This window comes from Symphalangus syndactylus, chromosome X (genome assembly GCF_028878055.3).
Source record: "Symphalangus syndactylus isolate Jambi chromosome X, NHGRI_mSymSyn1-v2.1_pri, whole genome shotgun sequence".
NCBI classification, from domain to species: domain Eukaryota; kingdom Metazoa; phylum Chordata; class Mammalia; order Primates; family Hylobatidae; genus Symphalangus; species Symphalangus syndactylus.
The window spans coordinates 132884898-133028779 of NC_072447.2; the positions used below are offsets into that span (position 1 = coordinate 132884898).

General features: G+C 46.0%; 2 protein-coding genes, 1 long non-coding RNA gene and 1 pseudogene across 7 annotated transcripts in view; 2 read left to right on the top strand and 2 right to left on the bottom strand.

Annotated features, from left to right (window-relative positions):
* Positions 1 to 10771, bottom strand: part of ZDHHC9 (zinc finger DHHC-type palmitoyltransferase 9) — a 39100-nt gene extending 28329 nt beyond the window's left edge. The window contains exons 1-3 of one of the 3 annotated variants that reach the window (XM_055267408.2): positions 10546 to 10771; positions 10123 to 10190; positions 8635 to 8936 (exon numbers count right to left, since the gene is read on the bottom strand). In XM_055267408.2, the coding sequence (XP_055123383.1) occupies positions 8635 to 8801 (167 nt within the window). In that variant the 5' untranslated portion in view covers positions 8802 to 8936; positions 10123 to 10190; positions 10546 to 10771. The remainder of the gene's footprint in view (positions 1 to 8634; positions 8937 to 10122; positions 10191 to 10545) is intronic. The other 2 variants (XM_055267406.2, XM_063634740.1) reach the window with 2 other exon arrangements.
* Positions 10772 to 32700: 21929 nt separating this feature from the next.
* On the bottom strand, positions 32701 to 97883 carry LOC134736000 (uncharacterized). 2 transcript variants are annotated; one of them, XR_010119617.1, is made up of 4 exons: positions 97424 to 97883; positions 94276 to 94416; positions 73233 to 73311; positions 32701 to 32780 (listed from the first exon to the last, which is right to left on the bottom strand). It is a non-coding gene; the product is annotated as an uncharacterized lncRNA (long non-coding RNA). The 2 variants fall into 2 exon arrangements; XR_010119616.1 differs by lacking the exon at positions 32701 to 32780 and having other exon boundaries at positions 72971 to 73311.
* Positions 34675 to 40985, top strand: LOC129475401 (sal-like protein 4; annotated as a pseudogene).
* On the top strand, positions 70495 to 94270 carry UTP14A (UTP14A small subunit processome component). Of its 2 annotated transcripts, XM_055266850.2 has the most exons (15): positions 70495 to 70769; positions 72221 to 72296; positions 72906 to 72976; positions 73515 to 73579; positions 75865 to 76007; positions 76599 to 76754; positions 83974 to 84093; positions 84194 to 84288; positions 85259 to 85382; positions 85477 to 85554; positions 85997 to 86390; positions 89607 to 90007; positions 90732 to 90925; positions 91055 to 91154; positions 93854 to 94270. In XM_055266850.2, the coding sequence occupies exons 1-15, from the start codon at positions 70744 to 70746 to the stop codon at positions 94124 to 94126; spliced, it is 2316 nt and encodes a 771-aa protein (XP_055122825.1). In that variant the 5' UTR covers positions 70495 to 70743; the 3' UTR covers positions 94127 to 94270. The 2 variants fall into 2 exon arrangements, with proteins under 2 accessions (XP_055122825.1, XP_055122826.1); XM_055266851.2 differs by lacking the exon at positions 76599 to 76754 and having other exon boundaries at positions 70642 to 70769.
* Positions 97884 to 143882: the final 45999 nt, after the last annotated feature.

The window sequence follows — 143882 nt, forward strand, 5'->3', positions numbered from 1 at the left end:
GTCTTCATTTCTGCCACCTGAAGAGACATCATCATTTTAAACTATCCTCTACTGACTTCTTGACTGTCCTCAGGCTACCATAGCTGGACTAGACAACTGGACTCCCACATGTCCCCTGAGGCGGCATGGTGGTACTGACCAGCAGTAACCATCAGTGCCAGGCTGGGCTCGTGTGTCATGTCCCATCCCCCATCCCTAGCATGCTAGTTCACTGGAGGGATGATGATAATGACACAGACTTCAATTCACATGAAAACACTCAGAAGAGATTCATGAGTAGAATGGATAAGAATCTAGACAGAGAGCTATGCCTTACAGATTGGCAGCTTGGATTGGCTTCTGTACAATACACTGCTTCTAAGTCTCCCTAACAGCTTTCTTGCTATGTTTTTTGGTTTGTTTGTTCTTTTATCAATGTAATCAGTCAGCCAACAAGTACTTGTTGGTCTAACAAATGAAGAACAAGGGAAATAGGAGTTAATTTTGTTGGGGAAAACATAACTGACATATGAAACAGCTAAAGAATAAGATGACCGATAATCAAGTGTTAGAATGGTGACTCAGCCTCTAAAGGCTGTAAGTGTTCAGGGAAGAGCTCTGTAGGGGAGCTGCTGGCTGCTTGAAACTGCTCCAGTAGCAGCTGGCAAGTATGGCTTTAAGGAAGAAGGCCCAAGGATCAGAGCCCCATGATACTCTTTGGTCACACATGACAGAAATAAGCCTTTGCTATAAAATACCTCCCTGATATGGATGGCCATCTGTCCTCTTACTACCTACCTGCTACTGACTGAATGTCTGTATCCCTGCAAAATTCATATGTTGAAATCTTAACATCCAATGTGATGGATTTTGGAGGTGGGGCCTTTGGGGGGTGATTAGGTCACCTAAGGCTCCACCCTCATGAATGGGATTAGCATCCTTATAAAAGAAATCCTGGCAAGCTCCCTTGCCCCTTTGGCCATGTGAACACACAGAGAGAAGACAGCCATCTATGAACCAGAAAGCAGGCCTTCATCAGTCACCAAACCTGCAGGCATCTTGATCTTGTACTTGCCAGCCTCCAGAACTGTGAGACACAAATTTCTGTTGTTTATAAGCCATCCAGTCGATGGTAGTTTCTTACAGCAGCCAGAACAGACTAAGACACTACCTCTAGAACACAATAAACATGTAGAACCACCCATAAGATTGTTTCAAGATTCTTCTGATGACCCTCAGAGTCTGCTGAGAGGGGAAGTTTCCCTTAACACTAAAAACATAATTTACAATCAGCCTCCAGATTTACTTCTATGTGAAGGTCAGGGAAAAATGTACAACCCTCTTTTGCTCCAGTAGCAATAAAGAAAATTAACCAAACAGGGACACTTTCAATTCTGAAGTGAGAAGCCATCCTCTCATCAAAATCTCTATCCAGGCAAACCCGCTCAGTAGTTTCCAAATTTCAGTTATAATAACAAAGTTCAAATTTCAATTACAATATACCCCTGCTCGAGAACTTAGAACCATTCACTGCTGCCTATTATATTATGCCCCAAACTCCACAGGTCAGTATTCCAAGGCTCTCCATTAACTGGCCTTATCTAATCATCATCATAAGGCCCCTGTCTTCCCCGCTCCATTCCAGAAACATCCCACTAATTAATTACCCTGAATTAGCTAGCTTCTTGCTACTGCAAATAGCCTAAGATACCTCCTTTGTTCTTAAGCACAATACCAGCTCCAGCATCTCTGAGGAGAAAGATTTAGGAGTCTCTTCTTTCCCTCAATAACATCTCAACTGATGTCAGCATGTTGGGGAACATCCCTGTTCTCTGGGCTTGCTTTTCCCAAAACAGAGGATCACTATATTTAATTAAGACTCATCCTCAAAAGATGGGAGAGGCATTCAGTGGAGACTGACAATGTGAAACTCATTACCACAAAAGGTAATAGAGGCTGAAAATGTAGAGAAATTCTGAATGACAGAACCATAAAGAATTATTAAAGAAGCCAGGCATGGTGGCTCACACCTGTAATCCCAGCACTTTGGGAGGCCAAGGCTGTTGGATCACTTGAGCTCAGGAGTTCAAGACCAGCCTGGGCAAGATGGTGAGATCCTGTCTCTACAAAAAATACAAAAATTAGTCAGGCATAGTGGCTCACTCCTGTAGTCCCAGATACTTGGGAGGCTGAGGTGGGAGGACTGTTTAAGCCCAGGAGGCAGAGGATGCAGTGAGCCAAGATCACACCACTGCACTCCAGCCTGGGCAAGAGAGGGAGACCCTATCTCAAAAAAAAAAAAAAAGAGGAAAAAAAAGAATTACTAAAAGAAAGCAAACTGCCACCAGGTGCGGTGGCTCACGCCTGTAATCCCAGCACTTTGGGAGGCAGAGGCAGGCAGATCACCTGAGGTCAGGAGATCAAGACCAGCCTGGCCAACATGGAGAAACCCTGTCTCTACTAAAAAATACAAAATTAGCAAGGCGTGGTGGCGCATGCCTGTAATCCCAGCTACTCAGGAGGCTGAGGCATGAGAATCGCTTGAACCCGGGAGGCGGAGGTTGCAGTGAGCCGAGATCGCGCCATTGCACTCCAGCCTGGGCAACAAGAATGAAACTCTGTCTCAAAGAAAAAAAAAGAAAAAGAAAAGAAAAGAAAGCAAACTGTTCAGGAGATACAACCCAAGGAACTCTTAGGAAGAACTCTCTCTCAAGGAACGTACTTTATCAGGAAGTTAAGTTTAGCTAAGTATTGTAACAGATTGATATCAAAGAGGCAACTATGCCTTTCTAAAACTCATTTGGTTAGCCAAGTCATAGACAGAATCCGAAGCTAGATAAAGCCAAGACTGATCTCCATAGAGTCATGCCCCAGAGAATGCACTCTTGGTTACAGAGCACAATACAGTCACTTTTTCCTCTTCCCAATCTCACATAAGGATGCTCTTCAGGAACCTGGACCTTGTCACTGTGGGCACTAACATTCTGGCATGTCAAAGTCTGGCTTTGGTCTACATAGTCTTGTGTCTCCTCAAACCTAGTAAGTTCATATATTCAAGTCTGCATTTTCTATTTCACCTGTCTGCCAGACACGCCTCCTCTTTCTTTATTTTATTTTATTTATTTATTTATTTAGACGGAGTTTTGTTCTTGTTTTGTTGCCCAGGCTGGAGTGCAATGGCACAATCTCGGCTCACTGCAACCTCCGCCTCCCAGGTTCAAGTGATTCTCCTGCCTCGGCCTCCCAAGTAGCTGGGAATACAGGTGTGCACCACCAAGCCCAGCTGACTTTTTGTACTTTTAGTAGAGACAGGGTTTTACCATGTTGGCCCGGCTGGTCTTGAACTCCTGACCTCAAGTGATCCACTTGCCTCAGCATCCCAAAGTGCTGGGATTACAGGCATGAGCCACCACGCCCAGCCCACGCTGCCCCTTTCATCAGGATAACTCACTAAGTAACAATGTACAGAGCACACATTGCTCGATTTTTCTCCCAGCCATCCTCATCTTGGCAGCAGGGACCAAGAGTGGCCACAGCAGTAATGATCCCTCGTTAACTCACAAAGCTCCTGATAGGCTTCCCTGTCCCTGCAAGGCTACCAGAAATGCCATGCTGCAATACCATCAGTTCTCTGCAAAGATGCCTTCATTTTCTAGGAGCATAAGCTTGGGAGACCCAAAGAGCCTAGACACCATTGGGTAACACACACACTAGCTCGCAAGAATCCGGAATATGCTGGCCTAGTATTTGGTACTATGTACACTTTACTAAAGCATGTGTGTTTGAATGTCTTCAGGATTCCATAGCCAAAGGGTAACAATGAACAATGAGATGAAAGGTCGAAATTAGAAGAAAAAGCCCTGGGTCAGTATAGAGACGTTGGCTGGCCAACTCATCTTGATGAAGGAACCTCACTTCTGTAGGCCTGGTTTCCTCATCCACACAAGGATGGAGATAGTCTCCAAGGCCCTTCCCAGATCTACCATCCTATGATTCTGTGGGTCAAGATTGTTAAATTTTAAGTACATCCAGAATGTTTTAATTCAGCAACACTTATTGGCCATCTACTCTACGTAAGGCATGGTAGAGAGCACTGTGGGGGCTACACAGCCATTGAACATAGTCTCTGACCTTGAAAGAGACTAGCTGCGGGGGACAGCAACAGTGAGAAGTATAATCACCATATAGCTCCAAACTATAAGAAATGTCATGTGATTATTTGTTAAATGAGCAGTGTGTACAATTAGCCCAATGAATGCAGAAATTACTGGAAAGTTTTCACGAAGAAAGACTCAAGAAAGAATTTGAAAGACGGGTAGAATTTGGATAGGCTAGAAAAGTATTTTTTTGTATTTTTTGTATTGATTACTATTGATTGCTAAGCAGTGTTACAAAGCTGTTTTCAGTTCATCCAATTCAATGACTCTTCTGCCAATACATACATCAAAAGCTCTAATGGGCACCAATCTGACAGAACCTGGTCTGACAGTGCCTTGATAAGATTTCCTTCATATACACAGGACACAGTGAGACCATAAGCACTGATTATAGCAGCAAACTGCTTCTGCTTCAGGGGTCAAGAGTCTCACAGTCATTCTTGCCACAAGAGAAGTCTGAGGACCTTGACCCCACTAGTGGCCAGGTCAGAAAGCTAACAGAGAAAGCTGGAAGCCAATTCCAGGAGACAGTGCACTTGTTCCTTTCTCCAGGATCACACTTTATAAGGAAGTTGAATTTGACTGAATACCACAATAGCCTTTCAGTAGCTGGATGGCTCCTAGGTTGTCAGTGTCATTCTGCTACAGTGTCCTGACACTTCAGGCCAAGCTGGTAGCTATGTGTTCATCGCACAAACTGGATAGAGCTTGAGCAGAAAGAACTGAAAATTGTTCATGTGCTCAAAGCTGAAACTGGCAATACACACTGACATTTCTTAAATACCTCACCCTAAGAATTAATTAGAAAATCCTTTTTCTTTAAGCATTATACCATTTTTCACTCTGCTTTGAAACCTAAATAAGTGTACCATGAATACAATTATATTTAAATATAGCAACCTACTGGTAATCTATAATCTCCTTTTGTGTGTATTTGAGTCTTCCAGACAGACACAGAGTTATACAGAATTTCAGGTTCTTGGAGTTGCAAGAGGCTTAGTGAATATTTGGCCAAATTTCTACTCTGTGACAGTGGCCCTGAGAGAGATCCCCCGGCTTCTTCAGAAACACCTCTAACAGGCCGGGCGCAGTGGCTCATGCCTGTAATCCCAGCACTTGGGGAGGCTGAGGCAGGTGGATCACTTGAGGTCAGGAGTTTGAGACAAGCCTGGCCAACATGGTGAAACCCTGTCTCTACTGAAAATACAAAAATTATCTGTATTTGGCAGATGTCTGTAATCCCAGCTACTCGGGAGGCTGAGGCAGGAGAAGTGCTTGAACCCAGGAGGCAGAGGTTGCAAAAGCAGAGATCATGCCACTGCACGCCAGCCTGGGTGATGGGGCAAGGCCCTGTCTCAAAAAATAAATAAAAAATAAAAAATAATTAAAAAAAAGAAACACTCTAACAATACAGAGCTAACTGGCCCCAGGATGGACAACTTTTTTTTGTTTTATGTATTCAATCTACTATCTGTCCACTGAAAATTACAGGTCACTCATTTGAAAAGTCTTCTAGAAGATATGTAAAGGCATAATCCAAAAATAAAAGGACATCTGCCAGCACTGCTAACGTTATGCGTTTTTCATTAAGGGGCACCCACATGCCTGACCAGCCTTCTCAAGCCATCTGGCTGGCCCAGAGCTGTGCTGCAGGCAGCTATAAATCAACTCACACTGGTTCCTAAGCACCTGCTGCAAGCAGGACCCTGCTACTAAAATGCAGCTCCAGATGTGCCTCAAGATTTGGACTATCTTCCCACAAGGCAAAAATGCAGCAGCCAGAGGATGTGGAGTCTCTACTCCTAGACAATGTAAGAATGAAAATAGATCACCATTTGTCTATTCAGATACCCTCACCTGCCTGAAGGCAGGGGGCTAGATCAACTGATTTCCTGAGGCCTCACTAAGTTCTTTTTATTTTTTTATTTTTTTTTTTAAGACAGAGTCTCACTCTGTCATCCAGGCTAGGATCTCAGCTCACTGCAACCTCCACCTCCCAGGTGCAAGGGATTCTCCTGCCTCAGCCTTCCAAGTAGCTGGCACTACAGGCGCACAACATCCACACGGGGCTAATTTTTGTATTTTTAGTAGAGACGGGGGTTTCACCATGTTGGCCAGGCTGGTCTCGAACTCCTGACCTCAAGTGATCTGCCTGCCTCGGCCTCCCCAAGTGCTGGGATTACAGGCATGAGCCACTGCGCTAAGTCCTAATACTAACAAAGCGGCCCACGTTCTGCTCCCCAAACCCTGCCCCCACTATGTGGTGGACAGGAAATTATAGACGCCAAAGAAAAAGGCCGACCAGAAGGAGATTTCATTCCTCAGATGCATGCTGGTGTACCTTGTACAACCTGTCACTGGCTAGGCACAAGGCAGCCACCACCTAAAGTGTCTATGTGTCTGTATGTGGCAGACACACACACATACACAAGCACGCACGTTCAAAAACACAAATTCCGCCATTCTCAGTACAAAGTATTCATCACCAGGGTCCTCTCCTCTGTGGTCACATTTCCACCTCCCCACTCCACTCCTCTGCTAACACATTTACTTCCTTCTCCCCTCTTCTTCCCACTACTCCCTCCTCCAGCCCTATCTTCAAAAATATTTAGTCTTTCACACAGACAGCTGGTACTCAAGTAAGTTTTACAAATAACCTCACCCTTCAAAATGCAAGAAATAACCTGGGGGAGGGGGGAAGTCATCATGGTAGAAAACTCAACCTGCCTCTGTCAAACGGTAACTTGTCTAATTAGAAGCTTCATCCCACCAGCGGTTTTCTTCAGAGGCCTGCAGGGGCCTCAGTGGAACAGATTCCAATCAGATTGTTCTGCTGGCTCCCAGATACAAAAGGGGACAAATGGCAATAGCTTGAAATTTCAAGTACCCCTGGCCAGTCAAACCAGAGGTTTCCTGGGCCCAGAACTACCAACTAACTCAAAGCCTGGGAACAAGGCTCATCTCTGTTTGGAATAGTTGCAATAATAAAAATTTAACCTGGGGGTGGGGGTGGGGACAAAAAGAGAAAAAGAGAGGAAGAATGATAAAGAACAGAGGTCAGCTTTGCACTTCCAAGAAGCAGCAGGGCAGGAACGAGGCAAGGAAGACTTGGAGAGAAGGGTGAGGAGAAGGAAAAACAATTTTTAATGCTAGGGGCTTATGCCTGCCTGACTACACATGCTCACTGGTACCACACACAAGCACGTGCGTGCACACATGCACACACACACACTCATTCAGGAAACTCAAACTGGAAATCAAATAAGAAGGCTTCAGCAACCTGCCTGACTTCGCTAAACACTTCACAAAGTCAGCAGTAGCGGCGGCAGCAGCAAAAGGACCTTTAACAAAGAGTTCCTCTGACCTTACTTTCCCAGCCCCGTTACAAACTGGGTCCCCCTCCCCCTGCTGTTACTCAAGCCAGCTGCAAGCACCCAAAAGTCTGGCAAAGCAGCCCAAAAATCACTCTGGGTGCACTGGGAAAGTGCATCTGAAGCCCTGACAGAAGGACAAAAATGAGCCCCAAGGGACCAGAGTTCATTTTACTTCCCCACTAGGCTGGCCAAGGTGCCCCCTCCTACCTCCCATGGCCACACCCCAGCATGAGCCCTCCATTTCCAGGTCACCCATGTACATACATCATAGCACGCTCACCTCAGGTGTGGCTTACAGTCCACACACACACCTCTTGGCTCTCAAAGGCCTCCTCACAGTAATCCCAAAACAATTAGCAATGCTCGCATCCCTGGAGTGTAGAGCATTCTCAGCACACCCAGGAGACACGCCACAGTGCCCTAGAATCCAGCCGGCCACCTCCCCTAGAGACGAGACCTACACAGACTTCAAACAGTAGCTCGAGTACGAGGTATTACACCACAGAAAAGAAATCACTCCAAGGCTGGTACCAGGCATACACAGAATATAGAGTTGTTTACCTTGAGTGATTTTGAGGGAAAGAGCAACTCACTTCTAATAAGCACGTATGTGCCACGCATACAACTAGTATGTGGTCCAGCTGAGGCTGGAACTAATCTATAGGTTCCCAACTCAGTTGGCTTTTCACTGTAACAGCTAGCTGAGAGCTGAGCCTTAAGGAAACAGGACCCAGAATAACAAAATAGGTGAGGGTTGCTGAGTGATGTAACAATGAGGGGTGCCCTTAGGTTTGTGTGCAGGGGAGGCCATCTGTCATTTAGCTTCTAAGGAGACCACTAAAAGGGAGAGGTGAGTAATTAAGACAAACTTCCTTATTTCCCAAGTCTATCAAGGATAGCCCCAAATCAGTACTACAAAATTGGTATCAAAGGTATTGGTCTTTTTAGGAAGCACATACTCTGTGATGACCACGAAGCAATGAATTCAGCTGGCATCTCTACAGACATTGCTCAAGAGGACGTTAAAGTCATCCAAGGACCAGCCCCAAACTCCCCAGAGAGCAGGTTCTTCCCCTGGACCCAAAGTAACCATAATCAGGCAACTCTACTCAACCAAAACTCACTCAAAGGCGAAGAAGAGCGTACATGTCCCCAGGATGAGGAAAAGGGTCAGGTAGAAAATGCCCTTCTGCCGGGCCATCATGACGCGGCCATCACAGCAAAAGGTGTTCCTGCCTGGGAGTTTCTCCCATTTCCGTGTCACCTTCTTCCTCACCACCATCACAGACATGATTGGAATTCCTGCTCCAAAATGGGTTTTGCGATTACAGCAGAGAAGAAACAGAGGCTGAGCCCAGCTTTGAAATCACGTTGCCTGCTATTCCTGCCGCTGGGTCAAACATCATCAAAAGTCCAATTGCTAGCCCTAAGAAAAAGCAGAAAAAGAAAAAAAATGAGGCAATAATAAGAAAATACAGTTCAACCCTCCTTTCCCAGAGACAGAAAGTTGAAAACTGACTGAAGGGGTGGGGACGGGGAAGTGGGAAAAGTTTATTTCCAATTCGTGTTTGTTCTCTAAAAGAAGGTATGATTAAAGGTTCTCAAAAAAGGAAAGGGGCTAGTATTTCTTCTCAAATAAGCCTCTATGCTTCCAATCTAATGCTGAAGATCTGATCATCACAGAACCTTGGAACTAGAGAGGATTTTATAGGTGATGGTGCCAATTATTAATACTTTGTTTTGTAAATGAGTAAACTGAGGACCAGAGAGAGGAAATAACTTATCCAGGACCATACAGCAGCAATGCTGATACTGCTAACTTCCAGTCAAGGGCATGTTCACTATGCCACAATGTTCTTTCAACATCATTAAAAGGACTCTAAAAATAATAGTAGAGTTTCTGTCCTCATAAAGCCTCCCTCCCTTCCTCCACTTCACCTTCTTTCTTCAATTAGCCACTCAAACATGAATCACAGCAGGGAACAAGTCACCCTCTGGCAGGGCCAGGAGGTTCTGGACGCTCTGTGCACATACGTGCATTGTATTTACACAAAACAGATTTGCCCTCATCAAACCCTCTGCAACTTCCTGAGTCTGGGAAATGAAACAATCTGGCTGGTCTAGCCTAACATTTGTGGGAATCTTAATGAAACCACATCAGAGACCTGTAGGTGAAAGGCTGACTTAAGCAGGAGAGATTCTGGAATGGTTGGTGACTGCTGATGGCTGGTTGGGGGGTGGGGAATGGCAGCAGCTAAGAAAAGTCACAAGGGCGCTTTCTGGGACATGTGCTAAGTACCATCTCTATTCAGCATCCTGAATTCCCAGGCCCAGACTTTCTCAGCCTCTGCCACCCTTCTCCTCCGCTCAGGTGTGGTGCTGTGGCCTCTATTTACCGACACCACATGCCCCACGCTGGCAGGACTGAGGCGGAAGCCTGCAGCCCGACGGACGGAGGGAGAAACAGCCAACTCGAGATCATTCCTGGGCTGGAGAGGGCAAAGGTCCAAAAACAGCCTAGGAGCGGAGCAGGGAAACGAGAAGGTAGAAGGCTCGGGGAAGAGGAGGGGGGCCCAGAGGTGCAGAGAACCCGTCCTTTGTGTAAAACTAACCTGGAAGACAATCTCCTCCCGATAAACCGCCCCAGCGGGAGAAGGGAGACCAGGAAGGGGGAGCCGGCCTGGAAGAACAAAGATCAAAATCCGTCGGGAAGCAGCGACCGGCTCCCCAGCGGGGGGCCGGTGGCCGGGGCCGGGCCGCGGGCGCGGCCTCTCGAGGCCCGCCCTGACTCCACCACGCCGCGGACCACCGCCCCAGGCAGGTTGGGACGCGCGCCACATCCACACGCACACGCAGCCACACGCTCGTACACACTCACACACGCCCCGCCACGTGTAGTCACCCCGGGCCAGGGGCTCGGCGGCTGCCGAGTTGAGAAGGGCGGTGCCGACGTCCCCGCGTCCACGCGCCGCGGAAGGGGAGGCAGCCCACCCTGCAGCCGAGCCCGGGAGACCCCCGCCCCCACCCCTCGTTACCTGAACCACGGAGACCCAACTCGGCCGGCAGCTGACGGCAGGAAACGGACCGTCCCAGGGAATCGCGTCGGCAGCCAAAGGTGGCAGCGACTTCTCCTCCCCGGGCCGAGAGGCTGTCTCCTCCTGACAAGGGGCCCCAGTGGTCGGGGCCCTAAACCAGCTGTGGCAACCGCCCACCACTGGCCAAATGGAACGCTCCTCACGTCACCAGGTCGCTCCAGTAGTTGCTCGCCCTCTATTGGCCGATCGGCCTCGGCGCCTCCGCCCCGGCCGCCCCTATCCCGAACTGCCATTGGTTTTGCCGAACGCCACTCGACGATGCCTCCGCCCACTCCTCCACCCATCTCCCTGCTGCATGCCCACCTGCCAAGCCACTGCCAGCCCCTCTTTGGGGTCTGAGCGCCAGTATGTGAAGTGTTGCCTTCTATTAATATAGTTACGCAGAGACGGAGGTTAAGGGTAGTGCCGATGGGACAGCGAAGGGTGGAACCAGCCTACACACACGCGCGCGCGCGCGCGCGCACACACACACACACACACACACACACAGAGTGAGATGCTGAAGCAACACTAGCTCACAGATCCGGGTGCTCACCCCAAACTAGGTCTGCCGTGGGCAGCCTACTTGCATTTTAAAATCAACCGCAACTTGAGATTTTACTCTTTATCGGCATAAAAACAAGTCCTCTGCCTCCCAAGTCTCATTCAGTAGCCAGGGACCCCATATCTGTCCCAGTCACCCTAGCCTGAATCTCTAAGGCTTTCAAATCAAAACACACAAACAAGCATAAAAAGCATGTTGTAAAGGATAAATGTCCCCAAGAACATATTATCATTTTGCAGCACCTAAAACAACTAATTGACATTAATGGAGTTAAAGAAACTCCACTGAGGACATAAATTCTTCCAGGCAGGTAATGAAGTAAAGATTGCCAAAAAGGTTGTAAATTTTTATTCGGTTTGGAAAGCTTGTGATAATTAAGGGGAGAATCCAAGGCAGAATTCCCACCCACCAACCAGATTGATTCTTTCCTTCTGCCACCCAGCTCTGCATTACTGCCACCATGAGCCACTGCTACTGATCCGAGTGAGTTGCATGCATTAAAAGTTTGCGATTGGGCTGGGCGCGGTGGCTCACGCCTGTAATCCCAACACTTTGGGAGGCCGAGGTGGCTGGATCACCTGAGGTCAGGAGTTCAAGACCAGCCCGGCCAACATGGCAAAACCTGTCTCTACTGGAAATACAGAAGTTAGCCAGGAGCGGTGGGACTCGCCTGTAGCCCCAGCTACTAGGGAGGCTGAGGCAGGTGGATCGCTTGAACCCAGGAGGTGAAGATTGCAGTGAGCCAAGATCATGCCACTGCACTCCAGCCTGGGTGACAGAGAGAGATCCTGTCTTAAAAAATAAAAAAAAAGTTTGAGATTGAAGCGGGGAAACAATTGAGAACCACAGTATTATATTATAGGATGACTTCAAAAGACACTAGGTCTGTTTTCACCAGTATGGCTCCTGCCTTCCAAATATAAGACGAAATATGAGAAAAGGTTGAAGGTGGCATCTCCATCTCCTTTCCAAGTGTAAGAGGAAATAAGAGAAAAGGTTGAAGATTGGAGGAGAATGCCTACATTACCAGCCTAGGTTTTCCTAAGTGTGATAAAAATTTCAAAGTTTTAGAAATTTGGTATTTGGAATTAGTACAGAAGAGACTGCCAAAGCTCTTCCTAAGGCAGTTGTATGTTAGTTAAAGGACCACATACATGGTCAAGAACTATTTTTCCTTTACAGTATATGTGTCCCACACAATATGAAACAAAAAGCTACATACATAATAATTACATTGGACACTTTCATGGCACCCTTCAAAATTTTTAAAGGATTTAAAAAACACTAGGTAATTCTGAGATGTGTTGTAATTAATTTGCAAAGGAAGATTTGTCTTTATAAAGCTTCCATTGTTCCTTAGCACTCATGCTGATTATAATCATCAGTTTATTCCTCATGAAGTGTACGATCAGTATCATTGCCTCCAATTCTCCCGCTTTGAATTATGGAGGGTGCTGGTATTGCACACACTTGGTATGGGAGGGAGAAGAACTTCCCTAAACCTCATCAGCTCTCTGGATTTCCAAGCCTATGTATATCAGATGCTATTAGGAATAGTATGGTCACCCTAGCTGCCATCCTTCTGACTATGGAGCAGTGAAAAATAAGCCTCTGTAGCACTCAAACATATTTTATCCATAGCTCAGGTGCAGGTGAAGCCTGAGGAGTCCTGGAATCGATGTGTCATGGTGACACATTCCTGAGCTCTGCCCCTCCCTGCTCTGGGTCACATTCCCTCTGGGATTAAGTGGCTATGTCAGTCAGGCTTGTTTTATTACAATCTGTTATTACTTATGCTCAACACTCAAAGAAAAATAAGGAAAATTTATGTGGACAAACATCCCATAGTACTTCCTTCTATGTAGTTACATCATTTTATATAATCCTTAAAGTCAATACACACACACAACTAAATTTTGACTATAAACTGAGACTGTTTTTTCCTATTCTTTTTTCTTCTCTTTTCAACAGACTTCCCACTTTTTACATCCAAGTCAGTGTTGGCTCTTTTGAAAAGAGGTTATAGGCCGGGCGCAGTGGCTCACGTCTGTAATCCCAGCACTATGGGAGGCGAAGGCGGGCAGATCACTTGAGGACAGGAGTTTGAGACCAGCCTGGCCAACATGGTGAAACCCTGTCTCTAGCCAGGCTTCGTGGCAGGCGCCTGTAATCCCAGCTACTCAGGAGGCTGAGCATGAGAATCACTTGAACCTGGGAGGCGGAGGTTGCAATGAGCCCAGATCGCTCCACTGCACTCCAGCCTGGACGACAGAGCGAGATTCCGTCTGAGAGAGAGAGAGAGAGAAAGAGAAGAAAGGGGTTATAGTCGTGTGATGAGCACTAGAAACACCACAAAAATCAAGGTATAGCCTTCCAATTTATAAGACAGCTCCTTGTGTTATCATGTATGTTCTGGAGTATTTGTTTAAAAATACCTGTCTCCACATTTATGCTTCGTGTGTGTGTGTGTGTGTTTGTGTGTGCGTGTGTGTGTGTGTGTGTGTGTATGTAGGCGTGTGTAGGTGTAGGTGTAATGTGCTGTTTGATCCTGAGTGCCACCACTGGGTTGAAGCTTTCCTGTTAGTGTTTCTTCAAAGACTCTCTTCTGTAACCACCCGGAGACCCATTCAGTACTACATCCAGGAGCAGACATAAAGCATCAGCCCCCATCCTGCTTTTGAGCTCATGATAGCTCCTTTATTCTCTATTTTCTGTAGCCTCAAACTTGTCATGTCACTTTGCCCTCCTCCCCACACACACGGCCCTTTCCACCCCACCTCTCTGACTTGCGCACCTCTTTCTGCTTTCTGGATATAAATATATGTGTGTGTAGAACGAACTGATGAACAAAAGAATGAACCACGGAATGCCCTACCCACGCATGATGAGCTAGTATTCTTAAGCAACGTCTGCTTCTCTGAGGCCTGGGCTGCTATCACTGACATAGAAGAGCCAGGATGGTAGGTAGCTCAGAAAGCACATAAGCCTTATGGCCAGGCAGGCCTAGGTTCAAATCCTGGCTCTGCTACGTAATAGCTTGTATAACCTGTGGCAAGTAATTTATCCTTTCTGAGACTATTTCTTCATCTGTAAAATAAAGCTAATACCTATTTCATAGAGTTATGAAGGGAATTTTGTGCTAACTGTCTGGCATGGAAGAGAGACACAGTCAATGCTGTATGTTATAACGACGTCTCCATTACTGCCCCCTCCCACCTCCCTCCCTTAGCCACCCTGCTGACTGGGGTAGAGACGTAGAAAAAACGAGACCCATTCTTCACTGTATAGAGTCCTTGCCATCCATGTACCACCACGTTTTCATAACCTCTAAATTCATCACTGAATTGAATCCTTATCTGACTGGGTTTCCCAGTCCCCTACCCCACCCGGGACTGGGGAAAGCCTGGATAGTAATCTTGTTCTAGTAGAATGGCTGATCCTTAGCCTCATCTTCTCAAGTAAATCATTGACATTCCTGCCATATTATCTGTTTCAACAGGCAAAAGGTAAATGGGATTGCTTTCACTGAGCACCTCCTATGTTCACAGCCCTGTGAAGCTGAAGATTGTTGGCTTCTCTTGGGAACTGAGCTGCACCTTAAAGACGTCCTCGCATGGCCAGGTGTGGTGGCTCACGCTTGTAATCCCAGAACTCTGGGGGGCTGAGGTGGGTGGATCACCTGAGGTCAGCAGTTCAAGACCAGCCTGACCATCATGGCGAAACCCCAACTCTAATAAAAACACAAAAATTGGCTGGGCTTGGTGGCAGGTGCCTATAATCCCAGCTACTTGGGAGGCTGAGGCACAAGAATCGCTTCAACCCGGGAGACAAAGGTTGCAGTGGGCTGAGATTGCGCCACTGCACTCCAGCCTGGGCGACAGAGCAAGACTCCGTCTCAAAAACAAACAAAAAAGATACTTTTGCATGAAAGCCAAACATGCAGAAAGCCCCCCCAAAAAAAAACAGCCTGGGATGGCCAGGAAAGTGTTCATCATAATGCAACTGAACTGCCCAAACCCAGGTCTCTGTTTCTGCCTCAGATGCATGGCTGCTCCCACTGGTTCCCAATTTGACTTCATCTCTAAACTGTGGATTTCTGACTCTGCCTGGGATGGCTTTAGGTCCTATGCTTGAACCCTCAACACTAGCCCTAAGACAATCCTCTCATTAAAAGAGAATCATAACAGCAATGGAAAACATTTATTGAGGACCTCCTCTGAGCCAGGGATTGTAGTAGGTGCTTTATACATTTAGATTCTCAGATTACGGTCTAAACTTGATGTGCAAGTGAGAGCATCTGATACTGACCCGGCACAGCCCTAGTCTCTGACTCTGCCCAGCTCTCTCATTCCAAGAGCTGACCTCAATCACTGTGCAGCCCAAAAGTAGAACCAGTTTATCAGTCAATCATGAAGTATGTATTAAACAGCCATAGTTTTCTCAGCCTGTACTAGGCAATATGGGAAATACCAAGGAAGTATATGACATGATCCCAACCTCCAAGGAACTTAAAATATTCTGGGGGCAAAAAGACTAGCACCTATGAAGTCATTAAAGATAAATACAAAACAGTGCAGAGTCAAATTCTCAACTATGCATAGCAGAGTCTCCAACCTCTTAAGGAGATCTTGCCTCAAAGGGTTGTAGCTTCTCAAATACTATTGGTAGAGGAGTAAACTGGTAAAAAAAAATCTTTCAGCAGGGCTATTTGGCGGTATCTCTTAACATTTTTGCATTACACAACCACTGACTCAACAATCCTACTTCTATCTAGAAATACTCGCACAAATGTTCAAAGATACATGTTCAAAGATGTTCACTACACACATTGCAATTGTTTGTGAATGTGCATAATTGTGTATGTGTAATTGCAAAAATTAGCAAACAAAAAAGGCCATTAACTATTGGAAATCCACATAGTGCAGTACTATGCAACTATTAAAAATAATGGTATACAACATTCATACAGAAAAGAGCAGACCACTGCCTTCCTATATGTGGGAATATTTCAATGAAAATTTTACATTAAAATATTTTCTTGAGGCCAGGCGCACTAGCTCACACCTGTAATCCCAGCACTTTGGGAGGCTGAGGCAGGTGGACTGCTTGGGGCCAGGAGTTTGAGACCAGCCTGGCCAACATGGTGAAACCCCGTCTCTACTAAAAATACAAAAATTAGCCAGGTGTGGTGGTGCGCACCTGTAGTCCCAGCTACTCCGGAGGCTGAGGCAGGGGAATCACTTGAACCCAGGAGACAGAGGTTGCAGTGAGCCGAGATCGTGCCACTGTACTCCAGCCTGGCGAGAGAGTGAGACTCTGTCTCAAAAAAATAAAAAATAACAATTTTTTTTTAAAAAAAGAAGCTCTGGAAGCATATAGGTGAGAGCAGAAAGGCAAGAAGGGGGCCTCAGAGCAAAAGAAGAAGGACAAAGACAAAAAAACAGACTTGGAAGAGCAAGACAAGAGCAGGGATGAGAACAATGATGAAGATGAAGAAAGGCTGGAAGAAGAACAGAACAAAGAGGAAGAAGTAGACAACTGAATAGGGCACGAGACTGTGGCACCTTGGAAGGTACCACTTTAGATGAGATGTGCTACATGTTTCTGTGAAGCTTTTTCATGCTGGGCAGAGTAGTCTCGGCAGAAGTGCCTGAAAAGATCAGAATAAAAACTGACTAGAAATACCATCAAAACCAGCACTTCCTAAACTCAAAGCATCTGAGTAGCAGAATCCTGTTTTACTTAATCAACCTGAAGGTTATGACTTTTTGGCAAGAGAGATTCTGAATGGCTAAATTAGTCAATTTGATCACTTTTGGTTACTTATTTGTATGGTTAGGTGGTTTTAGATCCGCAGTCTTTCCTATTCCCCCAAATAAGTAATAATAACTTCCATGCTGCCTGCTGTGTTCTAGATCACAGAGGCAGCCAAGGCTCAGGAAAATTGGGGCTTTGCTTATGATCAGCCTATGTTTGATTGCACAGTCTTTGACAATAGTAGCTTACTAAGACTGGTCAGAATGAGTAAACTTTAGGAAACTACTAAAATGCTGTGGGAGAATAACAAAATCTGTTTTGTCTCTTCACTTGACAGAAGCATTAAATGAATTTTGTTTTTCATAGACCCACTTGGCTCAAAACCTTTCTAAATTGCCTGTAGATATTCGACCTGCTGGGGTGGGGGTAGTCTTGTCACAAATGTTCTTAAATCAGCAGTTTAAAATGGTATTCGTCAAGCAAGGGTGCCAGTGTCTTACTTTTACAAAAACAGATGGCATAGTGTCACATATACCTTACTCTCTGCTACTGTACAGCTTTAGGATTTGTCATCACCTGCTGGAAGGTGTAAAACCTCAGGCTTCCTCTTCTTGAAGTCCATCTCCCAGACTTGTGACTACGGCTTTTCATTCTTCAATTCATGATGAGTTCCAAACTTTATTTCCTCTAGGCACAGCTTCCTCCCTCTGCGCCTCTTACTTCCTTTCTCTCTTCTACCTCTCCTCTGCTCCCCATCCCACTTTCTGCTCTCCCTCCTTTTCTCACTTCTGTCACTTTAGGAGCTTTGATTACCTGCTTAGTACTCCAAAGTGTGAGTTCCTCTGATCTCTTGATTCCTTAGTTCTAATCTCATCATGTTTTTTGTTGTTGTTGTTGTTGCTGTTTGTTTGTTTGTTTGTTTTTGAGATGGAATCTTGCTCTGTCGCCAGGCTGGAGTGCAGTGGCATGATCTCGGCTCACTGTAACCTCCACCTCCTGGGTTCAAGTGATTCCCCTACCTCAGCCTCTCAAGTAGCTGGGACTACAGGTGCGCACCACCATGTCCAGCTAATTTTTTGCATTTTAGTAGAGACAGGGTTTCACCATGTTGGCCAGGATGGTCTCGATCTCCTGACCTCATGATCCTCCCACCTTGGCCTCCCAAAGTGCTGGGATTACAGGCGTGAGCCACCATGCCCGGCCTTGTTTATTTATTTATTTATTTATTTAATTATACTTTAAGTTCTAGGGTACATGTGCACAACGTGCAGGTTTGTTACAAATGTATACATGTGCCATTGCCATATTGGTGTGCTGCACCCATTAACTTGTCATTTATATTAGGTATATCTCCTAATGCTATCCCTCCCCCCTCCCCCCACCCCATGACAGGCCCCAGTGTGTGATGTTCCCCTTCCTGTGTCCAAGTGTTCTCACTGGTCAATTCCCACCTATAAGGGACAACATGTGGTGTTTTGTTTTCTGCCCTTGCGATAGTTTGCTGAGAATGATGGTTTCCAGCTTCATCCATGTCCCTACAAAGGACATGAACTCATCATTTTTTATGGCTGCATAGTATTCCATGGTGTATATGTGCCACATATTCTTAATCCAGTCTATCACTGATGGACATTTGGGTTGGTTCCAAGTCTTTGCTATTGTGAATAGTGCTGCAATAAACATACGTGTGCATGGGTCTTTATAGCAGCACGATTTATAATCCTTTGGGTATATACCCAGTAATGGGATGGCTGTGTCAAATGGTATTTCTAGTTCTAGATCCTTGAGGAATTGCCACACTGTCTTCCACAATGGTTGAACTAGTTTACAGTCCCACCAACAGTGTAAAAGTGTTCCTATTTCTCCACATTCTCTCCAGCACCTGTTGTTTCCTGACTTTTTAATGATCACCATTCCAACTGGTGTGAGATGGTATCTCATTGTGGTTTTGATTTGCATTTCTCTGATGGCCAGTGATGATGAGCATTTTTTCATGTGTCTTTTGGCTGCATAAATGTCTTCTTTTGAGAATAGTCTGTTCATGTCCTTTGCCCACTTTTCGATGGGGTTGTTTGATTTTTTTCTTGTAAATTTGTTTAAGTTCTTTGTAGATTCTGGATATTAGCCCTTTGTCAGATGGGTAGATTGCAAAAATTTTCTCCCATTCTGTATGTTGCCTGTTCACTCTGATGGTAGTTTCTTTTGCTGTGCAGAAGCTCTTTACTTTAATTAGATCCCATTTGTCAGTTTTGGCTTTTGTTGCCATTGATTTTGGTGTTTTAGACATGAAGTCCTTTCCCATGCCTATGTCCTGAATGGTATTGCCTAGGTTTTCTTCTAGGGTTTTTATGGTTTTAGGTCTAACATTTAAGTCTTTAATACATCTTTAATTAATTTTTGCATAAGGTGTAAGGAAGGGATCCAATTTCAGCTTTCTACATATGGCTAGCCAGTTTTCCCAGCACCATTTATTAAATAGGGAATTCTTTCCCCACTTCTTGTTTTTGTCAGGTTTGTCAAAGATCAGACAGTTGTAGATGTGTGGTGTTATTTCTGAGGCCTCTGTTCTGTTCCATTGGTCTATATCTCTGTTTTGGAACCAGTACCATGCTGTTTTGGTTACTGTAGCTTTGTAGTATAGTTTGAAGTCAGGTAGCATGATGCCTCCAGCTATGTTCTGTTTGCTTAGGATTGTCTTCGCAATGCGGGCTCTTTTTTGGTTCCGTATGAACTTTAAAGTAATTTTTTCCAATTCTGTGAAGAAAGTCATTGGTAGCTTGATGGGGATGGCATTGAATCTATAAATTACCTTGGGCAGTATGGCCATTTTCATGATATTGATTCTTCCTACCCATGAGCATGGAATGTTCTTCCATTTGTTTGTGGCCTCTTTTATTTCGTTGAACAGTGGTTTGTAGTTCTCCTTGAAGAGACCCTTCACATCCCTTGTAAGTTGGATTCCTAGGTGTTTCATTCTCTTTGAAGCAATTGTGAATGGGAGTTCACTCATGATTTGGCTCTCTGTCTGTTGTTGGTGTATAGGAATGCTTGTGATTTTCGCACATTGATTTTGTATCCTGAGAATTTGCTGAAGTTTCTTATCAGCTTAAGGAGATTTTGGGCTGAGACAATGGGGTTTTCTAAATATACAATCATGTCATCTGCAAACAGGGACAATTTGACTTCCTCTTTTCCTAATTGAATACCCTTTGTTTCTTTCTCCTGCCTGATTGCCCTGGCCAGAACTTCCAACACTGTGTTGAATAGGAGTGGTGAGAGGGCATCCCTGTCTTTTGCCAGTTTTCAAAGGGCATGCTTCCAGTTTTTGCCCATTCAGTATGATATTGGCTGTGGGTTTGCCATAAATAGCTCTTATTATTTTGAGATATGTCCCATCAATACCTAATTTATTGAGAGTTTTTAGCATGAAGGGCTGTTGAATTTTGTCAAAGGCCTTTTCTGCATCTATTGAGATAATCATGTGGTTTTTGTCTTTGGTTCTGTTTATATGATGGATTACGTTTATTGATTTGCATATGTTGAATCAGCCTTGCATCCCAGGGATGAAGCCCACTTGATCATGGTGGATAAGCTTTTTGATGTGCTGCTGGATTCGGTTTGCCAGTATTTTACTGAGGATTTTTGCATCGATATTCATCAGGGATATTGGTCTAAAATTCCCTTTTTTTGTTGTGTCTCTGCCGTGCTTTGGTATCAGGATGATGCTGGCCTCATAAAATGAGTTAGGGAGGATTCCCTCTTTTTCTATCGATTAGAATAGTTTCAGAAGGAATGGTACCAGCTCCTCCTTGTACATCTGGCAGAATTTGGCTGTGAATCCGTCTGGTCCTGGACTTTCTTTGGTTGGTAGGCTATTAATTACTGCCTCAATTTCAGACCCTGTTATTGGTCTATTCAGGGATTCAATTTCTTCCTGGTTTAGTCTTGGGAGAGTGTATGTGTCGAGGAGTTTATCCATTTCTTCTAGATTTTCTAGTTTATTTGCGTAGAGGTGTTTATAGGATTCTCTGATGGTAGTTTGTATTTCTGTGGGATTGGTAGTGATAATCCCTTTATCATTTTTTATTGCATCTATTTGATTCTTCTCTCTTTTCTTCATTAGTCTTGCTAGCAGTCTATCAATTTTGTTGATCTTTTCAGAAAACCAGCTCCTGGATTCATTAATTTTTTGAAGTGTTTTTTGTGTCTCTATCTCCTTCAGTTCTGCTCTGATCTTAGTTATTTCTTGCCTTCTGCTAGCTTTTGAATGTGTTTGCTCTTACTTCTCTAGTTCTTTTAATTGTGATGTTAGGGTGTCAATTTTAGATCTTTCCTGCTTTCTCTTGTGGGAATTGAGTGCCATAAATTTCCCTCTACACATGGCTTTAAATGTGTCCCAGAGATTCTGGTATGTTGTGTCTTTGTTCTCATTGGTTTCAAAGGACATCTTTATTTCTGCCTTCATTTCGTTATGTACCCTGTAGTCATTCAGGAGCAGGCTGTTCAGTTTCCATGTAGTTGAGTGATTTTGAGTGAGTTTCTTAATCCTGAGTTCTAGTTTGATTGCACTGTGGTCTGAGAGACAGTTTGTTATAATTTCTGCTCTTTTACATTTGCTGAGGAGTGCTTTACTTCCAACTATGTGGTCAATTTTGGAATAAGTGCGATGTGGTGCTGAGAAGAATGTATATTCTGTTGATTTGGGGTGGAGAGTTCTGTAGATGTCTATTAGGTCTGCTTGGTGCAGAGCTGAGTTCAATTTCTGGATATCCTTGTTAACTTTCTGTCTCGTTGATCTGTCTAATGTTGACAGTGGGGTGTTAAAGTCTCCCATTATTATTGTGTGGGAGTCCAAGTCTCTTTATAGGTCTCTAAGGACTTGCTTTGTGAATCTGGGTGCTCCTGTATTGGATGCATATATATTTAGGATAGTTAGCTCTTCTTGTTGAATTGATCCCCTTACCATTATGTAATGGCCTTCTTTGTCTCTTCTGATCTTTGTTGGTTTAAAGTCTGTTTTATCAGAGATTAGGATTGCAACCCTTGCTTTTTTTTGTTTTCCATTTGCTTAGTAGATCTTCCTCCATCCCTTTGTTTTGAGCCTATGTGTGTCTCTGCACATGAGATGGGTCATCTACCTTTGGTCTTTGATGATGGTGACGTACAGATGGGGTTTTTGTGTGGATGTCCTTTCTGTTTGTTAGTTTTCCTTCTAATAGTCAGGACCCTTAGCTGCAGGTCTGTTGGAGTTTGCTGGAGGTCCACTCCAGACCCTGTTTTTCTGGGTATCACCAGTGGAGGCTGCAGAACAGCAAATATTGCAGAACAGCAAATGTTGCTGCCTGATCATTCCTCTGGAAGCTTTGTCTCAGAGGGGCACCCGGCCGTGTGAGGTGTCAGTTGGCCCCTACTGGGAGGTGCCTCCCAGTTAGGCTACTCGGGGTTCAGGGACCCACTTGAGGAGGCAGTCTGTCTGTTCTCAGATCTCAAACTCCATGCTGGGAGAACCACTACTCTCTTCAAAGCTGTCAGACAGGGACGTTTAAGTCTGCAGAAGTTTCTGCTGCCTTTTGTTCAGCTATGCCCTGCCGCCAGAGGTGGAGTCTACAGAGGCAGGCAGGCCTCCTTGAGCTGCAGTGGGCTCCACCCAGTTCGAGCTTCCTGGCTGCTTTGTTTACCTGCTCAAGCCTCAGCAATGGTTGGCGCCCCTCCCCAATATTTATTTTTTTAAGAGATGGGGTCTCTCTCTCTCACTCTGGCCCAGGGTGGAATGCAGTGGCATGATCATAGCTCACTGCATGCTTGAACTCCTGGGCTCAAGTCATCCTCCTCCTGCCTGAGCCTCCTGAGTATCTGGGACTACAGATGCATGCCACCAAGCCCAGCTAATTTTGTCTCATGTCTTCTAAAAATTATTTTGTGAAGCCCCTCTGAACCTTAAGGGAAATCTGATGTTGCTCAGGAATCTAACTCTCCCCAAACCATCCTCTTTGACTGCTTCTAAAATATCTCTATTGGCCTTTCTTAGCCTTTTTCTGTTTCCATTCAGTGCTCCAAGCACTTTTTGTTTGTCTCTAAGTTGAGCGCTTGGCACTTGACAGGTAGTAACATGTAGTTTGACACTGTTAACTTGTTAAATAAATATAGTGAAAAGTTTGTGAATAAAGAACACTGAGAAGATTGTAATGCTTTGTACAAATATAGAACACTGTTGTTAAAAATATACATATTTTTCTTAATAATTAACTATCTATGTGCTGACAGGCAAGTGTCCCCTAAATATTAAGTCTAAACATTTATATTAATAAAATACAACTTTTAGGCCAGATGCAGTGGCTTTCACCTGTAATCCCCGTACTTTGGGAGGCTGAGGTGAGTAGATCACCTGAGGACAGGAGTTTGGGACCACCCTGGCCAACATGGTGAAACCCCGTCTCTACTAGAAATACAAAAATTAGCCGGGCATGGTGGTGCATGCCTGTAATCCCAGCTACTCAGGAGGCTGAGGCAGGAGAATCACTTAAACCCAGGAGGCAGAGGCTGCAATGGGCCCAGATCATGCCACTGCACTCCAGCCTGGGCAACAGAGCAAGATTCCGTCATCATAAAAAAAAAAAAAAAAAAAAAAGACAACAACAACAAAAGAACTAACACAGGAAGTGGGCTTTAAGAAGAATGGACTTTATTCTAAGCAATAGACAAAATAAGGAAGAAGCTGGAAGACAGCAGAGTTATGGTAAAGAAGGCATATATCTAGCTTAACTACAAAAAAAGGCAATCAAGAATGCCATTTTCTAATAATAAAGGCAGCTAGAATACGGAATGATAAAGAGTAACTGATGGAGGTTGTGACATTGGAACTATAAAGAAGAAAATGCAATCAAGGCACATCCCTTGGCTTCACACTGAAAAATATTTATATTATTATAACAATGTAAACACTATCTTTATTGATTTTCAACTTTTGGAGTCTAACCTAGACACAAATCACAGGAAATTTAACTATGATTACAAAGTATAAAGGAAATGTTAACAAACTTAATGTAAAAGCATAGCTTACAGAAGTTGGAAAGTAGACAGAATGAGGGGAGCTGGAAGAACATGTAGCAGCACTAATACTCTAATTTTAGAAAGTGTACAACTAGGAGATATTATCTATAGATGAACAAGAAATAGAGGTTTATGTACCTTATATAAAGGCACAAAGAGGCCAGGCACAGTGGCTCATGCCTGTAATCACAGGGCTTTTGGAGCCTGAGGTGGTGGATTGCTGGAGCCCAGGAGTTCAAGACTAGCCTGGGCAACATGGCGACACTTGTCTCTACAAAAAAATCAAAAAATTAGCTGGGCATGGTGGTGCAAGTCTGTCACCCCAGCTACTCAGAAGGCTGAGATGGGAGGATCACTTGAGCCCAGGAAGTAGAGGCTGCAGTGAGCTGTGATCACATAACTGCACTCCAGCCTGGGCAACAGAGAGAGACTTTGTCTCAAAAAAAAAAAAAAAAAAAAAGGCACAAAGATAACCAAAAAGGCATACAAACAAAAAGACACCATTAGAATGATTGCCTCTGGGGAAAGGACCTAAACAGAGAAACTAAAACTAGTGATGTATTAGCAGGAAGAAAAAGGCGGTGCTGCAGCAGAAGTGAGCTAAATCCCCACCTATCCGGTCAATAAAAGATGTCTAGAGCTGGTAAACCAAGGAAGGATTCAGAAAAAATGGATTATTGCAACATTCCCCTTACTGGTCTCCCTGCTTCCTCCCTAACCCCCTTTTAGTCTGTTATTCACAGAGCAGCTAGAGAGATTCTTTTGAAACCTACCTCCACCCATGACTTGTCCAATGGCTTGCTATCTCACTCAGAACAAAAGCCAAAGCCATGACAATGGTTTACTAGGCCTTATGCCATCATCTGCCTCACCATCCCCCGAGCCCTGCAGCTCCTGCTACTCCCCCTTGCTCATTCCGCACCAGCCCCAGGAGCCTCCTTGCTGTTCCTTGAGCAAACTGGACATGTTCCCACCTCAGGACCTTGGCACCAGCTGTTCTTTCTGCCTAGAATTATCCTTCCCCAGACATTTGCATGACTTTCTCTATCACCTTCTTCAGGTCCTTACTCAAATGTCCACTTCTCAGAGAGGTTTTCCCTGGCTACTCTATTTGTTTTTGTTTTTGAAACAGAGTCTCACTCTGTCACCCAGGCTGGAGTGCAGTGCTGCAATCTTGGCTCACTGCAACCTCCACCTCCCAGGTTCAAGCGATTCTCCTGCCTCAGCCTCCCAAGTAACTGGGATTACAGGCACCTGCCACCATGCCTGGCTATTTTTTGTACTTTTAGTACAGACAGGGTTTCGCCATGTTGGCCAGGCTGGTCTCAAACTCCTGACCTCAGGTGATCCACCTGCCTCGGCCTCCCAAAGTGCTGGGATTACAGGCTTGAGCCACCGCGCCAGCCAAGAGCAGAGATTTTCATCCATTTTGTTGGCTGTTCCATGCCCAGTGTTTAGAACGGTGACTGGCACACAGTAGGTACTTGTCGTGGGTTGAATAGTGTCCCCCAGAATTCGTGTACTGAAATGCCAGTACCTCAGTATGAAACTATGTTTGGAGATAAGGTCTTCACTAAGGTGATTAAATTAAACTGAGGCCACTGGGGTATGGCCCTGCTCCAATATGACTAGTGTCCTTAGAAGAGGAAGAGACACCAGGGACACACATGCACAGAGGGACAACCAGGTTTGGAGGCAGCAAGACAGCAATCATCTGCAAGCCAAGGTGAGAGGCCTGGAACAGATCCTTCCCTGGTGGCCCTCAGAGGAAACCAGCCCTGCCAGCACCTTGATCTTGAACTTGCAGCCTCCAGAACGGTGAGAAAATTAATTTCTATTGTTTAAGCCACCCAGTGGTATTTTGTGATGGCAGCCCGAGCAAACAAACACAGTGCTCAACTAATATATTGTTTAAGTAAATGGATAAACAGGTGAATGTATATGGCAGAAATCATTAGAAAAACCCAAACCAGCAACAGTTAAGTGGAAGTTCTTAGGGAATGGGACTACAGGTAGGCAGGGGCAAGGCAGGAGATAGTTGCTTTCTATCATGAGTGATTTTTATTTACATAAATGCATTATTATCATGATTATTATTATTATTATTTTCAAGATGGGTCTTGCTGTGTCACCCAGGCTGGAGTGCAGCGGTGCAATCGTGGCTCACTGCAACCTCAACCTCCCAGGCTCAAGCCATCGTCCCACCTCAGCTTCCTGAGTAACTGGGACTACAGGTGCACGCCATCACGCCCAGCTAATTTTTTAAATTTTTTTTTTTTTTCTTGAGACGGAGTCTCGCTCTGTCGCCCAGGCTGGAGTGCAATGGCGCAATCTCGGCTCACTGCAAGCTCCACCTCCCGGGTTCACGCCATTCTCCTGCCTCAGCCTCTCCGAGTAGCTGGGACTAAAGGCGCCCACCACCATGCCCAGCTAATTTTTTGTATTTTTAGTGGAGACGGGGTTTCGCCGTGGTCTCGATCTCCTGACCTCGTGATCCGCCCGCCTCGGCCTCCCAAAGTGCTGGGATTACAAGCGTGAGCCACCGCGCCCGGCCTAAATTTTTTTGTAGAGATAGGGGTCTTGCTATGTTGCCCAAGCTGGTATTGAACTCCTGGGCTCAAGCAATCCACCCTCCTCAGCCTCCCAAAGTGCTAGGATTATAGGCAGGAGCCACCTTACCCAGCCCAATGCATTATTTTGATAAAGATTTTTAAATGTTAATTTTTTGAGGCAGGGTCTTGCTGTGTTCCCAGGCTGGAGTGCAGTGACTATTCACAGGCTCAATCATGGCGCACTACAGCACCTGGGCTCAAGAGATCCTCCCACCCCAGCCTCTGGAGTACCTGGGACTACAGATGAGCACCACCACATCCAGTTTAGATGTTAATTTTTTAAAGGGTTTTTTTGGGAGGCCGAGGCAGGAGGCTCACCTGAGGTCGGGAGTTCGAGACCAGCCTGACCAACATGGAGAAACCCCATCTCTACTAAAAATACAAAAATAGCTGGGCAAGAGCAAAACTCCACCTCAAAAAAAAAAAAAGTGGGGGGAATTTACAGAACAAAACATAGGTTTGTAAGGTTTTATATTAGTGGTTCCCCATGAGGGTGATTTTTGTCTCCTTCCCAAGGGATATTTGCCAATGTCTAGAGACATTTTTGGGAGAGTGTTATTGGCATCAAAGATGCTGCTAAGCATCTTACAATGCACAGGACAGCTTGCCGCAACAAAGAATTATTCAAACCAGAATGCCAATAGGGGCGAGGCTAAGGAACCCTGCTTTACATAGATGTGTGGATCATAGATGCATAACAAGTTATTAGGGAGCGTTATGACTGTTTAGTAAATAGAGTCAACCTGTGAGAAGAACATGACGTAGGAAACCCACCATATTATCCCACAATCCATTCTTTTTTTTTTTTTTGAGACAGAGTCTTACCCTGTCGCCCAGGCTGGAGTGCAATGGCGTGATCTCGGCTCACTGAAACCTCCGCCTCCTGGGTTCAAGTGATTCTCCTGCCTCAGCCTCCCGAGTAGCTGGAATTACAGGCACATGCCACCATGCCCGGCTAATTTTTGTATTTTTAGTAGAGACGGGGGTTTCACCAGGTTGGCCAGGCTGGTCTCGAACTCCTGGCCTCAAGTGATCCACCCACCTCGACCTCCCAAAGTGCTGGGATTGTAGGTGTGAGCCACCGCACCCAGACCCACAATCCATTCTTCAGTGCCTCAGAGAAAAATTCTAGACCAAGTTATAGTTCCGACGGCAGTGCTAGGAATATAGAAAGCATAGTAAATACAGAGTTCTTTACTGACTTCTGTCCACAGGTCCTATACAAGCCTTCATTATCTACAAATGCAAATCCCATATTACCTCACTCTCCCTTCACTGCCTCCTCATGCCAATCTAATGCCTCCCCTTGCTCTTCACGAGTCAACACTCAACACTACTGTCTTTCTTTTATCCCAAACCCCAATTCCAACATTTCTCCCAGACCACAACTCATGCTGTAATGCCTTCTCTGCATCTCCTTTCTGTCATTTACACAGCACTTCTTTGATGAAATCCTCTCCAACTTCTTGGAAAAGAGTGAATAATTTCTCCCTGATTCCATCTTGCATAAAACTGCAACCCCCTCCTTGCTCAACAACCTACCAAAAGCACCTACTTTTCTACACATATGCACTAAATAAATATTAAACATCTGGATGTGTTAGGTGTTTGGGTTCTTGTACGCTCATGATAAAGGTGTCTGTGTTCATGTTATGTCCAGCTAGAAGTGGTTTAGACAAATGTCTGCTGATTTGGTCTGGGAATATGGTTTCTAAGGAGGAGTTTGAGAAGGAACAAGGGTGGTCACCGTTCCATGCTACTACTCGGAACATTAGTTTTTCACCTTGAAAAGCAACATTTTTTGCTGCCAGATACTGAGAGCTTGCTAAGGAGGGGGAAATGTCCTGTTCCAGAATCAATGCACTGTGGAATACTTGTAAAAGGAAACGTAAGAAACTTGTAATAGTGGTTACCTTCAGGGGAAGGAACTGGAGAACTTGGAGATAAGGGAGAAAGAGAGACCTAATTTTCAGTGTATGCCCTTTGATAACTTTGGAACTTTGCTCCATGTGCATATATTAGCTACACAAAAATATTAATTTTTATATCAGTATATTGTACAAAACTATACTTTTTTTTTGAGACAGAGTCTTGCTCTTGTTGCCCAGGCTGGGGTGCAGTGGCACGATCTCAGCTCACTGCAACCTCTGCCTGCTGGATTCAAGCAATTCTCCTGCCTCAGCCTCCCAAGTAGCTGGGATTACAGGCATGTCCCAACACACCCAGCTAATTTTTGTATTTTTAGTAGAGACGGGATTTCACCATGTTGGCCAGGCTGGTCTTGAACTCCTGACCTCAGGTGATCCGCTCATCTCGGCCTCCCAAAGTGCTGGGACTACAGGCGTGAGCCACTGTGCCCGGCCAAGCTACACTATTTGGATCTTAAGCCAAACCTCTGCACAGCTACAATTGAATGTAATATTATCATATTTCTTATATTTAAAACTGAGGTATTAAATATGTATTTCAGCAATCTATTAGACTCTGAATCCCACACTGTGAAAAAACTAAAAAGAAATTAGGTCAGATGCAGTGTTTCACAACTGTAATCCCAGCAGTTTGGAAGGCCAAGGCAGGTGGATCACTTGAGCCAAGGAGTTCGATATCAGTCTGGGCAACGTGGCGAGATCCCCATCTCTACAAAAAAGTCAAAAAATTAGCTGGGCATGGTGGTGCACACCTGTAGTCTCAGCTACTAGGGAGGCTGAACTGGGAGGATTGCTTGAGCCTGGGAGGATCGTTTGAGCCCAGGAGGTCAAGGCTGCAGTCAGCTATAATCACACCACTGTACTCCCACCCAGGAAACAGATGGAGATTCTGTCTCAAAAAATAAATAAGGATAATTGGAGGTCTGAAATAGTTGCAATGACAAAATTTTAATTACATTTCAACGTACGATATATAATTGATTGATCAGAAGTTTTAAGTACTCTAATACAGATTACAAGTGAAGACCATTTTATCAAGGAATACATAGTTCCCTGTCTTGTTTTAATTTGGATGTAATAATGACAGAGACCAAATACCTTAGGGTAAAAGAATGCTTTATTGAGTACTCCTTTTCCTCAAAATTTCTGCCTTTTCCCAGTGACTGTAAGACCAAGTGTCACAAATTTTAAACACACACACACACACACACACCAAAATTTTCCTTGTCCAAACTGAGCCTCTATTATGAAGACACACTCCTTTTTCATCTGAACTCTAAGGCCTGTCTAAACTTGAGGATGTCTACCAAACCTCTGGCCATCCAAGATAAATGGTCCCCATTTTTTTTTCTTTTCTTTTTTCTTTATTTCTTCTTTAAAAAAATGGGATACATGTGCAAAACGTGCCGGTTTGTGGAACCAACCCAAATGCCCATCAATGATAGACTGGATAAAGAAAATGTGGTACATATACACCATGGAATACTATGCAGCCATAAAAAGGAATGAGATCATGTCCTTGGCCGGGATATGAATGAAGCTGGAAGCCATCATCCTCAGCAAACTAACACAGGAACAGAAAACCAAACACCGCATGTTCTCACTCATAAGTGGGAGTTGAACATTGAGAACAAATGGCCCCCATTCTAATATACCTTCCCCAGGCAAGTCTAGGAAATTGGCTTTCATTCTCACTGGTGAGCCTCAGCTCACCCTACTGGCACCTCCCAACACATCTTGCTTCTAACCTCTGAATTCATTCGCACAAAAGCTAAACTGAAGGCTAATTTTCAAAAGGTGATATGAGTATGGAAAAAAAAAAAGAAGACGAAGAAGAAGAATGTGCTTTTTAACCTTTCTCTTCTAAATGGGGAAGGTATCAAGCTAAGCAGAATCCCAGCCATGCTATCTACCTTACCTGGAGCTGTTCAGTATACTTTCTGTCCCTCTACTTTCTGTGTTTCTGTTCTGGGTTAGATAGCTATCCCACCAGTTATTACACTTATCTGTGGAAATTTAATCTCTCCATTTTTTTTTTTTTTTTTTGAGACAGAGTCTCACTCTGTCATCCAGGCTGGAATGCAATAGTGAGATCTCGGCTCACTGCAACCTCCACCTCCCGGGTTCAAGTGATTCTCCTGCCTCAGCCTCCTGAGTAGCTGGGATTACAGGCACGTACCACCACACCCGGCTAATTTTTGTATTTTTAGTAGAGACGGTTTCACCGTGTTGGTCAGGCTGGTCTCGAACTCCTGACCTCAAGTGATCCACCCACCTCAGCCTCTCAAATACTGGGATTACAGGCGTGAGCCACTGCGGCTGGCCTAATCTCTCTAATTCTAAAATAAAAATATTAAGCCGGGCATGGTGGCTCACACCTATAATCCCAACACTTTGGGAGGTCAAGGCAAGAGGGAGTTCAAGACCAGCCTGGGCAACATGGTGAAACCCCATCTCTACAAAGAATACAAAAATTTGCCAGGCATGGTGGCACATGCCTGTGGTCCCAGCTACTCGGGAGACTGAGGTGGGAGGATCACTTGAGCCTGGAAGGTCAAGGCTGATGTGAGCCATGATCACACCACTGCACTCCATCCTGGATGACAGAGAGACTCTGTCTCAAATAAATACATAAAATAGAAAGTCTTCTCTTCACCCTTACTAAATCTATTCCTATCTAACAATAGCTTAATTGGTTGTGCATGTACACTGACTGGTGTATAGGCTGCTCAGGCTGCCATAACAAAATACCACAGACTCACTGGCTTAAACAACACAAATGTATTTTCTCAGAGTTCTGGAGACTGGAAGTCCCAGATCAAGGTGCCAGCCAATTTGATTACTTGAGAGTGCCCTCTTCCTGGCTTACAGAAAGCCTCCTTTTTATAAAATAGGAAAGAAGAAACAGCAGAACCCTATTCTTGCACCCTTTAACCAAGGAAGTGCTGAGATGCTAGCAAAGTCTTGTATCAAAGCAAACAAATGCCACAACATTGATTTGTCATCTTTGAATCCCCATTCCTCCTAATATCCACTAGGTCAAAACTCTGCCTGGGAGACTGGAATACAGACATTGGCCTACCCTGTCCTATTCTGATTGCAGGTTCACAGGAAAATGGCAACTATGTCCATTTAACTCACTCTCTACAGTATTGTTGGGCAGAGAAGCGTTTAAATGCTTTTGATGATGATGATTATAGAGAAAAATGAAATATAAATGGCTACTGACAAGTCTCATTGTAGCAACTTTTATAACCCCATTATTAAGGAGATGAATATTTTCATATTCCTAAACAAGAGGTAATAACATGTCTAAAGCCTCTTTGCCCCTCACTTATTTTGTTAAAATGCTATTCTCATTTATTCTCCATCTTTTCCCCCTTGGTGTGCATTAGTTACTATGGAAACATCAGGATACCATAGTTTGAGCTTATCAACATTCTCAAGTTCCATTAGAGTTTGAAGGCAATTTATATCAAGGTGTTGGAGAAGGGAGTTGTTGCTGAGGCTTACAAATGAATGAAAGAGAAAATAAAATGTATGGCACAGCCAGACAAACACAGGCCTTATTCAGAAAGCACCAGGGAAGGGTTAGGAGTTCATCTCATCTGCCCAATTTATCTACCAGAATCCTGACTGTAATCAGTGAGGTCTATCAAGTAAAGATATTTATGTATAACAACACCACCATGAGTTCTTTCAACTCAGAGCTTTAGCAGAACAGTTTTAAAAATTAGTCGAGTGACTGAACCACACACACTACGGAATTTGTTATATGCACATTACTGAGTAATTAAATTCATTATAAACAAATACACACACACACACACACACACACACACACCAAGTACATCGAATATGAAGTCCACATTTCAACCATCAGATTAACCAACCTACATGTATCTGTATCTATTCTTTCTACCTTTCGTCCTGTTACAATATATGACAGTCCCACAAGAGTTCAACCACTTTTATAATTTCAACTATCACCCATATGCTGAAGATTCCCAAATAGATATTTTGATCCCAGACCTTTGCCCACTTGTGTGTGGGTATCTAGTATATATCTCTACCACAATGCCTCACATACAATTAAAACTGAATTTATCTTGTGTATTAGTCAAGGTTCCTGAGGGTTCTCCAAGATATATATATAACGAGAGAGACAGAGATTTATTATAAGGAATTGGCTCATGCAGTGATGGAGATCCAAGACAGCTGGTGGTATCGTTCCAGTCCAAGTCTCCTGAGAACAGGAGAAGCAAGGTGTAAGTTCCAGTTCAACTGCAAGAGAAGACCAATGTCCCAGCTCAGAAACAGTCAGGCAGAGAAAACGAATTCTCCCTTACCCTGCCTTTTGTTCTATAAAGGCCTCCAACAGATTGGAAGAGACTCACCCACACTGAGGAAGGCAATCAGTTTTACTTAGTCTATCAATGTAAGTGTTAAATCTCATCTAGAACCACCCTCACAGACACCCCCAGAATAATGTTTAGCCAAATATCTGGACACCCTTTGTTCCACTCAAGTTGACACATAAAATTAACCACCACATCATCTCCCCACTTGAACTAGATAGTACCCCATGTTCTTTACTCCAGTCATGATATCACATCCACCCACTCAATCTAGAACCCTTCAAATCACCTTTGCTTCCTCCCTCTCCCTTATTCGCTGTATTAGGTTAATCACTAAGTCCTACAATTTTTTTTTTTTTTGAGATGGAGTCTCGCTCTGTTACCCAGGCTAGAGTGCAATGGTGCAATTTCAGCTCACTGCAACCTCCACCTCCTGGATTCAAGAGATTCTCCTGCCTCAGCCTCCCGAGTAGCTGGAAGTACAGGCACCTGCCATCATGCCTGGCTAATTTTTGTAGTTTTGTAGAGATGGGGTTTCACCATGTTGGCTAGGCTGGTCTTGAACTACTGACCTCAGGTGATCCACCCACCTTGGCCTCCCAAAGTGCTGGGATTACAGGTGTGAGCCATTGCGCCCAGCCAAGTTCTGCAAATTTTACCTTCTAAAAAATTCCTCAAATTTGTCCCTGCCTTGGCTGGGCGTCACGGCTCATGCCTGTAATCCCAGAACTTTGGGAGGCCAGGGCAGGTGGATCACGAGGTCAGGAGTTTGAGACCAGCCCAGCCAACATAGTGAAACCCCACCTCTACTAAAGATATAAAAAAAATTAGCTGGGTGTGGTGCACCTGTAATCCCAGCTACATGCGAGGCTGAGGCAAGAGAATCGCTTGAACCTGGAAGGCAGAGGTTGCAGTGAGCTGAGATCTCGCCATCACACTCCAGCCTGGGCAACAGGGCAAGACTCCATCTCAAAAAATAAATAAATAAATAAAAATATTTATCCCTGCCTGTATATTTCTGTCACCCATGCCAGAGTGCAGTGGCACGATCATAGCTCACTGCAGCCTCAACCTCCCGGACTCAAGCTATCCTCACACCTCAGTTTCCCTAGTAGCTAGGAACACATGTGCACTCCACCGCCACCACATCCGACTAATTTTTTAATTTTCATAGAGATGGGATCTCCCTATGTTGCCCAGGGTGGTCTTGAACTTCTGGGCTCAAGCGATCCTCCCACCTTGGCCCCCCCAAAGTACTGGAATTACAGACACAAGCCACTGCACCTGGCTTATATTTCTTTTTTGACATTATCTATTAATGCTATGAGAGACGAATAATTTTTTTTTGAGACAGTCTCACTCTGTCACCCAGGCTGGAGTGCAGTGGCATCATCATGGCTCACTGCCACCTTGACCTCCCCAGGCTCAGGTGATCTTCCTGCCTCAATCTCCTGAGTAGCTGGGACCACAGTCATGCACCATCACATCTGACTGATTTTTGTATATTTTTTGTTGTTGTTGTAGAGATGGGGTTTCATCAGTTGCCCAGGCTGATCTCAAACTCCTGGGCTCAAGGGATCTGCCCACCTCAGCCTCCCAAAGTGCTGGGATTACAGGTGTCAGCCACCATGCCCAGCAAGAGATGAGGATTAAGTTCAATTCCACCATTCCTACCTTCCATCCACCCCTTCCAATAAAGTTGTAGCATTATTTTTATTTCCTCTAATAGATATCTTTTTCACTTTAAATAACATACATCCACTTATATTTTCTGTTTAATCAACCATAGATAGTATCTCCTTAACGGCTTACTTTGCAAGATGAAGACATATTAGTATTCTATATTTCTCTCCAGCTCTCCTTACCCCTACCTCCCAACTTATATCCATTTCTCCACATCTCTATTTTCACCCTTTTCCAAGCCATCATCTTAACAAGCCAGGTGCTCCAATGAACCACCCAGGGAATGGTGATGAAGTGAATGAGGACAAAGTGATGGTAAAGCAGCTTCATGGGTAGGAAACTCACATCTCTAAAAAATGCTGTGCAGAACTCATTAGCATCTCTGAGTTCTTGGAACATAAGAAAAAATCGCACTAAAAATCCACCTGTCCTCACCATGAATGACAGCGAGGAGTCAGTGCCTTCAGAAGACTTGTGCAGCTGTACCAAGCCACCAGCCGCCCAGTTCAAGCAGCGACAGTCCCAAGGAAAATGGTGGCAGCTAAGGGGACATAAAGGAGAAGCTGGGCACAGAGTCTGTCTTGCACTTAAAGACAGAGACTGCCCTGCCATCCACACTCCAGAACATAAGCTATTTACCCAAAGGCAAAGTGGCCAATATTAATGTGCCTCTTCAGGCATTACAAAGAGACAAGGGAGTGGTAAATCAGTGGAGCTCATATGTGCTGCTGGCCCCTCTGCCCAGCACCAACAGCATTTTTTCAACGACAGCAGATCTAGCTCACTGAGAAGATCTACATTCAAGTGAACTCACGGGCCTCCCACACTCTCCACTCCAGCTAATACCCTGAAGACCTTAGATAGCCACATGTCCAAGCAAGTTTCTGCAGCTGTGGCTTTGCTCAGCCAGAAAGCTGGAAGCCAAAGTCTGTCTCTGGACACCTTAAACAAGCCAAGCTATCTCACCAACATCCCTTCTGCTGCCAGCTCTGTGACCCCATGGCTGACACCCTTCACCCTGAAGCTGGATAGGATATGGGTGCTCCTGAATGTTGTATCTCAGCTCCCAAGTGCTTTGCTACCTCAGGCTTGGGTTCTGTGCTCTTTCAGAGTCCTTTCTCTACTGTGGCATTATATCCATCCAAGAAAGAGAAAGATAAGCCACCAAACATCTGAGATGTGTGTCGAACCCAAAGACGAGGCCATCCTCTACAAGCACAGCTGTAAGAACTGTAGCAAGGTTTGGGAGACTGGTAGCTCCTTGCAGATCTATCACCACATGCATACTGGAGAGAGACCCTTCATGTTCTCTGTGTGTGGTCATGGCTTCACCACCAAGGGTAACCTTAAGGTATACTTTCATCAATATCCCCAGGTGAAGGCAAACCCCCAGCTGTTTGCCAAGTTCCAGAACAAAATGGTGGTAGGCAATGGCACCTCATGCACTCTCTGTACCTGTCCCCATAGATGAATCCAGTCTCTCTTTAGACAGCAAACTTGTCCTTGTAACAAGGACCCCCTCCATAGAACTATCTCAAAATCTTTCTTCGGGGGTTAACCCCAATGACCACATGGGTGGCTCATTGTTGGGCCTTCTCCGGAAAGCAACAGTGGACCCACACTCCTTGGGGTGGTGCCAAACCATAATTCCCCAAGGGTTGGTGGCTTTCAAGGGAGTGGGACCACCAAGCCAGGGTCAGAGACCATGAAATTGCAGCTGCTGGTAGAGAACAGCAACAAGGCCACTTCTGACCCCAGTGAATGTCTCACTTGCCACCGAGTCTTAAGCTGCCTAAGTTCCTTCACAATGCATTACCTCCCTTGGGAAAACTGGCCTCCATGCCTTGTCTACACAGTCCCTGTACAGGGCTCCTGATCGGTAAGTAAAGAATGTTGCTTTCTAACAGGCCCAGGAGCCCCAAGTTATCCTGGGACCTCAAGAAAAGAGGAAATTTAGGTATTTGATGGTACAAACCCATGGCTGGGTTTGGCTTTAAAAAAGTCTTATCTGGCCGGGCACGGTGGCTCACGCCTGTAATCCCAGCACTTTGGGAGGCCGAGGCGGGCAGATAATGAGGTCAGGAGATTGAGACCATCCTGGCTAACACAGTGAAACCCCATCTCTACTAAAAAAAATACAAAAAATTAGCCTGTAGTCCCAGCTACTCGGGAGGCTGAGGCGGGAGAATTGCTTGAACCCAGCGGGCAGAGGTTGCAGTGAGCTGAGATTGCGCCACTGCACTCCAGCCTAGGCAACAGAGCAAGACTCCACCTCAAAAAAAAAAGTATTATCTAAGATTTCTTAAGGGACAGAGTTCCATCAAAGACAATTTTAAAAGCCTATGTTAAAAATGATTATTCTTGAAGTCAAGGCAGGCGGATCACTTGAGGTCAGGAGTTCAAGACCAGCCAGGCCGATATGGTGAGACCCTGTCTCTACTAAAAATAGAAAAATTAGCTGGGCGTGGCAGCATGTGCCTGTAATCCCAGCTACTTGGAAGGTTGAGGCATGAGAATCGCTTGAACTCAGGAGGCGAAGGTTGCAGTGAGCCAAGATCGTGCCACTGCACTCCAGCCTAGGCGACACAGTGAGACTCCATCTCAAAAAAAAAATCTAACAATTATTATTATTATTGCTGCACTTTATACAAATAATCAGGCCAAGTATAATAAAGCAAATCAGTCTTACCATGATTTGTCTTTAGTAAAAATGGGAGACTGGAGAGAGAAAAATTGTTTCGAGAACGATGGTACACCTGTTATTAAATTATAGTCTCATTCGTTGTTTTTAAGGTTTTTTTTTCCTGCAATTTAGGCTAACCGTGCTTATTCCTGTGAACCAAGCAGTGATCTCTGGCTGCTGCTCAGAAGAAACAAGAGGGATGGGTAATGTAAAAATCTGGGTCAATATTCTAATTCTGGGCATATATTAGAATCAGCTAGCGACACCATATCATCTTGGTTTCAACAATTGCCCAGTTCATGGAAAGCTTTCTTATTCAGTTCACTTGGAATAATTTTACTTACTCTGTTTTACTGTGGTGGAAAATATTGCTGTTGTACTCTTTGTGTAGGAATGCAGGATAAGCTTACTCAACATTTTCTTAAATTGAATACTTACTCAAGAGTTATGGATGGCCCTCACCATACTTACACTTTCTGACTGAGCTCCTCTCTACCCTGAATACAAGAGACCCTAACAGGTAGGCAGGAATATCATTGCCCAATTCAGCCTGAAGAAGTTACAGAAGATGGATCTTTGTCCCTCTAACCCTTAAGATTAAGGGTTCCTGGCCAGACGCGAAGGCTCACACCTGTAATCCCAGCACTTTGGGAGGCCGAGGCGGGTGAATCACCTGAGGTCACGAGTTCGACATCAGCCTGGCCAACATGGCAAAACCCCATCTCTACTAAAAATACAAAAATTAGCCGGGCATGGTGGCACACGCCTGTAGCCCCAGCTACCTGGCAGGCTGAGGCAGGAGAATTGCTTGAACTCGGGAGGCGAAGGTTGCAGAGGGCCGAGATCGCGCCACTGCACTCCAGCCTGGGTGACAGAGCAAGACACCATCTCAAAAAAATAATAATAATAATAATAAAAGATTAAGGATTCCTTTGTAAAAGGCAGGGGAGAAATATGTCAGAAATGTTCAAACCAGAGTGCCTCCATCCTGAATAGGGGCTGGGTAAAATGAGACTGAGACCTACTGGGCTGCATTCCCAGGAGGTTAAGCATTCTAAGTCATAGGATGAGATAGGAGGTCGGCACAAGATACAGGTCACAAGGACCTTGCTGATAAAAAAAACACGTGGTAAAGAAGCAGACCAAATCCCACCCAAACCAAGATGGTGAGGAAAGTAACCTGTGGTTGTCCTCACTGCTCATTATATGCTAATTATAATACATTAGCATGCTAAAAGACACTCCCACCAGCACCATGACAGTTTACCAATGCCAAGGCAATGTCAGGAAGTTACCATGTATGGTCTAAAAGGGGGAGGAATTCTCAGTTCCAGGAGTTGCCCACCACTTCCCGGAAAACTCATGAAAAACCCGCCACTTGTTTAGCATGTAGTCAAGAAATAACCACAAAAATAGCCAACCAGCAGCACTCAGGGCTGCTCTGCCTATGGAGTAGCCATTCTTTTATTCCTTTACTTTAATAAATTTGCTCTCACTTGGGAAAAAAAAACATACATTACCACACCCACACTGGGGAGAGACCCATCCAATGTGAAATCTGTGGCCAAGCTTTTTCTACCAAAGGCAACGTAAAGACACTTCTCAGGGTTCACGGAACCAACTCATCCATAAGTACATACCCCATTAGTCAAAAGAAATTTACCAACGTGGTCATGTTGCAACAACATATTTGGATGAACATGGGCACTCAGATTCTCAGCATGTCCCCGCCAGAGAATCCCTGTGATTTTAGGGGTCCTGAGCCAATGACGGTCAGTGAGAATGGTAATACAAGTGCCATCGGCCATGATGATGTTGAAAGAAGACGCCACTGTGGACAAAGTCAGCTCCCAGGATGCCCCCAGTAGCTACTCAAAGGTCCTCACACCTCTTCTTAGCATCCACTTAATATAACCCACCCTAGGGTTTGCCATGAAGGCTTCCCTAGCAGTCACCAGGAAAGTGGGTCCTGTTCCTTCTGGCCTGCAGTGGCAGAGCAGCTGAAAAAACGATTCAGTGGAGAGCAACAGTTTAATGACTCATTCTCACTGATGGGAGACCAGGACTATTAGCCAAACTCCAGATGCTGTGGAAACCACATCCTTCCAGGCATGCTCCCTGGCAAGTAGCCAAGCAGAAAACATTATGTCAAAGTCTCCAGATGCTGGGGGCAAAGCTGAGCACCCCAAGAACAGCCACACTGAGATGGGCTGTCTCCCATCAACGTTTTTCTGAGCCCAGTCAACCTATGTCAAAGTTCAAGTTTTAACAGGCTTGGTGGCTAACGCTTGTAATCCCAGCTACTAATGAGGCTGCGGCAGGAGGATCACTTGAGCCCAGGAGTTCAAGGTTGTGGTAAGCTATGATTGTGCCACTGCACTCCAGCCTGTGCAAAAAGGAGAGACCCTGTCTCTAAAAAATAAAAATGAAAAGCTGAAGTTCCTGGTGACACAGATAGGAGACATGGAAATACTGGATAGAAGAGGGCAGTTCCCCAGCAAAGGCCCCACCCTCAAGCCTGGATATGCACAGCCCTAAGTGAGAACAGGCATTCCTGTTTTTGTGCTGAAAATGTTGCTTTTGGCCCATCACGCCCCCTATCCTGTACCCATATAAACCCCAAACCCGAGGCTCCAGAAGCAGGAGATGAGGAGATGAGCAGACAAATGGCAGAACGGCACGGCACAGGAGAGAAAAGAAGAAACATCAGGAGGAGTTTGGCTGGGGTTGGTCAGAGAATCAGCCATTGGATGGCCAAACTCCAGGGGAAGATCATCTTCCCACTCCATCCCCTGTCCAGCTCCTCATCTATCCCACTGAGAGCCACCTCCACCACCCAATAAAACCCTGCATTCTCCATCCTTCAAGTCCATGTGTGACCTGATTCTTCCAGGATTCTGGACAACAACTCAGGATACAGAAAGCTGTCACACTGGCCCTCTGCCTTTGCAGAAAGGCAGAGGGTCCACTGAGCTGATTAACACTTAAGCCATCTGCAGATGGCAAGGCTAAAAGAGCACACTGTAACACACTCCCACTTGGGCTCCTGCACCTGTCTGTCTGTGTACTCCCCCTCATGTAAGAGGTTTGAGCAGCAGTGGCGACCAAACAGACAAGCCACACCTGTCACACGTCCTGTGAGGGGGGTCAGGGAACTCTCTCTTTCACTGGCACATTAGTTGGATCCCCAGTCATGTCCCTGGTGTTAGCGGCCCAGCCACACTGACAGGCCAAGCAACACAGCTGCACACAGTGTGAGAAGAACTTCTCATCCACTAGTGCTCTTCAGATTCACAAGTGGACTCACACTAGAGAATAGCCTTTTGTGTGCAGCATACATGGGCAAGCTTTTACCACCAAAGGCAACTTGAAGGTCCACTGTATGACTCATGGAGCAAACAATAACTCAGCACACCAGAGAAGGAAGCTAGCCATTGAGAACACTGTGGCTCAATTAGGTATGAATGGAAAGAATCTCAGAAATGTTTACTGGAAATCCTGGCCCCTTCAGTGAAGGTGGTGGAACCAATACACCAACATGCTCAACAGTGGTCTTGCCATGAAGACTAGCAAGATCTCTATGACCCAGAGTGGTGGTGTTCCCACTCTCCTAGTTTCTGTGGGGGCCAACTCTGCTGTGAATAACACTGCTGAGTCCAAGATGGATGGCTCCCAGTCAGGTATCAGTGCCAATGTGGAAAAACCAGGTGCTACTGAGACTGGTTCCCTCACTTCCTGGAAGAAAACAAGATTGTGGTCAGCTAAGCTAAAGGGGAACTTGCCTGGAAGAAGAAATGTAGACAGAGTGAAATGTCTAGAACATGCTTGTTCAACCCTCAGCCCACAGGCCACATGCAGCCCAGGGTGGCTTTGAATGTGGCCCAACACAAATTCGTGAAGTTTCTTAAAACATTCTGAGATTTTTTTGTGATTTATTTTTTTTAACCTCATCGGCTATTGTTAGTGTTCGTGTATTTTATGTGTGGCCCAAGACAATTATTCTTCCAAGGTGGCCCGGGGAAGCCAAAAGATTGGACACCCCTAGTCTAGACCGTGCTTTTTATTCTTTTATTATTTTTTATTTGTATAAATTTATGGGGTACAAGTGTAATTTTGTTACCTGCATAGATTGTGTAGTGGTGAAGTCAGGGCTTTTAGGGTATTGATCACCCAAATAACCTACATTGTACCCCTTAAGTAATCACTCATTATCCACCCCTTGCCTTACCCTTCCAAGTCTCTGTTGTCTATCATTCCACACACTACCTCCGTGTGTACACTTTATTTAGCTCCCACTTATAAGTAAGAACATGTGATATTTGTCTTTCTGTGCCTGGCTTGTTTCACCAAAGTTAATGGCCTCCAGTTCCATCCATGTTGCTGCAAAAGACATGATTGCATTCTTTTTATGGCTGCATAGTATTCCATGATGTATACATACCACAGTTTCTTTATCTAATCCTCCGTTGATGGACACTTAGGTTGATTCCTTATCTTTGCTATTGTGAATAGTGCTGTGATATACTATTGCAGATGTCTTTTTGATATAATGACTTATTTTTCTTTGGGATTGCTGGATGGAAAGTAGTTGCATTTTTAGTTCTTTGAGAAATCTCCATACAGTTTTCCATAGAGGTTACACTAATTTACATTCCCACCAACAGTGTATAAGAGTTCATTCCCTTTTCTCCCCATCCTCGCTAACATCTGTTAGTTTTTCTCTTTTTAATAATAGCCATATGACTAGTGTAAGATGGTTTATCATTGTGGTTTTAATTTGCACATCTCTGATGATTAGCGATGTTGAGCATTTTTTCATGTCGTTTGGCCATTTGTCTTCTTTTCAGAAATGTCTATTCATGTTCTTTGCCCACTTTTTAATGGGATTATTTGTTCTGTTTTTTTTTTTAAAAAAAACCCATCTCCTCCTCCCGTTTTCCTTATTCTTACTGATATGCAAATGATGTTTACAGATGGCAACCTCAGGCAGTTCTACAATCACAATTGTTATGCTGCTTTGCAAAACATAAAAACAAAAAAAATCAAAAAAGAAAATATCTATACCAAAACAAATACAGACTATAATTATTTTTTAATTTTGGAAGGAGGCAAGTCTTGAAAGTAGCTTTGTTACTTTCAACAAACTATATACATAGAAATTCTGTACAGCCTACAGTAGCTATTTCCCAAGACTGTCGCCTATTTCAAGGTGGAACAGTTTGAACTTATTGAACCACAGTGGAAAAGACAACTACTTAGCTTAGTGGGGTGGGGAGGAGTACTGTATACTTCCATGATAACTGTCTGCAAGTAAATGGACAAGGTTATCATCTATTTAGGGACCTGTTTTGTATGTCTCCTAACCCTGTACCCATCTTTTGTTTTGTTTTTTGAAAGTATTTTCTTTTTTTTTTTTTTGAGACAGAGTCTTGCTGTCGCCCAGGCTGGAGTGCAGTGGCCTTATCTCAGCTCACTGCAAGCTCCGCCTCCCGGGTTCACACCATGCTCCTGCCTCAGCCTCCCACGTAGCTGGGACTACAGGCACCCGCCACCTCGCCTGGCTAATTTTTTGTATTTTTAGTAGAGACGGGGTTTCACCGTGTTAGCCAGGATGGTCTCGATCTCCTGATCTGGTGATCTGCCTGCCTCTGCCTCCCAAAGTGCTGGGATTGCAGGCGTGAGCCACGGCGCCCGGCCCTGAAAGTACTTTCAAAAATAAAGCAAAAAAAAAAAAAAAAAGATTATAGAATTACAAATTCCTCCAACTTTTTTTTTTTTTTTTTTTTTTTTAAGATGGAGTCTCACTCTTTCACCCAGGCCGGAGTGCAGTGGCACTGTCTCGGCTCACTGCAAGCTCCGCCTCCCAGGTTCACGCCATTCTCTTGCCTCAGCCTCCCGAATAGCTGGGACTACAGGCGCCCACCACCGAGCCCAGCTAATATTTTTGTATTTTTTTAGTAGAGACGGGGTTTCACCGTGTTGGCCAGGATGGTCTCAATCTCCTGACCTCGTGATCCGCCCACCTCGGCCTCCCAAAGTGCTGGGATTACAGGCGTGAGCCACCGCGCCTGGCCTAATTCCTCCAACTTTTTTTGTTTTCTAAATGGAGTCTCGCTGTCACCCAGGAGGCTGGAGTGCAATGGTGCAATCTCGGCTCACTGCAACTTCCACCTCTGGGGGTCAAGGGATTCTCCTGCCTCAGCCTCCCAAGTGGCTGGGATTACAGGTACCTGCCACCACACCCAGCTAATTTTTGTATTTGTAGTAGAGACGGGGTTTCAGTTTCACCATGTTGGCCAGGCTGGTCTCAAACTCCTGGACTCAAGTGATCTGCCCGCCTCGGCCTCCCAAAGTGCTGGATTACAGGGGTGAGCCACTGTGTCCAGCCTCCTTTAACTTTAGAACTTTAAATAGGATGTCCTCAAATGGACTTATTTTAGTTGTTAGGGAGTCAATGTCTGCTTATTAAAATACAGCTCAGTTGGAGCTACAAGAGTTCGAATGTATTCCACACACTTCCCTTTACCCTCCTGAACACCAGAAGAGGTGGGCCACTGAGCAAGGAATCTCAGGTGACTTAATTTAGTTCACCAGTGCCCACTCTGTTGAAGAACTGGATTTTCATTCCAGAGGAGAAATTCATGGGAAGAAGTGTTTCCTTTCATAGGGTCACATACTAATTTTTAAAAAATATAGTTGGTGCAACTTATGCCAAGTAATTATGCAAATTTTTTGCCCTGAGTATTGCATGAAGGCTACAAAGTTGGAACAGGCAAATCCTGGGTATGAAAGCTTTAGTTTAAATATTTCACTTTTTTATAGCCATAGTCTATTTTCCTATTTTATGACCACTGAAGTATTCCCAGGCCCTGTCTGTTTGTTTGTTTGTTTTTGAGACGGAGTCTCACTCTGTCACCCAGGCTGGAGTACAGTGGCACAATCTCAGCTCACTGCAACCTCTGCTTCCCAGGTTCAAGGGATTCTCCTGCCTCAGCCTCCCAAGTAGCTGGGACTATAGGCTTGTGCCACCATGCCCGGCTAATTTTTTGTATTTTTAGTGGAGATGGGGTTTCACTATGTTGGCCAGGCTGGTTTCAAACTCCTGACCTCAGGTGATCCACTGGCCTTGTCCTCCCAAAGTGCTAGGTTTACAGGTGTAAGCCACCATGCCTGGCCGCTGTCTTAAACCTAAGTGTAACTGGTGGAGGGTGTCCAGGTTCTTGTCGTATTGGACAAAACAGACAAAGCAAGGAAAGAATGAAGCAACAAAAGCAGATTTATTGAAAATGAAAGTATACTCCACAATGTGGGAGCGGACCTGAGCAGCGGCTCGAGGGCCCAGATACAGAATCTTCTTGGGTCCAAATACCCCCTAGAGGTTTCCCATTGGCCACTTGGTGTTCACCTCATGCAAATGAAGTGGTGGCCCGCAATCACTCTGATTTGTTGCTGTCTGCAACCAATTTCGAAGTTACAAAATTACACTCTTATGCAAACCTGTGATTGGTTTTTGCAACCAGTCAGAGGCACTTTCAGTTTCCCATCTGCCGGGCAGAAAAGGTGGAGGTTTGCAGAGAGAATAGTCTCTGGTCCTTTTGTTATTTAGGTGTGGAAAGTTGGGGTTTCCCTTTCAATTTAGTTCTAGGAAGTCAGCATAAACCAGCCTTGGGTTCCCTGCCTCCAGACCCTATTCTTCTGCTTCATAAGAGTTGATGTATTGGTGGGAACAGCTGGACATGTCAGATGTTTTCGTGATTCCTTTTTTCAAATCCCCTTTTGTATATATAATAATACTGAGCAAACAATGAAATGTTGCTCTAACAATTAAACCTAACTTGTGGGTGGAGAAATCATTCCCCTCTAAGTAGAAAGCCCTTACTGAAATGTGCATCAAGACTATTACCCAAAGTTTTGTCTCTTAGTTACTGCACCTGACTTTAGGATACAAAATGTTTTTTGTCCAGTTGTGCCTTTCCTTCTGGAATTGTAAGTGAACACAATAATAGTACCTCTTTATGCTGTTAAGTGTTATGTTACAGAGAACACAGCAGTGGTTTTTCCACTGTTGAACTAATGATGCTTTGTGAGTGTACGATCTATGGAGAATCCCCTGTAGTTGTACCTGCTGATGCTGTCTTGTCTGTTGGGAAAACAATTTTGCATGTTTTTCTATCCAAAATAATAATTATATTATTTATATTACAATCAGTATTATAGTAAATGTAAATGAAATAAGTACTACACTCAAAAGTAAGGGATAGACTGAGTGTGGTGGCATGGTGGCTTATGCCTGTAATCCCAGCACTTTGGGAAACCAAGGCAGATCACTTGAGCTCAGGAGTTCGAGACCAGGCTGGGCAACATAGTAAAACCCTCTCTCTACAAAAAAAAAAAAAAAAAAAAAATACAAAAAAATTAACCATGCGTGGTGGCGCATGCCTTTAGTTCCAGCTACTTGTGTGGCTGAGGCAGGAGGATCGCTTGAGCCTGGGAGGTCGAGGCTACAGTGAGCCACGTTCACCCCACTGCACTCCAGCCTGGGTGACAAAGTGAGATCCTGTCTCAAAAAAAAAGTAAGGGATTATCAGACTGAATTTAAAAACAGGATCTAACTATATGCTGTCTAGAGCAGAAACTTTAGATTCAATATATACTACAAATAGGGTGAAAGGATGGAAAATAATATGCCATGCAATAACCATGAGTGAGCCGGCTATACCAATGTATTAGTTTTCTATTGCTGTGTAACAAATTATCACAAATTTAGTAGCTTAAAACAATACCCATTTATTATCTCACAGTTCTCTAGGTCGTAAGACCAGGCAGGTTCCCTACTTAAGGTTTCAAAAAGCCAAAATCAAGATGTTGGCCATGCTGGGCTCTCATCTGGAAGTTCAAGGGAAAAATCTACCTGCAAACATAAAACAGAATCTGCTTCCAAGTTCATTCAAGTTATTGACAGAAATGCAGTTCCATGAAGCTGTAAAACTGAACTCTCCATTTCCTTGATACAGTGGTCCCCACTACCATCAAATAAACAATAGAGCATCAAATCCTTTTTGTGCTTTGAATCTCTGATGACCTCTTCTGGTACTAGCCAGAGAAAATTCTCTGCATTTAAACGGTTCACCTGACTAGGTCAGTCCTGTAATCTCAATATACTAAGGTTAACTGAGTCATGACTTAAATTATATCTGGAAAATTAATTCCTTCAGAGAAGCACTCAGATTAACATTTTAATTAATTTAAAATTGATTATATTATAATTGAAAAATAAAAATGGTACATATTCATGGTATACAACATGATGCTTTGATAGATGTATACATTGTGAAATGATTAAATCAAGGTAACTAACATATCTATTACTTCACATACTTATCACTTACTTATCACTGGTGGGAACACAGTTATCCTGGCACCATTTGTTGAAAAGACTGTCATTTGCACATTGAATTATCTTGGCACCTTTGTCAGCCATCAGCTGACCATAATATAAGGATTAATTTATGGACTCTCCATTATATTTCTATCCTCATGTCAGTATCTCACTGTCTTGATGACTGTGACTTATATATATAGTAAGTTTGAAAGATGGAAATGAAAATTCTCCCATTGGCTCCTTTTCAAAATTGGTTATTCTGGGTCCTTTGTATGTCCATATCCTTTACATATTTTAGGAGCAGTTTGCCAATTTCTACAAAAAAAAAAGAATGCTTGCTAGAATCTTTATAGGGATTTTGCTTAATTTTTATTTTTTTATTTTCAGTTTTAGAGATGTGGTCTCACTCTGTCACCTAGGCTGGAGTGCAGTGGCATGATCTTGGCTCACTGCAGCCTCAAACTCCTGGGCTCAAGCGATCCTCCCACCTCAGCCTCTGGAGTGGCTGGGACTACAGGCATGCACCACCAATGCCTGGTTGGGATTTCATTTAATTTATAGATCAATTTGATGAAAACTGTCATCTTGGCAATATTGGGTCTTACAATTCATGAAGATGGAATTTCTCTCCATTTACATAGATCTCTTATTTCCCTGAGCAATGTTTTATAGATTTTGTGTATGTCTACATTTTTTGCTAAATTTATTTCTAAGTATTTTATTCCTTCTGATGTTGCTGTGAATAGAACTGTCTCCCTAATCTCATTTTCACATTTTCACTGCTATTATATAGATACATAATTATATTTAACTTTTACCTTATATGCTTGATAAACTCACTTATTAGCCTAGATGCCTTTTCGTAGATTCCATCTGACTTTTTACATTAAAGATCGTCATCTGAAAAGAATGCTGGTTTTACTTCTTTCTTTCCAACTTGAATGGCTTTTATTTCTTTCCTTTCGGATTGCACCAGTTTCGATTGTCCAGGACAGTGTTTAACACAAGTGGCAAGAGTAGACATCCTTGAGTTGTTTCCAATCTTAGGAATAAAGTGTTCACTTTCACCAGCGATGTTATGATGATGTTATGATATGAGCTGTAGACTTTTCTCGTGCCCTTTATCAGTTTGAGAAATTTACCTTCTATTCTGATTTTGTTGAGGATTTTAAAAAAATGTGGTGAAACATATGTAACATAAAATCTACCATTTTAACTATTTATAAGTGTATAGTTCAGGGATATTAAGAATATTTACATTGTTGTGCAAGCATCACCACCATCCATCTCCAGAGTTTTTCATCTTCCCAAACTGAAACTCTGTACCCATCAAACAGTAACTCTCCATTCCCTCTGCTCCAAGCTCCTGGCAACCACCATTCTACTTTCTGTCTCTATAAATTTGGCTACTCTAATTACCGCATGTAAGTGGAATCCTTTTGTGTTTTTTCTGATTCTATTTTATCTCCACTAAAAAAAAAAAACAACAATTTTTTAGAGACAGAGTCTCACTATGTTGCCCAGGCTAGAGTACAGTTCACAGGCACAATCATAGTGTACTATAGCCTCAAACTCCTGGAGTCAAGCTATCCTCCTGCCTCAGCCTCACAGGCATGCATCACTGCGCCAGGCAAAATCTATTTTATCTCCATCAAAAATGGAGATAGGCCAGGCCCGGTGGCTCATGCCTGTAATCCCAGCACCTTCCGAGGCCCAGGTGGGCAGATCATTTGAGGTCAGGAGTTTGAGACCAGCCTGGCCAACATGTCGAAACCCCATCTCTACTAAAAATACAAAAATTACCCAGGCATGGTAGCGCATGCCTGTAGTCCCAGCTACTCAGGAGGCTGAGGCACGAGAATCACTTGAACCCAGAGGGGAACAAGTTGCAGTGAGCCGAGATCGTGCCACTGCACTCTAGCCTGGGTGACAGAGCAAGACTCTGTCTCAAAAAAAAAAAGAAAAAAAAGAAAAAGAAAAGAAAAAAAGGAGATAAAATAGAATAATAAAAAATACGCAAATACGCAATACAAAAAAAAAAAAGGCAGGAAAAGAGAAAATAAAAGGAACACAACAGGTGGGGAAAATATAAAACAATTACAAAAATAATAGATTTAAACTTAATCATAGGCTGGGCAAGGCTCACACCTATAATCCCAGCACTTTGGCAGGCAGAGGCGGAGGATTGCTTGAGCCCAGGAGTTCAAGACCAGCCTGGGCAACAGAGCCAGACTCCACCCCTACAAAAAATTTAAAAATTAGCTGGGCATGGTGGCACTCACCTGTAGTCCCAGCTACTTGGGAAGCTGGGGCGAAAGGTTCGCTGGGGCCTAGGAGTTTTGAGACTGCAGTGAGCTATGATTGCAACACTGCACTCCAGCCTGAGCAACAGAGCAAGACCCTACCTCAAAATAAATAAATAGATAAATAAACTTAATCATATAAATAATCACATTAAATTAAAATGGCCTAAATACTCCAATCAAAAGCAAAGATTATCAGCTTGGATAAAAAAGTAAAAACCAACTATATACTATCTATAAGAAGCACACAGCCAGGTGCAATGGTTCACACCTGTAATCCCAGCAATTTGGGAAGCCAAGCTGGGCAGATCGCTTGAGCTCAGGAGTTTGAGACCAGCCTGGCCAACATGGTGAAACCCTGTATCTACAAAAGAAAAGAAAAGAAAAATTAGCCGGGCATGGTGGGGTGCGCCTATAGTCCCAGCTACTTGGGGGGACAGAGGCAGAAGGATGGCTTGATTGCTGGAGTTCAAGGTTACAGTCAGCTATGATCATGCCACTGCACTTAGCCTTGGTGACAAAGTGAAACCCTGTCAAAAAAAGAAAGAAAGGAAGGAAGGAAGGAAGGAAGGAAGGAAGGAAGGAAGGAAGGAAAAAAAGAAAGAAAGAAAGAAGGAAGGAAGGAAGGAAAGAAAGAAAGAAAGAAAGAAAGAAAGAAAGAAAGAAAGAAAGACATTTTAACATGAAGCCACAAATAGGGAAAAAGTAAAAAGGATGAAAAAAAGACATGTCATGTTAACACCAATCAAAAGAAAGCTCTAGGAGCTATATTAATATCAAAGTGGACTTCAGAGGAAAGAATATTACTAGAAATAAAAATGGTTATTTTATAATGATAACATGATCGATTCATCAAGAGGACTTAACAATCTTAAATGTTTATGCATCTGTATTAGTTTTCTATTGCTGCATAACAAATTCTCACAAGCTTAGCAACTTAAAACAACATATATTTATTATCTCTCAGTTTACATGGATCAGAAGTCTGGGAACAGCTTAGCTAAGTCCTCTGCTCAGAATCTAAGGAGGCTGTAATCAAGGTATTAGCTGATAGCTTTGTTCTCCTGGGGAAACTCAACTAGGAAAGAATAATTTCCAGGCTCATTCCAGGCTCCTGGTTGGCAGATTTTACTTCCTTGTGACTATATGACTGAGGGCCATACCAACTCAACATATTGACCAACTTCTCCTAATTGGCATTTATGGGACACTCCAACCAATCACAACAGAATATACATATTTTTCAAAAGCACATAGACCATTTATCAATATACACCATACTTTGAGCCATAAAACAAGTCTCAATAGATTGTAAAGGATTCCAGTAATAAAAAGCATTTTCTCTAACCACAACTGAATTAAATTAAAAGTCAATAACAGAAAGACCTGTGGTAAATCTTGAAATATTTGTAAATTAAATAACATATTGCTAAACAACCCTTGGGTCAAGGAAGATATCAAATGGAACAATTAAAAAGAATTTTGAGGCTAGGCACAGTGGCTCACACCCATAATCCTAGCACTTTGGGAGGCCGAGGCAGGTGGATCACTTGAGGCCAGGAGTTCAAGACCAGCCTGGTCAACATGGTGAAAACCCATCTCTACTAAAAATACAAAAATTAACTGGGCACGGTGGCATGCACCTATAATCCCAGGTACCCGGGAGGCTGAGGGAGGCAAATTGCTTGAGCCCAGGAGGCGGAGGTTGCAGTGAGCCATGATCATGCCACTGCACTCCAGCCTGGGTAACAGAGTGAGACTCCATCTCAAAAAAAAAAAAAAAAAAGAAAAGAAAAAAGAAAAAGAAAAGAAAAAAGAAATATACCACTTACTATGATTCCATTCATATGAAATATCTATAATAACAGGCAAATCTATAAAGAGGAAAAATAAAATAGTGGTTGTTTATGGCTGGAGGTGGGGAGATGGGGAGGCACAGCTAATTGGTACAGAGGTTCTTTTAGTGGGGACAAAATGTTCTAAAATTGATTTTGGTGATGGTTGCACAACCACATGACTATATTTAAAAACATTGTACACCTTAAATGAATGAAGTGTATGATATGTGAATTATATTTCAACAAAACTGTTAAAAAATTCTAAACAAAAATAAATTCTAAACAAAAGTTGAGCAAATCAAATTCAACAATATATAAAAAGGATGATATAGCATGACCGAGTGGGGTTTATCCCAGGAATGTAAACTTGGTTCAACATTAGAAACCCAATCAATGCAATTCACATATTAACAAACTAAAGAAGAAAAACCATGTGATCTCTCCACAGATACAAAAAGAGCATTTGACAATCCAAATGTATTCCTAATAACTCTCAGCAAACTAGGAATAGAAAGGAAATTTCCTCAACCTGATATAGGACATTTACCAAAATAAAAAATCTATGGCTAAATCATACTTAATAGTGAAAGACTGAATGCTTCTCCTAAGATGGGGAGCAAGACAGGGATGTCCACTCTGACCTCTCTATTTAAAACATTGTATGGTAGGTCCTAGTCAATGCAATCAGATAAGGGGGAAAAAATGAATGCCATGAAGATTGTAAAGGAAAAAGTAAAACTTTTTTTTTTTTTTTTGCAGATGACATGATTGTTTATGTAGAAAATTAGAAACTCCAAAATCTACTAGAACTAATAAGTGACCTCAGAAACACGACAGGATAAGAGATCAATATACAAACATTAATTTCATTTCTATATAATAACAGTGAACAACTGGAAATTGAAATATAAAAAGCAATGCGGTTTTGTGTGTGGTTTTTGTTTTGTTTTGTTTTTTTGAGACACGGTCTCACTCTGTCCTGCAGACTAAAACAAAATAAAACAAAACCACATTGATGAGGGTACTCCAAAGAGACACAGGATTCTGAATGGCATTTCTGTCAGGGATAAAAAAGAGGGAGAGAGAGAGAGACAAGAACCAAAAGAAAGAGCTCTCAATGGTCAAAGTTGTTATAATTTCAGCAACGAAATTAAGTTGGATTACAGCAAAAATTATAAAATAAATGCCCATGAATGCATATTGGTACAAATAAATTACTGAATAAATTAATAGATATGGGAGAAATAAATTTCACATGCAGAAGGATCCCAAATAATTTATGTAGGCATTCAGCCCTCGAGGAGGGAGTCCATAACTCTCCACTCCTTGAGTGTAGGCTGTACATACTCGAAGAGTACAGTAAGGAAAACAAGGGGAAAAAGAGTAACTTTACAGTGAAAAACCTAACAAACGCTCCTCAACCAGGTGATCAAGGACTCTGATATGGTTTGGCTCTGTGTCCCCACCCAAATCACGTCTCAAATTGTAATCCCCACGTGTCAAGGGAGGGACCTGTAATCCCCACGTGTTGAGGGAGGGAGGGAGGTGATCGGATCATGGGGACGGTTTCCCCCATGCTGTTCTCTTGATAGTAGGTGGGTTTTCACAAGATCTGATGGTTTAAGTATCTGACAGTTCCTCCTTCACATGCACTTCTCTCTCCTGCTGCCTTGTGAAGAAGGTTCTTGCTTCACCTTCACCTTCCACCGTGATTCTAAGTTTCCTGAGGCCTCCCTAGCCATGCAGATCTGTGAGTCAATTAAACCTCTTTCCTTTATAAATTACCCAGTCGCAGGGAAGTTCTTTATAGCAATGTGAAAACAGACTAATACAGACCCCATCAACAGTAAGATGTCATGTCAACAATATGAGCCTTTATTTTTTTCAGTATGTGCCTTTGATATGTATGATGTGATGAGATGGCACTTTCTCCCATAACCCACAACCAAGTCTACGCATGAGAAAACAGGCAAATCCCAATGAAGGGGCATCCTACAAAATACCTGACCAGCACTCTTCAAAACCATCAATGTTATTGAAAACAATGAAAGTTTGAGAAAATATCACAACCAAAAGGAGCCTAAGGACACTAAATGTAATGTGATATTCTGGATAGAATTCTGGAATAGAAAAAAGCAGATTAGGTAAAAACTAGGGAAATCTGACTGACTTTGGTTAATAATAATGTGTCAATACATCATTATAATATTAGGAAATTAGATCCAGAAATATATAAAAATAATATCATGACCAACTAAGGTTTATCCCAGGAATGCAAAGTTAGTTTAACATTTAAAAAAATCAATCAATGTAATTGACCACTTTAACAGAATAAAGTTTTAAAAAGCATATATTCATTTTAATAAATGCAGAGAAAGCACTTGAAAAAATCCATACCAGTTTATGATATTTTTAAAATTTTTAACAAACTAGAATTTAAAAAGAACTTCCTCAATCTGATAAAAAAGAATCTTTAGGCCGGGCGCGGTGGCTCATGCCTGTAATCCCAGCACTTTGGGAGGCCGAGGCGGGCGGATCACGAGGTCAGCAGATTAAGACCAGCCTGGCTAACACGGTGAAACCCTGTCTCTACTAAAAATACAAAAAATTAGCCGGGCGTGGTGGTGGGCGCCTGTAGTCCCAGCTACTCGGGAGGCTGAGGCAGGAGAATGGCGTGAACCCAGGAGGTGGAGTTTGCAGTGAGCCAAGATCGCACCACTGCACTCCAGCCAGGGCGACAGAGCGAGACTCTGTCCCAAAAAAAAAAAAAAAAAATCTATGAAAATCTTATAGCTAGCATGAAATTCAGTGGTAAACTATTGAGGCTTCCCCCCCAAAGAATGGGAACAAGGCAAGGATGTCTGCTTTTACCATTTCAATTCAACATTGTCTTGGACATCCTAACCAGTGCAATAAGGCAATAAAAAGAAATGAAAGCCATCCAGATAGGAAAGGAAGAAATAAAACTGTCTTTATTCATAGATGACATGGATTTCCATGCATAGAAAAAGCTGTTATAATTTCAGCAACAAAATTAAGTACTATTGGATTACAGTACTTAATGCATGGAAAATCCTCAGGATCCTACAAAAACCAAATACCAGAATTAACTAGTGAATATAGTGATATCACAGGATATAAAGTCAATATACAAAAATTAATTGTATTTCTATATGCTAGCAAAAAAATTTGGAAATGATATTTTACAAAATACCATGCACAAGAGCATCAAAAATATGAAATGCTTAGGGACAAATTAAAGAAAGATGGGAATAATTTCTACATTGCAATCTACAAAACATATAGAGAGAAATTAAAGAAGATTTAAGTAAGTAGAGAACTATACCACGTTCATGGATCAGAAGACTCAATATTAAGATGTAAATTAAGGCTGGGTGCAGTGGCTTATGCCTATAATCCTAGCACTTTGGGAGGCTGAGGCGGGCAGATCACTTGAGGCCAGGAGTACAAGACTAGCCTGGCCAACATGGTGAAACCCCGTCTCTACTAAAAATACAAAAATTAGCCAGGTGCAGTGGTGCATGCCTGTAATCCCAGCCACTTAGGAGGCTGAGGCACAAGAATTGCTTCAACCCAGGAGGCAGAGGTTGCAGTGAGCCGAGATCGGGCCACTGAACTCCAGCCTGTGACAGAGCAAGACTCTCTCTTATTAATAATAATTTTAAAAAAGGTGTCAGTTCTCCTCAAATGTATCTATAGATTCAATCAATTTCAATCAAAATCCCAGTAGGTTGTTTTAATAAACATTGACAACCTGGTTTCTACAATTTATGTGAAATAGAAAAATATCACGAGGCATGGTGGCACACACCTATAATCCCAACTACTTGAGAGGCAGAGGTGAGAGGATCACTTGAGGCCAGGAGTTCGAGAACAGCCTGGGCAACACAGCAAGGCCTGCCCCATCTCAAAAAAAAAAAAAAAAAAAAAAACTGGCATAGTTATTGTGTAATAATAGACAATAATAGACAAATAGATGAATGAAAGTGAATAGAGACACCGTAAATAGACCCACATGTTTATAGTGAATTTATATTCAACAAAGATGCCAAGGCAATTCAATGGGGGAAGGATGGAGCAAATATAATTTGAAGAAATAATGGCAAATGATTTCCCAAATTTGGTGAAGGCATTTATGTTTAGGGTCAAGAAGTAACTGAACTCGGCTGGATGCGGTGGCTCACGCTTATAATCCCAGCACTTTGGGAGGCCGAGGTGGGCAGATCACGAGGTCAGGAGATCGAGACCATTCTGGCTAACACGGTGAAACCCCATCTCTACTAAAAATACAAAAAATTAGCCAGGCGTGGTGGCGGGCACTTGTAATCCCAGCCACTTGGGAGGCTGAGGCAGGAGAATCGTGTGAACCCAGGAGGTGGAGGTTGCAGTGAGCCAAGATAGCGCCATTGCACTCCAGCGCAGGCAACAGTGCGAGACTCCGTCTCAAAACAAAAACAAAACAAAACAAAACAGAAGTAACTGAACTCAAGCAGAATAAAAACAATGCCTAGGTGCATTATAGTCGAACTGCTGAATACCAACAATTAACAGAAAATCTTTAAAATACCCAGAGAAAAATGATATACTATATACCAGGAAATGGTAATTTGAAAAACTGTTGAGTCCTCATAAGAAACTATAGAGCTCATTCAGCTGGGGATGATGAAAAAAATTGAAGATGAATGGTGAGGAGGGTTGCACACTAATATGAACGTTCTTTTTTTTTGTTTTTAATAGAGATGGTGTCTCGCTCTGCTGCCCAGGTTGGTCTCAAACTACTGGCCTCAAGTGATCCTCCCACCTTGGTCTCCCAAAGTGCTAGGATTACAGGTGTGAGCCACCATGCCCAGATCTGAATGTTCTTAATGCCACAGAACTTTACACTTAAAAATAATTAATTCTGGGCCGGGTGCGGTGGCTCACGCCTGTAATCCCAGCACTTTGGGAGGCCGAGGTGGGTGGATCACAAGGTCAGGAGTTCGAGACCAGCCTGACCAACACGGTGAAAATCTGTCTCTACTAAAAATACAAAAATTAGCCGGGCGTGGTGGCACATGCCTGTAATCCCAGCTACTCAGGAGGCTGAGGCAGGAGAATTGCTTGAACCAGGAAGACAGAGGTTGCAGTGAGCTGAGATTGTGCCACTGCACTCCAGCCTGAGTGGAAGAGCAAGACTCCATCTCAAAAAGGAAAAAAAAAATTAATGCTGAGAAGATGCATTAGAATAAAAGGAAAAAGCAAAAATGATAAAATGGTAAATTTTGTTTTGTACATTTTACCACAATTTAAAAAAAAAGAAATTATAGAGTTCAAAAGACAGTGGAACAGCATCTTTAAAATGCTGAAAGAAAGAAAGGACAACAATCAGGCTAGAATTTTTTTTCTTTTCTTTTCTTTCTTTTTTTTTTTTTTTTTTTGAGACAGTCTCACTCTGTTGCCCAGGCTGGAGTTCAGTGGTGTGATCTTGGCTCACTGCAACCTCCACTTCCCAGGTTCAAGCGATTCTCGTGCCTCAGCCTCCCGAATACAGGTGCCTGCCACCACGCTCGGCTAACTTTTGTATTTTTAGTAGAGACATGGTGTCATCTTGGCCAGGCTGGTCTTGAACTCCTAGCCTCAAGTGATCCACCCACCTCAGCCTCCCCAAGTCCTGGGATTATAGGCATGAGCAACCACACCTGGCCCAGAATTCTGTATCTAGAGATAATATCCTTCAAGAATGAAGGTACTCATAACCCTCATACACTGCTGGTGAAAATGTAAAATAGTATAGCCACTTTAGAAAACAGTCTGGCAGTTTCTCAAATGATCAAACATAGAATTACCATATGACCCAGCAATACTCAAAAGAATTGAAAACAGAGACTTAGACGCTTGTACACGAATGTTTAGAGCAGCATTATTCGTAATATCCAAAAGGTGGGAACAACCCAAAAATTCCATCAATGGATGAATGGAGAAACCAATTGTAGTATATCCAAACAATGGAATATTATTGGGCTATAAAAAGGAATGAAGTACCAATACATGCTATCATGTGGATAAACCTTGAACACTTCATGCTAAGTGGAAGAAGCCAGTCACAAAATACCACATATTATATAATTCCATTCATATGAGATGTCCAAAAGAGGGAAATCTATAGAGACAAAGTAGATAAGTGGTTGCTTATGATTGTGTTGAATGCAAGAATAAAGGAATGGGGAAATGGAGGAATAGCTTAAATATAAAGTTTCATTTAGAGGTGATGAAAATGCTCTAAAACTGACTATGGTGATGGTCACACTTATCTGTGATTATACTAGAAACAATTGAATTGTACACTTAAACTGAGTAAATCATATGATATGTAAATCATATAGCAAGCTGTGGTTGTTTGTGACCAAGTCTCACTCTGTTGCCCAGGCTGGTGTGCAGTGGTGTGATCTCAGCTCACTGCAACCTCTGCCTCCTGGGTTCAAGCGATTCTCATGCCTCAGCCTCCTGAGTATCTGGGACTACAGGCATGAGCCACCACACCCAGCTAATTTTTGTATTTTTGGTAGAGATGGGGTTTCACCATATTGGCCAGGCTGATCTCGAACTCCTGACCTCAGGTGACCCACTCGTCTGAGCCTCTCAAAGTGCTGGGATCACAGGCATGAGTCACTGCGCCCCACCTGTTTTTTGTTTGTTTTGTTTTGTTTTTTATTGTTATTGTTGTTTTGTTGTTTCGGGTTTTTTTTTTTTTTTGAGACAGAGTCTTGCTCCACTGCCCAGGCTGGAGTGCAGTGGCCTGATCTCAGCTCACTGCAACCTCCACCTCCCAGGCTCAAGCAATTCTCCCACTTCGGTCTCCCTAGTAGCTGGAACTACAGGCACACACCACCATGCCTGGCTAATTTTTGTATTTTTTGTAGAGATAGGGTTTCTTCATGTTGCTCAGGCTGATCTTGAACTCCTGATTTCAAGCAATCTGCCCACCTTGGCGTCCCAAAGTGTTGGGATTACAGGCATGAGCCACCACGCCCAGCCTCAAGCTGTTTTTCAAAAAAGAATGAAGGTGAAAAAAAAAAGACATTTTCAGATAAAGAAAAATCAAAAGAATTCATCACTAACAGAGTGCCTAAAGAAGTTTCTTAGAGTTGAAAATAATTGATACTAACGAATGTCAAATCTTCAGGAAAGAGGCCGGGTGCAGTGGCTCACGCCTGTAATCCCAGTACTTTGGGAGGCCGAGGCGGGTGGATCACGAGGTCAGGAGATCGAGATCATCGTGGCTAACACGGTGGAAACCCCGTCTCTACTAAAAATACAAAAAATTAGCCAGGTGCAGTGGTGGGCGCCTGTAGTCCCACCTACTCGGGAGGCTGAGGCAGGAGAATGGCGTGAACCCAGGAGGCGGAGCTTGCAGTTAGTGGAGATCGCGCAACTGCATTCTAACCTGGGTGACAAAGCAAAACTGTCTCAAAAAAAAAAAAATCTTCAGGAAGGAATCCTAAGAACATCAGAAATGATGAATAACTGAGTTATTTCTTATAATAATAACTGGGTTATTTTTTATAATAATTTTATCTAATTAATATAAAAGACTATTTTCCTCTTAATTTACTAAAAATGCCTTAAATTTATTTTTAGTTTATAGAGATGGGGTCTTGCTCTGTTACCCAGGTTGGAGTATAGTGGCGCAATCCCAGCTTACTGCAGCTTCAACCTCCCAGGCTCAAATGATCCCCCCACCTCAGCTTCCCAAGTAGCTGGGACCACAGACAAACCCCACCACACTTGGTTGATTGTTTTTATTATTATTATTATTGTAGAGATGGTGTCTCACTCTGTTGCCCACGCTGGTCTCAAACTCCTGGGATCAAGCAATCCTCCTGCCTTGGTCTCCCAAAGTGCTGAGATTACAGGCATGAGCCACCGCACCCAGCTATACATTAAATTTTTTAAAGCCAAAATTGTAACATTGTCTCATGGGGTCCAAATACTTAGTTGTAGCACACACAGCATTACGGTATAAAGAATGGGTGGAGGAAGATACTTTAAAATTTCCTGTTGCTTTTATTTCTTCTTTTTTTTTTTTCCAGAGACAAGGTTCAGCTCTGTCACCCAAGCTGGAGTGCAGTAATGTCACTGTAGCTCACTGTAGCCTGAAACTCCTGGGCTCAAGCAATCCTCCTGCCTTAGCCTCCCAAGTAGCTAGGACTACAAGTGCACACCACGATGACCAGATAATTTTTTAATTTTTTGTAGAGACAGGGTCTTGCTATGTTGCAAGACCAGTTCAAGACTGGTCTTGAACTCCAGCCTCAAGGGATCCTCTACCCTCAGCCTCCTAAAGCATTAGAATTACAGGCATGAGTGACCATGCCCGCCCTACTACTGCTTGTATAATATGGGAATGTGAAGATATTTTTCTCTCTAAGTTTAGGAACTGAAATAGCAAACCCGAATGAAATGTGTATGAGTTCTTAGATTAGAAATGACTGTGTGCCAAAATCTTTTGTGCCTAAGAATTAATGTTAATCAAATATTTCCTCATTATACACTGTACCATATTGTTGATAATTATTGTGAGCAGTAGCATTTTCAGTTGGGAGGCCGATGCAGGAGGACTTCTGGAGCCCCAGAGTTTAAGACCAGCCTGGGCAACACAGCGAGATACCTATCTCTACAAAAAAATAAAAATAAAATCAGCCATGCATGGTGGTATGTGCGTGTAGTCCCAGCTACTTAGGAGGCTGTGGTGAGGGAATCACCTGAGCCCGGGAGGTCAAGGTTGCAGTGAGCCATGATTGCACCACTGTACTCTTGCCTGGATGACAGACTGAGACCCCGTCTAAAAAAAAAATTATATATATATAACTTATCTCAGGTTAATGCTTTTGGTGATGTATGCTTATAATCAAATGCCCTATCTCTGACATCTTAACAATTTAATCAGGTAGAAGTCAGCAACTCTCAACTCAGTACAGAGAGAGATGGGGTGTCCACAGTGTCTAGCTCATTCCCAAAAGTCCTCCTTAGAAGTTGTTTTTTTTTTTGAAGAATAGAGACGGGGTCTCACTACGTTGCCCAGGCTGATCTTGAACTCCTGGGCTCAAGCAAACCTCTCACCTCAGCCTCCCAAAGTGCTAGGATCACAGCCGTGGGCCACCACACCTGGCCCTCAGAAGTTTTTGATAAGCTGGGCGTGCACCTGGTATCCCAGCCACTCTGGAGGCTGAGACAGGAGGATCCTGGGAGTTTTAGTCCAGCCTGGGCAATATAGCAAGACTCTGGCTCACTATAAAATACGAATTTTAGTCTGGGCATGGTGACTCATGCCTGTAATCCCAGCAATTTGGGAGGCCGAGAAGGGTGAATTGCTTGAGCCCATGAGTTTGAAGCCAGTCTGGGCAATATAGAGAGACCCCGTCTCTACAAAATAATTTAAAAATTAGCCAAGTGTGGTGGCATGTGCCTGTGGTTCCAGGTACGCAGGAGGCTGAGGTGGGAGGATCACTTGAGCCTGGGAGTTTGAGGCTGTGGTGAGCTATGATTGTGCCACCATACTCCAGCCTGGGTGACAGAGCAAGATCCTGTCTCCAAAAAAAAGTAAAATTTTTTTAAATTATTAAAAATAAATAAAGAATAGAAGTTTTATTAACACATTGACCTCCTATATTTCTTTTTAAAATTTCTTTTTATTTATTTATTAATTTTTAGATGGGGTCTCACTCTGTTGCCCAGGGCTGGAGTGCAGTGGCATGATCTCGGCTCACTGCAACTTCTGCCTCCTGGGTTCAAGTGATCCTCCCACTTGAGCCTCCCAAGTAGCTGGGACTACAGGCGCATGCCACCATGCCTGGCTAAATTTTGTATTTTTTGTAGAGACAGGGATTTTCCATGTTGCCTCAGCTAGTCTCGAACTCCTGGGCTCAAGCAATCTACCTGCCTTGGCCTCCCAAAGTGCTGGGATTACAGGCATGAGCCACCACACCCAGCCCTCTTCTTATTTTTTTTTAACTTGACTATGCTTACTGGATTCTTCCCGTATTTCTAAATACTGTTGCATATTAACTATTATTAATTTGCATAGCTCTCTGTGAGCACAGGATATATCTGTTTAGCCAAATTTGTACAAATTACATAGATAAGCACCATTTTGCAGCTCAACCTTCAGAATCATTTATTCTAAGCAGTAATATACTGACAAATGTTTAACAGACTGAGATAGGGGGAGGTAATGCTGGCTTGTAGCATGCTGGTTTCCATTATGTAAATACTCCCACCAGGGCCAATTTCAAATCACCAATCTGAAGTCAACCAGCTCATGAAGTTCCTGAAATTCTGACAATCAACTTTTGGGAGCTGGTATGAGCCAGCTCTAGTACTCCACTGACTCTATGCTCCTTGATTTACATCTTCTTAAGGTTTTGGGTAACAGATAGAGGTGTAAGGAGAAACAAAAGCCGGCCGGGTGCGGTGGCTCACGCCTGTAATCCCAGCACTTTCAGAGGCCAAGGCGGGTGGATCACTTGAGGTCAGGAGTTCGAGACCAGCCTGACCAACATGGTGAAACCCCGTCTCTACTAAAAACAAAAAATTAGCCAGATACGGTTGTGCATGCCTGTAATCCCAGCTACTCAGGAGGCTGAGGCAGGAGAATCGCTTGAACCCAGGAGGCAGAGGTTGCAGTGAGCCGAGATCGCGCCATTGCACTCCAGCCTGGGCAACAAGAGAGAAACTCCGTCTCAAAAAAAAAAAAAAAAAAAAAAAAAAAAAGAATTAAATCACATGAAAACATATGTCCACACAATACCGTCCAAAAAGTAGGAACAACCCAAATGTCCATGAACCAATGAGTGGATAAATAAATTCGAGTCTATCCATATATTGAGAGACTATTCAGCAATAAGAAATGAAGTACTGATATATACCATAACATGGATGAATCTTGAAAAATTATGCTAACTCAAAGAAGCCAGTCACAAAATACTACATATTTTACGATTCCATTCATATGAAGTCTCCAGAATAAAATCTATAGAGACAAAAAATAGATAAACAATTGCCTAGAGCTGGGAGGGGAAATGATGGGGGGTGATGGCTAAGGGATACAAGGTTTCCTGTTGGGATGATGAAAAATGTTCTTAAAATTTACTGTGGTCGTGGTTGCACAACTCTAAATATACAAAAAGCCATAGAATTGTACACTTAAAAAGTAAAAAAAAAAAAAAAAAGCTGGGTGAAGTGGTTCATCCCTATAATCCCAACACTTTGGGAGGCCAAGGCGGGAGGATCACTTTAGCCCAGGAGTTTTAGATCAGGCTGGACAACAAACTGAGACTCCCGTGTCTACGAATTAAAAAAAAAAAAAATTAGCTGGGCGTGGTGGCACTCGCCTGTGGTTCCAGCTCCTTAGGAGGTTGAGGTGGGAGGATCACTTGAGCCTGGGAGGTCAAGGCTACAGTGAGCTGTGATCTTGCCACTTGCACTTCAGCCTGGGCAACAGAGCAAGACCCTGTCTCAAAATGAAATAAAATAAAAGAATAAACCATTGATTGGCCGGGTGCGGTGGCTCACGCCTGTAATCCTAGCACTTTAGGAGGCTGAGGTGGGTGAATTGCTTGAGTACAGAAGTTTGAGACAAGCCTGGGCAACATGGTGAAACCCTGTCTCTATTGAAAATAAAAATAAAATACTATTGATACAGACCTGAATAAATCTCCAGTGAAAAAACCCAACCCCAAGAAGTTGCATCCTGTATGATTCTATTTATATAACATTCTTGAAATGAAAAATTATAGAAATGGGGAACAGATGAGTGATTGTCAGGAGTGAAAGAGGAGGCAGGGGTGGGAGAGAAGTGGTTGTGCTACAAAAGGGCAACATGACTGATGCTCCTGGTAATGGAGTTTTTCTGTACCTTGACTGTATCAATATCAATATCCTGGTTGTAATATTGTATTAGAGGTGGGTTTTTTTCTCTCTCTCTCTTTTTTTTTTTTGAGACAGAGTTTCTCTCTGTCTCCCAGGCTGGAGTGCAGTGGTGGGATCTCAGCTCACTGCAACCTCCACCTTCTGGGTTCAAGCAATTCTTCTGTCTCAACCTCCCAAGTAGCTGGAATACAGATGTGCACCACCAGGCCCGGCTAATTTTTTATATTTTTAGTAGAGACGGGGTTTCACCATGTTGGCCAGGCTGCTCTCGAACTCCTGACCTCAAGTGATTTGCCCGCCTCAGCCTCCCAAAGTGCTGGGATCACAGGCATGAGCCACCGCACCCGATCACTTACAGTTGTATGTGAATCTACAAATATTTCAAAATTAAAAGTTTAACCAAAAAATAAATAACACAATGGATGTAAAAGCACTCTAAATTCTATAATTGTGAGTAAATTATTATTATGTATCTTATGATAACCGTAGTGTTGAACTATTATGACTTTATTAACTTATTAAAAGCACTTATTAAGTCCCTACTATGTTCAAGGACTAGGTTAGATGTTGCATGGTATACAAAGTTATAAACTTATGGTAAAATCATAACTGTTGTCATGTTGCAAGTTTTGGCTAAGCCTGGGTCCTTTTTCTGAAATATAAGTTGGGTGAAATGTAAACATACTTGTGATGGGGGATATACATTTTTATTTACTGATCATCACTGATAGCTATAATCAAGATCAAATGATGTTGACTAATTATCTTTCACAATTCCTATACCCAACTTTATAACTTGACAAGAAAACCTCAAAAGTATGCCGGGGCAGTGGCTCATGCCTGTAATCCCAGCACTTTGGGAGGCTGAGGCGGGTGGATCACCTGAGGTCAGGAGTTCGAGACCAGCCAGGCCAACATGGCAAAACCCCATCTCTGCTAAAAATAAAAAAAATAGCTGGGTGTGGTGGCGGGTGCCTGTAGTCCCAGCTACTTGGGAGGATGAGGCAGGAGAATCGCTTGAACCTGGGAGGCGGAGGTTGCAATGAGCCGAGATCGCGCTACTGCACTCCATCCTGGGCAACAGAGAGAGACTCCATCTCACAAACAAACAAACAAACAAAAACTTCAAAAGCATAACAGTGAACAATTGATCTCACTCTCCAAATCTGTTCCTTCCATCACTAACTAGTCTTCTCCACCTTAGTAAATAGTCTACCACCCACTCACTTGTTCAAGGCAGTAACTCAGGCATAATCTTTCTCTTTTTCTTACCTCCCATAGTCCTCTGGTGGGCCCATCAATAACATCACCTTATTCTAAGCCATCAACATCTTCTGCTGTGCTACACAATAGCTTCCTGACTGCCTTCTTTGCTTCCACTCTTGGCCCCTCCAATCCATTCTCCACACAACAACCAAAGTGATTTTCTTAAAACTGAGATTGTCACCCCCCGACATAACCCTTTATTGGTAGCCTATTTCACTTAGACAAAATTCAAACTATACCATGGCCTACGAGGCCCTACATGATCTGAACCCTGCCATCTCCCCATCCTTCTCTGTCATTTACCTTCTTATTCATCATGATCCAACCGCACTAGCCTTTCAATTGCTAAAGTATATCAAGTTCTTCCCAACCCTGAAGGTCTGTGTACACATTTTTTTTTTTTTTTTTGAGACAGGGTCTTACTCTGTCTCCCAGGGTGAGTCTGCAGAGGCATGATCATGGCTTACTGCAACCTCAACCTCCCAGGAGACTCAAGTGATGTTTTGTTTTTTTTTTTTTGAGACAGAGTCTCACTCTGTCACCCAGGCTGGAACGCAGTGGCAAAATCTCAGCTCATTGCAACCTCCACCTCCCAGGTTCAAGCGATTCTCCTGCCTCAGCCTCCCGAGTAGCTGGGATTACAGGGGCCTGCCACTACGCCTAGCTAATTTTTGTATTGTTAGTAGAGACAGGGTTTTGACATGTTGGCCAGGCTGGTCTCGAACTCCCAACCTCAGGTGATCTGCCCACCTCAGCCTCCCAAAATGCTGGGATTGCAGGCATGAGCCACTGCGCCCAGCCTCAAGTGATCTTCTTACCTCAGCCTCTGGGTAGCTGGGACTACAGAAGTGCGCCACCACACTCAGCTAATATTTTTGTAGAGAAGGGTCTCCTTGTGTTGCCCAGACTGGTCTTGAACTCCTAGACTCAAGCAATCCTCCCACCTCAGCCTCCCAAAGTGCTGGGATTACAGGCATGAGCCACTATGTTGAGCCCATGTTATTTTCCTTTCTTTTTCTTTCTTTCTTTTTTTTTTTTTTTAGACAGATTCTCACTCTGTCGCCAGGCTGGAGTGCAGTGGCGCAATCTCGGCTCACTGCAACCTCTGCCTCCCGGGTTCAAGCAATTCTCCTGCCTCAGCCTCCCTAGTAGCTGGGATTATAGGCGCGCCACCACACCTGGCTAATTTTGGTATCTTTAGTAGAGACAGGGTTTCGCCATGTTGGCCAGGCTGGTTTTAAAATCCTGACCTCAGGTGATCCATCCTCGGCCTCCCAAAGTGCTGGGATTACAGGCATGAGCTACCGCGCCTGGCCAGCCCACATTATTTTCTTTGCCTTGAATACTCTTCCCTAGTTCTTCACAAAACTGGCTCCTTCTTATCCTTTATATCTCAGCTAAAATATTGCAATGGCTGTTCCATAATTCTGCATAAGAGGGAAAAGGGGCAGCAATCTGATTAAAACTGTGAAGAGGGAATTCTTAGGGGATCTGTCTCAAAGCTGCATTTGCATAGCAAACACACCGTCTTTACTTAGATTAAGTATAGACCAATAAAAATGTCAATGTTTTCTAAAATGCTTTTATTCATACTTTATATAAGATTAAGAAAACATCATCTGTCCATAAAAATATAATTTGGAGTACCCTGAGGGAAGTGGCAAGTGTTTCAAAGAGGATGGAGAGGCTGACAGGGACTAGAGAGGTTTTTTATTTTGGCGATAAGGGTCTATTTGCATCTTTTAAGTAGGGGCACGCTGTGGCCTAACTTAAATGATTGGATGAAGTGAGACCAAAGACTAAAAGGTCAATAAAATCATTATTATTATTATGACATTTGTTAAGCATTTAATATGTGACAAATACGTTGGCCCTCAGTATCTGGGAAGGATTGGTTCCAGGACCCTCATGGATACCAAAATCCAAAGATGCTCAAGTCTGACATAAAATGGCATAGTATTTGCATATAACCTATGCACATACTCTTATATACTATTTTATTTTATTTATTTTATTTTATTTTTTGAGACAGAGTCTCACTCTATTGCCCAGGCTGGACTGCAGTGGTGCGATCTCAGCACACTGCAAACTCCACCTCCTGGGTTTTAAGCAACTCTCTCGGCCTCAGCCTCCCAAGTAGCTAGTATTCTAGGCGCCCACCACCACGCCTGGCTAATTTTTGTATTTTTAGTAGAGACGGGGTTTTGTCATGTTGGCCAGGCTGGTCTTGAACTCCTGACCTCAGGTGATCCACCTGCCTCGGCCTCCCAAAGTGCTGGGATTACAGGCGTGAGCCAACAAGCCCGGCCTTTATATACTTTAAATCATCTCTAGATTACTTATAATACCCAATACAATGTGAATGCTATGTAAATAATTATTATACTGTATATTGTTTTATTGTATTTTTAGTATTGTTTTGGGTTTTTCTTTGTTGCTGTTTCCCAAATATTTTCTTTTATTCGTTTTTAAAAATAGAGATGGAGTCTCACTCTGTTGCTCAGGCTAGTCTTGAACTCCTGGGCTCAAGTGATTCTCCCGCTTTGGCCTCCCAAATTGCTGGGATTACAGGGTAAACCACCATGCCAGGCCTATTATCCCCATTTTAAAGATGAGAAAACAGCCTGGGCGGGATGACTCACGCCTGTAATCTCAGCACTTTGGGAGGCCAAGGCGGGTGGATCACTTAAGGCCAGGAGTTCGATATCAGCCTGGCCAATGTGGCAAAACCCTGTCTCTAGTAAAAATACAAAACAAAAACAACAACAAAAATTAGCCGGGCGCCGTGGCACGCGCCTGTAATCCCAGCACCTCAGGAGGCTGAGACAGGAGAACTGCTTGAACCCGGAAGGCAGAGGTTGCAGTGAGCCAAGATCAAGCCACTGCACTCCTGTGTGGGCGACAGAGCATGACACCATCTCTAAATAAATAAATAAATAAGAGGAAACAAAGGCACAGAGAGTTAAGGGACTTACTCAAAAATTATAAAACTAGGCCGGGCACAGTGGCTCACGCCTATAATCCTAGCAGTTTGGGAGGCTGAGGCGGGTGGATTGCCTGAGATCAGGAGTTTGAGACCAGCCTGGGCAACATGGTGAAACCCCGTCTCTACTAAGATACAAAAAATTAGCCGGGTGTCATCGTCTGGGAGGTGAGGAGCGCCTCTGCCCGGCCACCCATCGTCTGGGAGGTGAGGAGCGCCTCTGCCCGGCCACCCATCGTCTGGAAAGTGAGGAGCGCCTCTGCCCGGCCGCCCATCGTCTGGGAAGTGAGGAGCGCCTCTGCCCGACCACCCATCGTCTGGGAAGTGAGGAGCGCCTCTGCCCGGCCACCTATTGTCTGGGAAGAAGTGAGGAGCGTCTCTGCCTGGCCGCCCCGTCTGGGAAGTGAGGAGCCCATCTGCCCGGCCGCCCCGTGTCTGGGTAGAAGTGAGGAGCTCCTCTGCCTGGCCGCTCCGTCTGGGAGGTCTACCACTGAGGCCAGAAGCAATGTGGGGGCTGGACGTGGTGGCTCACGCCTGTGGTCCCGGCACTCTGGGGGGCGAGGCGGGTTGATCACTTCGGGCTAGGAGTTCGAGACCAGTCTGGCCAACTTGGCGAAACATGAAGAATACAACAGACAAACCAACCAACCAACTCAATGACAACAAAACAGGTCTACCCTGGAGTCATACTCTAATTTTCTCTATTTTCCTCCCCTTCTGATCCTTTATCCCACTTTCTTTTTCTTCCTCTTCCTTCTCCCTCTTCTTTGTCAAATGGAGGATTGAGTTATTATCACTGATCCATATAAAATCCCTCTCGCATTTATTTTAACTCCCACCCCCATTTCTATTCCCCGACTTCCCATGTGCAACCTTTCTAATATGTTTGATACGCATCTTTTTGTTTGTATGTATTTTTAGAAAATGTTTATTGTTTTTGTATGCAAAAAAAAATTAATAAAAAAAAAAAAAAAAAAATTAGCCGGGTGTGGCGGCGTATGCCTGTAGTCCCAGCTACTCGGGAAGCTGAGGCAGGAGAATTGCTTGAACCCAGGAGGTGGAGGTTGCAGTGGGCCAAGATCACGCCACTGCACTCCAGCCTGGGTGACAGAGCGAGACTCCGTCTCCCCCCACCCAAAAAAAATTTACAAAACTAGTAAGTGACAGAGCTAAGATTCAAACACAGAGAGTCCAGCTTTAAAACTCAGGTTCTTCATCATGAAATGTATTTATTCGTTCATTCTTCATATTTCATGAGTATGAAAATGCTATAATGCTCCCCCTTTCTATAAGATTACTGCAATACCACAGGCTTGAAATTGCAAAGGTCTGAACTAATACAATGGCAAACATGATGGAGAAAGGTAAGGAGATATTTGAAAGAGACTCAGGGAAGTAAAACTGATAATGTGGGCAAACAGCTGTGGAGCATAAGGGGGAGGGGAATCTAAGATGACTCTCAGACTTCTGATTTTACTAACTGGGTAGCTGATGGGCCAATCAACCATACAAATGGGAAATTCAGGAAAGGAACTCTGGTGGGAAAGATACAAATTATTGGTCATTTTATGTTTGATGTGCTTGTGGGACAAAACGAATAGCCAGGAGGCAATCAGATATACCAGTCTGGAGCTCAAGAAAGAGATTAGGGCTAGAGATATAAATTTTGTTCTCATACAGCTGTTAAAGGCAATTTCACTTAGGAAGAGTATCTGTAATAAACAAAGAGGGCTTAGAGCAGAATTCTCAGAAACATCATCACTTAGGGAGTAAGTATATTAAAAGTATATTAAAAGCATCCAGCAGAGAAGACTGAGGAAGATGGTCACAGGGCTAAGATACCAGGAGAGAATGGTGTCATGAAATCTCAGGATGGAGTTTCAACAATGACAAAATTGTCTTTAATCCCACTAGAAAGTAAGCTCTAGGAAGCCATGGGACATATCTGCTTTGTTCACCAATGTATTCCCAATGCCTAGAGGCTTGGCACATAGTAGATGGCCAAAAATATTTCATGAATAAGAAAACAAATCGGCTGGGTGCGGTGGCTAACGACTGTAATCCCAGCACTTTGGGAGGCCATGGTGGGAGGATCACCTGAGGTCAGGAGTTCGAGACCAGCCTGGCCAACATGGCGAAACTCCGTCTCTGCTAAAAATACAAAAATTAGCCGGGCGTGGTGGCGCACGCCTGTAATCCCAGCTACTCGGGAGGCTGAGGCAGGAGAATCGCTTGAACCCGGGAGGTGGAGGTTACAATGAGCCAAGATCACACCACTGCCCTCCAGCCTTGGCAACAAGAGCGAAACTCTGTCTCAAAAAAAAAAAAAAAGAAAGAAAAGAAAACAAATCAACAGTTATTAAATGCCACACAAAATTCTGGGAAGCCAAAGACTGAGAGGTATCTGTTTTATTTAGCAACTTTGGGTGTCGCTGGGCTTGTCCAGAGCAATTTCTGTGGAATAATGGGGCAAAAGCAAAATGGGAATGGATTACAAGAATGAAAAGAATGGGCTGTAATCCTAGCACTTTGGGAGGCCAAGACGGGTGGATCACAAGGTCAGGAGATCGAGACCATCCTGGCTAACACGGTGAAACCCCATCTCTACTAAAAAAAATATTAGCCGGGTGTGGTGTTAGGCGCCTGTAGTCCCAGCTACTCAGGAGGCTGAGGCAGGAAAATGGTGTGAACCCGGGAGGCGGAGCTTGCAGTGAGCCGAGATAGCGCCACTGCACTCCAGCGTGGGCGACAGAGCGAGACTCCGTCTCAAAAAAAAAGAATGAAAAGAATGTTCTTGTCTATTATTTTTCTACAATCATTAATATATATATATTAGGCCGGGCCCGGTGGCTCACGCCTGTAATCTCAGCACTTTGGGAGGCCGAGGCGGGCAGATCACTTGAGGCCAGGAGCTCCAGACCAGCCTAGCCAACGTGGCAAAACCCCAACTCTACTAAAAATGCAAATATTAGCCGAGGATGGTGGCGGGCGCCTGTAATCCTAGCTAGTCGGGAGGCTGAGGCAGGAGAATCGCTTGAACCCGGGAGGTGGAGGTTGCAGTGAGCTGAGATCACGCCATTGCACTCCAGCCTGAGCGACACAGCAAGGCTCTGTCTCAAAAATAAATAAATAAAATTCTTAAAAGTTGATGGGAGAAAAAAAGTTGTTTAAAAAATTTTTTTAAGTTGATGGGAGGTGAGGAAGCGTAGCTACTGACGGCCCATTCTTGGATAAAAAAATCTTTTGACTCAGGAAATGAAGAACAGAGCTGCAATTACAAGGGATCAAAGGAGATTTTTCCTTAAATGGAAGGAAACTTGTTTTGTTCACCGTCGGATCTCCGGGGCTCGGCACAATCTGGCCACTTAATGGGCATTCAATAACCCCCGAGCTGGCTGGTGGCCGGCTTGCAAGACGCCGTCGCACAAGGATGGGCGCTGGAGTCTTTCCTTCTGGATTATGTAGTGACGAATGAAAGCGCGGGCTCAGCCCCTGAGAGCGCAGCGCCTTCGCCCTAAGCTAACCCACCTTGGGCCGCGTGGAAACCAGGGGCCGGGAGGACAGACACCGGCGCACCAGAGAAATACGGGGTGGGTGGAGAAAGAAAAGCTCCACCCGCTGACAGCCGTTTCATCTCCGGCCTCCCAGTTTTGTGCGGGCCCCTCCCGACACGGCTCCTGCTTCTCTCACGCCTCGTACGGAACGGAAATGACGTGTGCGTCGCGAGCGATTGACGGAAACAGAAATTGCTTTGCGGCCGGCACGGAAATTGCTTTCCTTCGGCTTCCGTTCTTGGTCCATGTGAGAGAAGCTGGCTGCTGAAATGACTGCGAACCGGCTTGCAGAGAGGTGAAGGGCAACGAGGGGAGGGGGGATTCTGGGTCTCGTTGGGGGCCGGGTTCCCCAGCTTTTGGGAAATGGGAGCCCCCCTTTAACAGATGGCAGTGGTTCCCCTCAAGAGCTGGCCATTCGTTCCTATTTTCCGCGATCCAGCCTTTAAAGCCCTTTTAATTTAATTTCATTCGCTTACTCCGCTCCTCAGCTGTATAGCCGCATCCCTGTTGGTCCTGATGCTGTTTCTGCCTTCCCAGCTCATTTACTATGTTTCACATTTCTCGTCACGTGACCCCTTTTTCTGCCTCTGCCGCGGCCGGATTTAATCCTCTGCGCAGGCAGTGCAGGCGTTATAAACTCCCCGAATCTTGGAAAGCTTTGCTGATTGGAGTCATCCACCACGTTTTGGCTCCTGTGATGTTTTGTGCCCCCCCCCAACCCCGCCCCCGGAACTAAATGTAGTCCATTTAGTAATGTTGGCTTTGCAAATACTAATAATATATGCTGTTAGGTAACGGTACATTTTATAATTTGTTTGTGGGTACCAATCTCCTTAGTTAAGCACCTACTTTGCTAAGCAAGCCCCAGAGAAAGTGGCTTACTCAGCTGCTTTCGACCTGTTTCTCCATTCCTGGGAACAAGTGATCAAGATAACACTTTTGATTAGGCTGCCTATCAATGAGTCAAATATGTGGAGGATGCTTAGAAATATTAATCGTGAAACTGCCTTGCCTCCAGGGCTAGCAACAGCGTCTTTGGCCATATTATTCTAGGGTCTGACATTTTTTTTTTTTTTTTTTTTTTTTTTTTTTTTTTTTTTGAGACGGAGTCTTTCTCTGTCCCCCAGGCTGGAGTGCAGTGGCGCGATCTCGGCTCACCACAACCTCCACCTCCTGGGTTCACGCCATTCTCCTGCCTCAGCCTGCCGAGTAGCTGGGACCACAGGCGCCCGCCAACACGCCCGGCTAATTTTTTGTATTTTTTAGTAGAGACGGAGTTTCACTGTGTTAGCCAGGATGGTCTCGATCTCCTGACCTCGTGATCCACCCGCCTCGGCCTCCCAAAGTGCTGGGATTACAGGCTTGAGCCACCGCGCCCGGCCCGACATTTTTACAGCTTCCCATAGGTCATAGGAAATGTGCCAATCATTGAAAAGTGTTAGCTCTTTTACATGCAGTTTTGAAGTCAGGCATCACTCTTGGAGGTGATGCCTGACTTCAGTCTAAATTTCACGTCTTGACAAGTTTCCAAAGGCGTTCACGCTGCTTTATATATCTTCTGAGGGATAGGGCTATTCTGTGCTGAAATTACAATGTTTTCGAGATTGTTTTAATAGATTAGACATTGCTTCAAATAATAATATTTCTTTTTTTAATTTCAACTTTTATTATAATTAAGGGATACATATGCAGGTTTGTTAACATGGGTATATTGCATTCACATTTCTTTGTTGCCTCTTTTAACAGCCTTCTGGCTTTGAGCCAACAGGAAGAACTAGCGGATTTGCCAAAAGACTACCTCTTGAGTGAGAGTGAAGATGAGGTGGGTGACAATTGCTAAACTGCCTTCAAAATTAGGGTAGAGAGCACATTCCTGGAATGGAAAGGTGTGGCAATGTTCTATGTATTTGTTCAGGTCTCTCAAATAATTTACAAATGGTTAGTGTTTCATATATAAGATACTGTATCATATTAAGTGCTATGAGGATTTGGAAACTAAGTTACAATCACTACCCTCAAGTTGCATAACTATAATTTATAAGACCAACCAAAACAGGTCCAGGTGGTGGCTCATGCCTGTAATCCCAGCACTTTGGGAGGCCAAGGCGGGCAGATCACAAGGTCAGGAGATCGAGACCATCCTGGCTAACACAGTGAAACCCCGTCTCTACTAAAAATACAAAAAATTACCCGGGTGTGGTGGCGGGCGCCTGTAGTCCCAGCTACTCGGGAGGCTGAGGCAGGAGAATGGCATGAACCCGGGAGGCGGAGCTTGCAGTGAGCTAACACCACTGCACTCCATCCTGGCCGACAGAGCGAAACTCCGTCTCAAAAATAAATAAATAAATAAGAGATTTTACGTGAGACTCAATTTCCATGTTGTCTTTTCCCTCCCCCTCATCCTGATGATTTTTCCTTTTCTGTGTCTTAGGGGGACAATGATGGAGAGAGAAAGCATCAAAAGCTTCTGGAAGCAATCAGTTCCCTTGATGGAAAGAATAGGTAACGTTCTCGTCAGTTAGGGCAGGTTGTATAGTCAATTCCGTGAGATTTCTCTGCAGCCAATATTTATTGAGTGCTTCATGTAAAGACCTTAATACCAGTGCCTAGCATATAGTAAGCATTATATAATTAACGGTTAGCTATTATTAGTCTTAGTGCTATTATTGTAAGCATTTGCAGTCTTATTCACACTGAAAATCTTTTAAAGAATTGAGTAGGCATTACTTAACCCCATTAGAAAAATAAATTGACTTACCCCCAAGGTCACCTGGCTCATAAGTTACAGGTTCAGGTGTGTTTGAATCTAAGTCCCATATGTTTTCCACTGTGCTTACCTTGTAATAAAGAGAAGAGATGAGGGTTAGACAACCAAGTTCAAGTTAGGAACAGATCTCCTTGCTGCATCATGACAAAACCTGACCCTAGAAGAAATATAAGAAACGAAAGCCCTGTTTGAAGAGAGAAGTGTTTGTCTCTCCCAACCCCAAGCCCCCATAAAATTTATCCATTCCTATTATATCGTTTTGCCTAATTTCAGGCGGAAATTGGCTGAGAGGTCTGAGGCTAGTCTGAAGGTGTCAGAGTTCAATGTCAGTTCTGAAGGTAAGTTGAACAAAGGAAGATACCCATGCATGAAACTTGTGGGGTTCCCAGGGCATTGTGTTCACCTCACCCCCCTAGGAACTGTTTTTGATGTGGTTAATGACTCATACCATAAATACCTGGGAGAGTGGGTGAAGAAGTGTAGTCAGATGCCCTTCAGTTTCTTCCATCTCTCAAAGAAAGCCTAGAAGGCTGTGGTCAAGGTATCCTACAGAGTTTGATGAGATACTTATAGGATAGAGGGACATGAATGAAGAGAGCTGCCTCTTACTAGCTGCCTCTTAGTAACTTAGTCATAATTCATATTTGTACAATTTTATTTTTATTTCAGTTCTCTTAACAATGCTTTGAGTTAGGAGATAGGCAAATATTCTCTTCAGCCAGAGCTCAGAGAGGTCACATTACTTATTCAAGGGCTTTTGCCTAGTACAGTGTTTCTCAACCTTTGCTTTTTTATTGCTCCCCTGAGAGGAGCCTTTCAAGACATTTTTTTTTTTTTTTGAGACGGAGTCTCGCTCTATCGCCCAGGCTGGAGTGCAGTGGCACGATCTTGGCTCACTGCAAACTCCACCTCCCCGGTTCATGCCATTCTCCTGCCTCAGCCTCCCGAGTAGCTGGGACTACAGGCACCTGCCACTGCGCCTGGCTAATTTTTTGTATTTTTAGTAGAGATGGGGTTTCACCGTGTTAGCTAGGATGGTCTCGATCTCCTGATCTCGTGATCTGCCCGCCTCAGCCTCCCAAAGTGCTGGGATTACAGGCGTGAGCCACCGCTCCCAGCCTCAAGACATTTTTTTCCTCATTGTATCCCTCCCCCTGTGCCCCTTCCCCAGGAAATCAAGTCCTAAGGAATAAGAGTTTGTTGGACAGAGTTGAGCCTTGGAGGGACACAAAACATTGTAATATCTAAGATTTTTTTCATACTCACCCAGAAAGAACCAATTTTCACCCTGGGGTGGGGGGGTGGTAAAACTGCCCCTGTTCAGAATACCTGCTCTAATAAGTGGCAGCCGTGGGATTTTATCCTAATACTGAGTCTAGATGCCAAATCTTTTTCACCCTGTTCACAACTTGGGCAGCTAGAATGGGTTTTGCATTTGTAGTAATCACTGGTGTAGCCTCCTAGGGCAAATAACAATGTATTCCAAGCGTACTTATTCAGTGGATATTTATTGTGTTTCTACTAGGTAGCAGTATCAGGAACTGTTGTAGATACCAAGGTTACAGTAGCGAATAAGATGTGAGCTCATGGGGCTTACATTCTAATGAAGGGAGACAATAAGAGAGGATGACGCAGTAAAGCAACTAAGTGGCTACTTTAGATTGGTTGGTCATGAAAGGCCCCTGAAGAGGCAAAATTGAAGCTGAGATCTGAATGACAAGTCAACCATGCAAAGATTGGGGAAAGCATTTCAGGCCAAGGAACAGCTAGCACAAAGGCTCTAAGGTAGAAACATGCACAACATGTTGAAGAATAGGAAAGAGGCCCCTGTGACAAAAGCATTCTAGAGGGTGGGGGTTGACATGAGGGTAGAGAGGCAGATGGGGATTAGATCTCATAGGACCATGTCCTTTAGGTAGATGAGATTCAAAGTATAATGGGGAGTCACTGGAGGATTTTCAGCAGGGTCATGACATGCTGTGGTTTATATTTTCAAAAGATCATTTTGGGCTAGACGCAGTGGTTTACACCTGTAATCCCCAGCACTTTGGGAGGCCGAGGTGGGCAGACTGCTTCAGCCCAGCCGTTTGAGGCTGGCCTGGGCAACATGGCAAAACCCCATCTCTACAAAAAAAATACAAAAAAATTAACCACGCATGGTGGCACACGACTATAGTGCCAGCTACTTGGGAGGCTGAAGTGGGAGGATCGCCTGAGCCTGGGAGGCAGAGATGGCACCACTGCTCTCCAGCCTAAGTGACAGAGTGAGACCCTGTCTCAAAACAAACAACAACAACAAAAAGATCACTTTGGTTGTTTTTATTTTTGGCTGTTATGTGAAGAATGAATTGCAATGGGGCAAGAGTAGAAGCACCAGGAGAAAAGCAAATGAGTTTTGAATAAATATTTTCCCCTATCTTCTACCCCCTAACACGTTTGGGGATGAATGTAGAAGAGTGATAGTGTTGGCATGGCTAGAAATAGGCAATTGAAGTAAGAGAATTATTCTTGCTTCTCTGCACATTTGCCATCTACTGGCATTTTCTACTGAGGCTTCTCCCTACATTATATTGAGATCTTGCCTCACTTCTTGGTCTGACCAGAAAGTTTGACCTTTCCACAGGATCAGGAGAAAAGCTGGTCCTTGCAGATCTGCTTGAGCCTGTTAAAACTTCATCTTCTTTGGCCACTGTGAAAAAGCAACTGAATAGAGTCAAATCAAAGAAGACAGTGGAGTTACCTCTGAACAAAGAAGAGATTGAACGGGTAAGCTACAGAGAAGGTGGTCTATTAAGGGAAAGAAATTGAATTGACAAGGGAAAATAGGGTAATAGAAAGAAGGGAAGACCTGAAAAATGGGAGAAGGGGGAGTTGTGATTTCTCCACTATGGATAAGATTAAAAATAATCTAGGAGTGCCAGGCGTGGTGGCTCACGTCTGTAATCCCAGCACTTTGGGAGGCCGAGGCAGGCGGATCACCTGAGGTCAGGAGTTCGAGACCAGCCTGTCCAACATGGTGAAACCCCGTCTCTATTAAAAATACAAAATTAGCCGGGTGTGGTATAATCTCAGCTACTTGGGAGGCTGAGGCAGGAGAATCCCTTGAACCAGGACGTGGAGGTTGCAGTGAGCCGAGATCACGCCATTGCTCTCCAGCCTGGGCAACGTGAGTGAAACTCCATCTAAATAATAATAATAATCTAGGAGAAATTGCAGTCCTGAGAAGCAAGAGGTAACCTCTAGCATCCTGATTCTTTCTTGGGCTAAGAAACGTTGCTTCCTAATTTCTCGTTAGTCCTTTGGGTTTGATGCTTTAATCTTGTGGCTCTTTCCGTTTACATACCTTGCCTGCTTCAGATCCACAGAGAAGTAGCATTCAATAAAACTGCACAAGTCCTCTCCAAATGGGACCCTGTCGTCCTGAAGAACCGGCAGGCAGAGCAGCTGGTTTTTCCCCTGGAGAAAGAGGAGCCAGCCATTGCTCCCATTGAACATGTGCTCAGTGGCTGGAAGGTGAGTACAACAAAATGAAACTGCAAGGTGAGATTTTGTAAGTTGAAGATTTCAGAGCCTGCAATTGAGTTGATTGGACATGTTAAGCTAAACCCCAGCATAAGTCATTTTAGCTTAGTGCTCAGAAAGAAGGGGTTGCCCATCGTCATTGTCAGTCATGTGATAGCCAGTCACAATAGCTCTGTGATCACTTTTTTTTTTTTTCTTGAGACAGGGTCTCGCTCTGTCGCCCAGGCTGGAGTGCAGTGGCACGATCTCAGCTCACTGCAACCTCTGCCTCCTGGGTTCAAGCAATTCTGCCTCAGCCTCCCAAGTAGCTGGGATTACTGGCATGCACCAACACGCCCAGCTAATTTTTTTTGGATTTTCAGTAGAGATGGGGTTTCACCATGTTGGCCAGGCTGATCTCAAACTCCTGACCTCAAATGATCCACCCACCTCAGTCTCCCAAAAGTTTTGTGATTACAGGCATGAGCCAGTGCACCCGGTCTCTGTGTCACTTTTCATCTGCTTGTAGTATACAATACTTGGTATTTCTATGTTTTGTGTTAAACCGTGTGATTGCCCGTATAGCAGGAACATAATAATGTTTTCTTTCTTTTACCCCAGTTTTTAAAAAGCATTTAAAGCCACATTCTGATCCTAGGGAAATCAGGAACTCGGTAGCATTAATGATGCCTTAGTGAGGATATGTGAACAACAGAAGCCAAAGTTTGCTTGTACAGGAATACCGCATTAAAATATAATGTGTTGCTGGCAATGACTAGAACTTCAGCGGGTAACTTATACTATGACTCTGAGCTGCAGGGCAGGGGTTGATATTTTAGAGCTGAGTTTCCCAAACAGTGACCTCTAACAAAGTTTTTGTCTGAAGCAAAAGGATAATTGTAAGTATGTTTGTTTGGTGGGTGTAATGTTGCCAGTTCTTTTTTATTATGAGGTTATTCTTTCTATTTTAATGGTGTTGAAATAGCTTTTCTTCTGAAATGATGGTGGTAGTAAATGATGGGATTGGGGGTGAAATGGTAGTTATGCTCTTGGCAAAATTAGAAGTTGGAAATCCTATGTTGGTCCCTGAAGTCTGGTTTTTAGTCTGAATAACTGCTTTAGAACAGCTAGCCTACTTTTCCAATACAGCATTGGTATGGAGTCTATAATGGGCTGATTAGTCTTAAATAGATGCCCTCTTTGTGCTTCTCCTCTTTACTTTCCAAAAACCCAAGAATGGTAGTTTCTTAGGCGTTGGGAAGTTGAGCTAATTAAAGCTAATCAAAGTAAACATTGCTTGCCACAATAGCTAGAAATTGAGCAAGTAGTTGCTTATTATGGGGATAAGCTGTTTCTGATGTTTTTGCTGAAGTCACTACCATTCTCTTTCTAGGAGGCTTCCTTTTCTACATGAAAAAGAGATCAGGTTTAAAGTGTGGCTGCAGGATGAAGGGAGACTTTAGAAAAAAAAAATCAGAGGTAATACAATTTGTAGGATTCAAAAATAAAAAAGCATAGAAGACATGTAGTGAAAAGTTTGACTCCACCCGTGCCCCATCTGATCATTTTTACCCCCATACTCACCCAGAAGTAACCACTTGCATAAGTTTGCTGTTGTTGTTGTCTTAGAGTTTTATTTCTATATTCATGTTTACCTCCTTTTTAAATAAAAAGAAGTGTAGCATGCTACTACACACTGTCCTCCACCTTGCTTTTTCGAAATGACAGTGTAATCTTGGAGATAGCAGGAAAATGCCAAGTTTGTTATTAAAAACAAGATGGGGCCAGGCGTGGTTGCTCACGCCTGTAATCCCAGCACTTTGGGAGGCCGAGGTGGGTGGATCACCTGAGGTCAGGAGTTTGAGACCAGCCTGGCCAACACGGCAAAACCCCATCTCTACTAAAAATACAAAAATTAGCGGGGCATGGTGGTGCGTGCCTGTAATCCCAGCTACTGGGGGGCTGAGACAGGAGGATCACTTCAACCTAGGAGGCGGAGGTTGCAATGAGCCGAGATCGTGCCACTGCACTCCAGCCTGGGCAATAGCACGAGACTCTGTCTCAAAATATATATATAAATAAAAACTAGATGGTAGTGGAGGAGGTTACACTAAGAATAGAACAACCTCTTCAAGATAGAGTGAGGCTCAGATGTCATACATTGAATATACCATGCCGTTCATTCATTCTAAGACTGACTTCTGAGAAATTATGCTAGTAGGGTACAGAGAAATAAGGAAGTGCTTAGTGCAGAGTGTGCTTTGTGGCTAGCAACTCCTAGGTCTCTCCTTACAACTTAGAGTGCAAAGTACCAACAACTAGTATATGCTGTATCAGGGTTTCTAGAGACTGAATATCAAGCCTCAGACCAGGCACGGTGGCTCACGCCTGTAATCCAAGCACTTTGGGAGGCTGAGGCAGGTGGATCACCTGAGGTCAGGAGTTCAAGACCAGCCTGGCCAACATGGTGAAACCTCGTCTTTACTAAAAATATGTAAATTAGCCAGGCATGGTAGCACATGCCTGTAGTTTCAGCTGCTGAGGAGGCTGAGGCAGGGGAATTTTTCGAATCCAGGAGGCGGAAGGTGCAGTGAGCTGAGATCACGCCACTGCACTCCAGTCTGAGAAAAAAAAAAACCCTCTACTCTTTCCCCACCCCCCCCCCCCCAAAAAAAAGAAAAGAAAATCAAAAGTCTGTACTATAGTTTTGGTCCAGCTCCCTAAAATTTTGTTTAGCTGCGAATAATTAAGTGGGATGATGCATGAGAAGGCATTTGTAAACTGCAAAGTGCTAGAAATGCTGTAAGTTAACGTCTTTCACCCGTCTCCTCACTATTCTCTGTCTACACTGGTATTTCCCAAGGCATTCTCCTTGAAACCTTAGTCTCTCAGTATGCCCTCACAAGAGGAGAGGAGGCATTGCTAGAAAATGCTGCATGCCCCTACTGGAGATCGGAGAGTCACAACATGCTTTAGCATTTTAAAGGCTATGAAACAGGCCAGACGGATGTGGTGGCTCACGCCTGTAATCCCAGCACTTTGGAAGGCTAAGGCGGGTGGATCACCTGAGGTTAGGAGTTTGAGACCAGCCTGGCCAACATGGCGAAACATCATCTCTACTAAAAAATACATAAAAATTAGCTGGACATGGTGGCTTATGCCTGTAATCCCAGCTACTCAAGAGGCTGAGGCACCAGAATCACTTGAACCCAGGAGGCGGAGGTTGCAGTGAGCCAAGATTGGGCCACTGTACTCCAGCCTGGGCAATAGAGTGAGACTCTGTCTCAAAAATAAAAAATTAAAGGCTATGGGCCGGGTGTGGTGGCTCACGCCTGTAATCCCAGCACTTTGGGAGGCGGAGGTGGGCGGATCACAAGGTCAGGAGATCGAGACCATCATGGCTAACATGGTGAAACCCCGTCTCTACTAAAAATATCAAAAATTAGCCGGGCACGGTGGCGGGCGCCTATAGTCCCAGCTACTTGGGAGGCTGAGGCAGGAGAATGGCGTGAACCTGGAAGGCAGAGCTTGCAGTGAGCCGAGATCGCGCCACTGCACTCCAGCCTGGGCGACAGAGCGAGACTCTGTCTCAAAAAAATAATAATAATAAGGCTATGAAACAATGGTGAAGACACCTGTTGGATCTAATTTAACTTAGGGTATACAAACTGATTTTATTAAAATTTCAAAAAAATTGAATTTTAAGCTTTTAACAGGGGAAGCAAATCTTGTTATCTGATGAGGAATGTGTTTGGGGAAGAGCTGGTCTGTCTCCACTGCTGCCTCCTCTCTCTCACCTTCTAACCCTACTGCCCTACTGAAACTTCTCTCAAAAGGCATTAATAAGGGGCCTCCGAATTGCCAAATCCCAAGCCCTCTTAGTCTTTAGCATATTTGACACCATTGGCACATTTCATTCTAAAAATCTCTCCCCTCTTGCTTCTGTGATATACTCTGGGTATTTTCTCTCTCTGGCTTTCCTTAGTCCTTCTTATTCTTGCTCTGTAAATTCCATGACTTTATTTTATTTATTTTATTTTTTTTTTGAGACGGAGTCTTGCTCTGTCACCCAGGCTGGAGTACAGTGGTGCAATCTCGGCTCACTGCAAGCTCCACCTCCCAGGTTCACGCCATTCTCCTGCCTCAGCCTCCCGAGTAGCTGGGACTACAGGCGCCCGCCACCACGCCCAGCTAATCTTTTGTATTTTTTAGTAGAGACGGGGTTTCACCATGTTAGCCAGGATGGTCTCAATCTCCTGACCTCGTGATCCGCCCACCTCGGCCTCCCAGAGTGCTGGGATTACAGGCATGAAAATTTCATAACTTTCGACTATCACTTTCAACCCCTTCTTTGAAGCTCCAGTCTTATATTCCATGTGACTAGCAGGGATCACCTGGGTCTCCCATATGCACCTTAAACTTAGTCCAGTCCAAAGTAAGCTTCGCATTTCTCCTTTCCCCAGACTTTCAAAACCTATACCACTCCCTTCATTCTGCAACTCAGTTAACAGCATAACTCCCTACCCCAGTCACTTAGGTTGGAAACCTCAGTCATTTGATTCCTTCTTGACCCCTTCACTGTCTCCCTCTCCGCCAGCTTATACAGGGGGCTAGACCTGCAAATTCTGTCTCTGTAATAGCCCTTAGGCTCCTATTTTCTCTTCATTTTCATTTTCACTGCCCTAATCGAGGCCCTCATCGAACCTTTCCTTTGGAACTTTCCATATATCCTCTACACAATCAGTAGGATTTTCTTGCTGAAACACAATTGATCATTGCTCTCCTGCTTAAAATCCTTCAAAGGCTGTTCACTTACAGAATAAAATAAAATTACCTAGCATTTTAGCTATGCTGGACAACACGTTGTTCTATTACATACCACTCCTTTCCCTGTGTCTGTGTTTTTGCTTATGCTCATCTGTTTGGATTTTTTTTTCCTCCTGACAGAATTGTACTTAGGCCTCAAAGCCTAACTCAAAAGGTCACTTCCTTCCCCAAGCCTAACCTACCTCCCAATAATATTTAATGGTGATTTCCTCTGTGATTACCCCTATAGAGTAACGTAGCAGTATGTTATTTGAGGGTAAAATAAAGGGTATTTAACCCATTATGTTATGCTGTTTGTGTTGTATATGTCTCTGCTCTGAAAGGCTGTGAGCTCTATGAGGACAGGAACTATCTTAATCAGTTGTGTGTTCCTAGCACCCCATACAAGTGCCTGGAATATAGCTACAATCAATAAGTGTTTGTAAATTGAATTGAATTCAAGGGACATTACAACATTGTAGTATAAATCACTTTGTAGCCTGTGATTGATCACTATTGCAAATACTAAAAGTGGAAGAACACACACCTTTACTATTCAGTAGAATAGTTTTATGGTTAAATCAATAGCATCGTGTAACGTGATGATGTGCGTTAATGCATTTATCCAAATATTTGTAAGTTTAATACTGACCACGATGTATATGGCTATTGAAGAAAACCACACATAATATGTGTGTCAGGTTTGAAACTAGCTCTGTTGCCTAGGGCTGTCTTTGTGCCTTGCCAGAATGTGGACCATGGCATGATCGGCCTGATTATTTAGCCATCCTCATGATAGCATGTGGAATAACTGGTTTACAGTTCATTCATTTCATACATACTCTGCCTAGCATGCAAAATTAACTGGAAACTGAAGAATTGGAGCCAAAGTTAGAAAATGAGGAGAGTTCAACTTGAACCATCAGGAAACAGGCTAATTACATGAAGGTCTTTTTTTTTTTTTTTTTTAACATAATAGAGATGGGGTTTCACCATGTTGCCCAGGCTGGTCTCAAACTTGTGGGCTCAAGCAGTCCTCCTGCCTCAGCCTCCCAAAGTGCTGGGATTACAGGCCTGAGCCACCATGCCCATCCTATATTTTTTTTAAGGCAACATCCTTTTGTGCTCAAGAAATTAAGACACACACCCCACCACAAACTACATTTGAAGACTGTGCCAAAAAAATGCCATGTTTTTTCTTATTTTCTTTCATCAGTAATTAATGATACCAAGAACACTTATATGCATGGTTTATAGCAGTTGGCTATGGTCAAAAAAAGTTGGGCTTCCCCTCTGAGACATTTGCAGATCTATGTCCTAGGTATACCATCAGTGGCAAATAATGCTTATCTTAAGATCTAATCTCACAGGGCATGCTGGGCTCACGCCTCTAATCCCAGCACTTTGGGAGGCCAAGGCAGGAGGATCGCTTGATGCCAGGAGTTTAAGACCAACCTGGGCAACATGGCAGGACCCTGTCTCTACAAAAAATAAAAAAAAATTAGCCAGGCATGGTGGCTTACACTTGTGGTCCCAGCTGCTCAGGAGGCTGAGGCAGAAGGATCACTTGAGCACTAGAGGTGGAGGTTGCAGTGAGCTGAGATTGGAGTGCCAGTGGACTCCAGCCTGGGTGACAGAGCAAGACTCTGTCTCAGAAAAAAAAAAAAAAAACTAACTGCCCCTTCCCTCTAGAAATATTCTAAAAGAAGGCTTATGATATGAATTTGAGTTTCCTAACTATAAAGTAATAGATATGTGCTTCAATAATACATAACAATACAGGGACTAAAGGGCAATGTGCCTAGATTCTTAAGAGAATGGAAATCTGTTTAACATATATTGGTAATCTGGGCCGGGCGCAGTGGCTCACACCTGTAATCCTAGCACTTTGGGAGGCCGAGGCAGGCGGATCACGAGGTCAGGAGATCGAGACCATCCCGGCTAACACAGTGAAACCCCGTCTCTACTAAAAATACAAAAAAATAGCTGGGCGTGGTGGCGGGCATCTGTAGTCCCAGCTACTCGGGAGGCTGGGGCAGGAGAATGGCGTGAACCCAGGAGGCGAAGCTTGCAGTGATCTGAGATTGTGCCACTGCACTCCAGCCTGGGCGACAGAGCAAGACTCCATCTCAAAAAAAAAAAAAAATATATATTGGTAACCTGAACACAGTGATCCCCCTCAGCAGTATTAGAGAGTAGCCTCAGCGTCTCCCTGCTGAAGTTGTCTTATATAAGAATCAAATAAGGCTTTATTTACACGTCTGACAACAAGACTGGAACCCCCTTCTCTTGCTGTTAACAGCCAATCCTATCCACTTATGATTCCAATTATACTGTCATAGGTTAGAGAATCACAGGAACGTGAAGAGAGAAAGCTGTAAGAGCATATGGCTTAAGACCCAGAATGTTTTGTTGCTTCTTTAAGGCAAGAACTCCCCTGGAGCAGGAAATTTTCAACCTCCTCCATAAGAACAAGCAGCCAGTGACAGACCCTTTACTGACCCCTGTGGAAAAGGCCTCTCTCCGAGCCATGAGCCTGGAAGAGGTAAGTGTGTCATAGGCCCTTCAGCACACCCAGGCATGCCACGCTTCTCCTAGCATTTGTCCTCTGGCCCAGGTGTCACTGTAAATCTCATTTGTTGTAGGCAAAGATGCGCCGAGCAGAGCTTCAGAGGGCTCGGGCTCTGCAGTCCTACTATGAGGCCAAGGCTCGAAGAGAGAAGAAAATCAAAAGTAAAAAGTAAGGAGGCCCCTGTGAACTGGCCTTGGGTTCCACAGAAGAAAGTCATGTGGCTCATCATGAATTCTGTGGAGAGAACCTTTGATGCAGCAACTAGAGTCATGTAGATGAGGTCCCAAACAGGAGTGACTAGCCTTTTGTTCCCCCCAAACCAACCTCATAGAGTTTTGCCAAAAAGATGACTATTCAGTTACTTTCTCTGCCTTCCAAGGCATCACAGAGTGGTTCTGCAGAGTGAGCTCTGAATTCCAGAGCTGTTAAGGCCAGTAGGGCTTCCCTCCTGCCTTTTTGCCTCTTTGAAACTTGTTCGGCCGGGTGTGGTGGCTCATGCTTGTAATCCTAGCACTTTGGGAGGCCGAGGTATGGATGGACCACTCGAGCTCAGGAGTTCAAGACCAGCCTGGGCAACATAGCAAAATTGGCTGGGCACGGTGGCTCACACCTGTAATCCCAGCACTTTGGGAGGCTCAGGCGGGTGGATCACTTGAGGTAAGGAATTCAAGACCAGCCTGGCCAACATGGCAAAACCCCATCTCTACTAAAAATACAAAAATTAGCCAGGCGTGGTAATGTGCACCTGTAGTTCCAGCTACTTGGGAGGCTGAGGCGGGAGGATCGTTTGAGCCCAGCGGGTGGAGTTTGCAGTGAGTTAAGATCACATCACTGCACTCCAGCCTGGGTGACAGAGTGAGACCCTGTCTAAAAAAAAAAATGAAACTTGTTCTACCCCTCCCTTGAGTTATAGAGGCAAAGGAGACTCTTTGAGCCGCAGAGGTCTACCCTGAGGACTGTGGGTACCAAGAATCTTGCCAGTCCTCTCAGGTCCCAAACTGACTCCCTATAGCCAACTAGCTCTATGATGCCCATTCCAGCCCCCTACCTAGGGAACCCATTGGGTACTACGGGCACTTGTGCCTATGACATCCGTGCTTCAGCTAAATTGCTAAACTATTCCCTCCTACCCCTACAGGTATCACAAAGTCGTGAAGAAAGGAAAGGCCAAGAAAGCCCTAAAAGAGTTTGAGCAGCTGCGGAAGGTTAATCCAGCTGCGGCACTAGAAGAACTGGAAAAAATTGAAAAGGCCAGAATGATGGTGAGACTACCTCTTGCCCCACCTCTACCCCTTTGAACCAGCTTTCCTTGGAAGGCACTAAAGATCTAAATCTCACTCTGTCCTTTCTTTCTAGGAAAGAATGAGCCTTAAGCACCAAAACAGTGGGAAATGGGCCAAGTCAAAGGCAATTATGGCCAAATATGACCTGGAGGTAAGAGACCCTTGGGGTGAGAGAAGATCTGGAATTGGAGGATGCTAGCAGAAGCAGAGTTGGGGAAGAGCCATGAGGATGGATGGAAAACCAGGAATCTAAAAAGGCATCAGAAAAATCTCTAAGGCAGAAAGGAAAATGACCAGGAACAAGGTGGAAAAGGAGAGATGAAAGGGAAACAGCATTGAAGGCAAGTCCAAAGTGGGAGAAGAGCTTTTTAAAATCTTATTTCACCTGTTGATTCCTTGAGGACAAAGAATTTGTCTTCCATTTTATACCATAGCTATTAACCCAGTGTTGTATATGCAGTTTAAACAGTAGGTACCAGTAAGAAATACTCACCAAGTCAAATTGAGAGGAGGCAGCTTAATGAAATGGACCAGGAAAGGTGTTATTGTGGTCACTAATGACAGGGCTCTCATGCTGTGACTCTTTCCTCCAGGCTCGCCAAGCTATGCAGGAACAGTTGGCTAAGAACAAAGAACTGACACAGAAACTCCAGGTAGCCTCTGAGAGTGAGGAAGAGGAGGGAGGCACAGAAGATGTGGAAGAACTCCTTGTCCCTGATGTAGTGAATGAAGTGCAGATGAATGCAGATGGGCCGAATCCCTGGATGCTCAGGAGCTGCACCAGTGACACCAAAGAGGCTGCAACCCAGGAGGACCCTGAGCAACTGCCAGAGCTTGAGGCCCATGGAGTTTCTGAAAGTGAGGGAGAAGAAAGACCAGTGGCAGAAGAAGAAATTTTGTTGAGAGAATTTGAGGAAAGGCGATCCCTTAGAAAAAGATCTGAGCTCAGCCAGGATGCTGAGCCAGCAGGCAGTCAAGAAACAAAAGGTGAGCTGTGATCAAATGGAAGGGAGAAATTCTTAGTGCTGTGGACAGACTATGGGAGAAAAAAAAAAAATGTGTCCACCCACACACAAAACTGCATAGTAATTAGGCTCTGGGGACTTGCAAGAGTGCATGCACTGGATCCCTGAAGAGAAATTAGATTCATAACTATTTTTCTTCGAAGACATTTAATAAGCAGTCATCTGCATGGCCGTGCAACGTGGTTCAGGCACATTTTCTGTTCTTGGGGGCTTACAGCCTTCAGAAAGCCATAATAACTAAACCATCCTCGAAGTCAGGATGTGAGTTAGTGTTCCTGGTACCTACACACCAGGGAGAAGTACGTATGGTAGAATGGCAAATGTGAAAGTCCATTCACACCTATAGACACAGATAGGTCGATTTTGAGACATTAGGAAACATCTTCTAATTGCTGGATTTTTGTGTTTTGTTGGTTTAAGTAGGAGTGGCATTTTTAGCACTTCTTAATGCTAGTTTATGTGTGTCTACATGGGGTGAGACTTTATGGAATAAATGACTCCACAGGGCTACATGGCAAATTAGAATTGTGACTCCATGCTCAGGCTCTATTTGTACGTTATATGTTCTACCTGTTATCTTGAAGAGATCTTATTAACAATGTTAGCACCTGTGAGATTGGTCAGAGTTCCCATTCTGGCAATAAACCAGGACACTAAAAAGCCTGCCTAGCAAACTACCTACATTGAGAAATCACTTGGCTATCTGGACAAATTACCAGGTCTGGTTTGGCTTCACATAGGAATGCATTTAGATGATGGCAAAAATCTGGTTTTACATGGCAAAAAAATTATTTTTTTCTACTTTTTTTTGTTTAAGAGACAGGGTTTTGCTCTGTCATCCAGGCTAGAGTACAGCAGTGCAATCATACCTTACTGCAGCCTAAGACCTCCCAGGCTCAAGTGATCCTCTTGGCTCAGCCTCCAACTAGCTGGGACTACATGCATGTGCCACCATGCTGAGCTAAGTTTTTGTAGAGACTGAGGTCTTGCTCTGTTGCCCAGGCTGGTCTTGAATTCCTGGCCTCAAGCTATCCTCTCACCTCAGCTTCCCAAAGTGTTAGGATTACAAGTGTGAGCCACCGCACCCAGCCTCCTTTTTTTTTTCCTTTGTTTTTTTTTTCAGGTTTCCACATACAAAAATTTATTTTAAAAGAGCTATCATTTAGAATGTATTGTAGGGACCTTTACTTAATAGTTTTGGCTGGATATTTCTGGGATTAATAATTGCAAGTAGTCACTTCTGAGAGAATTTTGGAAAGCAGCACAGCAGGCTGAGACTGTGGGGGTGTACATATATGACCACAGGACCCTACTGGCTTTCTCTTGAGCCCCCTCAACAACCGGCCATCTAGCTAAATGTGCAGAGCGGCTGACTGTGATATGAAAGGATGAAAGATAGATTTGCATTTCCTTGGACAGTAAATAAATTGAATTTTCTCAAACCTTCCAAGAGTGTCCTAAAATACTGGAAAGCCACGGACCCCAATGAAAATGAGCAAGGAAACCTGATTCTTGAGAAATAAACGTACATGTGTCCAAAGGCCAGATCTAAGGAGCTACAATGGCTTCATGCCAAAGCTAGACAGCAGGATCAACTTGAGAATGGAGGCAACTTGAGTCAATGAAAAAGACAGTTTAGAAGCATGTCACTGCCAGGTTTCCCTCCAGACTCTTTTGAGACAGGTCTCTGTCATCCAGGCTGGAGTGCAGTGGTGCAACCTCGGCTCATTGCAAGCTCTACCTCCCAGGTTCAAGCAATCCTCCTGCCTCAGCCTGCAAGTAGCTTGCATTACAGGCATGCGCCACCATGCCCAGCTAATTTTTGTATTTTTAGTAGAGACGGGGTTTCGCCATGTTGGTCAGGCTGGTCTCAAACTCCTGGCTTCAAGTGATTCACCCACTTCAGCCTCCCAGAGTGCTGGGATTACATGTGTGAGCCACTGTGCCAAGCCAGCCCCTCCAGACTCTTGAGAATAGTGTTATTTGCTCAGATGTTGCCAGTGGAAGTGTGAGCTACATCCACTGGATAAAGCAGCTACTTCATCCCTTGACTCAGCCACAGCAGATTATGAAATACTGCTTTAAGATATGGAGTAGAAATTCTTGAGTCAAGATGAAAATCCTGGATAAGGTTTTTACAAGCAGTAAAGCAAAAATTACAATGAAGTTACATTCAGAAGCCACCTGTTAAAGTGGCTTCCTTTTTTAAAATTTGGAACTTGGGGCAATCTTCCCAAGCAGGGTTTACTGCACGAGGAACTTAAGCCACAGTCCCACTTATACAGCGGATCATTGGCAAAGCTGGGAATAGGGCCCAGGATGTCTGCTTCCAATATGCTACTTTTTTTTTTTTTTTGAGACAAGTCTTGCCCTGTTGCCCAGGCTAGTATGCAGCGGCACAGTCACAGCTCCCTGCAGCCTTGACCTTCCGGCTCCAGCGATCCTCCCAGCTTAGCCTCCCAAGTAGGTGGGACTACAGATCCACACCGCCATGCCTGGAAATTTTTTGTTGTTGTTGGAGGGGTGGAGGTGGTAGAGATGAGTTCTCACTATGTTGCTCAGGCTGGTCTCGAACTCCTAGGCTCAAGCTATCCTCCCCCCTCGGCCTCCCAAAGTGCTGGCATACAGGTGTGAGCCACCATATCCGACATCTCACATGCTACTGTTTTTTTTTGTTTTTTGTTTTTTTTTGAGACAGTCTCGCTCTGTCACCCAGACTGGAGTGCAGTGGCACAATCTCGGCTCACTGCAACCTCTGCCTCCCTGGTTCAAGTGATTCTCCTGCCTCAGCCTCCCGAGTAGCTGGACTACAGGCACATGCCACCATGCCCGGCTAATTTTTTGTATTTTTAGTAGAGACGGGGTTTCAGCGTGTTAGCCAGGATGGTCTCAATCTCCTGGCCTCGTGATCTGCCCGCCTCGGCCTCCCAAAGTGCTGGGATTACAGGCGTGTGCCACCGCGCCTGGCCACATGCTACTTTTAATTACCCAACTCCGTTGCCTGCTATGATTATTGTACTGTCTAGGAGATTCAATGTACAGAATCTTCTTTTCCCCATTTGTCCTTGTTATAATGTCTTATGTGGTACCTAGCACTTGGTGGGTGCTCAACAAATGCTTACCGACCAGACAACGTACAAACCTCCTTTTCTGACAGCTTTCATTCTTTTTCCCCCAGATTCCGGCAGCCAGGAGGTGCTGTCTGAATTGAAAGCACTATCTCAGAAATTGAAGGAAAACCATCAGTCCAGGAAGCAAAAAGCAAGTTCAGAGGGGACTATTCCCCAGGTCCAGAGAGACGAACCTGCCCCAGAAGAAGAGGAGCCCCTGTTGCTACAGAGGCCAGAGAGAGTACAGACGCTGGAAGAGCTAGAAGAGCTGGGAAAAGAAGAATGTTTTCAAAATAAGGAGCTTCCCAGACCTGTGTTAGAAGGGCAGCAGTCAGAGAGGACCCCAAATAATCGCCCTGATGCCCCTAAGGAGAAGAAAAAGAAGGAGCAAATGATCGACCTACGGAACCTCCTAACCACACAATCTCCCTCCGTGAAGTCTTTGGCAGTTCCCACAATAGAGGAGCTGGTGAGCAGAGCCAGGGTGGTGGGCCGTTGTTCAGAAAGTGTCCTTCTTGTGCAAGGAGTAATGAAGCTTTGTTTTGCTGGGGGCACATTTCAGTAGTTGAGAGGTCCAGAAATAGTATAGGGCCAGGCTAGTTCCAGTGACGTTTTAATAGATGCAGATATATGGGTGCTGCCAAGACCCCTATTTCCGAAACCCTGATCCACCAAAATTCCTCTGGGGTGACCCTAAAACTGCTCTCAGAGGTAAGAGGGAGTAACTCAGAGTTCTGACCAGATCCCAGGCAGGACAACTTGAAGGTGAGTCATTGAACTGTTTCCAAAGTTTTATTCAGTGGGATCTCAAATGGTCTGAGACTCCCCAGTTAATCTGAAACTTAAAGTGAAGCATCCTGGCACCTGTCTTTTCAGGGATATAAGCTGGAGGAAGCCTACAGTCTGCCCACTTAGAGCTCCTGCTGCTAACACGGGCCATTCCTTCCTCCACCCTGCAGCTTCCTTACTGAAAAGTTTAAAATTATGTCATATGATAATGAGCTAGGGATATTTACCCTAGAGGGAAGAAAATTGGAGCATGATTGGCTGTGCATTGGTTTTCATCGCAAGACCATCATTGTTCAGCACTTCCCCCTAGGGGGCGCTAAAATGTCACGACCCAAAATTCAAGCGTTCTCGCCATGAACCACAGCTCATAAGCCAATCTGTAGCTCTCGCTTGTTTCTTCCCAGGAAGATGAAGAGGAGAGAAACCAAAGGCAGATGATAAAGGAAGCTTTTGCTGGGGATGATGTCATCAGAGATTTCTTGAAAGAGAAGAGGGAAGCTGTGGAGGCGAGTAAGCCAAAGGACGTGGACCTGACGCTACCTGGCTGGGGCGAGTGGGGTGGTGTGGGCCTAAAGCCCAGTGCCAAGAAAAGACGCCGGTAAGAATGCCGAAGAAAGTCTGTCAAAAGGGCACCAGGTTCTCCCCCCTCGCCCTTCGGTGTCCTCCCTACCCTTTTGACTAAGTCCTTACTGCTCCTAGTCAGATGTCCTGTTGTTCTGCTTTCCAGGTTTCTCATTAAAGCCCCTGAGGGTCCTCCAAGAAAAGATAAGAATTTGCCAAATGTGATTATCAATGAGAAGCGCAACATCCACGCAGCGGCTCATCAGGTGAGAGCTTAGAGAGCTCTTTAGCTGCCTGCTTGTTACTGCCTGGCTCTCTTGCTTGAGAGGAGTATTCTAGTGATCTGTAGTCAAGAGGGACGTGTGATCTTGACCACAGAATCAAATCTATTGTTTTCACTGAATGGCTGTTAGATTTATCATTTCAGATAGACTATGCTGTTTTAATTACTGGCCAGGAAAAAAGTTTAGAGTCAAGGTAATGCTCAAACAGAGGCTATAAGGTTTGAACTGTAGCTTAAGAAAAATGAAGACAAACCGGTACTTGTTCAGGAGAATGAGAAGATTGTAAGTTGTGTCACATGATAATGAGCTAGGGATGTTTACAAGAGAAGAAAATTTGAGCGTGATTACGGTGTTCAAGTATATCGAAGGTTATTGTATGAAGTCACATAAAGTAGAAGTTAGAGGAGATACAGAATTCAAGGCTGCTCTGGGAGTATGAGTATGTGTAAAGGGGACTCAAGAATGAGATTGGACTAGATGACCTTTATGTTCTCTTCAATTCTGAGATCTGTCCCCAGCCAGTATATTGAAATGAGTTACATTTTTCCCTCTGAAGGAATAAAGAACTAATGGCTACACAACAGAGGTAAGAAGATACACATTTCAATAACATTCTTTTTGATCTTATTTTGTGAACCAATCACTGCAGAAACTGAATCATAACTACTGCAGTCCCAATTAAGGCTATATAACTAGAAAATAGGCAGTTACACGATAAGGGAAGGGGGGAAAGGGTGCTTCAGTGGGCCAGGATTCCAGGTGATGGGTAGAGTGTGGAGGTCAATAAAGACCACCCTTCCCTTCCAGCGGTCTGTTTGTTTTTTTAATACAGTCATGGCAAACTGACAAATAGTTTTCTAGGAATCTCCCCTGATTTTCATCTTTTTAATAAGTTACTGCAGGTTCCAACATGCAGTAGAATAAAGTGCTTCAAGGCCCCTAGGGGAGACTTCTGAGACTGAATACTTTGTCCAGGTGTTCTCTTTTTCTGTTGCCCTGGTTGGCAAGCACAGATGTAGCCGTCAACCCAAATAAGACATTCCCTTAACTTACAGAGAATCTGTTTCCTTTGCTACTACCAGGACCACCTGATAGTACTTAGCTTCTCTTGAGTATTCCACTGAATGTTTCCAGAGACTACTGATTTTTTTGTTTTGTTTTCAGATGGAGTCTCACTCTGTCACCCAGGCTGGAATGCAGTGGCAGGATCCCAGCTCACTGCAACCTCCACCTCCCAGGTTCAAGCTATTCTCGTGTCTCAGCCTCCTGAGTAGCTGGGATTACAGGCATGCGCCACCACGCCCAGCTTATTTTTGTATTATTAGCAGAGACAGGGTTTCACCATGTTGGCCAGGCTGGTCTTGAACTCCTGACCTCAAGTGATCTGCCTGCCTCGGCCTCCCAAAGTGCTGGGATTACAGGTGTGAGCCACTGTGCCCTGCCAAAGACTACTGATTTTTACATCCCCATTTTCTGCTTACGTGTTTTCCTCCTTTGGCCACTGGGGAAGTGTTGAAAGATTATTTAATGTCTGAAGGTTGCAATGTGGTGGAGGAGTACCAGGCAAGGAAACAGGAGCTTTGGGTTCTGTTCTGCAATGCTGCTCCTCATTTACTTAGGTCCATCACTTCCCCCCTCTAAGCCAAATCTTCAGGCCAAGGGAGATGACCATTGTCAATATCTAGGACCTTCCAGCTCTACATTCTGTGATGCCAAAAGAAGATGAAGCTAAGTGGGCCAGGCATGGTGGTTCACGCCTGTAATCCCAGCACCTTGGGAGGCCGAGGCGGGTGGATCACGAGGTCAGGAGATCGAGACCATCCTGGCTAACAGGGTGAAACCCCGTCTCTACTAAAAATACAAAAAATTAGCCAGGCGTGGTGGCGGGCGCCTGTAGTCCCAGCTACTTGGGAGGCTGAGGCCATCTCTACTAAAAAAAAAAAATAGAAAAAAAATTAGCCAGGCATGGTGGCAGGCCCCTGTAGTCCCAGCTACTTGGGAAGCTGAGGCAGGAGAATGGCGTGAACCCGGGAGGCGGAGCTTGCAGTGAGCGGAGATCGCGCCACTGCACTCCAGCCTGGGCGACAGAGCGAGACTCCGTCTCAAAAAAAAAAAAAAAAAATCAATCCTAAGAGAGGGAAGGAGGAGCCTGAGAGCATAAAGAGGGTAGAAAAGTCATAAAATCCACAGGGATACACAATGGTCTGGATTCTTGCAGTCACAGTGTTATATAGGAAAGCTCACTCTGGGACAACAGCCCTGGAGCTCCTGTAGCTAGATCGGGACAGTGTCACTTGTAATCCCAGCTACTTGGTAGGCAGAGGTTGCAGTGAGCAGAGATCACCCCACTGCACTCCAGCCTGGGCCACAGAGTGAGACTCTGTCTCAAAAAAAACAAAAAGACAGGGGCAGTGTCAGGGTAGTTTTTCAGACCCTGAATTGTTGAATAAACGGGATCCAGAGCCAGCTTAGGCCCCCCTACTCCCAAATGTCATCAAGCAGATTGGATTCCCAAGGGCAGATGGGGGCAATGGGACGCCTTGACCTCTCAGTCTCTTCACTTGCAGTCATGATGTGGAACCGTGGCCTGTACCAAAACAGTACCTGATGAGAGTTGCCATTACAGTATACAACTGCACCCCAGGCCTGCCTCATACCAAATCATTCTCCTTCCTTTCCAGGTACGAGTGCTTCCATATCCATTTACCCACCATTGGCAATTTGAAAGGACCATCCAGACCCCCATAGGATCCACATGGAACACCCAGAGGGCTTTCCAAAAGCTGACTACTCCCAAGGTTGTCACCAAGCCAGGCCATATCATTAACCCCATAAAAGCAGAGGATGTGGGCTACCGGTCTTCCTCAAGGTCGGACCTGTCTGTCATACAGAGGAATCCAAAACGAATCACCGCACGTCACAAAAAACAGCTGAAGAAAAGCTCTGTAGATTGAGTTGCTGGAGGAGTGACAGCCAGGAGCCCTGACTTCACTTCCTTTGGTCCAGTTTTACTCTGGTACAGGGTGGATTCCAAAACTGCCTCAGTACATTGCATGTAGTTGAACCACATTTTAAAAATAAAGGCATTTTTAAATCTATTTACCTGGAGTATATGTTGTTGCGTTGTCCCCCAGTGGGATCATTTTGTTCAAGTCAGACACCTTTGGACTCTACAGCATTGCATTTCTCGAGTTGCACTTGTCAGGGCCACCTCCTTTTCTTACCAAGGATTATGTAGTTGGTCCTAAATCGAAATGGAGAAAGTTCACTGTAGTCTGTGATCTTAAATATATCACATCAGATATGATCCACCATTAATAACTGCCAACTTGAAGAGACAGGGTTAATAACGATAAAATATTGTATATTTTAACCTCTGAACCTAGAAAGAGGATGCACAAACTGCAATTGGATTCTGCCCTAGACTGATCCTAAGACCAGGACGGTGCCGAAGCTGGGTTCTGTCCCCACAAGTCTAGCCACAGCCATTTTTTTCACATGTGTGAGCTTCCCAGCTTGTACAGGCTGCTGTCTACAATATCTCGTATATAACCTACTTATTTTCTTGTAAGAAGACCAGGAGGTTTTACCCTTATTTTGTAGATAAAGGTAGATGTGATTTCATAAGTAAACCTCTATTGCCTTTCCTTCCTGAGGGCCCACTCCTCACCATTGATTGAAAGTGTAGTTTATTCAAGCATTGCTTTGCTATATGACAGTTCACATGGGCTTCTCAGCTCTGAGGAACTTGGCCTGCCTTTGGATGGCAAGAAATATACGGAAAGAGCCCCTGCAGCTGAGTTTCCTAACAAGGAATTTGGGAAACCCCTCTGATTCCAAAAACGACACCACTACTGCACCTTGCCTCCTGCCTTGGAGATTCAGTCCTATCCCCAGTATTCTTAGACCACAGTGGGTTCATTTTTGTGTCACAGGCCCCTCTAAAAATACGTTGAACGTTATGAACCGTCTCCAGAAAAACGTGCACACACGCACATTTGTATGGCATTTTACATACAGTTTCAGGGGTTTTAAAGACATTTGGAATCCCTGGGCCAAAAGCTGTACCACTCCAAGTTTTCTTTTGCAATCCCCCCAACAGATACGGCCGCCTCTTCTGAGCACACCACTCTCTAAATCAGTTCTAAAATGTTTAGACCTCAATGGTAGCTAGTCCCAGTATCTTTACAGGAGAAAATTTTCAGAATAGAGCGTGTATCTAGTGTTACACACTAAACTGAAGTGAAAAGCCAAAGGATAAATTTATATGAATCCCCCAGCTGTCCCCTGTGGCCCCCTACTATTGCTCATCCTCTTAAGAAACAACCTGGGACTGGGAAGAGAAGGGAAATGAGTATGTTGAGCAGTGTTCAGTGCCCAAAAGGCATGCTTAAGTTATCCATTGGCTTGAGATTATCCACGATCCACTCGCTGGTTGACACTTAAGTCAGTAGCCAGTGGTAGGGGATGCGGGACCCCTGCCCACTCCTGCCTCCGTTTAAGAGACCACAACATTCTCTTGCACTCTTTTGAGCACAAAGCTGCTACCTCCGTCCCACCCACCCCCCAAATTGAGGCGCCCAATCAAGTGTCCCCGGTAAATGGCCAATCCTCGTCTACTTTCCCGGGACCCTCTTCAGCTCCGTTTGCTCCCCACTACCCAGGAGTGATGCAAGCGACCCCATCCTTCAAAGGAGAGGGCAGGTGCCGGAGCGTGCTATAAACGACGCCCATTCCCAGCCTTCCAAGCCCCCAAACGGATTCGATTGTTGTTTCGTGGGGCTTTTTTTTCTTTTCTTCCTCCGAACCTCCGAAGTGTTCTCCCTTCCCATTGGCCGAAGCTGCCCCTTGACGCCACCCTGGCCTTGCTCGCTGATTGGTCCATTCTGGATGTGCCCAAGCCTTTTTCCCAGGGTGTGGCGCCCCCCGCCCCCAACAGGGTTCTGACCCCTGGCTCCTCCCTTCCCCCCAAGCCCCCCTCTCTGTTCCGAATGGTTCCGCCCTGGCTCGGCTCCCCCACGGCCCAGGCCGCTGCCCTTAGGGCCCCCGGACGGGGCGGGGCACGCTGGGGACGGGCAGAGGGCGGTGGTGGCGCCTTCCTGCCGAGTCCGAGGCCGCCCCCGCCACCCTTCTCTAACCCTTATAGATCCTACTTTCCCCTGGGCAGTTCTCCTCCTGCATCGGTAGCCCCGTCCCGTCTGTGCAGCCCCCACCGTGGTCTTTGGGTCATCCCGAAGAGCGGCGTTAAATCCCTGCCCTCAGCGCTGCACACACGCCCATCCGCCTCCACCCTCGGGTCCCCGCACCACCCCCTTTCCCCGTGTCGGCTCCCCCTTCCCCTCCCGAGACCGCGGAAGCTCCGACCCCCTTCCCTCGCGGACTGTCCATCCCCAGGACCCCCGTCCCTGTGTGTGGCGAGTCCCAGCGGCCTCCCCTTGGCGGCCTCCCTTCGCCTTCGTGGCCAGCGTGGTGGAGCACTCCCGCCCCCCTTTTCTCCGTACCCCCGCGCTCCCTTCTTATGTTGTCCCTTCATGTCCCTCTCTAAGTCCCTCCCACACTATGCCCCCCCGCGGTACACACACCCCTCCCCGCGAAGCGTCCCCCGGCGCCCCTCCCCTACCCCCGCTCGTCTATGCTCCTCCCACCCACCCCGTCCTTTTGTCTCCTCTTTGGTCTCTAAGTCCCCCGCCCCTCCCTCGCTCCCGCCCTCACTCCCCCGAGCACGCTCTTATCTTCCCCAGGTCCCGGCGCCCCGCCCCGCGGCCGCGCCCCGCGGCCCCCTCCCTTCCGCGGCCCCGTCTCCGCCCTCCGCGCTCCGCCCTCCGCCCTCCCCCCGCGACTCCTGCCCGCCAGCCCGGTCGGCCTCCGGTTCCCGGGTTGCTCCTCCTGCGGCAGCCGCCGCTCCCCGACCCACCCTTCCCGGGCCGGCGGCTCGCGTTCCCGCGCGCTCTCCCCACACACGCACTCCCGCCGCCCCGCTCCGCTCGCTCGCTCGCCGAGGCCCTGCAGCGGCCCGGCCCAGCGCAGCACGCAGCCCGCAGCCCGCCCTCGGGGAGCCTCGGCGCCCCGTGGCCGCGGGCGGCCCGGGAGCGCGAACCCCGGCCGGGCTGGGTCTCCCCCTCCCAGCCTGGCCCTCGGAAGCCTCGCGGGGTGCAGGCGCCCGTCGGAAATGTTTGGGAGACGGGCCGGCCGCGGTTCCTCCCGCAGCCCAGGCCGGGCCGGCGCGTCCCGGGGAGTCGCCGCGACCTTACCTCCGAGGATGACTTGACTCGGAGCCTCCTCCCGGCTCCCGCCCCAAACCTGTGCCACGAACGCGCGACGCGCAGCTGAGACTCGCGGCTGGCGGGAGGAGGGCGGGGGACTGTCCTGAAAATGCCCAAGCCATGAGGGACCCTAAGCCGACCGTCAGACCCGGAGAGGCGAGGTCTAGTGACACGTCCCTGCCACCCAAGGAGAGAGGGCGAGCCCACGCCAAGCGCCACAGATCCCTGCCTCTCCGCCCGGGTTCTCCCCACTACGCATTGCAGAACCCTTTGTATAGACCCTGCCGGACCCAGAGTAAGGGACGTGGCTCAAGTCGACAGAACACCCAGCCACCCACCCACATGCCAATAGACACTTTTAAAAAGTCTGATCGGGTCGGGCTCAGTGGCTCACGCCTGTAATCCCAACACTTTGGGAGGTCGAGGTGGGTGGATCTCGGGAGGTCAGGAGTTCGAGACCACCCTGACCAACATGGCGAAACCCCATCTCTACTAAAAATACAAAAATTAGCTGGGCGTGGTGGTGGGCGCCTGTAGTCCCAGCGACTCGGGAGGCTGAGGAATAAGAATCGCTTGAACCCAGGAGGTGGAGGTTCCAGTGAGCCAAAATCGCGCCACTGCACTCCAGCCTGGGCAACAGAGAGAGACTCTCAAAAAAACAAAAAATAAAAAATCTGTTCGATCATGCCCAAGCTGACCGTGTTTCCTCGCCGGAACCTCTTCTCCCAAGCCCTCACTCAGTCTACCTACTTACCCACCAGACTGGAAGCTCTTTGAAGGGGTTCCTGTTTGTTGCAGTGGCTCACTCAATGGATCCCTTGTGATTGGTGGACAAGTGGATGTATTTGTTAACTGCTCGCCTTTGGGATCTGTGTCATTATTGTGTGACTTAAGGTTGTAAACTCGGGAGGGCCAGGACCGGGTGGGGATTACTAGCTCGTGCCAGGCACAGCATGATACCCAAAGGGATGGGCCATCAATGCTTTTTGAGACTGATGTAACTAATTATGCAGGAGGCAGATGCCTACCTCTTGGTCCCCAGAACTGCCAGTTCCAGGGCTAAGTCTTGAGTGAGGAAGAAACGAAGGAGCTGTCTTAGCTCATCCCCAATGGGAGGCCGACTCGCTGGGACTAGATATGGCTGCAGTCACCACGCGAACACACCGGGTGATGTGACTTTCTAGTACTAGGAATACTTTGCAGAGAGCCAGAAACTCGACTTTAACTCCAGTTTGCAACTAGAGCTGGGAGGCAGAAAGTAGCCAGGTTTTTCTCAGTGTGAAGCAAACTGTCCCATATAAGGATCAAACCTGTAGTTCTTCATCCATTTACCCCAAGGTGGACCTGAAGCCCGATTTGTCAGAAGGAGGCTGCAAACAAACTGGACCTGAGGTCAACAGCAATTACCCCAGGGGCGGGGGGGGTGGGGGTGGCGGACAGTGGAAGCACTCCTTCCTCCCACTTACGGATGCAAGATTCACCCTGTACTTTGCAGCAGCTCATTTGTAACCTGGTCGCTTTAGAGTTGGTCCAGCTCCCTGCCCACCTCACACCTCCATCCCCAGCCAGACGGGTCCTCTCTGTCTTTCCTCAGCCCTACACTGTCTTTGCCCAAGTCAGCCTGCTCTAAATGGACAAGGTCAGTGATCCAAGCAGAAACTGAAACAGTAACAATCGGACAGTGTCAAGAGACTCCGGCAGAGATGCCTCGGAGCGCCCGGCCTCCTCCTCTGCCTTGGCACAGATGTTCTTATTGTCCTGGAAAGAAATACCAAATTCCCTCCCCAAGCGTGAAGCGAGGATACTCTGGGACTTAGCCTCCAAGGATAGAGTCGCCGGCCCAGCCCAGTTCCCCTGCCCCCTAATCAGACTGAGATGGTCACCATCCCTCTTCCCCATCCTAGCCAAGACTTCTCCCCCTCACCAAGGAGATTATGGGGAGTGGGGCTGGAGCTGCATGAGAAGATTGCTAAACTGTTCTACAGTCCTCTTTAGGGACTGTTAGCACATCAAAATACATATTTGGAAAATGCTCACAATTAACACTGGGAGAAAAAACAGTAAACACAGTGTCACTTTGCCAGGCTCAACAGTTTTGTTTTGTTTTGTTTAAATGCTAATGGCCTCAAATGGGGAGCAGCATCCATCAGTTAAATAAACAAGCCATTAGACTGAGACTAGAAGTGTCAACACATGACTAATCTACTAATTGGGAGAAGGCATGGTGTAGTGAGGAGCAAGGCAGCAAAGCATGCTGGAGGCTGTAGAGTGGACTTGCTTACATGCAGAAGCACGTGGGGTTGGAGCCAACGAGACCTGAGTTTGAGTCCTGCCTCGATCAGTTGGATCAGTTGTTAGCTGTATGGCCTTCAGTGAGTTATTTCATTTTCCTGAGCCGCTGTTTCACATTCTGTAAAATAGGGACATTAATAGTACCTACACCACAGGGTTGTTATAGGAATGAACTGAGATAATACAAGTTCTTGGTGCAATGTAGGAGCCTGCCACATCGTAAGTGTTTGATGTCTGTTGGCTGTTATTGATCATAATAAAATACCTTGTGTACAGTAGACTCAAAAAATAGATGAAAAAAATGACTTGTGGTTGCTAGATATTAGCAATAAAATGGTGAACATGGTCTCCAGACCCCCTACCAAAAACAACTGGCAAAGGGGATGCTTTTGGTGGGTTAATTCCAACTTCTTCAGGCCATCCCTTTAACCTGGAATTCACTCCAGCTCTTAAGGATGGACCGTCCTGCCTGAGGGTTGCTGGGCTCTGGGGTCTGCTCTCCTGGCACCCGCCTAAGAGGCCTGGGTTAAGCTTGCCCTCCCAGGTGGGGACCAGCCAGGCACAATGCTGAGCATCCTTCCGCAGCCAGCCAGGCCCATTCTTGCAGAGTACTGCAGGCTGTTCTTGGTTGCCCTCCTTCCTGTTGTGGTGATCACAATATTGAGAGGGGCCAGACTGTGGAGGAAGGGAAGCAGGGAGAGGCACACAGGACTCCCAGGAGAAATAACTGTGACCTAGACAAAGTCCTTGGTCTTTGCTGCCTTGCCCCATCTTCTTGAAGCCCCATGTCCTCCCAGTCACCTGCTAAGAAGGCCTGTTCTCAACCAAATGGAGTCTCCCTCTTCACTTGCCAGCCCTACACTCCTTCATGGACAGTCTCCTAGCCCTCTCCTTTCCTCCCTTCCTGTTCCAGGAGAGTGGTTCTCTCTCTCTGAAAGGTTGGTAAGTTTAGAGAATTCCTTCTGTGCAAGTAAGGAGTTGAGCTGACAATGGCTTAACATGCCACCCCTTCCCAGGTCTTGTAATTGCATATGAGCCTCCTCAACTTGAAAAAAATCCTTAAGGTGCCTGGAAAGGAATGAAAACAGGTATCAGGGCCAGGTGCAGTGGCTCACACCTGTAATCCCAGCACTGTGGGAGGCCGAGGCGGGTGATCACCTGAGGTCAGGAGTTCGAGACCAGCCTGGCCAACATGGTGAAACCCTGTCTCTACTAAAAATACAAAAATTAGCTGGGCGTGGTGGTGCACACCTGTAATCCCAGCTACTCGGGAGGCTGAGGCAGGAGACTCGCTTGAACCTAGGAGGCAGAGGTTGCAGTGAGCCAAGATTATTCCACTGCACTCCAGCCTGGGCAACAGAGCAAGACTCAGTCACAAAAAATAAGAAAAGAAAAGAAAGAAAAAAAAAGAAAACAGGTATCAGGGGACTTGTGGCCCTTTGACAGGCTGAGGTGGCATGGGGAGGAGAAAAGTTTTACTCTTCAGGGTCCATCATGTCCTGTTTTGTCTCCTTATTCTGCCCTGAACTTGAGGCCCTGAACAGCCCCACACCAACCTCAAGAGGCACCCTCCTGTACAGTTCTACGAACTGAAGCAACCCCTCCCCAGCAACCAGATGGGTTCTCAGACTCCATTCTTCACCCTCATCTCCTAGTTAAGCCCTAAAGTAGGCCCCCTCCTGGCTCTGCACTTAACTAGCAAATAGCAGATTAGCCTGATCAATTAAGCCCTCTCCACAACTGTCTGTGGAGTGCTAAAGGGTTAATGTATTTTCCCTCCTGCCACACCCAACTGAACTGCAGTTCTGAAAGCACACTATCACAGTTCTGTTCCAGAGTCTGTGCTGTTGGCAATTGCTTTTTTGAGTCTGGACCACTGCAACCAGGACACCCACCCTGTCACCTGCAGATTAAACTCTCTTCCTCAAAGGACCACTTGACCTGTCCCTGCCTTGGAGAAGCTGCCAATAGTGCCCCAGGTGAAGCCATGTTCCCCTTTCCTATGGGTTCACACACTATGTCCCTCTTTGAGGGCCCCCTTGCACATTCCACCTGGCATAAAAATTAGTTGCTGACTTATTTATCTCCCACGGGACAAACGTAACCTTCTCCAAGCCAAGAAGTGCTTCTTAGAGGCCAAGAGTGCTTCTGTTTCTTTGTAGTTTTTGTTTGTTTCCAATCTGCACAAATAAGTGGATTGTAACAGGAACTCCCATCACCTAGATTCCACAGCTGCTAAGATTTTGCTACATTTGTTTCCACTTCATGTTTGTATTCCACTTCCACCAAAACAGTGCCTAGCACTGCTTTGAACAGCACTTTGAATAAAGAAGCCAGGACTCTGTGGGAAATGGTGGGAATTCAGGTTTGCAGAGCAGGCTCCTAGGAGTGGCATGGGATTGGGAAGTGGGGAACGAATATAAAAAGTTGTCCATGCCTGAGTACCTATTATGAGCCAGGTGCTTTACAGGCCATCTCATTTCACCCTCACAACTTTATGGAGTAGGTACTGTTATTATCCCAATTTTACAACTGGGGAAATGAGGTTCAGAGAAGGAAAGGGACCTCCCTAGGTCACCCAGATAGGCAATGGCACAGCTGGGATTTAAACCCAAGCCCCGTGCCCTTCTCACTGTGCCCTGCAGCCTGCCTCCAAGGCTGCCAAACAGGCTGCCACCTGATCTGCTTCCATTTCACAGCGTACACGACATGCTTTGTGCATGCTTTGAAGAGTACTATGCACACATACACACACATGCACACCTGTGCAGTGACCTATGTGGTCACACACTGATTTTTGTCCATGGGATGTCTCCTGGGTGGGGGGTGTGGGGGGTGTGGGGATGAACCCAGGAGTTGAGGGAAGAGGGCAAACACCTCCCCCACATCTGCGAAGGCCATGCTCTCAAAGGGGAAACAAAGTTTTTCTTCTTGCTCCCACCAGTGCAGTACATTCTCTTCAGATCTCCAAAATGACCTTGCAACCCGGACTCCTCTTCAGCACTCCTCTTCAGCCATGTAGTCTGCTCCCTGCCTCCCGCTGTCTGCTTCCTGCCTCCCGCAACAGACATTGCTCTTTGCAGCCTTTGTTCTTTTGCACCACCAGCACCCCCCTCCCCACCTCCCAACATGAATTCATGATGTTCCTCCAGCCTGGGATGCCCTCCTCACCACTCTCTATACCTACATTCTCCAAGTCAAGGTTCAAATCTCACCCCCTTCCAGAAGCCTTCCCTGATCCTGCCCACCTTCCAACCTTTTGATGTGGTCTGATTTTTTTTTTTCACCTGAATATTGATGCTCTGCTCTCTCTCTCCTTGTTATCTAGTTGTTTCTTGTAAGCTGTTTCCTTGACCACACTGTAAGCCCCTTGAGCTCACAGTTTCAGCTACAGAAAAATAAAGGAAAGTCTTTCAGGAAAGACATGTGGTCGGCTGCCTTTTTCTTCCCATGGTCCTCTTGCGTCCTCCATGCTGCCTCTTGGGTTTCTGTCTTTGCTGCCACTGGCATCTTTTCTACAAAGACCAGGAGGTAAAAAGGAGATTCATATGTTTACCTTGATCGCTCGTTTTTATTTTTCCATTCTTGTCTTTCATTTGCCCAGGTGGGCCAAGGGCTAACTGGGGTCTGAAAAGCCTTAAAACACCCTGAAGCTATTCTCAGTTTTTTCTAGTCTAAGCATTTATGGGAGGGGAAACAAAATCTATTAGGGCTGGGCGAGGTGGCTCACGCCTATATTCCCAGCACTTTGGGAGACCGAGGCAGGCGGATCACTTGAGGTCAGGAGTTCGAGACCAGCCTGGCCAACATGGTGAAACCCCGTCTACTAAAAATACAATAATGACCCAGGCATGGTGGCGCGTGCCTGTAATCCCAGCTACTCGGGAGGCCAAGGCATGACAATCTCTTAAATCCAGGAGGCGGAGGTTGCAGTGAACTGAGATGGCGCCACTGCACTCCAGCCTGGGCAAGAGTGAGACTCCGTCAGGAATGGAAAAAAAAAAAAAAAACCGTACCAAAATTGATTTGGCTTGTTAATGCCTGCAGCACCACCTCCTACTTTTCTCCCCTTTATCTACTTCACCTCCTCCTCCTCTTCTCCCCCACCCCACACTCCCCTGCCCAAAAATCCACAAGCACATATGCACTTACAGCTAGAAAGAGACAACCCATCTTCCAGATTTCAGGAACTTCAAACAGAGAAGTGTTGGATAAAGATGCAGAGACAGGGCCACCTCATGCCACCAAAGGAGATATTATTTCCATTTGGCAAAATGCTGGGCATTGAGGAGTTACCCTAATATCTGAGCAGAGACAATAGGGATAAGAGTTCTCTACCAGGCCAGGCAGGATTGAGAAAGGCAAGGGTTGAGCCACACACCACCCGCTCCGCGCCGCCGCCCCACCGGAAGTTTAAGCTGGAGGTGAGTAGGAGTAGTGTCCCAGCCCAAGGGTAAAGAAGCCAAAATTGAATTATAGCTCTTAGTGGTACATGTACTCCCCAGCTGGGGCTGAAGGTAGAGAGAATTCAAGCATGTTGTACCTGATTCTATCTTATGCATTCTCACACATTCTCTTCTCACTCCACAGCCCAAGATGGCAGGAGCAGGAAGGCTATTGCTGCTCCATTGCACAGATAGGGGAACTGAGGCACTGAGGGATGATATAACTGGTTCCATTTTCTCACAGGAAGGGAAATTCCTTTCCAGTTTTACAGACCTCCTTATCCCTGGGGGAGCCCCGTCACCTCAGCTGGGGTTCCCAGCACTGAGGAGTTGTGACAGAGTTTCCAGGAATGGAAGTAAAGATGGAATGGTCCGTTCTTTTCTGTCCCTCCAATTCCTTTAACCAGACATCATGGGTCGCATCTTTTCCCTCGATCTTTTCTGGCGCTCCTCCAGCAGCTCTCTCAACACTCTCCACCCCTGGGCCCCGCCCCTGCTTCCCAAAAGCCTTTCAAGAACTGCCTTTGGCTGGGCTGATCCTGTCCCTCAGCTAACTCGGGGAACGGGAAAAGTCTTCCGGCCAGGACTTTCTGATCAGTAGGCTGAGGGCTCTGAATATCCACGCGAACTGGCAAGAGAGGTTTTCTAGACTCTCTGGAACTTCCAGTGCTGCCCCTGAGCATCTTCCACTGGAGTTCTGGACCTGCCTTGCCTTCTGGTTAAAAAGAGCTTGCCTGCCTGCCTGTAAGAAAGTGTTACCCTTGACCCTTGAAGGGAGGAGATTGTATTGATTCACCCATATTCCACCCCACATCCCTTTCAACAACACAGATTTGCATGATGGGGGTAAGTGGGTGGAGAAACGGCTGACTGTGCAACACGGATTGGGATTCAGACCCTGGCCAGAGTTAGGGACATTGGTCTGCGTATAAAGTTGAGGAGTCCATTGTGGCCTGGATTAAGATGAGATTCAGGACTAGTATTAGAAATCGGGGAAATTGGCTAGGGGCAGCAGTTTATACCTGTAATCCCAACACTTTGGGAGCCCAAGGTGGGAGGATTGCTTGAGGCCAAAAGTTCAAGACCAACCTGGACAATATAGTGAAACCCTATCTCTATGACAAAAACACACACACACACAAACAGCCAAGGAAGTTATCTCTTCTTGGGGCATCCTATTCAAGAATATCTAGTAACGGTCTCTGTCAGGAAATGGGTTTAACTGGGATCCTTTGTTCTATGAAGCAGTGAAAAGGAGTCAGCCCCACGGGGCTTGACTTCTGATTCCGACTCTGACACTAATTTTCTGGCATCAAGAAAGTTACTTCAGCTCTCTGATCCTCGGTTTCCTCATCTAAACAATGGGGGAATCAGTCTTTATCTATAAGGTCCTATCTAGTTCTGAAAATATACTACTTTGGTTCTATGGGAATATAATAAAAGTTATTCTATGGTCTCATAGGGTTAAAAATAAGACAATGTAAAAGAAAAGAATCTGGAAAAATGCAAAGTACCAAAGATAAATTAAAGACTATTCTCCTATATTAAAAATATTATAGGCTGGGTACGGTGACTCACACTTGTAATCCCAGCACTTTGGGAGGCCAAGGCAGGAGAATGGCTTGAGCTCAGGAGTTTAACACCAGCCTAGGTAACAGTGAGACCTTGTCTCTACTTTCTTTCTTTCTTTCTATCTATCTATCTATCTATCTATCTATCTATCTATCTATCTATCGCGTGTGTGTGTGTATGTGTGTGTGTGTGTATCACATGCTCGTTGTAGAAGTTTTGAAAATACTGGAAACTATAAAGATAATAGAAATCACTTGTAGCCGGGCACAATGGCTTATGCCTGTAATCCTAGCACTTTTGGAGGCCAAGGTGGGCAGATTGCCTGAGCTCAGAAGTTCAAGACCAGCCTGGGCAACATGGTGAAACCCCATCTTTACTAAAACACAAAAAATTAGCCGGGGCCAGGCCTGGTTGCTCACGCCTGTAATCCCAGTACTTTGGGAGGCCAAGGTGGGCAGAACACTTGAGGTCAGGAGTTCAAGACCAGCCTGGCCAATATGGCGAAACCCTGTCTCTACTAAAAATACAAAAATTAGCCAGGCGTGGTGGCGCACACCTGTAATCCCAGCTACTTGGGAGGCTGAGGCATGAGAATCACTTGAACCCAGGAGGTGGAGGTTGTAGTGAGCCAGAACATGCCACTGCACTCTAGCCTGAGCAACACAGCAAGACTGTCTCCAAAAAAAAAAAAAAAAAAAAAAAAAGGCCAGGTGCAGTGGCTCATGCCTGTAATCCTAGCACTTTGGGAGGCCGAGGTGGGCGGACCACCTGAGGTCAGGAATTTGAGACCAGCCTGGCCAACATGGTGAAACCCTGTCTCTACTAAAAATAAAAATTAGCTGGGCATGGTGGCATGTACCTGTAATCCCAGCTGCTTGGGAGGCTGAGGCAGGAGAATCGTTTGAACCTGGGAGATGGAGGTTGCAGTGAGCCAAGATTGTGCCATTGCACTCCAGCCCGGGCAGCAGTGTGAGACTCGTGTAGAAAAAAAAAAAAAAAATTAGCTGGGCGAGGCAGCACACGCCTGTAGTTCCAGCTACCCAGGAGGCTGGGACACGAGAATTGCTTGAACCAGGGAGGTGGCGGTTGTAGTGAGCCAAGATGGCACCACTGCACTCCAGCCTGGGCAACAGAGCAAGACTCCGTTCCCCCAACCCCCCCAAAAAATCACTTGTAATCCTACCACATAGAGTGCAGCACCATTAACATTCCAGTATTTTATTTATATTTGCTACATATTTTAGATAAAAATGAAATCATGCTGTAACTGTTTTGTAACCTGCGTTTTTCATATAAAATGTACATTGCATTTTTCAATGTCATTAAATATCCTTTGAAAACATGATTTTTAAGGGCCTCATGTGTTCCATTCAATGAATGTGCTGTAATTTATTTACCCAACCTTTTGTTGGGTATTTAGATTGTTTATCCTTTTCCTGTTATTATAAATATAATATCTCGTTAGCATCCTTTGTGCATATTTGATTTTAGGAACAACCGGATCAAGAGGTGATGATGCATATTAAAATTTTATAATGGAAAATTTCAAACACATACAAAAGTAAAATAGTATAACAGCCCTGATATTGTTTTACCTACATTCCCACCCATGTCCCTCTGCCAATGGATTATTTTTTATTTTTTAAGCAAATACTGGATATCAGATAATTTGGGCATGCATATTTCTAACAAGTATAACCCCATTATATAAAATTCTAGAAAAGGCAAATGAAACTATAGTGACAGAAAGAAGATCAATGGTTGTCTGTCTGGGGACAGGGGTGGAGGAAGAGATGAATTATAAAGGGGCATGAGCAAAGTCTTGGGGGTGATGGATATGTTTTGTATCTTGATTGTGCCAGTGATTTCATGAGTGGGTACACCTGTCAAAGCTCTTTGAATTGTATGATTTAAGTGGACTCAGCTAATTGCAGCTATATTATCCCTCAATGTAGCTGGTTTTTATGTTTTATTTTTATTTTATATATATATATATTTTTTTTGTTTTGGTTTGGTTTTGGTTTTGGTTTTGTTTTTTTTGAGACGGAGTCTCACTCTGTCGCCCAGGCTGAAGTGCAATGGCGTCATCTCACCTCACTGCAACCTCTGCCTCCCAGATTCAAGCAATTCTCCTGTCTCAGCCTCCCGAGTAGCTGGGATTACAGGCATGAGACACCACGTCCAGCGTTTTAAAATTTATTTTAATAATACTTGGCCAGACATGGTGGCTCATGCCTGTAATCCCAACACTTTGAGGGGCTGAGGCGGGCAGATCATCTGAGGTCAGGAGTTTGAGACCAGCCTGGCCAACATGGTGAAACCCTGTCTCCGCCAAAAATACAAAAAATTAGCCAGGCGTGGTGGTGCACACCTGTAGTCCCAGCTACTCAGAAGGCTGAGAGAGGAGAATTGCTTGAACCCAGGAGGCAGAGGTTGCAGTGATCTGAGATGGCGCCGTTGCACTCCAGCCTGGGTGACACAGCGAGACTCTGTCTCAAACATAAATAAATAAGTAAAATAATAAAAAAAAAGTAAGTATATATGTATTTTTTCCAACTTGAAGGGTAAAAAAATGATACGTAGACATCTCAGTATTTGAATTTGTGCTTCTTTATTAACACTGAATGTTTTTCCTAGTTTACTTTATTGGCCATTAATATTTCTTGTTTTGAGAATTGCCAATTCACATCCTTTGCCTAGTTTTCTAATGAGGTGTTTATCTTTTTCTTGTGGATTTGTAAGACTTCCTTTTATTTATTTATTTATTTATTTTTTTGAGACAGAGTCTCTCTCTGTCACCCAGGCTGGAGTGCAGTGGCACAATCTCGGCTCACTGCAACCTCTGCCTCCCGGGTTCACGCCATTCTCCTGCCTCAGCCTCCCGAGTAGCTGGGACTACAGGCGCCCGCCACCATGGCCGGCTAATTTTTGTATTTTTAGTAGAGATGGAGTTTCACCATGTTAGCCAGGATGGTCTCATCTCCTGACCTCATGATCCACCCACCTCAGCCTCCCAAAGTGCTGGGATTACAGGTGTGAGCCACCACGCCCGGCCAAGACTTCTTTATATATCAATGATACTAAAACTCTGTCACACATAGCAAACATTCCTTGCCAGTTGGCCTTCTAATTTTGCTTGTGGAGTTATTTTTTTTTTTAAATAAGAAGTTTTACATAGCCAAATCTATTCATCATGTCCTTTATTGTTTCTTATTTTACCTTTATGCCTAGAAAGACTTTCCCTATTCCCAGGATCAGAAGGACATTCACCTGTTTTCATCTAAATTGTTTATGGTTTCATTTCTGGCCATTCTTGTTGTAAGACTGGGTCTCACTCTGTCACTCAGGCTGGAGCACAGTGATGCAATCATAGCTCACTGCAGTCTTGACCTCCAGGGCTCAAGTGATCTTCCCACCTCAACCTCCCAAGTAGCTGGGACTATAGGCTCCCAAGTAGCTTGGACTACAGGTAGACACTACCACGCCTAGGTAATTTTTTTCTTTTATTTTTTGTAGAGGCAGGATCTTGATATGTTTCCCAGGCTAGTCTTGATCTCCTGGCCTCAAGCAATCCTCCCACCTTGGCCTCCCAAAGCATTGGGAACACAGGTGTGTGCCACCATGCCTAGCCTATTTTTGGCCATTCTTGATCACTCTGGAACACAGTGGATAAGCATCTCACTCTGGAGTGAGATGGAGCTAGGGCCAAATCTCAGCTCCATCCCGTATGCACTAGCTGTGTGACCAAAGGCATCTTCAACTTCCTTGTCTATAAGATGGGGATAATAATAGGTTCCAACTTACAGGTTTGTTTTAATGATTAAAGGAAATAGTATTTGTAGAGCACTTGGCCAGGGACCTATCAAAGCTAGTGCTCAAGAAACATCCTTGAGTGTAACTGGCATTTTTGGTTTTGGTTACTTAGTATCCAAACACCCTGATGATTCGAAACAAATTCCAAGAAACATGGAAGGCAGATATCCCTCTCCCTCTCCACTGGCAATTAGGTAGTGGCACTGTGACTCAGGGTCTGCCAGCCAGATGCTATCTCTCCCTCTGGACTGTAGAACTTGAGCAATACTGTACTGCAGGGAAGAGCAGCATTTTTTTCTGAATGTCTCAGCAGCCAGGCCCCCAGAAGAGCAGCGACAAGTCTCTGGAGGGGCCCATGCCATCACGGCATCCTAAACAAGCCAGGCCTGTGGGATGATCCTGACTCTGCCTGCCTTCCTTGGTTCCTACCCTTTTCCTGAGGTTGGTTTTTCACACTTCCAGTCACAGTGAGATTCCCCATAGCCTTCCAGCAAACTCCTTCTCAGCTTATAGTAGACTAAGGGTCTGTAGTTTACAACCAAGAACCTAACTAGGCTCCTCTGGGATTTACTTGGGCAGAGGGCATGAAGTGTTAACTTTTTTTTTTTTTTTTTTTTTTTGAGACAGAGTCTTGCTCTGTCACCCAGGCTGGAGTGCAGTGGCACAATCTTGGCTCACTGTAACCTCCCCTTCCCGGGTTCAAGCCATCCTCCTGGCTCAGCCTCCCGAGTAGCTGGGACTACAGGCGTGCACCACCACGCCTGGCTAATTTTGTATTTTTAGTAGAGACAGGTTTCTCCATGTTGGTCAGGCTGGTCTCGAACTCACGACCTCAAGTGATCCACCTGCCTTGGCCTCCCAAAGTGCTGGGATTACAGGTGTGAGCCACCGCACCTGGAGATGTTAACTTTTTTTCTCCAAATCAGATATCCCCAAACCACTGGTTAAGTAATGCAGTATTTTTCCACTGACTTGAGAAGGGTTACTTTTTCCATTAAACGAGCTCTTGTCCTTGGGACTGTCCTGTTGACTAGAATCCCATGCCTCTCCTAGAACCCCAGTAGGTTTTCTATTCCCTTCTCCACAAGGAAAGTCTAATGTTCTAGAACTCCTGGCTGCCCGCTTGGTAGTGAACCCTCTGGATATCTAAAGTGTCCTTGTCGGCCGGGCGCGGTGGCTCACGCCTGTAATCCCAGCACTTTGGGAGGCTGAGGCAGGCGGATCACGAGGTCAGGAGATCGAGACCATCCTGGCTAGCATGGTGAAACCCTGTCTCTACTAAAATTACAAAAAATTAGCCGGGCATGGTGGCAGGCGCCTATAGTCCCAGCTACTCGGGAGGCTGAAGCAGGAGAATGGTGTGAACCTGGGAGGCGGAGCTTGCAGTGAGCCGAGATCGCGCCACTGCACTCCAGCCTGGGCGACAGAGAGATACTCTGTCTCAAAAAAAAAAAAAAAAAGGCCTTGTCTTGGCCAGGTGCGGTGGCTCACGCCTGTAATCCCGGCACTTTGGGAGGCCGAGGTGGGTGGATCACGAGGTCAAGAGATCGAGACCATCTGGCCAACATGGTGAAACTCCATCTCTACTAAAAATACAAAAATTAGCTGGGCGTGCTGGCGCGCCCCTGTAGTCCCAGCTACTCAGGAGGCTGAGGCAGGAGAATCGCTTGAACCCGGGAGGTGGAGGTTGCAGTGAGCCGAGATCAGGCCACTGCACTCCAGCCTGGCAACAGAGAGAGACTCTGTCTCAAAAAAAAAAAAAAAAAAAAAAAAAGAGTCCTTGTCTTGAAGCTGGAGTGCTGCATTCAGGAGCATGTCTGCTGAGCTTCAGGCTTTCCCATAGCAAGCTATCTATTTGACAGTTCCAGCCCCAGTTGGGAGAACCTCAAAGGCATAAAAGGGGTTGACCTAGCCGGGCCTGGTGGCTTATGCCTGTAATCCCAGCACTTTGGGAGGCCAAGGTGGGAGGACCGCTTGAGGCCAGGAGTTCAGGACCAGCCTGGGCAACAGAGCGAGACCCTCGTCTCTACAAAAAAATACAAAAAATTAGCTGGGCATGGTGGCATGCACCTGTAGTCCCAGCTACTTGGGAGGCTGAGGTGAGAGGATCACTTGACCCGGGAGGTGGAGGCTGCAGTCAGCAGAGATCACGCCACTGCACTCCAGCCTGGGTGGCAGAGCAAGACTGTGCCAAACAAACAAACAAGAGGAGTTGATTTCGAAAAAAAGAAATGGGCCGGGTGCGGTGGCTCACGCCTGTAATCCCAGCACTTTGGGAGGCCGAGGCGGGTGGATCACCTGAGGTCAGGAGCTCGAGACCAGCCTGGCCAACATGGTGAAACCCTCTCTACCAAAAATACAAAAATTAGCTGGGCGTGGTGGCGGGCACTACTCCCAGCTACTCAGGAGGCTGAGGCAGGAGAATCGCTTGAACCCAGGAGGCAGAGGTTGCAGTGACCCAAGATCGTGCCACTGCACTCCAGCCTGGGTGACAAGAGCGAAACTCCATTAAAAAAAAAAAGAAAGAAGAAAAAGAAAGAAAAAAGAAAAGAAAAGGGGCCCAAGTAAAGCACTAACTCCCACCCCATCCCTTCACTGGCTCCCTATTATGTAATTCTCATTCTCACCAACACCAGGAGAGAAGAGCATCTAGGAAGACTCCTCCAGACATGGGAGCTTGATCTGGCTCTCCTAAGGCCTGCTGACGGCTACAGTGCTCACCCCTTGGTCTACTTTTATTTCCCCCGTGATCTACTTTTTGGGTGCCATCAAAACTGAGTTTGCAGAGCAATGCCATCTCTGGTTGGAAGGGTGAAAACAGGACTGGCCTCCAAGGAATCCTTGAGGAAGCCCCCAGCCTAGGCTCAGGGGGCAGTCTAGGGAGTGAGGAGAGGCAAAGATGGCCAGGGGAAAGAGGAGAGAGTCCGCTGAGGCAAGAGTCAGATTGAGTTACAACATGGCACCAACAAGGTCTGAGGATGTCTTGGCTGCCACTAAGCATAAAGGCAGACATCTGTGGAAATGCCTTAGTGAAAGTACGGATCCCAATAAATGTCTCAGGAAATAATTGGATCTGAATGTGGGGGATGGGGAACAGGTGGTTCCACCTCAGAGTCAAGAGTATTGCTGGGTGGTCAAGGGTAGAGGACAAAGGAGACAGTAGGCTTGGGAGCTTTTAAAAAGCAACAGGAATCTACACAATGAGCTATTATGTGGCCACTAAACTGATGTTTACAAATACCTTTTTTAATAACATGAGGAAATTCTTGTTATAATTTTAAGTTTTAAAAAAGGCAAGCTATAAAACTGTGTATTGAGTTACATCACAAACTATGTGGAAAAAATATGCATTTTAAAAAAATACTGGAAGGAAATGCACCAAAATGTTAATAGCAGTTGCCTCTGGATGATAGCTATGTTACAGTATACCTGCAAAATAGTAAGGACTTATTAAGTCCCAGATTCTGTGTTTGTCATTCTACTTACATAAATTATCACCGTGGGCTGGGCACGGTGGCTCATGCCTGCAATCCCAGCACTTTGGGAGGCCGAGGCGGGCAGATCACCTGAGGTCAGGAGTTCGAGACCAGCCTGGCCAACATGGTGAAACCCCGTCTCTGCTAAAAATATAAAAATTAGCCAGGCGTCGTGGCATGCGCCTGTAATCCTAGCTACTCGGGAGGCTGAGGCAGGAGAATCGCTTGAACCCAGGAAACGGAGGTTGCAGTGAGCTGAGATGGCGCCATTGCACTCTAGCCTGGGCAACAAGAGCAAAACTCCATCTCAAATAAATAAATAAATAATCACCATGTCTTTGCATAATGACCCAGTGAGGCAACTACTCCCACTCCCACTTTATAGGTGAGACTCCCAGAGACTAACATGCTAAAATACACAAAGCTCAGAAATGGCCTTATTAAAATTATCAATTAAAAATTATTTTTATGGGCCAGGCGCAATGGCTCACGCCTCTAATCCCAGCACTTTGGGAGGCCGAGGTGGGTGGATCACTTGAGGTCAGGAGTTTAAGACCAGCCTGGCCAACATGGTGAAACCCTGTCTCTACTAAAAATATAAAAATTAGCTGGGCATGGTGGCGTGCACCTGTAGTCCCAGCTACTCGGGAGGCTGAGGCAGGAGAATCGCTTGAAGCTAGGAGGCAGAGGTTGCAGTGAGCCAAGATCATGCCACTGCACTCCAACCTGGGTGACAGAGTGAGACTGCACCTCAAAAAAAATTAGTTTTTGTAATCCCAGTACCTTGAGAGGCTGAGGTGGGCAGATTGCTTGAACCCAGGAGTTTGAGACCAGCCTGGGCAACATGGTGAAACCCTGTCTCTACAAAAAATACAAAAAAATTAGCCGGGTATGGTGGCGTGTGCCTGTTGTGGTCCCAACTACTTGGGAGGCTGAGGTGGGAGGATCACCTGAACCCAGGAGGTTGAGGCTGCAGTGAGCCATGATAGTGCCACTGCACTCCAGCCTGGGCAATAGAGCAAGACCCTGTCTCAAAAAGAAATTATTGCCGGGCATGGTGCCTCACACCTGTAATCCCAACACTTTGGGAGGCCGAGGCCAGCGGGTCCCTTGAGCTCAGGAGTTCAAGACCAGCGTGGGCAACAAAGTGAAACCCCATCTCTACTAAGAATACAAAAATCACCAGGTGTGGTGGCAGCCACCTGTGGTCCCAGCTACTCAGGAGGCTGAGGTGGGAGGATCGAATGAACCCAGGAGGCAGACGTTGCAGTGAGCTGAGATCGCACCACTGCACTCCAGCCTGGGCAACAGAGTGAGACCTTGTCTCAATAAAATAAATATTTGTTTTCTTCTGTCTTCTAAACTTTTGATAATGAGCATCTGCTTTCTGCCTTTTCCCAACAGTCCCTTTCCTCATCTAATTAATCCTTGTATTAAGAATAAAAGGAAGCATTCTCTCCTGCTCCTTAGAATTTGTGATCCCTTTCTCAGTAAAGCCCAGAGCCCCTGGTGGGGAGGCACTCTGTCCCCAGTCCTGAGCACAGACGGGCACACAGTGATGTTGAATAGATGTTTATAGAATAAAGAACTGAAGGAAGGAATAAATGAGTAACAGTCACAAAAAGGTTGATCGTGATGACGCTACTGGCTTGTATACATGAGGTGTTTGGTGAGGGAACAGTTTTTCACTAGAACGTTGAGAAGGGTGCCTTTAGGTCTACAGCCTTCCTACAAGACTTTGGTCCCCTTGCTCTGGGCACCCAGCCATTAATTTCTCAAGTGATATCCCTAGCCTTCGGGACCCCACGTTCTGGGCTGCCACCCAGTGGGTTTGTAGCCATGTCCTTCTCCCCACTGAAATACCCCTGTGTTTGTCAGGCCCCAACTCCTAGTGCAGCCCAGTGGTAGCCAGAGTGGAGAGTGGTCTAAGCTCAGGGAGATGCTGGATTCCCAGGGCCCTTGGGAAGGCCCCTGTGGCGAACAGGGAGTTGACTGAATTTTGCAAACTAAAAAGAATAACATGGCCAGGTGCAGTGGCTCATGCCTATAATCCTAGCACTTTGGGAGGCCGAGGCGGGTGGATAGCTTGAGCCCAGGAGTTGGACATTGGCCGGGGCAACATGACAAAACCCCATCTCTACAAAAAAATACAAAAATTAGCCGGGTGTGGTGGTGGGCACCTGTAGTCCTAGCTACTTAGGAAGCTGAGGTGGGAGGATCACCTGAGCCTGGGAAGTGGAGGCTACGGTGAGCTGTGTTTGTGCCACTGCACTCCAGCCTGGGTGACAAAGAGAATCTGTCTCAAAAAAAAAAAAAAAAGGAATAATAGATAAAGTGATTCACATGATTAAGATGCCAATAGGAAAGAATCAAGATGCCCAAGGAACACCTGACCTGCTCATAGGGACCTGGAATCTGGAGTTGGAATCCCTGGCTGGGCTGTCCAACCCGTGATTCCAATTGTGAGCCCACGTGTGTGACAAGAGAGAAAGGCAATGCCAAGGCAAACCTCTCAGTGCCCCTGGACCATACTTACTGAGTGGGTGGCTACCTCCTATCCTTGTGGGGCAGGGGGACAGGGGACAGGATACTGACTTCATTTCCTTCTGGCCCGTGTTTCCTCAATGGAAAAAGCAGGCTGAGGAAAGTTTTCATGGGACTGGTAGCACTTTGGAAAATCATAGCCAATTCCCAGTAATCACCAACGATGGGCCAGCAGTAGGGCCTGCAATTAAAGAAAAATAGTAATGTTTACAATCCAATTTGTTGTATTTTAGTTAATTAATGTATTTATTTTTGAGACAGAGTCTCTTTCTGTCACCCAGGCTGGAGTGCAGTGGCGCAATCTCGGCTCACTGCAACCTCCACCTCCCAGGTTCAAGCGATTCTCCTGCCTCAGCCTCCTGAGTAGCTGGGATTACAGGCACCTGCCACCATGCCCGGCTGATTTTTGTATTTTTAGTAGAGATGAAATTTCACCCTATTGGCCAAGCTGGTCTCAAACTCCTAACCGCACCCGGCCCCAATTTTTGTTGTTGTTGTTGGTGGTGGTGGTGGTGGTTTTTTGTTTGTTTGCTTGTTTAGACAGAGTCTTGCTCTGTCACCCAGGCTGGAGTGCTGGGGTGAACTCGGCTCACTGTAGCCTCTGCCTCCCGGGTTCAAGCAATTCTCCTGCCTCAGCCTCCCGACTAACTGGGACTGCAGGCGTGTGCCACCACGCCTGGCTAATTTTTGTATTTTTAGTAGAATCGGAGTTTTGCCAGGCTGGTCTTGAACTCCTGACCTCAGGTGATCCACTCGCCTCGGCCTCCCAAAGTGTTGGGATTACAGGCGTGAGCCACTGCACCCAGCCCCCAGTTTGTTTTAAAACAACAGGTTTACCTTTATAAGAACCAGTCCAGGTTCCTGTTAGAAGGGGCCAGCCTTTGTTCCAGTCTTTATCTCCGGAATAATCCTTCCACCTGCCCCTACAGCCCTTGGGTTCCAGAGCTCTCAGCCTTCAAGGCCTGCCCAAATCCTACTTCCTCCAAGAAGTCTTCTAGTTCCTGTCATTTCTCCTTTCTCCGTACTGCCTCTGGCATTTTGCTAGCACAGGGCACAGACCCTTCCACTGTCAGCCTTTTCTGTCTGTCCGTGACCTCCTCTCCCTCGAGTAAAAGCTTCCAGAAGGCAGCTCAGCCGTTTGGCCCATCTCAGCAGCTTCTTGGACTTAGTACCGTGTTTGGCACAGTGGACTCCTCCGCCAGCCTCATTTGTTGTTGCCCAGTGAAATGGACAGAGTGGAATGGGGCCTACCCAGGGCCCCAACTCCCGAAGGCTTGGAGTGGGGGATTGTAGGGTCCTGGAGATTCCAGATTCCAGAGGCCCCGGGGAAGCCCCCTGTGGATAACAGGGAATTGCTTGTATTTTGCAAGCTAAAAAGGGGTATTAACCAGGCCCAATTACAGCCCCATTGGTCGTTTCAGGAGTGGGGAAGCGTCAAAACTAGTTGCCTGGGCAGTGAGATAGCGAGAATAAAGGGCTCCTTCTGCCGGAGGACGGGCTCTCTGGCCCCCATTCGGTCACTGGGCCCCCCAAGTGTGAGGCCAGAGAGTTGAGGCTGGGGAAAATAAGGAAAGGGAAGAGGAGAGCCGGGGCCGCCCTCCCCTCCTCCCTCCCGCTCCTCCTCTCTCTCGCGGTCCACGCTGGCCTCCCTCTTGGGCTCTTTGTCTGTCGGTCTGTCCGTCGGCTTTCTCTCGCGCTGGCTCTCTGCGCGCTCGCTCACTCGCTCTCCTCTCTCTCTCTCTCTGCCTCTTCGGCTCACGTGACCGCCTGCTCTCAACGGCTCCGATCACCTCTTCCTGAGGCAGCACCTTTCGGTTGGTAACAGGAGACACTCGGGTGTTGGGGGCAGGATGGGTTTCCTTCCTCCGCTTTTTCCTTCTGGCCTTCTCGGGCAGTTCCAGCCGCTTCTCTCTGGCCCTCCACCTCTCCAGCCTCTCCCAGCCCCCATAGTGCTCGTTCCCTCTCCCCTTCCCCTCCGCACCACCCCCCCACCCCGCCGGGGCCTCCCTCCTCCCGGCAGCCAGCCCACTTTGGGGAGGGGGCTTCGGCGCGGGGGACACAGAAAAGGGCCTGGACGGACCCGGGGGCACCCCTCTGCGGCTCCCCACCACCACGTGGCCCCTTCCACCTCGGGCAGCCGGCAGCTTCCCCCTCCCCTGCCCAGCCGGAGGTCTGGGGAGTTCGGGCCCCGAAGCATCCTTCCAGGCCTCGTTGGCGCCAATCGCTCAGCCGCGGGTGCTGAGCCTCCGGGTGCTTCGAATATCAAGGAATGCACCGGGCACGGGTGGGGGACACGCTCCGGGGGCGGAGGCAGCTTTCTCGGTTCCCAGGCTGGAGAACGGCCAGCCTAAGGGAAGAGACTGGGCCCCCGCCGTCGGAAGGTTCCTGGTACAGTGGGGTTGACAAGATCTCCAACCTCAGGGAGCTCCAGGTCTGATAGGAGAGACCCAGTCTCTCTCCCTTTAGCAGTTCAAACTCAACAGTAAGGATGAATCCAAAAGTGGGATGAAGGTGCCCTGCAAAAGCAGAGCTGGCCTATGTATTAGTGAACTTCTGGCTGAACCAGATTGTTTCTGGGCCATGTTGTCCAGCACTTAGTGAGCTGCCCTTCCCATTCCTACCAACTCCTGCCACCAAAAGTTGGAATGAAAAGTGAGCTCCTTCCCATTCCATACTGTGGTAAAATTTAAACAAGGCCATTGACGATCAAGGTTATCCAGTAAATCAGACAAAACATTCACAAAACATTCTCAAAGCAGCCTCAGTGTAAATGCACTCTTAGCTAGGGATCTAGAGCCGTGGCACTAGCCTGGCCCTAGATACCATGTGTATGCATTTTAGAGTCTTCGGAGGTATTGTTTCCCTGAGTCCCCCCTCCCACCCCCCCGCTGACCACTTAATACCATTTTAGTCAATAAGGCTAAGTCCCCTCAGGGGATATGCCTGTGGCCAGAGCCACACTTGGTGCACCTTAGGCATAGCCCTGACCAATCCCAGAACAAAAGACCCAAATGCTGGGAGGGGAGGGGCTGACAGAAAGAATTCCATCTCTCCAGTATCTTAGGGAGGGACTTGAGCCAAGAAGGGCCTCAGGCTTGACAGGGACCAGGCAGAATAGCACTTGCTTGCAACCAAACCTAGTAAGAATGGCCACCACAACTACTATTTATTGAACCCTCACAAACTGCCAAGTACATAGCACACTAATCCCAATAACAGTCTTATATGGTAGGTACTATTATTCTCCCCGTTCAACAGATAAGGCAACTATGGTTCAGAGAAGGTAACTTGAAGAGGTCACACAGCTGGTTAGTGGCAGAGCTGGGTTTGGAATCCAGGTCTGGCCAACGCCCAAGTCCAGCTCTCTAATCACTATACTACCCAACCTTTTTCCCACAAAGAGTGATTCTAAAACTCTCCCAGAAGGAACAGGGACAATTGGGCCAGGGCATGGTCTTGCTGGAAACTGGCTATTTGCCAAAATGTAGAGAGGTCAATGGGGGCCCAAAGTCACCCTGCTGGCTTTGTAAATGCCACAGAGACTCCCATATAAAAGTCCAGACTCCTAGATTCCTAACCTAGAATGCAAAGGAGACATCCTATCTGCCCATCCCCACAGACATCATCCCACTTCCGGTTTCTGTCTTCTGGGTAGAAGCGAGGTTTTCAGGATGCCAGGCTAAGGGTGAGCTTCTTGGAGGCAGTGTTGTGGGGGTGGGCTTGATAATGGACCCCCGCTGCCCTACCCCCAGTCCTCCCTGGAGGGAGGACAAATAGGCCCATTGATTCGAAACTCTCCCAGAGGGCATTAGAGTAATGACTCTGGACTGTGTGATGCCTACACCCCCTTTGACCTGCTGACTGACCCCTGCCCTGGGAGGTTCCAAAGGCCACAAATCTCAGTTGCTTGTGGGCCATGTGGTTTGTGGCTGTTTGTAGTTTTGGAGGGGAGGGGGAAACGAGGGGGGTAAGATACACTGCTTCTCACTGTGCTGGGCTTCCCAAGAGAACTAGCAAGGGGTGGGCAGGGCCCCTTCTAAACCCTGCCAAGACACACTGCAACTACTGATACAGGCTCCATCATTTATTTTTGAAAGCAGCAGGGCTCCTAGCTCATTTGCATAAATGTTTACACTGCCTGCTATATTTTGGTGTGGAAGAAGGGCACCAGGGCACAGAATATACATAACAGATTTGTAACTGGGCAGCTTGATCCTGCCCCTGGCCAGGCGAGCCAAAGATGGCCCCTCACCCTTTGTGTCTGTTTTTGAAAGCCCCTCTTAAGTGCAAAGTCCAGCACCAAGGATGTGTGGCAATGGAAAGACCTCGCCCTGAATGGGGTGCTTCTAAGCCAGGTGTGTAGGTGGATGGGTAGATAAGGCAGCACTTGACTTGAAAAAGGGATGAATGGGCATGGTGTCTCACACCTGTAATCCCAGCACTTTGGGAGACCTGAGGCATGAGGATCACTTGAGCCTAGGAGCTTGAGACCAGCCTGGGCAACAGAGAGAACTTGTCTCTACAAAAACATGTTTTTGAGAATTAGCTGGACATGGTGGAGTGCACCTATGGTCCCAGCTACTTAGGAGGTTGAGGTGGAGTGATCGCTTGAGCCCAGGAGGTCAAGGCTGCAGTAAGCCATGATCGCTCCAATGCACTGCAGCCTGAGCAACAGAGCAAGAGACCCTGTTGAAAGAAAGAAAAAGAAAGAAAGAAAGAAAGAAAGGAAGGAAGGGGAGGAAGGAAGGAAGGAAAGAAGGAAGGAAGGAAAGAAGGAGAAAAGAAAATGGAAGGCTGGATTCCTAATTTCTATCATTCAACAAAGAAGCATTTATTGTCTTCTATGTGCCAGGCACTTTAGTAGACACTGAGGTGAGATGATAAATATTGAGACCCTATCTCCATCATTGAGGTACTCCTAATCTAGCACAGGTGACGAAAACACAGTGAAATAGCCCTAGGGCAGTGTGCCATCAGAGAGAATAATGGAGGCTTGCTAAAGTAGCACTCAGCTAGTGGGATGGGGGTCTGAAGAGACTTGGTGAGGGATACGGTTGCTTAATTGAGTCTTAAGCATCAACACTGCTCCCATTCCCAAGCTGTGTTTTGTTACAATTTTTTTTAAGATAGGGTCTTGCTATGTTGGCCAGGGCAGTCTCGAACTCCTGGCCTCAAGCAATCCTCTCGCCTCCGCCTGCCAAAGTGTTGTGATTACAGGCGTGAGCCACCGCGCCCGGCCTCAAGCTGTGTTTTAAACCTCTGTTCCTAACTCCCTGTGTGAGCTCAGCAAAAGATTGGCCTCTCTGGGCAGCCTCGGTTTCTTTCATCTTCAGAATGGGGGCAGTAATCTCTGAAGTGGGCCCAAGTGTGCTGTGTGCTCTATCTCCCATCTCGCCTGGTCCTATGTCTAACATCAACCCCCGTGCGAGGGCATAAGACCAATTTCCTTAAGATACAACGCAAACATGTGGCAGAGCTGAAGAGTACGGAATAATGAGAGATGGAAGGAGTGGAAGCGAGATGGGGTTTCGCGCAAGGGGTGTGGCCCCAAAGGAAGGTGCGGGAAAAGGTAGGGGTTAAACCTCTATTCGGATTTAACCACCTTCATGGATTTAACCATCTTTCCAAAACTCCTCCTCTCTCTAACGTTGAAGCGGGAGCTAAGTAGCAGCAATGGGTTCCCTCCCCACCCCCGCAACCTTATGCAGCGGATCTTAAGGACCAGGTACTGAGGAATGGGCTGTCCTTTCCGACCTCCATCCCTCAACGATTGGGATCGCCTTAGTTTCTCCCTGGAGTCGAGCATTTGTCTGCACTTAAAAAAAATTCCCAAACCTGGACCCCCTTTGGGGAGGGGGTTAACAGTTTCCTTAAGTTTTCTCTAGTCTGAGTAAAGAAGGACTTCCTTCTGCTCGTCCTCAACTATCCCCTGGGGCTTCAGCGGGGCACGAGAGCTCGGATCTGGGCCGGGGGCCGAGCAGGCTGCGCTGCCCCTCCAGGATTTCCTGCACTCGACGCGGCGAGGCCGGCTCGAACTTCGGCCTCCGACGAAGGTAACTCCGCTTCCCTTTAAAATGCAGCAACTCCCGGCCCCGGCCTCCGCCCCTCGGGCCGCCTCCTCCCCCTCCCCCTCCGCCCCCGCCCAGGCCCCGGCTCCTCCCCGAGCCCTCGGCGTGGGGGCCTCCTTGCCACCTGCCCGCTGCCCATCCCACATGCAAAGCGTGACCGCCGGGGAAGGAAGCCGAGCGCGCGCGCCCACACCGGCCCTGCGCCGCGGCGACAGCGAGCAGCTCGCCTACTCCGTCCGTCTGCGCTTACCCAGCATGCACTTCCAGGCCCTGAGCTATCTCGGAGCCGCAGCCCCGGGGTCAGAGCGGCCGGAAGAAACAGGAAGTTTGGGACGGTCCTAGTCGTGGGGCCGGGAGTCCTAAACGGCAGGCCCTGAATTCCGTGCTGCCTCTCCCTTCCCCCGCTCCCTCCCTCTGGCGGACTTCCCTGGGGTCCGTTTCGGGGGCTGGCCTGAACTCCGAAAATCCAGATGTGTTTGGGGGTCATTCAAGGCACACTCCCAGGGTTCCCTTCGCGGTAGCATCTCCTGGCTTTATGGATCGACGGGTGGGAGGAGGAGGGAGTGCTCCCGCCCTGGTGAGGTGGTAGTCCCCGAGGGGGCGTTGTCTTCTGCCCGCCCAGAGGGGGAAGGACGCTAGATTGGGGTGGAGGTTGGGGGGCTGGAGATTTGTCTCCCACGGCCAATTCCTGGGCTGATAGGGCAGTGGTTAGAACCTGTGGCGGAGTCCGGACTTATTGGCCCTCCTTCCCGCCGCCAGTTGGCTTTGCTCTAATCTGCCCTCCACATTGACTTAGGCTGCCCCATTACCCTCAGCATTATGTCACAGACCTGCGCTGCTGCTCACCAGGGGCACCGGGCAAGGGAGCCCCATTCCTAGTGCAGAGAACACAAAGGGGCATGCCCTGTTGAAAGTGATCTCCATTCGCACACCCCTTTGGCCAGGCAGGAGGGAGTGGACTCTCACTTCCCTTGGCTTCCCTCTCAGTCCCCACCCTACCTCAGCGTTAGCTAAATCACTGACCCAGGCAACCTCAACTGTCCCCACACGAGCCTCTCGCTGGCCAGTAGCTGAAAGGAGTGTGGGTCATGGTTGATCCCAGTGGGCCATTTTGATCCCAGTATGCCATCTGGCCAATCCTTTTCGGCTTGTGCAGACTAGCCGTTTGTGTGGACATACTCATTCTATAGCTTCACACTCCCAGCCAGGGACTTCTCCCTTCCCGCTTACTAGAGGTTTCCAAGTTCTCCTTGATGCAGTCGACTCATTGCATCTTCCTAGATTTGCTGAGAGGAGGTGGTGGGGAGTGAAGAACTAGGAAGAATATTTTGGAGGTGGAAAACTGAAGATGAAAACTCATTGGCTGTAGAATGAATGTAATGATTGTAAAGTGAGACTGTCATGGCCATCACAGACGTTCCCAGGCAGAATTAATTGGGCTTTCCCCTGTGCTCCCATAGATTAGGATTTATACTTCTATTATCACATTGTATTGTAATTATTTGTTGACATGTTTCTCTCCCCCATAGATGGGGAGCTCCTGGAGGGCAGAGACTATGCCTTATTTATCTCTAGGGCTCCCTGCACAGATCCTTGCTTACAAAAGCGATATTGAATACATGTACTAGAAATGGAAGGGGATCCAACAGGATGACCTTCAGGATCTCGTTCAGCGCTAATATCCTGTGATGCAACTTAAACATGTGCCCACAGATGTTCTCACGTTCACGTAAACACACAAACAAAGCAAATACACAAAATACCATCATGCCACAGTCGGAGTGTCACTCCTTGGAAAGTGAACAGATGTTACATGATGCCAAGTAAATGGCCTTTTGAAAGTTGAATCTCCAAACCTAAACATCTGAAGTGTCGAGAGGCAACATCACAACTGGTTGGGCTGATTTTGTTTACTGCCCTGACTTTTTAAGCAACCACAGCCCTACATAATAGAAACAGTGAGCATTTGAGCTTGAAAAGGCCCTGAAATGCTCTAGTACAAGTCCTTTCATTTTACAGATGAGAAGGTCCCTGGTCTAAAGTCAGACAGGAGCAGAAATGTCAGTCCTGTAATTCTTGACACTCGGAGCTTGCACGTGTGACACGTTTGTATGCAGACACCTGCCTGAACCTGCACACATGGCTGCTGACATGCATAGACGTGGTTGCATCCCCAACCACGTGTGCCACCACGACACAGGGGTACACCCTTCCCCCAAAACTTACCAAGCAAGTGAAGATGGCCCCTATCCCTGTGTAGAGGGAGGCAGGGCTGGCTGCTGCTGATCAGAGAAGGGAAGGCAGGGGTCACCTGGGCTGGGCAGCCCTTGCCAGAGTGTGAAGGGGACCGAGAAGCCCATAGGTTTGCAGCTGTCATTGAATGTGCTCGGCTCACCCAGCTCCCCTCGGCTCTTCTCCGTTTCTCGGTCTGCAGAGGGCGAGGAGAGGAGACATTCCCGGCTCATTCCAGCGAGCCGTGTGCACGCTGCAGGCGTGGTATGTGAGTAAGCGGCGCGCTTCCAGCTGCTGCCTTATACTTTGAGGGCTGACAGGCCGCCCCCTCCCCCCTAAACAAAACTGTGTAGTGGGGCTGCCCTCACCCACCACTGGCCTCTCTTCACACGGGCATGATTAAGGCAACCAGGACCGCAGCAAGCCCTTCTCAAAAGGAGAGAAATTATGGCTTTTTCTCCACCTCGCCTGACCGCCTTTTCCTAGGGGATCTCCTCTCTCAGACCCACCTCCAACTGGAAATCTACGCAGAGTTAACCCCCCCGCCTGCCTCAGATAGCCTCACCACAGCACTCTCTTGTAACACTCCAGTGGAGAGTTTGCACCCTAATCATGGGTGCCTGCTCATATTTCGCATTAGGGTCCTCTCTCCCACCTCCACCCCATTCAATACTATCATCCCTGTCTTACCTTTGTATAGTGCTTCACAGCTTTCAAAGCACTTTCCCATGCATGTCTTATTTCACCCTTACCACACCTCATAAGGCAAGTATTAGTAGCTTCACTTTAGACACCAGGAGGCTGAAGCTCAGAGAAGATAAGCAAGCTGCCCAAGGTCACACAGTTGATGCACTGGGGTAGGGCAGGTCTACAATCTTCATCTTTGACTACAAAGCACACTCTTTGTCCACTCTGCCACCCTAATGCCCAGTTGATATCCAGCTCCCCCAAAGGAGGGGGCTGTCATTCTGCTTCTTTTTTCTTTTAAAAATTATTATTTTCTGGCCAGGCACAGTGGCTTATGCCTGTAATCCCGGCACTTTGGGAGGCCGAGGCGGACGGATCACTTGAGGTCAGGAGTTCGAGATCAGCCTGGCCAACATGGTGAAACTCCATCTCTACAAAAATACAAAAATTAGCCGGGCGTGGTGGCGCAGGCCTGTAGTCCCAGCTACTCGGGAGGCTAAGGCAGGAGAATCTCTTGAGGAGGCGGAGGTTGCAGTTAGCCGAGATTGTGCCACTGCACTCCAGCCTGGGCAACAGAGAGAGACTCCGTCTCAAAAAAAAAAAGTAAAATTATTATTTTTATTTTAGAGACAGGGTATTGCTATGCTGCCCAGGCTGGAGGGCAGTGACTATTAGCAGGTGCAATCATAGCACAGTGCAGCCTCGAACTCGTTTTTCTGCTTCTTTTATACCTCCAGAGCACCTGATACAGGACTGGCTCTGTACATGCTGTGCATTCCCAGGCCAGGGTAGCCAGACAGACCCATGATACAACCTGCCAGCGAATCCTGGAAACTCCAGGACAGGAGACACTTGCAGGCTAATGGTGGTGTGTACCACCAGAGTCTTCGGCAGCTCATGGCCCTTCTATCTGCCTTAAGTTGCTGGGGCAGAGAGCAGTGCCAAGGAGAGAGGAAGGAGAGCATCCCTCCCTGTAGACCCCAGCTCTTCCCTCCCCCTCTCCTCTGGGGCTTCAGCGTGTCCGGAGCTCATGAATAAAGCTAATATTGGAACTAGTCCTATACTAGTTGGAGAGGGGCTGTTGTCTAGATCCTCCCTTGCAGGGACGGGTTGTGCCAATAGAATGTCCCGAGGCCCCAGCCCTCTCGTGATGGTTAGCTGGAACTAAGACACCCCCCTCTCTCGCCCTTTTATGAGGCTCAGCTGATTTCCCTGGAGGGCGGCCCCACTAGCCAGCGCGCCCCCCACCCGCTACCGGACTCCCTCACTATACCTGGGCCCCGCCCCAACTGTCCTCAGGGGCGGGGCCAGCCCTAGGGCAAGCTGGGGCAGGAAGTGGTTGCAATTACACACACTCCCGCCCCGCACTGGCTGCCACTGCCAGAGTGACAATACTAACTCGGCCGGCCCCAAACGTCAGGGCAAGGGCTAAGAAGAGGGCTCAACCAGGGAAGCTCCTGGGCTGGAACGAAGCTCTTTTCCTGAGAGAAGGGAGTTTCCTGAGAGAAGGTTAGGCTAGGTTGGAAGCCTCAACGGATTGCTGGTCACATCCAAGGATGAAGGGAGGGGCTCGTGGGTCTCCTTCCCCACTCCGACATGGCAGTCACTCACACCGTCATCTCTTTTTAACCTGGCCACTAGCTGACAGCAGTTTTTCCCAGCTGCTTGAGCCCCCTGCTCGCAACTGCCAAGACAGACAGCTCTGATCCCTCCTACCAGGAGAAGATGGGCTTTGATCCTCTACTACTGCAAATCACCACAGCACAGTGGTTTTTATATCCCCTACTCCTCCCTTGTTTCTTAGGCATTCCCATCTGGGGCGGCTCTGGGCCAGGTGGAGGGTGTGACTGGTATGGCCACAGCTATGGGCTGAGAACCATGTAGAGAGACGGATGGATGGGGGAATTCGAGAATGTTTGGGTGGGATGACTTCAGAACTCTCTGGGTTGGGCTTTCACTGAAAGCATCATTAGCTCAAAAAATTGGGGCTACATTAGAGGAATGGAGGTAGAAGGGGGCTCAGTGAAGAAACTGGACAAATGAAAGAAGATACTTTAGGCTGGGCGTGGTGGCTCACGCCTGTAATCACAGCACTTTGGGAGGCCGAGCCAGGTGGATCACCTGAGGTCAGGAGTTCAAGACCAGCCTGGCCAACGTGATGAAACCCTGTCTCTATTAAATAAAAAAAAATTATCTGGGAGTAGTGGAGTGTACCTGTAATCCCAGCTACTTGGGGGGCCGAGGCAGGAGAATCTCTTGAACCTGGGAGGTGGAGGTTGCAGTGAGCCAAGATTATGCCATTGCACTCCAGCCTGGGCAACAAGAGCGAAACTCCGTCTCAAAAAAAAAAAAAAAAAACTTGAGTATGTGAGGGAATGGGGATGGATGAGTGAAGTAGGTTTCTTAAAAGGCCTAGAAACCCAGTGGATACAGTGGGGGACTCTTTTTTTTTTCTTTTTCTTTTGAGACAGAGTCTCGCTCTGTTGCCCAGGCTGGAGTGCCGTGGGGTGATCTCAGCTCACTGCAAATTTTTGTTTTTTTGGTTTTTTTTTTTTTTTTTTTTTTTGAGACGGAGTCTCGCTCTGTCGCCCAGGCTGGAGTGCAGTGGCGCAATCTCGGCTCACTGCAAGCTCCGCCTCCTGGGTTCACGCCATTCTCCTGCCTCAGCCTCTCCGAGTAGCTGGGACTACGGGCGCCCGCCACCACGCCCGGCTAATTTTTTTTTTGTGTGTGTGTATTTTTAGTAGAGACGGGGTTTCACCGTGGTCTCGATCTCCTGACCTCGTGATCCGCCCGCCTCGGCCTCCCAAAGTGCTGGGATTACAAGCGTGAGCCACTGCGCCCGGCCTTTGGTTTTTTTTTGAGATGGAGTTTCGCTCTTGTCACCCAGGCTGGAATGCAATGGCACGATCTCGGCTCTCTGCTTCTGGGTTCAAGTGATTATCCTGCCTCAGCCTCTCGAGTAGCTGAGATTACAGGTACCACCACACCCGGCTAATTTTTGTATTTTTAGTAGAGACAGGGTTTCACCATGTTGGCCAGGCTGGTCTTGAACTCCTGACCCCAAGTGATCCGCCCACCTCAGCCTCCCAAAGTGTTGGGATTAGAGGCGTGAGCCACTGTGCCTGGCCCAAATTTTAGTATTTTTATTAGAGACAGGATTTCATCATGTTGACCAGGCTGGTCTTGAACTCCTGACCTCAAGTGATCTGCCTGCCTTGGCCTCTCAAAATGCTGGGATTACAGGCATGAGCCACCATAGTGGGGAATCCTCTTTTCCCTTCCCCAGCATCTTCTCCTGCAAGCCTAGGTTCCTATGTCTGCACTTTTTGAAGTACGAACTTAGCACTTGCCTCCCCAGCTTCAGAGCCCCATTTCACATCCTCCTAATAGCTTCAGGGAACCCTCCTTTCCTTGTTCTATTGAAATTTCCCCCTTTCTCCCATGGCAGGCCTGCCCAATTTGCTGAGGTGGGCTGGGGCTCACTTTGGGGCTGCCTAAAAAGGAGGCTCTCCCCTCCTCACTCTGCAGGTGTCAAAGGCTTGGCATCCCAGCTTGGGGGGCTAGCTGGCCAGCAGCCCTTTTCCCCAGGGTGCCAGGCTCCCGGGAGCCTGGGAAGCTGAGTCATAGGCAACTTCAGGCTCCACAGACAGCACAGCAAGCGAAAGAAGGAGGAAGAAAAAGAAAAGGGTGAAAAAAAATACCCGGTCGGGCGCGGTTGTTCACGCCTGTAATCCCAGCACTTTGGAAGGCCGAGGGGAGGCGTGGATTATTTGAGGCCAGGAGTTTGAGACCAGCCTGGCCAACATGGCAAAAACCCATCTCTAATAAAAATACAAAAATTAGGCCGGGCGCGGTGGCTCACGCTTGTAATCCCAGCACTTTGGGAGGCCAAGGTGGGCGGATCACGAGGTCAGGAGATCGAGACCACGGTGAAACCCCGTCTCTACTAAAAATACACACACACACACAAAAAATTAGCCGGTCGTGGTGGCGGGCGCCTGTAGTCCCAGCTGCTCGGAGAGGCTGAGGCAGGAGAATGGCGTGAACCCAGGAGGCGGAGCTTGCAGTGAGCTGAGATTGCGCCACTGCACTCCAGCCTGGGCGACAGAGCGAGACTCCGTCTCAAAAAAAAAAATACAAAAATTAGCTCAGTGTGGTGATGCGTGCCTGTAATCCCAGCTACTCTGGAGGCTGAGGCAGGAGAATCAGTTGAACCCAGGAGGCAGAGGTTGCAGTGAGCTGAGATTGTGCCACTGCACTCCAACCTGGGCGATGGAGTGAGAGAGACTCCGGAAAGAGAGAAAGAGAGAAAGAGAGAAAGAGAGGAGAGGGGAGAGGAGAGGAGAGGGAGAGAGACAGAGAGAGAGAGAAAGAGAAAAAAGCCCACTATGATGTTTGTCTGTTAGCAGAGGGCAGGAGGGCCTCCTGGTCCTGCCTTAGCCTTGCTTCACTCGCACTGGAGATAGAGATCACAATCAGAAGATTGTCTTTGAATATGAAGGACAATGACAGGACCCAGGATCAAATAAAGGAATAGGGATGGAAGTGTTTTGTAAACTATTAAGTTGTGTACAGATGTGAGGGATTACTATTATTATTAATATGCATTATAAAATTGCATTTTTCCCCCATGGATCTGTTTTATCCAACAGTCTTCTTTTTTTTTTTTTTTTTTTTTTTTTTTTGAGATGGAGTCTTGCTCTATCGCCCAGGCCGGAGTGCAGTGGCGTGATTTTGGCTCACTGCAAGCCCCGCCTCCTAAGTTCACACCATTCGCCTGCCTCAGCCTCCCCAATAGCTGGGACTACAGGCACCCACCACCAAGCCTGGCTAATTTTTTGTATTTTTAGTAGAGACGGGGTTTCACCGTGTTAGCCAGGATGGTCTCGATCTCCTGACCTCATGATCCGCCCGCCTCAGCCTCCCAAAGTGCTGGGATTACAGACGTGACCACCACACTCAGCCTCCAATATTCTTCTTCTTTGTCTTCTTCTTTTTTTTTTTTTGAGATGGAGTCTCACTGTGACCCAGGCTGGAGTGCAGTGGCACAATCTCGGCTCACTGCAAACTCCGCCTCCTGGGTTCACGCCATTCTCCTGCCTCAGCCTCCCAAGACGGGGTTTCACCGTATTAGCCAGGATGGTCTCAATCTCCTGACTTCGTGATCCGCCCGCCTCGGCCTCCCAAAGTGCTGGGATTACAGGCGTGAGTCACCACGCCCGGCCCCCAATATTCTTCTTAATACAGGAGGATGACAGAGGCAGGTTAGCCTTGGGAGTTTGGAGCTCCAGGTGAAGCGTTGTGTGTGGGTCTGTGTGTGAGAGAGAGAAAGAGAGAAACATGTCTTGCTGTATCTGTACCCTCAATATCTAGAACAAGCCAAAGAAAGGAGCTCAAGTGCTCACTGCCTGCCCATTGAATGGCTGATAGAATGAAATCAGGGAGGAGTGCACCAACCCTTTGGCCTCCTCCGTTGCTGCTATAGTACCGATTTTGTACAGATGGATCTCAGCTCCTTTCAGCTGCAGGAATCATGTCCTACAAACCCAGTCTCCCAAGTGCTGCTGAGTCCCTGCAAGTCTGTGGCAGCAGGTCACTGTACCCCTGGATGTCTCTGTCACAACAAGAGGTGTGGTGTTCAGAGGCTCAGCACACAGCCAAGGCCATTCACACCACAGGTTATTGCTATTTGAGTCTTTTCAAGGGCCTTCAGGATCCTGCAAAGCCTTGGAACCGTTCTGAACATCAATCAACAAACAAATGGGGTCATGGATGGGGAAGCACTTTGTGACCTACAAAGCCCCATACAAATGTAAGGGATTATTGCATTGTATTGCAAAAAAAGCATTCTGATTCTTTGAGGATTGTAGTTATTTGGGTTTTGGCACGCAGGAGTCTACTGCATTATAAAATGTGTATGTGTGGGAGTGCCTGTCGTGCATGTGCATGTTCAGGGTTAGGATCTGTACATAGAAACCTACCTGGCCAAATGGCACATACAAAGGGTCACTTAGACCACACAAAGCCGATATTGGTGAGTTATCAAGAATTCCCTGCCCCTCTATCTTTTTCAATATGCTTTTTTTTTTTTTGAGACGGACCCTTGCTCTGTCTCCCAGGCTGGAGCGCAGTGGCACGATCTCAGCTCACTGCAACCTCCGCCTCTGGGTTCAAGCGATTCTTCTGCCTCAGTCTCCTGAGTAGCTGGGACTACAGGCGCACGCCACCACGCCCGGCTAATTTTTGTATTTTTTTAGTGGAGACGGGGTTTCACCATATTGGCCAGGCTGATCTCGAACTCCTGACCTCCTGATCTACCCTCCTTGGCTTCCCAAAGTGCTGGGATTACAGGCGTGAGCCACCGCGCCCGGCGTCAATATGCTTTTATATAGGTGCTCTCATTGGATTCTCCCCACAACACTATGCCACTGTTAAGTTTCCCTGAGTTGAGTTTATTCCGATAAAGTACACAGTGAGCTTGGAGGAATCTACTTCTGAGACTTGCAGGCGCTGAGAACTTTGCCTGGGAGAAATTTTCAGGCAGAGAAAAACATAGTTTGTGTAGGTCCTGGCAGGACACTCCAGACCCATGCCAACTTCCCTCCATTCTCTGTCCCCACAGAGCAGCTCTACAATGCCTCCATGATGACCTCCAGACCAAGAAGAAGGCTCTCTTTCAGTCAGACATTCAGTCAACAAACACATATTGAACACTTTCCTATTGGTGCCAGGCTTTCTGCTAGGTCCGGGCACTACAGAGATGAAGAAGCCTTCACTGCTCCTCATTCACCCCTCACCTCTCCAGCCACAGGTTTCGTGGCATCTTTCCCCCTTCAAGGCTCGCCTTGATGTTCATTTTATTCTGCTAAGCGAAGGCAGGGCTAATGGTTTTGAATCCAGCCTAGTTATTCGGTCTCTGATGGAGCAACAAGGGACCCTTTTGGAGAGGGCAACACTCAGAACATCCAATGGGGCTCTCAGCCGTGGGCTGTGGGTATCACAAAACTCCAGAGGAAATGCAAGCCTGTTTGGGTTGCTTTTTGTCCACACCCTTGAAAATTCAGGAGATAAAATCATGTGATTGGCTTTGTGTTGAGACAGCATTTTCACCTCAGCTTCAGGTCTGGAAGCCCTCTCTGGTAGGTCCAGCACAGGCTGTCACATTTTTGGGGGGCAGTTAAGAGGCTCTATTTTTGGCCCCCAAGACATAGCCATGTGCATCCTTAGTGGTGAAATTATTATTATTGTCATTTTTTGAGACAGAGTTTTGCTCTGTTTCCTGGGCTGGAGTGCAGTGGTGCGATCTCGGCTCACTGCAACCTCTGCCTCCTGGGTTCAAGCAATTCTTGTGCCTCAGCCTCTCGAGTAGCTGGGATTACAGGTGCCTGCCACCATGCCTGGCTAATTTTTTGTATTTTTAGTAGAGACAGGGTTTTGCCATGTTGCTCAGGCTGGTCTCGAACTCCTGAGCTCAGGCAATCCACCCGCCTCAGCCTCCCAAAGTCCTAGGATTACAGGCTTCAGCCACCGTGCCCAGCTTTAGTGGTGAAATTCTAGCTAGCTAGAATACTCAGGCAGAATGACATACCAGATTTTGGAATTTTCTTATATTTGCTTTTTTTTTTTCTGAGATGGGGTCTTGCTTTGTCACCCAGGCTGGAGTGTAGTGGTGTGATCACAGCTCGCTGCAGCCTCATCCTCCCAGGCTCAAGCGATCCTCCCACCTCAGCTTCCCAGGGTAGCTGAGACTACAGGCACACGCAACAATGCCCGGCTAATTTTTGTATTTTTAGTAGAGACAGGACTTTGCCATATTGCCCAGGTTAGTCTTCAACTCCTGGACTCTAGAGATCCTCCTGCCTCAGCCTCCCAAAGGGTTGGGATTACAGGCATGAGCCACTGCACCTGGATGAAATCTGTTTTGTGAGATGGAGTCATGCTCTGTTGCCCAGGCTAGAGTGCAGTGGCACAATCTCGCTCACTGCAACCTCCACCTCCTGGGTTCAAGCAATTCTGCCTCACCCTCCCAAGTAGCTGGGATTACAGGCACCCGCCACCATGCCCAGCTAATGTTTTTGTATTTTTAGTAGAGATAGGGTTTCACCATGTTGGCCAGGCTGGTCTTGAACTCCTGACCTCAGGTGATCCACCTGCCTTGGCCTCCCAAAGTGCTGGGATTACAGATGTGAGCCACCGCGTCCAGCCTGGATGGAATTTTTTAATTAAAAAAAATTTTTTTTTTTCTTTTAGTGACAAGGTCTCATTCTGTCACTCTGTCACTCAGGCTGGAGTGCAGTGATGTGTTCATAGCTCACTGCAGCCTGAAACTCCTGAGTTCAATGATCCTCCCACCTCTGCCTGCTGAGTAGCTAGGACTACAGGCATGAGCCACCACGATTAGATACAGGGTCTCTCTATGTTGCCCAGGCTTGTCTTAAACTCTGAAGGGCTCCACTCTTAAGCGATCCTTCCACGGCCACCTCCCAAAGTGCTAGGATTACAGGCGTGAGCCACCCTGCCAGGCCGGAATTTTCTAATTTACTGAAGGTTAACCTCCAAATCATTTTTTTGTTGTTGTTGTTTAGCTGGTTGGTGTGAAAAATCTAACATGCGTGTGCTCACTTTCTGGATTGTCAGTAGAGTCTACTGAGCAACTTGATGGAATCTCTCTTTGTTGAGTGACTGTCCGGCAGGGATTTGTAATCAATGGATCCCAAACTGGGATCCAACCCATACAAGTCTGTAGGAAAGTCTATGAATTATGTTTGGTATTTTATAGTCTAGTGAAACCATACATGAACCTGGATGAAGCCTCACAGGTTAATGACAACATCAAGTGATTTTTGGCTTTGGCTGAGATTATATGACTTCGGTGTGGCTAGCTCAGGCTGATCTAATGTTCTGATGCAGTTTTATATGTATCATATAAATTTTTAACTGACAAATTAAGCATTACTTGGAAATATATCCTGTTTAAGTAGATAAGTATTTGGGACATGGAGGGGATAAGAGCACAGACTCTGAAGCCAGACTTTATGGGTTTTCTTTTTTTTGGAGACAGGGTCTCACTTTGTCACCCAGGCTCGAGTACAGTGGCATGATCATGGCTCACTGCAGCCTCAACCTCCTGAGTTCAAGCAATTCTCCTGCCTCAGCACCCCAAGTAGCTGGTACTACAGGTGCATGCCACCACGCCAAGCTAATTTTTGTATTTGTTTTTTTAGAGACAGGGTTTCACCACGTTGGCCAGGCTGGTCTTGAACTCCTGAGTTCAAGGGATCTGCCCACCTTGGTCTTCCAATGTGTTAGGATTACAGGCATGAGCCACACACCTGGTCAACTTTCTGGATTCTAATCCTGACTTCAAATTTACTAGCTATTGGCCAGGTGTGGCGGCTCATACCTGTAATCCTAACACTTTGGGAGGCCAAAGAAGGGGAGTACTTGAGCCCAGGAGTTTGAGACCAACCTGGGCAGCATAGTGAAACTCCGTCTCTTAAAAAAAAAAAAAATCTTACTAGCTGGGAATGGATAAACAAATTGTGGTATATCCATACAATGGAATATTATTCAGCTATATAAAGGAAAAAAGTACTGATATGTGCTATAACATGGAGGAACCTCAAAAACATGCACAAGAAGTCAGATACAAAAGACCACATATTATATGATTCCATTTAACTTTTCTCTCTCTCTCTTTTTTTTTTTTTTGTTTTGAGACAGAGTTTCACTCTTGTTGCCCAGGCTGGAGTGCAATGGTGCAATTTTGGCTCACTGCAACCTCCACCTCCCAGGTTCAAGTGATTCTCCTGCCTCAGCCTCCCAAGTAGTTGGGAATAGAGGCATGTGCCACCACGCCCAGATAATTTTGTATTTTTAGTAGAGACAGAGTTTCACCATGTTGGTCAGGCTGGTCTTGAACTCCTGACCTCAAGTGATTCACCCATCTCAGCCTCCCAAAGTGCTGGGATTAGAGGTGTGAGCCACCGCGCCTGGCCCTATTATTCTTTTTAATTAAAAAAAATTAAATATAGAGATGGAGTCCTTTTTAAAATTCTATTTTAAAATTAATTTATTTTTATTTCAATAGATTTTTGGGAAACAGGTGGTGTTTGGTTACATGAATAAGTTCTTTAGTGGTGATTTCTGAGATTTTGGTGCACCCATCACCCGAGCAGTGTACACTGTATCCAATGTGTAGCCCTTTATTTCTCACCTCCATCCCACCCCTTCCCCCGAGACGCTGTACCCAATGTGCAGTTTTTTGTTTGTTTGTTTGTTTGTTTGTTTGTTTTGAGACAGAGTCTCACTCTGTCACCCAGGCTGGAGTGCAGTGGTGTGATCTCAGCTCACTGCAACCTCCGTCTCCTGGGTTCAAGCGATTCTCCTGCCTTAGCCTCCCTAGTAGCTAAGACTACAGGCATGCGCCACCACACCTGGCTTATTTTTGTATTTTTAGTAGAGACAGGGTTTCACCATGTTGCCCAGGCTGGTCTCGACTCTTGATCTCAAGTGATCTGCCCACCTCTTCCAAAGTGCTAGGATTACAGGCATAAGCCACCACACCCGGCCAATGTGTAGTCTTTTATCTCTCACCTCCCTCCCACCCTTTCCCCTGAGACCCAAAATTCCTTTGTATCATTCTTATGCCTTTGCATCCTCATAGCTTAGCTCCCACTTATGAGTGAGAACATGTGATGTTTGGTTTTCCATTCCTGAGTTACTTCACTTAGAATAATGCTCTCCAGTTCCATCCAGGTTGCTGCAAATGCCATTATTTTGTTCCTTTTTATGGCTGAGTAGTATTCCATTGTGTGTGTGTGTGTGTGTGTGTATATATATATATATATATATACACATTCACAATATGTTTTTTTTTTTTAGACAGTCTTGCTCTGTTACTCAGGCTGGAGTGCAGTGGTGCAATCTCAGCTCACTGCAAGCTCTGCCTCCAGGGATCAAGCGATTCTCGTGACCTAGCCTTTTGAGTAGCTGTGGATTACAGGCATGTGCCACCACGTCTGGCTAATTTTTGTATTTTTAGTAGACACGGGGTTTTGCCATATTGGCAAGGCTGTTCTCGAACTCCTGGCCTCAAGTGATCTGCCTGCCTCGGCCTCCCAAAGTGCTGGGATTACAGGTGTGAGCCACCGTACCCGGCATATATATACATATACATATACATATACATATACATATACATATACATATACATATACACACATATATACATACATATACATATATATACATATACATATATACGTATACATATATACATATACATATATACATATACATATATACGTATACATATATACGTACACATATATACATATACATATATACATATATATATCTCACAATTTCCTTATCCACTTGTTGATTGATGGGCATTTGGGCTGGTTCTATATTTATGCAATTTTGAATTGTGTTGCTATAAACATGCCTGTGCAGATATCTTTTACATACTTTTTTTTTTTGAGATGGAATCTTGCTCTGTCTCCCAGGCTGTAGTGCAGTGGTGCAATCTCGGCTCACTGCAACCTCTGCCTCCCGGGTTCACGCCATTCTCCTGCCTCAGCCTCCCGAGTAGCTGGGACTACAGGCGCCCGCCACCACGCCTGGCTAATTTTTTGTATTTTTAGTAGAGATGGGGTTTCACCGTGTTAGCCAGGATGGTCTCAATCTCCTGACCTCATGACCCGCCCGCCTCGGCCTCCCAAAGTGCTGGGATTACAGGCGTGAGCCACCCCACCTGGCTTTTTTTTTTTTTTTTTGAGATGGAGTCTCTGTCACCCAGGCTGCAGTGCAGTGGCATGATCTCAGCTCACTGCAAGCTCTGCCTCCCGGGTTCAAGCGATTCTCCTGCCTCAGCCTCCTGAATAGCTAAGATTACAGGCATGTGCCACCATGCTCAGCTAACTTTTTGTATTTTTAATAGAGATGGGGGTTTCACTATGTTGCCAGGCTGGTCTTGAACTCCTTACCTCATGATCCACCTGCCTCAGCCTCCCAAAGTGCTGGGAGTACAGGCATGAGCCAGTGGGCCCAGCTAGTATGACTTCTTTTCCTCTGGGTAGATATTCAGTAGTGGGATTGCTGGATCAAATGGTAGTTCTACTTTTAGTTCTTTAAGGAAAGAGGTGGAGTCTTGCTATATGGCCCAGGCTGGTCTTGGACTCCTGGCCTGAAGTGATCCTGTCTTGGCTTCCCAAAATGCTGGCATTACAGGCTTGAGCCACTGTGCCTGGCCTATGATTCCATGTAAATGAAATATCCAGAATAGGTAAATCCACAGAAACAGAAAGAAGATAGCTAATTGCCAGAGGTTGAGGGGAGGGGGAAACAAGGAGCAACTGCTTGACAGGTAGGGAGTTTCATTTTAGGGTGATGAAAACAATTTGGAACTAGAGAGGTAGTGGTTGCACAGCACTGGGAATGTACTAAATACCAGTGAATTTTACACCTTAAAGTGTTTTTTTTGTTTGTTTGTTCGTTTGTTTTTTTTTTTTTTTTTTGAGAAGGAGTCTCAATCTCTCGCCCAGGCTGGAGTGCAGTGGCACGATCTCAGCTCACTGCAATCTCCGCCTCCTGGGTTCAAGTGATTCTCCTACCTCAGCCTCCCGAGTAGTAGCTGGGACTACAGGCACCTGCTGCCACGCCCCGCTAATTTTTGTATTTTTAGTAGGGACAGGGTTTCACCATATTGGCCAGGCTGGTCTCAAACTCCTGACCTTGTGATCTGCCCGCCTCTGCCTCCCAAAGTGTTGGGATTACAGGTGTGAGCCACTGCACCTGGCAGTTAATTTCATATGAGTTTGACTTCAACTGACTAAAAATGTACTAGTTGGACAAGCTTGGGCAAGTCACTGAATCTCTCTGTACCTGAATTTCTTCATTTATAAAAGGGGAAATATATAGTATCTACATTATGGGGTTGTTATGAGTATTAAATAAGCTAATATTTGTAAAATCCTTTGATCAGTGTCTGGCACATACTAAGTGACATATAACTGTGTGTCAAATGGGGTCCATGAAGGGAAAGAAATAATAAAAACCCTCGGTAGTGAAACGTTTGGGGATCTATGGTAAAGACGAAAAGGAAAAAAGTGCTTAATGTCCTTCAAGATGTAGTTCCAGAACCCACTGGTTCTAGAATTTACTGTAGAGATTGTTTGAAATGCAAAGTACGAAGCACCACCCCAACCTATTCAGTAAAACCCTAAGTGGGACAGTGTCTTGGAACCTAAATTTTAAGGAGCTGTCCCGGGTGATTCTGATGTACATTAAAGTTTGAGAAAATTTGGTAAGAGTATAGACTGAATGTGTACTAAAGGCAGAACGTTCATTCCCTAGATTGTAAAGAAAAGAAAAAAAATCCAAATCCCAGGTTTTAACTTGTTTTTAAATCATCTTCTAACTTTCATCACAAAATGGACAATTCCTGCGGAGCTCTTGCAGTTTAATGAGCAAGAACAGACACACAAGAATACATATAAACACACATCACATACACACACACACACACACACACACAGAGAGAGAGAGAGAGAGAGAGAGAGAGAGAGACAGAGAAAGCCGAAATAAGAATGGTATCTTTACTGAGTTATCTATAGCTCGTGACACTATGTGCTTACTCTCTGCTGTTAATGCTGGAAGCTCTATGCTGGGCTGCATGGAGGACACAGGAAAACGTGGCCCTTGCTGTCCAGATATTTACAAATTCTAAGAGACAAAATGGCTACACTGGGGTGTCTGTGGGTGGTTGGTTTGAGAAGTGTGGTGTGTGGGGGGACAGAGGATTGATAGAAGGCATGGTGGGCAGGACTTGAGGGGACCCATGCCCCTACTGCTCCTCGTGAACGCCTACTTGTCAGTCAATCCCAAAGTATTCATGGAGTTCGGTCTGTGCAAATGCTGCCAGGCATTATGGGGAATGCTGACTTCTATGACAAGGTGCCTGCTCTCAGATGGGGCCATCTAACTAAGGCACAGGCACAGAAGAGTGCTAAACTGTGCAGTACTTACCTATGGGGCCAAGAGTTCAGGGACGAGAGGATTTCTCAGAGGCAAAGGCATTACCCGAAAGCTTCATGTAGGTGGGACTCAAAGGATTTGGCCAGGTGGAGGGGAGCTCAGGTGTAGGTACATGAAATGGATCAAGAATGATGTAAGTGGGTCCTGCAAGGCACCTCAGTCCCTGCTAACATCTCTAAGCCTGTACAGAATCACCACCACAGCAAGTGAAAAGCAGTACCCCAAATTCAGTGGAATTTGTTGAGTACCCAGTAATGTGGGCCACCGAAATGGGTGCTGTTCTTCAATATCCTTTAGCCTCTTTGGGGCAAGAGGTAATAATTTTGCTGAAAGTTCTTGCTAAATTTTATTCTATTCTCCTTCCCAAAAATACATCTCTTTTTCTTTATGTTCAGGTTGTGGGTTTTATTCCTAGGCTTCAATGAAGCAGGTGCTCTCAAGTTCTGAACTCTAAAAATTCCTTTATTTTTTTTTTTTTTTTTGAGACAGAGTCTGGCTCTGTCCCCCAGGCTGGAGTGCAGTGGCACCATCTTGGCTCACTGCAAGCTCCGCCTCCCGGGTTCACACCATTCTCCTGCCTCAGCCTCCCGAGTAGCTGGGACTACAGGCGCCCGCCACCACGCCCTGCTAATTTTTTTGTATTTTTCATAGAGACAGGGTTTCACTATGTTGGCCAGGATGGTCTTGAACTCCTGACCTCGTGATCCACCCACCTCGGCCTCCCAAAGTGCTAGGATTACAGGCTTGAGCCACCGCGCCCAGCCCCTTATTTTTTTTTTAAAACTACTATGGAGCGTCTATTGGGTGCCAGGCACTGTTCTAAGTGCTTAACATACAAGAACTCACGTGATCTTTATAACGTTTGATTCTTCTTCTTCTTTTTTATATACAGAGACGGGTTTCACCATATTGCCCAGGCTGATCTTGAACTCCTGACTTCAACTGTTCCACCCGCCTTGGCCACCCAAAGCATTGGGATTACAGGAGTGAGCCACCGCGCCCGGCCCTTATAACATTTTCAGGAGGTACTTATTAGCCCCCATTTCACAAATGAGGGAATTGAGGCTCAGAGAAAAGTATGCAAGGCAATAGCGCTAGGAAGTGATGGAGCCAGTATTCAAACCATGTCTGTCTAACTTCAGAGACTGTGTGCTTAACCACTGAGTGTGAAGAGAAAGACTAAATAAAAGAGACCCAGACTTTAAAATGAGTCTTTGGCAAGAAAGGAACTCAAGTCCGGGCCTCAGCTTCTTCACTGTAAAACAAGTCCTACTATGTGCCAAGGTGAGAGGTCTTGGGGGGAGATGAAGGAGGCTGTGATACACAGATGAGAAATACTGAGTCCTTTTATCCAAGGAACTTAAAATCTAGTCGGAGAGATAGACAAGCAGAGTGTGGAAGTGCTAACTAAAGGGACAAGCTAAAAACTGTGGGGGTACCCCAGAGAAGCAGTCAACTTTCATAGGGAGGGTGTGGGTGTCAGGGAAAGGGGCATGAGAGAATGGTCTTTTGTTTGTTTGTTGTTTGTTGTTTGAGACAGTCTCGCTCTGTCGCCCAGGCTGGAGTTCAGTGGCAAGATCTCAGCTCACTGCAACCTCTGCCTCCCAGGTTCAAGCAATTCTCCTGCCTCAGCCTCCCAAGTAGCTGGGATTACGGGCGTGTGCCATTACACCTGGCTAAGTTTGGTATTTTAAGTAGAGATGGGGTTTTGCCATGTTGCCCAGGCTGGTCTCGAACTCATGACCTCAAGTGATCCACCCACCTTAGCCTCCCAAAGTGCTGGGATTACAGGCGTGAGCCGCCGCGCCCGGTTGAGAGAGCTGTCTTTTTTTTTTTTTTTTCCCTTTTATTTTTATTTTTTTTTTTATATACTTTAGGGTTTTAGGGTACATGTGCACAATGTGCAGGTTTGTTACATATGTATCCATGTGCCATGTTGATTTCCTGCACCCATTAACTCGTCATTTAGCATTAGGTGTATCTCCTAATGCTGTCCCTCCCCCCTCCCCCCACCCCACAACAGTCCCTGGAGTGTGATGTTCCCCTTCCTGTGTCCATGAGTTCTCATTGTTCAAGTCCCACCTATGAGTGAGAACATGCGGTGTTTGGTTTTTTGTCCTTGCGATAGTTTACTGAGAATGATGTTTTCCAGTTTCATCCATGTCCCTACAAAGGACACGAACTCATCATTTTTTATGGCTGCATAGTATTCCATGGTGTATATGTGCCACATTTTCTTAATCCAGTCTATCGTTGTTGGACATTTGGGTTGGTTCCAACTCTTTGCTATTGTGAATAGTGCCGCAATAAACATACGTGTGCATGTGTCTTTATAGCAGCATGATTTATAGTCCTTTGGGTATATACCCAGTAATGGGATGGCTGGGTCAAATGGTATTTCTAGTTCGAGATCCCTGAGGAATCGCCACACTGACTTCCACAATGGTTGAACTAGTTTACAGTCCCACCAACAGTGTAAAAGTGTTCCTATTTCTCCACATCCTCTCCAGCACCTGTTGTTTCCTGATTTTTTAATGATGGCCATTCTAACTGGTGTGAGATGGTATCTCACTGTGGTTTTGATTTGCATTTCTCTGATGGCCAGTGATGAGGAGCATTTCTTCATGTGTTTTTTGGCTGCATAAATGTCTTCTTTTGAGAAGTGTCTGTTCATGTCCTTTGCCCACTTTTTGATGGGGTTGTTTGTTTTTTTCTTGTAAATTTGTTTGAGTTCACTGTAGATTCTGGATATTAGCCCTTTGTCAGATGAGTAGGTTGCAAAAATTTTCTCCCATTCTGTAGGTTGCCTGTTCACTCTGATGGTAGTTTCTTTTGCTGTGCAGAAGCTCTTTAGTTTAATGAGATCCCATTTGTCGAGAGAGCTGTCTTGAGTAATGGTTGAGTGAGATTTCAATAAGCTGAGAAAGACATATAAAAAGCTGTGGGAGGGGCCAGGTGGGAGGGGCCAGGTGCGATGGCTCACACCTATAATCCCAGCACTTTGAGAAGCCAAGGTGGGTGGATCATGTGAAATCAGGAGTTCGAGACCAGCCTGGCCAACGTGGTGAAACCCTGTCTCTACTAAAAATACAAAAATTAGCTGGGTGTGGTGGCACGTGCCTGTAATCCCAGCTACTAGGGAGGCTGAGGCAGGAGAATCGCTTGAACCCAGGAGAAGGAGGTTGCAGTGAGCCAAGATCACGCCATTGCATTCCAGGCTGGGCGACAAGAGCAAAACTCCATCTCAAAAAAAAAAGCAAGCAAACAAACAAAAAAACCTGTGGGAGGCCACTATGGTGGCTCACACCTGTAATGTCAGCACTTTGGGAGGCGAAGAGGTAAGGATTGCTTGAGGCTAGGAGTTCAAGACCAGCCTGGGCAACACAACGAGAACTCAAGAACTCATTTGCACAATTTTTTTTTTTTTTTTGAACAAAGTTTCGCTTTCGTTGCCCAGGCTGGAGCACAATGGCGTGATCTCGGCTCACTGCAACCTCTGCCTCCTGGGTTCAAGCGATTCTCCTGCCTCAGCCTCCTGAGTAGCTGGGATTACAGGCACCTGCCACCACGCCCGGCTAATTTTTGTATATTTAGTAGAGATGGGGTTTCACCATGTTGACCAGGCTGGTCTTGAACTTCTGACCTCAGGTGATCCACCCGCCTCGGCCTCCCAATGTGCTGGGATTACAGGTGTGAGCCACCACGCCCGGCCTCATCTGTACAATTTTTTTAAGTGTTTTTTTAAAAAAAAAAAAAGCTGAGGAAGCAGAGCTGACAAAATAGATGCCTTATCCAAGGAATGAGGAGGGGGCCAGTCAGGTCAGAAAAGAGGGCTTGTGAGGGACATGGAAGGAAAGGAGGCTAGAACTAGATCAGGGAGGGCCCTAAAGGCTAGGTGAAGGCTCATGGACTTGATTTTGTTGGCAGTGGCCAACCATAGCCAGTTTTTCAGGAGGGCAGATTTCTTAGAGTCCCTTCCACTTCTAGCACTGCATGTTTGATTAAGAACTTTGTTGGCTGGGCGCGGTGGCTCACACACCTATAATCCCAGCATTTTGGAAGACCAAGGCTGGAGGATCACTTGAGCCCAGGAGTTCCAGACCAGCCTAGGCAAATTGCAAGACTGTGTCGCCACCACCCCCCTCCCCACAGCCTCTAATGTTAAAAAAAAATTAATTTTTAAGAAAGAACTTTGTTTAGAGCCTAGGAGTCTCAGGGAAGAGGAGAGTGGTCAGCAAGCTGAAGGGCTTGACCTGGTGAGGCCTCTGGGGTGATTTCAGCCCCTTTCCTCATTTTCACTCCTTTGGCTATAAAGTCCAAAAAAGTTGTTGGTTGTTTACAGAGTTCAGTTTAACTGGACATGCTGTCTCCCCATCCACACCTGGGGCTCACAGAGGGCAGAGACCAGGCCATTTGTTCTCCGGGAGCCAGCACTTAGTATCCAGTACTCTGTAGGCAGCTGGAATGTATCTACCTTAGCAACCCTTCTTGCAAAAAAGGCTCATGCCTTAAATTTACTAATAACAAATAGAGGCAAAGACTCCTCCCCTACCCGGCTTGTCCTCTGAAACATAAAGTGAAACACTAGAGAACTCACAGTGTAACACATGTAACACATGGTCACTCTTTCCTGCAGTTTGCACAGCTCTTTCTGTTCCCCCGCACCGCACCCCCAACCCGTTCCCTTTCAAGACGGGTAACTTAGAATGAGCCCTTTGGCAGTCCTGAGAGCCTAAGTTCGAAAACTAACTTCACCTTCAATTGACTGAGGTGCAGGGAACAAAGGGACAACTAGAAGCTTCAAATTTGCTTCATTCTATAACTCTAAAGATCTAAACAACTGGAATTTTTTTTTTTTGGGCCGGGGGGAGGTGGGGGCATAGGGCTGGGCTGTTTTACCAGCAAGACAAGGGCTGTGATCACAGAACACAGCAGAGGATTAAACTAATTACCCTATGGATTTAGTTAGAGGTTGGTTTGGGGCCTAAATTACCCTGGGACCCCCCAAATGTCCTGCTTTATCTAGTGAGTTTCAGGAGGGCAGGGCCCAGGCCCATGTCACCCTTAGGTCTCTGTGCTAAACCTAGGGAGGTTGGTGATGCTGACACCGATAACTCCTGCATGGTCGGGCGTGGTGGCTCACACCTGTAATCCCAGCACTTTGGGAGCCCGAGACTGGAGGATCGCTTCAGTCCAGCAGTTCAAGACCAGCTGGGTAACATAGCAAGACCTTGTCTCTACTAAAAATAAAAAAATTGGCTGGGCGTGGTGGTGC

Bases quoted from the DNA above. Each gene is read 5' to 3' on its own strand.
- UTP14A (XM_055266850.2), top strand. From the start codon at position 70,744: ATGACTGCGAACCGGCTTGCAGAGAG. The intron at 70,770-72,220 runs GTGAAGGGCAAC...CTCTTTTAACAG, and splicing joins GCGAACCGGCTTGCAGAGAG to CCTTCTGGCTTTGAGCCAAC. The intron at 76,755-83,973 runs GTGAGTACAACA...TGCTTCTTTAAG, and splicing joins ATGTGCTCAGTGGCTGGAAG to GCAAGAACTCCCCTGGAGCA.